The sequence below is a fragment of the Marmota monax genome, unplaced genomic scaffold, assembly GCF_021218885.2.
Source record: "Marmota monax isolate L192 unplaced genomic scaffold, Marmota_monax_Labrador192_F-V1.1 WCK01_AAM20220418_F8-fsc00113, whole genome shotgun sequence".
NCBI classification, from domain to species: Eukaryota; Metazoa; Chordata; class Mammalia; order Rodentia; family Sciuridae; genus Marmota; species Marmota monax.
The window spans coordinates 277,143-402,678 of NW_026694479.1; the positions used below are offsets into that span (position 1 = coordinate 277,143).

At 40.9% G+C, this 125,536-nt stretch overlaps 2 long non-coding RNA genes across 4 annotated transcripts; one reads left to right on the forward strand and one right to left on the reverse strand.

Annotated features, from left to right (window-relative positions):
* Positions 1 to 9,448: 9,448 nt before the first annotated feature.
* On the reverse strand, positions 9,449 to 56,892 carry LOC124075573 (uncharacterized). The gene is made up of 3 exons (XR_006846099.1): positions 56,769 to 56,892; positions 38,806 to 38,888; positions 9,449 to 10,829 (listed from the first exon to the last, which is right to left on the reverse strand). It is a non-coding gene; the product is annotated as an uncharacterized LOC124075573 (long non-coding RNA).
* A 40,860-nt stretch (positions 56,893 to 97,752) lies between these two features.
* On the forward strand, positions 97,753 to 125,268 carry LOC124075581 (uncharacterized). Of its 3 annotated transcripts, none has more exons than XR_009224405.1 (6): positions 97,753 to 98,035; positions 100,506 to 100,787; positions 121,077 to 121,270; positions 121,591 to 121,645; positions 122,080 to 122,130; positions 123,923 to 125,268. It is a non-coding gene; the product is annotated as an uncharacterized LOC124075581 (long non-coding RNA). The 3 variants fall into 3 exon arrangements; XR_006846102.2 differs by lacking the exon at positions 121,077 to 121,270 and adding an exon at positions 122,586 to 122,755; XR_006846103.2 differs by lacking the exon at positions 121,077 to 121,270.
* Positions 125,269 to 125,536: the final 268 nt, after the last annotated feature.

Here is a 125,536-nt window from a genome sequence, read left to right on the forward strand (position 1 = left end):
TAAAAGCATTACTTAAAAAAAAAACACATGGAAATGGGAAGATAATAGGATAAAAGCAATTTGGAGAAAGAATATTAGAAATTTGAAGTGAAAAACTTTGAAGACAGAAGTACAGGAAGATGAAAAAAAAGAAAAGATGTAGGAAGATAGAGAAGATGTAGGAAGACAAGAATTTTAAACCCACAAAATAGGAAACAAAAGAAAACTAGGAGAAAAAAAGCAACTAAGGGTGAATGTACAAACCTTAGGGGAAAAAAAAACTAGAAGATAGAAATAAGATAGAAAATGGTTGAAAATGTCAAGTAAAGGTATTTCAGATAAAAAATACAAAAAGCTAAGACAACTATTAGATACAGACATTCAAGATAGAAAAAAGGTACAAGAGAGAAGTTTACAGTCAAATATTGGATAAAATAGAAGAACAAGGAGATTATTAGTAATTGTTTCAAAAAGCCCACCAACTTTAATTTCTGGTGGTGCAAATATTAGAAGTCTCAGATGAAGGTGTTAAAATTTACAGACAAGAGCCAATTTAAAAAACGTTAAACTAAAAGGAAATTGGTTTAAAACCACATCAAAAAATTAAAAGGACTAAAGTTATTCTAAAAACTAAGGCAAAATGCTTTTGGAAGACTTAAATTTAAAAGTATTTTTAAATTTCCAAAGGATGCATATAGGATATTTTGGAACATCATCCCTGAAGAAAAATAAGTTAATGTTTTACTTAACAGGAATCCCACACAATCCACAGGGACAAAGCATAGTTGAAAGAGCTCATCAAATATTAAAAAGTACTTATTAAAGCAAAAAGAGGGAATTGGAAAGGGGTATATATCCCCCAAATATAAACTTAAAATAACGCTTTTTACTCTAAACTTTTTAAATTTGGATTCATCAGGGCTCAGTGCTGCGGAAAGGCATATGTGTCCAAAAAATGTACATAAGCCTAAGGTACTTTGGAAAGATATTCTAACAGGACAATGGAAAGGTCCTGACCCAGTGATTGTCTGGAGTCGGGGTTCTGTTTGTGTGTTTCCACAGGGAGAACAGCAGCCGATTTGGATTCCAGAGAGACTAACCAAAGCGATTTCTACAGACCAAAAAGAAGATGATTTGACTCAAATCCATAACAGCTGATATCCAGAGCTCCAGCTTGGCTATTCTTACATCTGCGACAGTGATTAACCAGGATGCTTTTTTCAATATCTATTTTATTATTGCATTTTCCCACATCATAAAGTTCTATTTTATTTTTTGAGCTCATACAAACCTAGGTTAATGTTTTTCTGATCAGTTTTATTTTTTGACTGTGGAGTTTTTAAACATTGCAATGGAGATTTCACCTGTGTAAAGCTACAAGGCCTTTACTATTGTCTTATGTGTTGTACGTTTGTGTGCACTCTTGTGTTTTGTGTTGTATGTCTGTGTGTGCGTATGTCCATATATTATATATGAGGAGCACTCATAAAAAAATGGATCCGAATTTTTTTTTATTCACGTGATTTTAATGGTTTAATTTAAATTAGGTAAACAGCTGTTGAGGATTGTTTTAATATGTGAACAAATAAGGAGGTTAACAGATCTGTTTGTTTACTTTCACCTTTCCTTTTCATTATATTTAATAATTCTGTTCAGGATAATGTAAATTGTTCAGAAAATTGTTTTCTTAGTACCTGTTGGAATGTTACATAATTTCTTTTTAGCATCATTGCCAAAATTCCTATCTTCATCCTAGTGCCAGTGAAGACAAAGATAAAAGCAAACTACAGCTTCTATGATAGCTATCACAGTAAACTGTATAAACTGATACATCAATGAATAATAACTCAACAAGTAATGCTCAATCAAGGAGTCGATTTACTTTGGGAGGAAATGGATATATTGATAGATTCCTCCGCTTTGAACTGCTTGCAGAACTTGCCTGGACTATGTATCACTTGTATGTATTGTGAACTATCTGTTGGTACAGCGAATTGTGGTAGTGCTGGCGTATCTTTGCTGATGGTGTCACCTGTGATACAATTTTTCCAAAGGAGCCATCAATTGGCTTGGTGTCATGGCATTTCTGTATCCTCCTCCCTTCTGCTAGTGATGGTCTAAAATTTGGGGGCCAACAGAGGTGAGGCAAAGAACCTCACCCCCACTGGTGCATAGGCCTATCCACAAGTATGGCTATATGCTGGACCGGTAGTCAGTGACAGGTATGATCCAATTGCAGTGGTACCAACCTAAGACAGGAGGCTGACACCTAGAGGTCAGCTCATCAGATGACGGGTAAGGACCATATGTTGTATTGGACAACCTAACAGGCACGGTCCCTAAGCCACATTGCTTGTTGTTTAATTAAACAGAAGTGGGGAGATGCTTAAAACCGTAGCCAAGTAGGAATGACGCATGGCATTTTGGGTTGAAAGGTGACCCTGCTCAGGGATTAGGGTGGCTCCAGGTTTAGGGCAGATCCTGTTGCCTCAGGCGCCCACTCCTTTGGAGTTCCCGTTGAGTTCTTGTGGGGTTCTGAGAGAACTGGTGTGCGGAGCCGAGTGGAGGCAGGGTATTCCCGGAAAGTGCGTGTAGAGTGTCGGTGAGAGTTCGGGGAAAAAAGAGTTGCTGTTAGAATCTACAAGGTTTTGTGGTGGCTCGGTTATTTTGTGCCCAGCCAGACTGCGGCACAGCACTACATATAAATAAATAAATAAAATAAAATAATGGTATTGTGTCCAAGTACAACTAAAAAATAAATTTAAAAAAAGGCAAAGAATTAAGTTCAAAAATCTGTCATGGGAAGAAAGAAAGTCAATATATGCCATATATCATTGTTATCATTCCCACAAGGCCTGCTCTGCTGCTTTATAATCTAATCCATAATACCTGACTATCAAATCTGAGGACCAGGTAGTTACTGCACCTGAAATTATCAAAAACATGTCTTGAGTCTGAACTTCTTTTTTTCTTTTCTATTAAAAAAAATGTTTTTTGTGGTACTGGGGGTTGAACTCAGGGCTATACCCTCAGCCCTTATTTTTGGAGTAGGGTCTCAACAGTTTGCTCAGACTGGCCTCTAACTTGTGATCCTCCTGTCTCAGCCTCCCCAGTCATGGGATTACAGGTGTGCCTGTCCATGCCTGACTAAAAGCATTTCTTATAGTTCAGGACAGCTGAAGATAGTGTCTCTGGCTTAAATGTTCTTTTGTTTGTTGAAGATAGAATATTGGATGATATTTACTTAGGATATGAGCAAAACTCTAGCTCTGCAATAACCACTGTTGTATGCTGCTGTGTTATCATGTGATTTCCCAAAGTGGGTGCTAGAGAGAAGGGCATGGCATCTGAGGCAAACATCAGGGGTTCCCCTCAGCAAGAAAAGGAACTGAGACAGACACAGGTTGAGTTGCCCAAGCACTAGGCAAGTTGCTGCTAATTACATTGTTTCAAAGTGTTCAGACCATGTGAGAGAAAGGGTACCCTTGGAAATGTCGAAATGTTTTACAAGCAAGTGTGTCCAGTTCCCAGACAGCCCCAACTCGCTGGAGTTGAATTTTATCCATTGGCTAATTGTAATGTTGTCAGAGAAAACAATCATTGAAAGCCACATGGGTGAGGTGTGGTGTCACAAATCAGTCACTGCCTGTTTCTCATAAAAGAAGCAAATTGACAACTCTTCAGAATAGGCTGATGTCCTTATCTCTGAACAGGGAACCTGCCGTGGCCCAACCCTTCCATAGGAAATGGTGCCAGAGGACAATGCTTGGAGGAGGCTCGCTGTGCTTCCTGGCTGTGTGGGGTGACCTAGCTGCACACGCACACATGGGCCTGTCACACCATCCAAAGCACTCACCTTATCAGGTTCACTCCAACTCTTTCCGAGTAAACAAGGGGGACGTGGCCAACTACATGTGTCAATTTCTATTGCTTCTGTAACAAATGAACATAAATTTAGTGACTTCAAATAGAACAAATTGATTCAAAAATCTAAAATGTATTTCATATTTCACTACGTTACATTGAAGTGTCTGCAGGTTCTTGCTGAAGGCTCCAAGGGACAATCTGTTTCTTTGTCTTTTCAGCTTCTAGCAGTCACACCCTTGACCTGTGGTCCCACCCTCTTCCTCCAAAGTACAATCCTCCAGTGTCCGCCACTGGACCTTCTCCTCCCTCCAAGGACTTTCCTTCCGGATGAACTGTGATCGGGATGAACTGTGATGATACTGGACCCAGGTGGGTCACCTCGAATAATCTTCCCATGGCAAAACCTCTGACTGCAAAATTGTTTCACCGTAAAACAATGTTCACAGGTTCAGGGGAGTTAGGCATGAAGTCTTGGGGGCCCTTATTCAACCTTCTACACGGGGCCAAGCCATGTCGCTCACCATGGAGGAAAGCTCAGTATACCATTTACTACTCTCCAGGACACAGAAGGCCAGAGGAAGGGTGCTTTGTCTGGGGCTTGCATTCAACTGCCTTGGGCTGGGAGTAGAAGTCTCCATGCTAATACTGCTCCTCCTGGGACACACACACACACACACACACACACACAGACTCACACACGTACACTCCCTTGCACACTTTCATTCTTGATCTCCAGAAAGTGCCTCATTGATTATATTTCATGCCAGTTCATTTTCACTTGATAGAGAGATTTTTCCATAGGCCTTTGTTGATTTCTGTGCTCTGTAGAAGAAACACAGCAGGATGTTGGCTCCTAGCCCTGGTTCCGCTGACTAGTTGACTGACCATGGCTTGACTTTGCAGTTCTGATGAGTGAAGGCTCCAAGGGTAATGTAGTTCTCATATGATCCAATATAAGTATATTTATCATCAGGAACTCCAATTTCAGGATCGCATATGGAAAGACAGATTTTCTTGGAGAACCAAATGTTAGGAAGTCATTGTGTCCTTCCTGTCAATAATGTGGCAGCTCCGGGAAGATGGGTTGGATATCCCTTTATCCCATTCCCGCTTTAGCCATCACGCCCTGGACTTCTCTCTAGAGAACTGTCTTCCCTAAAAATGGAACATATGGAATACTAATTGCAAGAGCTGCTCCTTGAAGAGAAAGGGTAATAAATTGGAAAAATGTTTGTGTGTGTGTGTGTGTGTGTGTGCATTCACCTGCATTCTTCTTGGAGAGCCACAGGCAGGTACTGATGATAAAAGCCCTGAAAAGTCCTGCCTAGATACAGTCGGGTGGCCCTTTAAACTAATATTTTTTTAAAACTAGTTTTAGAATCATGAATCAACCCAATGTAAAGATTTTTTAAATATACATGAGCAAACTGGGTACTCTCACCTTGGTGATCTGTCAGGAAATCATAACTCCTGCTTTATTCCCTGGAATAACTTTTAACTTTAGGAGTAACTTTTGAAACCCGTAGTTTTTGTTTGTTTGTTTTTCACCAAGTTGGCTTTGAGAATAGAAAATGCTCTGTTACTTTACCCAGCCCCCTGGAAGATTTGCTTTTTTTTTTTTTTTTTTTTTTTAGTACCCGGGGCACTTAACCACTGAACCACATTCTCAGCCCTTTTTTAAAATATTTTATGTTGAGACAGTTGCTCAGCGCCTCACTAAATTGCTGAAGCTGGTTTTGAACTTGCAATTCTCCTGCCTCAGGCTCCTGAGCTGCTGGGATTACAGGTGTGCGCCACCAGGCCTGGCATAGCTTTGTTCATCTTAATCATCAATTTTAAGGCCCCCAAACCAGAACCCATGGGCTAGCCCTAACGGTGAGATGTCCCACATTACAGAGGACTTTCACCTGCCATCTGCCTCTTACAATTTATATTAACTTCTTAAGTTTCTCTTCTGTGTCTTCTAGGAGTATAGGCCTAAGACTGGAATGAGACAGGAGGTCTTGAGAAACAGTGTTTTTTTGAGCCAGTGCCCATCTCCTCATAAGCCAGAGAAAGGGAAAGGAGCTCCCAGGCACTGAGTTCACCCCACGAGTAGAGAGAAGCCTGCGGCGCAAAGGTAAGTTAAGGAATTTATCCAAGGCCCTGTGCCTAACTCGTGGCAGAGTGAGTTCAGTCTGCCCAGAGAAGCTGCTGGAAGACATGGTACACTCAAGAAGAGAGGGCCAGGGCCAGGTGAAGAAGGGAGGCAGGTAGTGGGCTGGAGAAACTGGGGGAGGGTGTGAGGAGTCGTATCTGAGATGTCACATAAGGTAAGTTCAAGTTCCTGTTCTGTGACATTGATAGAGTCCCTTAGTTTTTCTGGATCCATAAACAGAGTAGGTTAGAGACTATCCTCTTTTATCTGTGAAGATAATCCACTTCCTCTTGAGAGGAGGGAACTTGGGCAGGTGTGGGAAGAGGTTATACTGTGAGGGCAGGAACAGAAACCAGGAAGCAAGGAAAATCTTGCATGTTCTCAAAAAACTACTATGCCTGTCACTGTCCTAGGGCCTCAAAACAACTCAAGGAACAAGAGAGAACAAAGCAATTGGCCTCCTACAGATGGGAGGAAGATAACACAGAATGTTAGGAGGTGACAGGAATGCAGAGAAAAAACAGGGCCAAGTAAACAGACCCAGAATGGGGTTGTGTCCTAGAAAGGATGGTCATGGAGGGCCACCAGGAAAGATGACATTTCAGCAGAGACTTGAAAATGATGGGCAGCAAGTCGGGTAGATTCTGGTGGTAGAGATTTCTGAGCAGAGCAGTGGCTTGGAGCAGCCTGGCCATAGGGGCCATACAGGAGGTTGATGGCCATGTTCAACATGGAGGAAAGAAGTTGGGGAGGAAGACAGTAAAATTGATAAGGCTGGTGAAGCCCTCCTTCCATTATGCAAAAACTTTGGGAGAAAAGTTCTGTAAGGTACTCATTTTTGATAAAAATATTAGAAAATTTTAAATGAAATGGTTTGTGGCTTGGTCCAAAATTCTGGATGACAGGGACCTCCATTCTTGATTACACTCTGTATCCAAGAAATAAATAGCACCCTGAGAACAAACAGTCACTCCCTCCCTGGGAACCCAGATACCAACTCTCCTGTCCTCTTAAGGGAATCTGGAGGTTAGTTGTCCATGCACACACAGAGCAGTGTTTTTTGTCATTTGTGATGTTTTTATGTTTCCTTATAGGACTTTTGTAAACATTAATGTGAAAACCAGACACTCTACCATTGGATGATGTGGGCAATAAATATGTTGAGTTTCTTGCTCATTAGAGTGACTTCTTCCAATGGATTGTTCTGACTTTCAAGGAACTAACTGTGGCTCTTGAGCCAACCACTTAAATCAATCCAAGTATTGTTTTTTTGTTCTAGAAGGTTGGAGAATGTAGATTAGATGATCTGTAAAGTCCCTTTTCCATCCGAAAAGTTTATGTTTGACCCTTTCTAACAAATAGCATTCCTTTTCCCCAGTGTGTCTCCTCTCAGAGGTCATGCCAGTGATTATCCCTCCTTTTTGCCTATGAGCAAGACATGAATAATTCATATGTGGGCTTACAAAATGGGAACAGTGTATCCTTTGGCTCAGTCTCCTATGCCCCACATGACTAGGGCTCATATATCAGAAAGATTTCCAAGGACAGATTCTGGTTCCCTTCCACCTTTGGCCCCTCTCGCTTCTACCAGCCCCTACAAAGTCTATGTAATAATCAATTGCATGATTATATATCATATATTTATGGAGTTTTTAATTCTGTAGTTTGATATCCTCATTTGACAGCTAAGTAAACTGAGGCTCAGAAAGGGCAGTGACTTTCCCAGAACCGCAGAGCATGCTCAGTGGGGCAGACAGAGATGGGTATTGGCTTTCCTGAATGCTGGCTGAGGATCTTTCTCCCACTTCTTGTTGCCTCTATTTTGCCAAATGCTAACTGTACCCTGTAAATTATGATATGACTGAAAATACTTTAGGGCGAATTTTGAAAGTAAGAACAGCTTTGTTTTGACTTTTTAATAAATGCTCCTAGACCCAGCGTAGTGGAAAAGACAACCAAAGCCAATTTCCCTTAGCCTCTTTCTGTTGTTGTTCACCACTTTCCCCACTAGGTGTCTCCTTGGTTAGCAAATCATTTCTAGAAGGCTGCTCCCGGCACCTCCTTTTTGGAGAGAAAGTGTAGGCGGAAAGAAGCAACAAGCAAGAGTGCCTCCCTTCCTGGCCAGAAGGCCCAGAGGAGGTCCGGGTGGGGCTTTCTGGAGGGGCCTCATATTCTGGCAGAACCATCCAGTTTAGCACAGAAGAAGAGTCCTCATTGAGCTGAGGGGACTGGCTGTAATTAGAATGAAGAGATTAAATCTGCAAGGAACACTGTCAAAACCCAATTTCCACCACGGGAAATGAGTGTGGCTCAGAATAGACACAGAATATGATTAAACTGCAGGATGGGCCTCTGGAGGGACGGGGAGTTGGTGCACATCCAGATGGGAGCTGTCACAGATGTACACGTAGGATAACTGCTGGGCCCCATCCGTGGAAAGAGGTCCTTTGTAGGTAATGCAGAAAAACAGGATGCTTATGTGATACTTTGGGTGAATTCCTCCCTTAACCATCCAAAGCCATTTTTTATTACTTAACGCCAAGATTCATGGGAGCCACAATCAAGGGGACCCCCACTACCAGCCCTCATAATCATCAATTAGCTGAATCCCTGGGGCCCAGATGTCTCTGTTTTGTAGGTGCTTTGGGCGTACACAATATACACTCGGCAATCAGAAGATCAAGTTTGAGATGGAAAAAGCCTCTAATTCAACCAATCACAATGCCAGGTCAGATGAAAGCAACTTCCTGAGTTCTCTTTAACTATCCAACATCCTTCCTCTGCCCACAGCCACCCCTAAAGAGTAGCAAGTTCCCCAGCACAGTCCACAGCCACCAGTGCTGGATATAAAAAGACACATTCTGGAACCATTGCTCTGGGGATGCAGTAGCTAAGAGACGGGCTTTGGATAGTGACTCAGCCTTTCTGAGGCTTGTGGGCTACAGAATCTGGTTTCCCATAAGATATGTGTGATACTACCATCTTTCTAGGGCTGTACTGAACATTCAAAGAGAATGTATGAGTGTTTGCCACAGAATCTGTCCCTTACTAAATGCTCAGTAAGTAGTATCTATTATTGAGGAGCTATTTGAGCAAGTGAAGGGGTCATTCCCTTGCACATGCTCAATGGAATTGGCCAAATTTGCCTTGATGAGAACTGATATAATTGAATCCAGTATTGAATGGAAAGCTTTTATTCTGTACTAGGTGGCATGCCCTTGGCACAGGGGCACAGGTTTTCTTTTTTCTTTTTTGGTACAAGGGATTGAACCCAAGGAAGCTTAACTATGAGCCACATCCCCAGCCATATATATATATATATATATATATATATATATATATATATATATGTGTGTGTGTGTGTGTGTGTGTGTGTGTGTGTGTATATATGTATATATATATATATATGTATATGTATATATATATATATATATATATATATATATATTTAGAGACAGGGTCTTGCTGAGTTGCTTAGGGCCTCACTAAGTTGCTGAGGCTGGCTTTGAACTCCTGTGTTAGCTTCCCAAGCTACTGGGATTACAGGTGTGTACCACTGTGCCTCACCTTGGCATGGATTTTTCTATCCTAAAGGAGCTCAGGGTCTAATGCTGGGGGGACACAAATGTGTATTTGTGCAGAAATAAAAAATCATACAAAGGCTTTAGAGGTGTGGCTGTTGGAGGAAGTTGGGGAAACTTCACAGGCAGGCCCTGACAGATGGGGGACAGGCATGCTAGGCAGAAGGAACAGTGTATACAAAGGCACAGAGTGTGAAGCCTGCACATGGCAGGGGCTGAGGGGCAGCTCCATGTGGTTGGAGAGTTGGGAGTATACAGGTGGTGGGGAAAGAGACTGCAAAGTTAGCGTGAGGTCAGTCACTGAAGGGTTTTGTTTGCCCAGCTGGACAATTTGAATTGGATCATTTGGAAACCTCTAAATTGACTGGTTTGAAGAAGGTGACCCCCAGGCAGACTGAAGGGTGGAAGAGGTGGAGACCCGAGGACAGGGAGACTGATGGGTGGATTGTTGCAGTGGGGGTGGGGGGGGTGTGAAAGCCTCCAGTAGAGAAGGTGGGGCACCTGAATGGCATTCCTGACCCAGTGTCTACAGGCTTTGGAGATCAGTTGGCTGGGGATCAAAGGGAGTGAGGAGGAGGGATGAGTCCAAGTTCTCCAACTTGGAGAGTGCCACAGGTGCTCCAAAGGGAACTTGGAGGCCCATGAGGAGAGATGTGAGCTGGAGGTACTTGTGGAAAATACAGATGGGGTGTCCAGATTGCTGTGCAAATGCAGAGGCGGTGCTCAGTCAGACTTTGAAAGAGATTTGAGAGTGACTGGAGGCTGGGAAATAGTCAAAGCTCTTGTGATGGGTTAGAGCAGTTAATTCCCTCAGGCCTTTGAAAGGCTGTGTGAGTTATTTAAAAGCTGGAGCTGCCCACCAGATCTTTACACCTCTTTGCAAGGTGCAACAGATTGCAATGAGTGTTCCTAACCATCTGCTTCCTATGGCTGGTAGAATGTCCTTTTCCTAACTTCTTCAATTTCTATTCAACTAAAATCCAGAGTTTTCAACTTTGGGAATGAAATATTGTGCATGATGTATGCTCCATCTCCATGGAACAGGGATAAATGGAAAAAAAGCGCCATCAGAGCAGAATCAGCATGGTTGTGGGCATCTTAGAAATCCTGGGGACTGTAGCTGAAGTGATGTCACTGAAGCACTGCAAGGATGCCACAAATTCTCTGAGTCACTGGAAGAAGACCAAACAGCATCCAAGGCATTTCCAGCTCGTAGTTTCCCTAACTGTGGTCCACGGCACATGAACATGATGGGTCTCCTGTAACTGGAAGATAAACTCAGTCAGAGTCGTCCATTCACTGATCAATTTTTATTACGTATTGTGTAGCTAAATTGAAGATGTTATATTTCATTGGTTTAAAAAATAAAATTTGAATATGAAACATCTTCAGATGGCAATGAGAATCATCACATTTGGCTAATAGCTTATCTTCAAAGATCTGATAGTAAGTTCTGGGCCACTGAGAGATAAGGTTTTAAAAGATGACAGACTCACAACATGCTTTTGTGATCATAATTTAGAAACCTCCTTTAATGGATCACTAGGTTGTTCAAACAACCCCTTTTTCCCTTGTTACAGAATCTCTCTCTGTGCAACATGAGAGACACAGCTGGACTCCAGTGTGATGTCCCGAGGTCAGGGACTGCATGCTGGTCAGTGGGGGAATGAATGTGTTACCCCAAATATCTTTGGGATCTACCTTCACCATGTGTCTTCTCCTGACCTTCCATGCTCCAAACGCATCCGTCAGTCACCTTTTTTGGCCACATTAGCAATGAAGTGTGTTGTCTCTAGGATTGCTGACAGTGTCTTGTCAGCTCTGCAGAATGCTCAGGTAGAGCACGTGCCTTATTCCTTTTCCTGCCCCAGTGATGCTTTGCCCATTGGAAAACTTAAATTTACTTGATGCAGAAGAATAAGAGGACTCCTGTCCAAATTCTCAGTATCAGTCACGGCAGTTGAAGATGGAAGAACTGAGCCAGAGATGCTGAGGTCCAAGGGACAGGGCAGGAGACTGAGGCTGTGTGAGAGGACAGTTCCTGTTCATACCCACCCACCCATGAGTGACCCAATATTTCTAGGGTTGTGTGTGATGCCTTGTCCTGCCCTGGCTGTGAGGTGAGGTCACCACAGTGTGACTGAAGGCTGGTCTCCCTTGAAGAAGATAAATTTTTCCAGTGTTGATATTTAGGGAAAACCCAAACCCTCTCCCAGAAAACTCAGTCCTGGAAGGTGGAACCTCAGATAGGCAGGAAGGGGAGCCTCCATCTGCCACTTTCTCATTTCTCTCTTCAGAATTCTGTGCCTCCAGTCACTGGGCAATGACCTCAGTTAAAATGAAGGCAAGCTGGGAGCATGGGGCTGATGATGAATGATGGATACCTGTTGAGCACTACCCCCGCCCACTTCATCTGCCTGTACTTCCCTTCGCTTATCCCTAGCGCTGTATAAAGGCTGGCTGCTGGGACAATTAAGAGAGGGATGTGTCTGCAGCTCTTGTCTCCCCACTCTCCACTCAGCCCTCCAACATCCCTGGTTATAGGTGGCATCTGAAATTTGGAGGACATCTCAAGGGATAGGACAGTTTTCAAAGATAAGGTTTAATTCTTCCTGCAGCCAGATGTGGCGTAATTGCATGCCTGTAATTCGAGCTACCCAGGAGGCTAAGGCAGGAGGATCTAGAGTTCAAGGCCAGTCTGGACAACTTAGTAAGACCCTGTCTCAAAATAAAGTAAAAATGGTGAAGGAGCTGGGCACAGTGGCACGCACCTATAATCTCAGATACTTGGAAGTATGAGGCATGAGGATTGCTTGAGACCACAAGTTCAAGACCAACCTGGGCAACATAATAAGATCACATCTAAAAAAAAAAAATCTCCTTATAACACTGATTGTGAACCATCCAGGCTTCCATAGAGGCAAGTTCTAGCAACAAACATGGAAGCCCAGATAGGAAGGAAGCCAGAGGTGAATACCAGGTGAGTAGAGCACAGTAGGTACTGGCATCAAACCTGCAAAAGAACCTTTCAGAATTCCAGTTCCCAGAGGATTGAAACTGGGGTACAGTCAGAGTGGGTCCTGAAGTTGGGCTGATTGCCAAGTTATTTATAGATCCTTCCATTCTTCCTGAAGTGGGAGGCCAGATTTCTTCAAAGTAATCACTAGACTTTTATTTTTGTACTGGGGATTGAACCCAAAGGTTCTTAGCTACTGAGGCACATCACCAATCCTTTTTATTTTTTATTTAGAGACAGGGTTTCACTAAGTTGCTTAGGGCCTTCTAAAGTGCTGAGGCTGGCCTTGAACTTGTGATCCTTCTGCCTCAGCCTCTCATGGTGCCTGGCTGGTAGCTACTAGTCCATGTGACTATTTAAATTTAATATTTAATGAACAAAACTTAAAGAAAAATTTAAAATTTAGTTTCTCATTTTCACCAGTCACATTTCGTACTCAACAGTTATCTGTGGCTAATGCATGAGTCACAGAAATAGAACAGTTTCTATGACTGTGAGAAGTTCACCCGGACAGTTCTGGGCAGAGCTGGGTTCTGACTTTAGGGAGAAAGCAATGGGAGTCAGTGGAACATGATGATCCCTTAGATGAGAGAGAGCAGAGGGTGATGGTCGTGGTGGGACAATTATGGTCACGGTGGGATGGTTATGGTCGTGGTGGGATGAAGAGGTAGCAACAATACTGTCCCCACCCTTACTTCTGTGTTTTACTCATCTGTGCTATCTCCCATGAGCCAGGATTCCTGAAAATCTTGTAGTCATCCCTTTTAGGTACTGTACCCCTTAAGACAGGCCTTGTAATAAAATACATGTTCAAGAGGCTGAGGTAGTAGGAATGCAAGTCAGAGAACAGATTTTGTGGCTTAGTAAGACTCTGTACTAAAATAAAAATAAGAAAGAGCTGGGGGTGTAACCCTGTGGTTGAGTGGCCCTAGGTTCAATCCCTAGTAATATGGGGGGAAAAAAGGAAAGGAAAAAGACAATAGAAATACATGTGTGTTTTAAAATGTCCATACACTTCGATCCAGTGATTCCTTTATTGCTGGAGGCTGATCTTGAACTCCTGAGTAGCAGCGACTCCAGGCATACGTCACCATGCCCAGCTGACCCAGCAGTTCTACTTCTGGAAATTGATCCAATGGCTATACTCATAGATTCTCAAAAAGAAATCTGTAAAAGGGACCCTCTGCATGCCATTGTTACTTTCTGGGGTCAGATTTCTTAGAGATAAAATTTACATACAACATGATCAATCCTTTTGAGGTATAGAACTGGGTGAGTTTTGCCAAATGTCCACCATCATGGACCGACCACCGTGATAAACAACTTTTCCATCAGTTCAGAATTTCACCTGGCCCTACTTTTGTTGTCAATCCCCTCTACCATCCTCCTGGCAACCACTGATTCACCTTCTAGACTGTCATTCATCCCTTTGATGAATGACATATGAGTGGAATTCCAGTGTGCAGGATTTTGTATCTAGCTGCTCCCATTTAGCACATGTTGGAGATGTACCCATGGGGCTGCACGTGTCTGTGGCTCACTTCTTTTTAGTGCTGAGTAGCGTTCCATTGTATGGGACATTGGGTTGTTTATCCATTTTCCCACTGATGGACATTTGGGATGTTTCTAGGGTGTAGCAATCAAAAATAAAACTGCTGTAAATGTTGACACACAGATCTTCTTTGTGGGCTGCAGAGCATTGTTTAAGGAGTAGGCTTTCAGAAATAACCTAAGTGTTTCCCATATTACTTGACTTTGCTGTCCCATATAATGGAGTGGCTAAATGTGGCCACTGAACTCATGTTTTAAAAGTTACTTATGCCATGGAAATATTTCACTCATTTAGTGTTAAAAAAAGAATGAAAAAGAAATGTGGAGCATAGAATGATGTGTTCAAGATGAACATGATCCATGATCATGTCTGACAAGTGGAGGATTTTAATTTTGTTCTTTCTTGTTCGTTTCTCAGCTGCACTCTCTTGAGTTATGAGGCAATAAGGAAGGCAGGAATCTAGTCTGCATAGGAGACTGGAATGGAGGGTCTCATGGACAAATAGACACGGAGGCCTGCTGGGAGCCATTAGCCAAGTAGGTATGACAATTTCCTTGCCAGCGTACCCCATGTTGCAGTGACATTGAATGTAGGTGACCTTGCTCAAGGACCAAGGCGGATTAGGGTGTTCCCGGTTTAAGATAATCGGGTTTAGGGCATTCCCAGTTTAGGTTCCAGGTTTAAGGTTTAAGATTATTCCTGCTGGGAATAGGGCGTATCCTGCTGCCTGAGTTCCCCTTGAGTTCTCACGGGATTCAGACAGTATTTTTTGGGAGATAGAAGCCCAGTGGAGGAATTTGGGCAGAGAACGTGGATTTGGGCAGAGAACGTGGATTTCCCCAGAAAGTGATTGTGAACAGCTGGTGTGAGTTCGGGAATAAAGAGTTGCTGTTTGAATCTACAAGCTGTGTGGTGGCTCGTGATTGTGTGCCCAGCCAGACTGCGGCATTTGTGCCCAGCCAGACTGCGGCAGAGGCCCCCTCAGAGGCCTCCACCCACCGCTCACTGCTCAGGGCTCTCTCATCCTGTCAGTCCACAAATTCCTATTGGGTGATTTCCACCTGCCAGATGCTGTCCATCTCCAGGCATATGGTCACAAATGATACAAACTTGGTCCCTTCTTTCATGAAGCCACGCATCTGATGTTGCCCAAGTCCTGTCTCTGTCTGTTTTTCTCCATCTCTCTCTCCTGCTGGTACAAATGGCTAAACTCTTTCTACTCCACTAATTCCCCTCTGTGGCTTCTGCTTCTGTGTGGGTTCTGCTACCTCCTCCTCCCTGCATGTCCTCAGGTCATTGTGTCCCCTACCCACTTAGCATTCTCAAAGGTCTCCTATTGAAGGTCCCCAAGACACAGGATCTCATTGGCTCAGTAAATCACAGAGCAGCCAGATAATGCTCCATGGGAGCCAAGCCCATGGTTTGGCTGCCATTGAGACAGGTGTCCCCCTGGTCCAGCCAGCCAACTGGGAACAGAGCCACAGGCACACAGTGTGGCAGACTGTGGGTAAGGGGGTAACTGTGAATGTGGTGGGCTTGGACCATAGCAAACTGTTCCCTGACAGTTTGTAAAATTTAGAACTAATATTCTTTATAATAGATAACTGCTACTTTTCAAATTGGAAATGGGAGAGAGTAAAATATAAGGTTTTATAAGAAAGAAATATATTTTCTAAGAAGGATATCAAACACTCTGGCATGTCCTGACTGATTATATAATCAGGGAGCAATTGATCAAGCTAACTCTCTGCCAAGGAGCCGAGGGCAAGGCTTGAAAGAGCTGAGAGTTCACTGCGGCCAATGAACTTGACCTGTGGGAAGAGAGGATTTGGAGAAAGGTATGGAACACTGGAAGCCTTGAGCAGGGTGGAGTGAGGGAGGAGGGCTTGGAACACAGGCTCACTTAGGTTCTCTCTCTCTCTCTCTTTTGCTATAAAAATATCCTGATTTCGTTTTGCCTTCTACAAATATAACACTTTAGCATTGGCATATACTGGATATTTGTAATGATTTTTAAGAAAATTATTATTTAAAAAAGTCTTTCCCGTTCTATTGAGGCATGATTGACAATTTTAAATGGCATATTTAGGATGTATAATGTGATATTTTATCATATGTTTACATTGTGAAATAATGAGCACAATCAAGCTTATTAGCGTAGCCACCACTTCACAAAGTTACCTTTATTTATTTTGGTAATGAGAACACTTCAGTGTGTGACTGCAGTTAGTAATAATGTGTTGACTATTTGAAACCTGTAGAGAGAACTGATCTCAAGAGATCCTGTGTTCTTCTTTGGCCTAGAACAACCCTGAAGGTGATTGGAACCCCAGGAAAATATGGCCACCCTGTCCCTAACAGAGGTCACGTTGACCAGATTTGCTATTTTTTTTGTTTTGTTTTGTTGTACTGGGGATTGAACACAGGGACACTCAACCACTGAGCCACATCCCCAGCCCTTTTTTATATTTTATTTAGAGACCAGGTCTCACTGAGTTCCTTAGGACCTCATTAAGTTGCTGAGGCTGGCTTTGAAGTCACGATCCTCCTGCCTTAGCCTCCCGAGTAGTTGGGATTACAGGCATGCGCCACTGTGCCCAGCTAGATTTGCTATTTTTTTTGAAAAGAATTTCTATGGTAATTTACATCTCACATATCTTCTGAACACAAAGAATCCTTCTACTTGCTAATTCCAACTATTTACCTAATTCTGTTATTTTTCTATTCTCATCACTGTCTAAACATAATTGTCCACAGTCATAACCAAAAAAATTTGTGTTTTCATTTTTTTATTTGCACATCTTTCCTATGTGTTGACATGACCCATGAATTTATTATTTAATAAATTTAATGTCTTTCAAATAAATGTAAGATAATTCCCCAAAGGTTAGGCATTGGGATTGCTTATAATTTTTTGCTATTAGAAAAAACATAACTTGGAAATCATTAACAAAATTGGGGCTGTTCCCTTTTTCAATCAGTAGTAACCACATTCTTTTAAAAACAATTTTGTTTTTTGTTTCCAATTATAAAACCAGAACATGTTTATTGTAGAAGTTTAAGAAAACATAAGCTACTTGAAGGATTTATGACCTACCTGGGGCATAGTTATAGACTCATCTTTTATTTTCCTAGGTGGTGGAGACTTAGTTTATAGCAATTGGGGTCTCTCTATTTCATTTTTGTATAATTCCAGGGGTCCAGAAGAGGGGAGTTCTTACTCCAAATGCATGATGGAGACAATGCTGAAGAGTCTAAGTGATCTGCCAGGGGCCTACTCTGTGGTCCTAACCCTCTGGCTAGCTTCGGGGGTCTTTTATTATTTTATCTTATTTTGGGGGGGTAGTGGGGATTGAACTCAGGGACACTCAACCACTGAGCCATATCCCCAGCCCTTTTTTGTATTTTATTTAGAGACAAGGTCTCACTGACTTCCTTAGTACCTCACTGTTGCTGAGGCTGGCTTTGAACTGGTGATCCTCCTGCCTCAGCCTCCCAAACTGCTGGGATTACAGGTGTGTGCCACTGCACCTGGCACCTTTTATTTTTATTTTTTATTTTTTCCCCCAACCTTCTAAACTTACCTTTCCAAAGAAGGTGCTAAGTCTGGAAGGGGAGCAGCCTGAACGCTACCTTGAGTGGGTGTCACACCCTGTAGAACTGCTGGATTAACTGCTGAGCCCACATCAACAGTCCTGACTTCTTCCCCAGTGAATTGGAACAAAACCAATTCAACTGGAATGTTCTAGGGGCACTAACACCTAAAAAGGGAGTGTTAGTAACCCCTATGTATATTTTTCCTTTTTCCGAAGGTTATGGTTTAGATAATAATGTGTCCCTCCCTCAAAAAACCCTCATAGTTTATTCAAAGCAGGAGTGTTCAGAGGTGAAGTGATTAGATTATGGGAGCTGTGACTTCATCGGTGGCTTAATCCATTTGATGAACTAATAATTTGAAAGGACCAGTGTGTACTGGGTGGTAGCTGTAGGCCATTGGACATGACTGGAGGAAGTAGGAGAGTAAGAAGGCCTTAGGGAATTATATTTTGTCCTGTGCCTCATCTCCCTTTCTCTGCTTCCTCACTGACAGGAGCTGTCCTCTGCTGTGCCCTTACACCATGGTGTTCTGCCTCATCTTGATCCCAGAGTAATGGAGTCAGCCTACCATGGACTGAGAAACTCTGAAACCATGGGCCCCAAATAAACTTTTCTTCTTCTGAGTTGTTCTTGTCAGGTATATCAGTCACAGTGAAGAAAATCTGACTAACCACCAGCCCACAATTCAGAGCTCTATACCTCGTAAAATACTAAAGCTTGCTACTTCCCAGTTCAGATAAAACCGGATAAGGGACTCAATTCTAACCCACAAAATGTTTAAGGAAATTTCCTATGCCAGATCTTTGAGGAAGGTTTCCCTTTTTTGATCAAGAGACAGAAGATAAAATCTCTTTTTTCCCCTTCCTCTCACTGCAAACATGGATATGACATCTAGAGCTACAGTAGCCATTATGTGACCATGAGGTGATAGGCATGAGTCAACAGAAAGAAATTTTCAAAAAGCCATTGAACCAGTTTAAATAACGGTCTATGAGTAATTATATTTAAGCTCCTCTAAGTTGAATTCTTTTGTTAATTGCAGCTAAACCAATTCCTAACAGATATTTTTGTTATTAAAAGCAGTATTGGAATAAACAATTTATAGGAAAATCTTTGCACACATTCTTATTTATTTTTCATAGGATAGATTCCCATAAGAAAAATTAGGGCATATTATGGGATTAGTAGCATCCCCATTAAATTTAGATGAAGTATTTCAGAATGTAACAATATTTGGAGATAAATTCTTCAAAGAGGTAGATAAGTTAAAATGAAGTCTTCAGATGGCTCAAATCTGGTATGGTTGGCATGCTTTTAAGAAGAGGAAATGTAGACAGAAATAAGTACACACAATTAGAAAAGATCATGTAAAAACATGGCAAGAAGGTGGCCATCTATAATTCAAGAAGAGAAGCCTTAGAAGAATCCAACCCAACAGATACCTTGATTTAGACTATATAGACATCTAGTCTCTATAACTGTGAAAAAAATATGTCTTTGTTATTTAAAACACCCAGTCTGCAGTTGCCCATTTTAATGCCAGCCCTTACAAACTCATGAAAGTTACCAAAAATATTTTTCCACATACAAACTAAGAATGGTCGTGTCATAAAATAGGTGGATTAAAACATTCCAATTTAATGTGTAGTAAGTGTTCAGTAAATGATGTCTTTATTGTCAGGAAGCCTGACAACAGAATTTTCTGGATCAATTATTGCCTATATTCAGCAGGGGAATTAACTAAGCCCTCACTGTTCTCAATGAGGATGACTGAGCTTAAGGTAGCTGCAATATTATTTCAGGAGAGACAATGCTATGTGTTCATCAAACCTTCTTCTTTTCTTGTGGACACAGGCTACATTTACCAGCCCCTCCCGATGGCCAGGGGTGCCATGACTAGTTCTCACCAATGGAACAGGAGCAGGAGTGAAACGTCATTTCCAGTCTCTTAGGCCATTTAGATCAGGTGTTTCTCTGCTTTCTTTCTCCCACTCACTTGATAAGAAAGAATGAACGTGCAGGTGGCAGAACCAGAGGAAGTAATGTGACCCTGAGTTACCTTTTGAAAGAATGTCATGTAAGAGAGTCACCTCACCTTCTTGGGCAGGAAAAAAAATCCTTTGTTGAATTAAGTCATTGAGATTTCAAGATTCCTCCTTAGGGCAGTTATGTCCACTGACTCTGACTAATGTAATCTAATGTTCTCCTCCATGAATGCACAGCAAGAGTAATGCCATCACTAATAACAGGGATTGAGCAGGGGAAGGTGCAAATTAATGGTGAAATTTCAACTGGTTAGCTGGAAATTGATATGGTTGGAGTCAAATGGGAAGAAGAGGCCATTCTGTTGTGTTGTTGATATTTTCATGGGTGGATTGTTTGGTTTCCTCAATCTTCTCTGGATTATGAACCTAAGGCAAGTTTATCATCACCTGCTGAAAATATACAGAAAGTGGGTTCAGAAGTCTCCTCTGTTACATTTATCCCTTCTAAGGCTTAGCTCAGAGATGTGATTATTGATGTTGGAGTCACTTATGTTTACAAAAATGTCTAGGAATACACATTCAAAAGAGCACCCATGTACTCAGTACTGAGGCAAGATGGAGGGCACAGGTGGACATTGGCATGGGGCAGGAAGGGATTGATGAACCTAGGAACTACGTCTGATATCTTTGTACCCATGACCTCCTTGGATTCTCTCTGATAACTGTAAACTTTCTGGGAAAGATGAAAACAATCCTTTGGTGATACAGTCATACAATAATAATACAATATTATTCAGTCTTCAAAAGGAAAGATACCTGACACATGCTACAACATAAGTTTTTTGTTTTTGTTTTTGTTTTTTGCACTGGGGATTGAACTCAAGGGTGTTTTGCCATTGTACTACATTCCTAGCCCTTTTTATTGTTTTGAGATGGGGTTTCACTATTTGCTAAGGGTCTTCTGTCTCCATCTCCCAAGTTGCTGGGATTACAGGCATGCACCACCATGCCAGCATGAATGAATCTGACTGACCAGTCACCAAAGAACAAATATTATAAAGTTCAACTTGTTCAAGGTTCCTAGCAGAGTCAAACTCATGAAGGCAAATGGTAAAAGGGTGGCTGCAGGAAGGGAGGCCTGGGAAGTTCATGTTTGATGAGTTCAGAGTTTCAGTCAGGCAAAATGAAAGAGTTCTGGAGCTGGATGGTGGTAATGACTGTATAACAGTGTAATGGTAGTCAATGCCACAGAACTGTACACTTAAAAATGGTTAAAATGATGAATTTTATGTTATATATCTTTTATTACATATAAAACATTTTAAAACTCCTAAATATTTGCACAGCCTTCTCATGTAAGTGATCTGGAGGGATAGAGGAACATGGCAAATGTTATCAGGATACAGAGAAATATAATAATCCTTCCCTTGAGTGGTTTGAAATCTGATTGATGCTGTCATTTAGATTTTGTATATCCCCAAAGGTCTTGTGTTTAAGGCTTGCTCCCAGCCCCCAGTACTATTAGGAAATAGTGGAAGCTTTGGACTGGGGTCTAGTGGAAGGAAGTAAGGGAATTGGGGGCATGTCCTTGAAGGATATATGGGACACTGGTGCCTTTCTTTTGCCCTCTTTGCTTTCCTGCTGCCATGAGGTAAACAGGTTGCTCCACCACCCTCTCCCCTCCATGATATTCTGCTTCTTGCAAAGGCCCATAGCAACAGAGCCAAATTTTCATGAACTGTAACATCTGAAACTATGAGCCAAAATAACCTTTTCTCTTTTTAAGTTGATTTTTTCAGGTATTTCATTATGGTAACAGAAAACTGACTAACATAGCTGGGGAGATATGAATTCAGCAACAACTGGTAAAGTGCAAATGCAAAGGAGAGAAAAAGGGAAGCAGTATAAGAACTCAGAGGAGGGAGATGTTAGGGTATCTGAGGGCTTGGATCCAGAACCATGAAAGAAGAGCTACTCCATCTGAGCCTTAATATTCTGGTGGAATCTTAAATTTGAAAAGAAGTGGGGAGTGAGGCAGAGCTCAGTGTGGTAGGGGCTGAAAGCAGAAGACTTTCTGGGGCTTGGTTGGTGAGGCCTTAGAAGATTAATCTAGTCAGAGTGCAGGGTTCCTACTGAGAGGAGAGGGAAATGGAGTTGGATGCCAGACTAATGAGTCGATGCTATAGATGGTGAAACTCATTAGAATTAATTTTTTAATTTAAATGATCATTAATTTAAGAATAGTTTTAGACTTACTAAAAAGTTGCAAAGATAGTACATAGATTTCTCATAGCCTCCTTACCCAGTTTCTTTTAATGTTAAAACCTTACATTCCTATGGGACATTTGTCATGACCAATGAGCCAGTACTGAGACACTATTATTAACTGATGTCCATAGTCATTCAGATTTCATTAGTTTCCCCCTAGTGTCCTTTTCCTCTTCTAGAACTCAATCCATATACCCACCCAAATTTGTATCCATCCAAAGTAGCAAAATAATACAGAGTTCCCATATACTATCCCCTCTCTTCCTTGATCAGGATAAATATCTCATCTTGGGTTTGATACATTTGTTACAATAAATGAGCCAATATTGATATAGTACTATCAACTAAAGTCCATGCTGTATTTAGATTTTCTTATTTCTATTCTAGGATCCCACCTTCCATTTAGTTTTTGTGTCATCTTAGGCTCCTTTTGGTATAACAGTTTTCCAAACTATCCTCAACTTTAATGACCCAGACCATATTGAGGAGCATTGCCTGGGTATTTTGGAGAATATCCCTCACTTTGGGTATGTCTAATGTTTTTATCCTGGTTAGGCTGGGGTTATGGTGTTCGGAGGAGGACCACAGAGGCAAGGAGCCCTGCTCTCTCACTGACTCAGGGAGTGTGTACTTTCAATTTGCCTTTTCCCTGTAGATGTCATCTCTGATTACCTGGTAGAGGGACTGTGTGTCAGGTTTTCCAATACAAAGTTATTTTCCCCCTGCTTCTACCCTCTACTCTTCCAGTGTGAGTTGTGAATGTGGTATTTTGGATACCCATAGTTGATATGCTTGACTTTAGGTGGGGATTGCTCAGGTATAGATGCTTCCCATGAATCACTGCATGAATTGATGACTTGTCAACTTTAAATGGGGCTGTGTCCCGATAAACCCACTGTAGGTTGAAAATATTTTTAAGTCAAATGCATTTATTCAGCAGGATGCGATGACACATGCCTGTAACCTCAGTGGCTTGGGAGGCTGAAGCAGGAGAGCCTCAGCAAAAGCAAGGCACTAAGCAACTCAGTGAGACCCTCTCTCTAAACAAAATACAAAATAGGGCTGAGGATATGGCTCAATGGTCAAGTGCCCCTAAGTTCAATCCCCAGTACCAAAAAAAAAAAGTATTTATTCTACTAACCTACTGAACACGAGAGCTTAGCAACTGTCCACTGTGGTATTGGTTATTCCCCTTGGTAGTCACATGCCTGACTGGGAATTGTGACTGACTGGGAGCTGCTGCCCTCCATCACAATAGTAGGTTGAGCCAAATACCACTAGCTTTGGAGAAAGACAAAATTCGAAGGACAGTGTCTACTGAATGTGTGCATTGCTTTTGCAAATCTGAAGTTGAAAGCCATTAAGTTGAAAGTCATTCTTAGTGGGGCACTGTGTGTATTTATTCCCCACATAGATTCCCATTTGACTGATGAGGTCACTGAGGCATAGAGAGATTACATAATTTGCTAAGGTCATGTAACCAGGACCAACCTCACATCTGAAGCCAAGGAGTGTTGCTCCAAAATCTACACTACCCCCAAATCATCCTGGTGGTGAATTTGTGCAAGGAACTCAGCACATGCTTGGGCATCTGAGGACAGATTCCCCAGTGCCACCTCTGTAGGTTCTGCTTTGGTAGGCCAGAGGCAAGGCCCTAGAGCCTGTATTTTATCAAGTTCTCAGTCTGTGTGCCACCAGATTAAAGGACAGAGAGGCTGGAGAGCCATGTGGGAAGAGCTGGTCACCATGATGAGGTCATTAGGTCATGGAGGTTGAGACTGGCCTGGAATATCAACCATAAAAAAGAGGGGGTGATGAGCAGGTTCTGCTGAGCTACATGGAGTGGGCATTGTCCTGACTGTATGTGAGAACAAGCAAGAGGCAGGTGGCACTTGGTCTTGGCAACTAAGGGGGATATCCTTATCTATGACAAAAATACCGAGTCTAAAGGGGAGAGTTGTTGGAGAAGAGATGATGAATGAAGCTTTAAATCTGATACTGAGGTAACTGTTGGGAGACTTGTGAGCCACATGGAACTCCCTAGAAGGGATCTCATAGACTTTAAAGGCACCAAAGGTGTCCCAAATATATGAATTTTCTGTGGGACCACAGCAGGATAAGGGACAGAACATTGGAAAATGCCCTATGTAGACCAAGGTGTAGGAAAGAGCAATACTGAAGGAAGCCCAGTCTCCCCCGAAACAAAAAATGAACCATCAAACTCTCCACTGTTTATGGGCAGACCCCCCATGGTTAGCGGGAGAGCATCGGACCTGGAAAGTGTTCACACAGACAAGAGGAACGCCCTCGTCCCAATCCTGTTGTTGGAATGACCCCTTGTGTCCTCAGGGGCTTGATCTCCCAACACAGGGGAGCAACACTGATAGCTAATCAGAAGGTGTCCTTGACAAGGTGCCACCATGCCATTCCTCTACCTTGGATTCTTGAAGGGGGCCTTGCAGCAGCACTTGAAGGGAAAGCCAGTGTGCCAGCCCTGAGTCACAGTCATGGGTCCTCTTCCTTGCTCTAGGGCTGATCTCCTTCAGTCCTCACCTCTGGCACCTGCTGGGGCTGAACTAGGGCCAGAACCTGTTTCTGCACCTGCTTCTTCACTGACCTGAAAAAACCTTTTCTCTTGTTCCCAGAACCTACCTGCCCGAGGGATATGGCCGTTCGTTGCTCAACGGGCTGGCGACTCCTCCAGTTGGTTCTAAAAGCAGCTAACTTGGATGGGTCCATGGCAGCCTTTGCTTTTGGCAAATTCTGTCATTAAAGAGGCAAAAGAAAAACCAACCCATACATTTATGTCCTTTTGCTGCAACCTCTTTAGGTCACTTGTAGAACTATTAAGAGTTGGACAGTCTGGTAAAGGGATTCCAGAAAAAGCTACAATAGGTTGTCAGTAGATTTCCCCTAGTATTTAGGTTTCAAACTGTTGATATCAGCAACTTTTTGTTAATGTTGTTGTCATGCTTTTTTATTATCAAATATTTCAAAAGTGTAGAAAATTATGAGTAATGTAAAGACCACCACTCTTCATAATTAGCAGCTTATTTAAATCTTCACATCTTGGTATATTTGATTCTGATGATTAAGAAGGGAAATATTCTTATATTCTGTATTTTTACATGCCCTCCCCCTTTATTATTTTTTTTTGTAGTTTTAGATGGACAGAATACCTTTATTTTTTTGTTGTTTATTTTTATATGGTGGTAAGGATCAAACCCAGTGCCTCATGCATGCTAGGCAAGCACTCTGCCACTGAGCTACAACCCCAGCCCCCTCCCCTTTATTCTCATTCAAAGCCCCATGCTGACATTCTGAATTTTGTCACATTTCTTTCCCTGGGAAAATTCACAAACTTAAAAAAACTCACTATTATTCTGTATTAATGTTCTGCCACAATTTTAGTGGACAGTAGAGCAAACTGATTCACTTTCGTGTGTGTTTAAGATCTACTCCCTTAGCAAATTTTAAGTTCAAGTTTCAGCATTACTGACAGAGAACAGATAGATATGAACCATGGGAACATGAGGTTAAGGGAATATTTCTAACCATAAACTCTGTGAGAGTATGTTCTAATTAGAAACCAGTCAGCATGGGCCAAAGTGACCCAGAGGTATCATGTACAGTGGGGACTTGAAAGTCTAATGTCATGCCGCTGCCAATCAGAAATCAAGAGGTGAACCTGGGAAGGACTTTCTGGAAATTTCCCTGGAACCTCCAATAAATCTGGAAGGCCAGAGTGGCACACTGTCCCTCTCCTTTCTGAGAGGACCCACTCTTTCCCTTGAAAGTATCCCCTTTCCCCTTTTCCTATCACTTCAGTAAACTCAGGCCTACTACTCGGAGTGGACATGTCTGAAATCTTTATGGCATGATCACCTGCTGAGAGCCGTAGCCAAGTAGGACACATGGCATTTTTGATTGAAAGGTGACCCTGCTCAGGGATTAGGGTGGCTCCAGGTTTAGGGTGGATCCTGCTGGATTAGGGTGGCTCCAGGTTTAGGGTGGATCCTACTGGGAATAGGGCGTATCCTGCTGCCTCAGGCGCCCGCTCCTTGAGTTCCTGTTGAGTTCTCGCGGAGTTCTGAGAGAATTGGTACGCAGAGCCCAGTGGAGGAAGTGTATTTTCCGAGAACGTGCGTGTAGAGTGTCGGTGAGAGTTCGGGAATAAAGAGTTGCTGTTTGAATCTACAAGGCGGTGTGGTGGCTCGGTTATTTTGTGCCCAGCCAGACTGCGGCATTTGGTGGCCCGTGCAGGGAATGTCTGAAGCTTAGAGGTAAGTGAAATTGCTCACCCCTGAGGGAAGGCGAGAGAATGGGTGACCATTTCAAAAAACAATGTGTTCTTGTTTTAATTTATTTTGTTTTTGTTTCAAGCTGCCTATCCCTAGAACTTTCTCAGGCAAACTGGGAAAAATGGTTGGCTTGAGGTTTTAAGTTTTTCGGCCCTGAGGAAGAGAAAATTGATACGATTTTTTATTCCGTTTTTGTTTCATTCAGTTTCTGTTTTGTTTTGTGTTATCTTATTGGGTTGCGTTACCTTTATAGTAGATTAGAAATTAGTAAAAAACAACCCAAAAGAGTGTTAAGTAAATTGTTAGAGGTTCAGACCATGGAGAAAGACATTTTAGATCAAGCAAAAGAGAAGGTCTCTCGAGCTAGTCAGACAGAGGAAGAAAATTTAAAGGAAAAGGGGATATTAGGAAAAAAGCTACAATAGGAGGCTGCTACTAACTCCGTTCTATCACCAGAGGGCATAATTCAACCAACAGCTCAACCTATGGAGACAGCTGAGTGGCCCTCAACCCCCGTAGTTGATAAATGGGATCCTGAGACAGGACCTCAAAGATTAGCATGCCCTGTACTTGAGCAGGCAGGAGGGCAGCGAATTCACTGTGCTTTAGATTTCAAAACAGTGAAGCAGTTAAAGGAGGCTGTAACAACCTATGGTCCCCAAGCACCCTTCACGGTAAGCATGGTCAAATCCATTACCAACTTGGACATGACGCCAGCAGATTGGGCTAGCATGTGTAAATCTGTGCTAAATGGAGAAGAATATTTGTTATGGAAGGTTGCCAATGAGGAATTTTGCACGGAGACAGCTAGGCGAAATGCAGCAGCCAGTTACCCTCAAAGAAATCTAGATATGTTGTTAGGAAAAGGACCTTATGAGGGTCAACGACAACAAATTGAATATGATCCTGCTATATATGCACAAATTGCTGCAGACACAGTTAGGGCATGGAAGACTTTACAAGGACATGGAGATTTACAAGGTCAGTTATCTAAGGTAATACAGAGAGCTAATGAACCTTACGCTGAATTTGTAGATAGGCTTATTCAAACAGCTGCCAGAATTTTTGGGGATACAGAACAAACAATGCCATTAATAAAACAACTGGCTTATGACCAAGCAAATCATTGCTGCAGAGAGGTCATTAGACCATGGAGACATGAAGATTTAAACACATATATTAAATTATGTAGAGACATTAATGAACAAGGGCAAGTCTTGGCAGCAGTACAACAGGCTTTAGATGCCAGGCCAAAAACATGCTATAATTGTGAACAAACAGGACATTTTAAAAGGAATTGCCCCATAGGAAAAGGGTTTAACAAAACTAGGTATCAAAGGAATAGAATACCGGGTATTTGCCCATGATGCCGTAGAGGGAAACATTGGGCTAATGAATGCTGTTCTCAAACCACCATAGAGGGTACTCCCTTATCAAAAAACGGACAAGGACCAGGTATTTACCCATGATATCGTGGAGAAAGGCATCAGGCTCCATTGCCAAAAAACGGACTGGGGGGCCCAATGCTCCGGGGCCCACAACCACAAATATACGGGGCAGTGGAGGAACCCAGCAACACCATCAGGGTAGTGCCCAGGACACATTGTCCATTAAATCCCTCATCAGACAAACCAGAGGGAGCGCAGGGTTGGACATCTGCGCCTCTGCCAGAGCAGTACTAACTCCAGAGATGGGAGTTCAAATCATTCCCACAGGAGTAAAAAGACTTCTTCCCCAAGGAACAGTAGGCTTATTATTGGGATGCAGTTCTTCTACACGAAAAGGACTTATGATAAGTCCTGGGGTAATTGATCCCGATTATGTAGGTGAAATAAAAATTATAGCTAGTTCTCCAAGAGGTATATCAGTAATTTCACCAGGAGATAGAATAGCACAGTTATTAATAATACCCAGCCTGCATGATAAATTTTCCAGTCATAGTGTAGAAAGAAGTTCCAGGGGATTAGGCTCCACAGATGTAGATTGGGCTATGCTGTCTTTAAATTTAGATTCTCGCCCAATGCTAAAACTAAATATTCAAGGACATGAATTTAATGGGCTACTGGACACAGGTTCTAACCTTAGCATCATATCTTGTCAAGAATGGCCAAAACATGGCCATTACAACAAGCCACTCAAACGCTTCGAGGCCTAGGAGTGGTGACTAATCCCCATAGAAGTGCAATGGTATTAGATTTGAAGGATGTGAAGGAACTATACAGCCATATGTATTGGATCATCTTCCTATAAATTTATGGGGACGAGATGTCCTAGATCAATTAGGTTTGACATTAACAAATAACATCAATCCTAACATGCCCACTACTAGGGCTAGACAAGGCTTTAGGAAAGAAAAAAGATTAAGAGAACAAGAACAAGGCATAACAGCTCCAATTCAAATAGATCAAGGAATAAATAGACATGGATTGGGTTTTCAGAAGGGGCCACTGAGACAATCAAAATTACTTGGAAATCAAAAAGACCAGTATGGGTTCCTCAGTGGCCCCTGACTAAAGAAAAGATACAAGTAGCCCATGACCTGGTCAAACAACAATTAGCAGAAGGACATATACAACCTTCCATATCTCCCCATAATACTCCCATTTTTGTCATTAAAAAGAAATCTGGTAAATGGAGATTATTGAAAGATTTAAGAGCCATTAATAATGAGATGGTTATTATGGGACCTGCTCAATCAGGGATTCCCCAATTGTCTGCTTTGCCAAAAACCTGGTATGTTTTAGCTATAGATATTAAAGATTGGTTTTTTTCAATTCCAATTCATCCCGAGAATAGTCCACGTTTTGCATTTACTATCCCTGCACTAAATCATGAAGGTCCTGATCAGAGATATGAATGGAAAGTACTCCCTCAAGGGGTGGCTAACAGTCCAACTATGTGTCAAATCTATGTTAACAAAGCAATCCAGCCACTTAGAAATCAAAACCCTGAACTACAAATATTTCACTATATGGATGATGTATTATTGGCACATAAAGATAAAAACACATTGCTAGAATGTTATGCCACACTTACAAATTTATTAAAAAATTATAATTTAGAGATAGCAATAGATAAAGTCCAATTAAATCTTCCAATTAATTATTTAGGAGTTCTATTATCCTCAACCATGGTCTGTCCACCAAATATTCAAATACGAGTAGATCAACTCAGATCACTTAACGACTTTCAAAAGTTATTGGGAGACATAAATTGGATAAGGCCTTATCTAGGCATACCAACAGGAGAGTTGGGACCTTTATTTGATATCCTAAAAGGTCCATCAGATCCAAATTCACCCTGCATGTTAACTCCTAAAGCAAGAAAGGCATTAAAAATTATTGAAACATATATGGAAAATATGCATTTGGATAGAATTGATATAAGTTTGCCTTTATTATTTATTGTACTACCAACAAAAAATATTCCTATAGGAGTATTTTGGCACGAAGGTCCATTATTGTGGTTACATTTATCTTATTCTCCTAACACTATTCTTACTAGGTATCCTGAGGCTGTAGGACAATTAATACTCAAAGGAATAAAAGCAGCGAAGGGAGTGTTTGGAATTTCTCCCAATAAAACTATTACTCCATATACTATGGATCAAATTGATGAGTTAGCTAATGAGTTAAATACTTGGGCAATAATCATGTGTAACTCTAATGTTTAATTTGATAATCACTTACCATCTAATCCTTTGTTGTCTTTTTGGTCTAAGCATCCTGTAGTTTTTCCAAAAATGACAAGAAAAACCCCTATCATGAATGCTCCAAATATATTCACTGATGGGTCAAATAATGGTACAGCAGCAGTAGTTACCCCTGATCAAACTTTTACATTTTTAGTACCCAAACAATCAGCTCAAAAGGTAGAGCTTAATGCAGTTTTACAAGCTTTTGTGATGTTTAAAGATTCTGTATTTAATTTATTTTCTGATAGTCAGTATATAGTTAATGCTATAGTATCCCTTGAAGATGCTGGTAGGATTTCCCCTTCCTCTACTTTTTTCTCCTTGTTTTCCACTATACAAAGTCTAATCTGGGACAGAAAAGATCCATTCTTTATAGGACATATCAGGGCACATACAGGATTGCCTGGAGCCCTTAGTTTGGGCAATGATTTAGCAGATAAAACTACACATGACATACATATTTTCTCTACACTAGAAGAAGCTACAAATTTTCATAAAAGGTTCCATGTCAATGCTAATACTTTACAAAAGCGTTTTAAAGTAACTAAGGAACAAGCCAGACATATAATAAAACAATGTCAAAATTGTGTGATCTTTTTACCACAAGTTAATCTTGGAGTCAATCCTAGAGGATTGATACCTAACCATATTTGGCAGATGGACTTCACACACTTGCCAGAATTTGGAAAATTAAAATATTTGCATGTTACAGTTGAGACTTCTTCCAGATTTTTGATGGGCTCCCTTCATGCAGGAGAAAAAACTAAAGATGTTATAGCTCATTGCTTACAAAATTTTGCCACTGTGGGCGTTCCAAAACAGTTAAAAACAGATAATGGTCCTGGTTATACTTCTACCTCTTTTAAACAATTTTGCTCATCATTTGGCATTATTCACATAACAGGAATTCCATACAATCCTCAGGGACAAGGCATAGTTGAAAGAGCTCATCACACTATTAAAATGTACTTATTAAAGCAAAAAGAGTGAATTGGGAAGGGGTATATATCCCCCAAAGATAAACTTAAAAAAACTCTTTTTACTCTAAACTTTTAAAATTTGGATTCATCAGGGCTCAGTGCTGCGGAAAGGCATATGTGTCCAAAAAATATACATAAGCCTAAGGTACTTTGGAAGGATATTCTAACAGGACAATGGAAAGGTCCTGACCCAGTGATTGTCTGGAGTCGGGGTTCTGTTTGTGTGTTTCCACAGGGAGAACAGCAGCCGATTTGGATTCCAGAGAGACTAACCAAAGCGATTTCTACAGACCAAAAAGAAGATGATTTGACTCAAATCCATAACAGCTGATATCCAGAGCTCCAGCTTGGCTATTCTTACATCTGCGACAGTGATTAACCAGGATGCTTTTTTCAATATCTATTTTATTATTGCCTTTTCCCACATCATAAAGTTTTATTTTATTTTTTGAGCTCATAAAGACCTAGGTTAATGTTTTTCTGATCAGTTTTATTTTTTGACTGTGGAGTTTTTAAACATTGCAATGGAGATTTCACCTGTGTAAAGCTATAAGGCCTTTACTATTGTCTTATGTGTTGTACGTTTGTGTGCATTCTTGTGTTTTGTGTTGTATGTCTGTGTGTGCGTATGTCCATATATCATATATGAGGAGCGCTCATGAAAAACTGGATCTGAATTTTTTTTTATTCACGTGATTTTAATGGTTTAATTTAAATTAGGTAAACAGCTGTTGAGGATTGTTTTAATATGTGAACAAATAAGGAGGTTAACAGATCTGTTTGTTTACTTTCACCTTTCCTTTTCATTATATTTAATAATTCTCTTCAGGATAATGTAAATTGTTCAGAAAATTGTTTTCTTAGTACCTGTTGGAATGTTACATTTTTTTTTTTTTTTTAGCATCATTGCCAAAATTCCTATCTTCATCCCAGTGCCGGTGAAGACAAAGATAAAACCAAACTACAGCTTCTTCGATAGCTATCACAGTAAACTGTATAAACTGATGCATCAATGAATAATAACTCAACAAGTAATGCTCAATCAAGGAGTTGATTTACTTTGGGAGGAAATGGACATATTGATAGATTCCTCCGCTTTGAACTGCTTACAGAACTTGCCTGGACTATATATCACTTGTATACATTGTGAACTATCTGTTGGTTCAGCGAATTGTGGTAGTGCTGGCCTATTTTTGCTGATGGTGTCACCGGTGATACAATTTTTCCAAAGGAGCCGTCAATTGGCTTGGTGTCGTGGCATTTCTGAATCCTCCTCCCTTCTGCTAGTGATGGTCTAAAATTTGGGGGCCAACAGAGGTGAGGCAAAGAACCTCACCCCCCACTGGCACCACGGCCAAATTTGGGGGCCAATAGAGGTGAGGCAAAGAACCTCACCCCCCCACTGGTGCATAGGCCTATCCACAAGTATGGCTGTATGCTGGACTGGTAGTCAGTGACGGGTATGATCCAATTGCAGTGGTACCAACCTAAGACAGGAGGCTGACGCCTAGAGATCAGCTCATCTGATGACGGGTAAGGACCATATGTTGTATTGGACAACCTAACAGGCATGGTCCCAAAGCCACATTGCTTGTTGTTTAATTAATCAGAAGCGGGGAGATGCTGAGAGCCATACCCAAGTAGGATGCATGGCATTTTTGGTTGAAAGGTGACCCTGCGACGCATGGCATTTTTGGTTGAAAGGTGACTCTGCTCAGGGATTAGGGTGGCTCCAGGTTTAGGGTGGATCCTGCTGGATTAGGGCAGCTCCAGGTTTAGGGTGGATCCTGCTGGGAATAGGGTGTATCCTGCTGCCTCATGCGCCCACTCCTTGAGTTCCCGTTGAGTTCTCACAGAGTTCTGAGAGAATTGGTAAGCAGAGCCCGGTGGAGGGAGTGTATTTTCCGAGAACATGTCGGTGAGAGTTCGGGAATAAAGAGTTGCTGTTTGAATCTACAAGGCGGTGTGGTGGCTCGGTTATTTTGTGCCCAGCCAGACTGTGGCAATCACCAAGAATTGGGGTGAAGAGGGGGTCTCTGTGGCTGCCTCATCTTTATGGCAGGACTCTGCCTTGAAACATTATTAGCATAGTCTTTGTGCTATACATTAGATCTCCAGAGTGTATTTATCTTATACCTGTGTCAACATCTTGATTTGATTTCAGTATAGACTTGAAGCCATTAGAGTCTAAGGTGTAGAGTAGCAGAAAGTTAATTCTTGAGAACAACTAATTTTTGACAAGTTGCTCTTAAATAGAACAAGTACACTGGAACTTTGTCTTCTTGCTCACTCAACAAGGAAGCATTTATTGTGTGTCTGCTGTATGCTAGACAAACAGTGGTAACAAAATTAGACCTGATCCTGGATCACCTAGTGTTTTGAATCCAGAGGGAATGATGGCAGTTATTCAAATAGTTACACACAATAAGTGTATATAATTGTATCCAGCTACAGATTGAGGTATGTTCTTCAAGTCAAAGTGACACAGTTTGATGAAACAAAGACCCTATCTCAGACTAGTGTTCAGGAAAAGTTTGATGCTCTTACACTTTGAGTGGAACTCAGATACCTGAGGAAAAAACCAAGAAACTAAACAAGAGGAGTGTGTGTGTGTGTGGGGGGGGGGCACTGGGGACTGACTCCAGGGATGCTTTGCCACTGAGCCACATACCCAGTCCTTTTTTTTTTTTTTTTTTTTTTGAGGCAGGGATTGCTAAATTGCCTAAAGTGGCTTTGAACTTGTGATCCTCTGCCTCAGCCTCCCGAGTAGCTTGAATTACAGTAGCTTGAATTACAGGCATGTGCCACCACATCTGGAAAGAGGATATATTTTTTTAATTAGCGAAGCTGTGTATTGTTAAATGTATTTTCTTTTCAAATATCAGCATAAATGAAGACTCCTGTCATTTAATCCCTGAAAGTAGCCCTGGTCTTCACACAGTGGGTGGAAACACACACTCAATGAGATTGTGAAATAATCTGAAGAAATCTAAGCACTCATTCACTTAGGACTCTTTCAGTTGAAGTCACCCCTCAACTATTACTAAAATGGAGGCATATTGAATACAGATCCTGGCTCAGAGATGGTAAATCCAGTGTGGGAAACAGAAGGAAAAGTTGGTACTACTGTGAATGCTGATCATCATCTAGGCAAAGGGCCAGAAAACTGCTGAGATATGAATTATAATCTGCTGAGGGGTTTCTAAAATAAGGTAGGTAACTAGCTCAAATAAAAAGCTAACTATTCACCAGTGTCTAAACGAAGGCATATAATTTTGCTACCAAAGTAGAGAGAAAGATAGGAATATTGACAGTAGAATGAGTGGAACATGACTTTCCTGTGTTCTTATCCGAAGACATGACCAGTATAACTCCACATCAGGTACAACCATAAGAATCGGAAGTTATACTCTATGTATATATGAAATGTCAAAATCCATTCTACTGTCATGTATAACTAAAGAGAACAAATTAAAAAAAGAGAAGAATATCAATTAAATTCAGCCAATGCTACAATAATACATTACTGTCTGTTTAGTGTTTATAATGTCCAATTACAGTCTGACTCTCAATTATTTAGGTATCTTCCAGGTACTTCTGAGTTAAATCCATAGATAAAAAGAATGTTAGAGTAACTTATGAGAACTTAAAGTTTGGTTAATCTACAGTTACCCGAGTTTTGGATTTCACAGATTGATAGAACTTTAAAAATGAATTTGGAAGACCTAACTTTTTATGTACTTGCTATGGTTTGAGTGTGCCTTCCAAAGGCTCATGTGCTGAAAACTTGGTCCCCAGCGAAGCAGGGTGGAGAGGCAGGGGGACCTTTAAGAGGTGGGGCCTAGTGGAAGGTAGTTTGGTCATTGGAGATGTCACTCTCAGAGGGACTAATGTAGTTCTCAGAGATCCCAGTTCCCATGATAGTGAGTTATTACAAGGGCAAGCCTGGCCCCTGATCCTTCTGGCTTCCTGTTTCACCATGTGACCTCTTCCATATGTGCTTCAGCCATTGTGATGCCAACCACCACAAGGCCTTCTCCAGAGGCCAAACAGATGGGGCTGTCAGATCTTGGACTTTCAGCCTCATAAACTGTGAGCTAAATACACACTCTTTACTTAATTAAGTGTCCTGCGTTTGGCTTTTTTGTGAGAGCAACTGTTTTAGTCAGCTTTTTTCACTGCTGTGACTAAAAGACCCAACCAGAACAATCAAAAAGGAAAAAAAATTATTTGAGGGCTCATAGTTTTGGAGGTCTTAGTCCATAGAAGTCTGGCTCCATTCCTCAGGGCTCAAGGTGAGGCAGAACATCAGAGAAGAGTATGGAGGGGAAAGCAGCTAACATAATGATCAGGAAGCAGAGAGAGGTCTCCACTTGATAGATACAAATGCATATCCCAAAGCCAAGCCCCAATTCCCACCTCCTCCAGCCACACTCTACCACTTTAGTTACCACTCAGTTAATCCCTATCAGGGGATTAATTCACTGATTGCATTAAGACTCTCATAACCCAATCATTTTTCCTCTCAACCTTCTTGCATAGTCTCACACATGAGCTTCTGGGGGACACCTCACATCCAAACCAGAACACCAACAAAATATGGATTTCTATATTACTAAAATAAAGAAATTGAAAACACTGATAATCCATATCTATAATTTATATCTCAAGTGAATTATAACAGAGGTTACCAGTATTTTAATAGAAATAGATCAGCTTTATCAAGAAATCACTACTCCATTTTTGTTTTATTTTATCTAGATCAACCTATGAAAAATTAAAATTCCTTCTCTGTCTAGCACCAGATGGCTTTGAGGACCACTTATTTAAATCACACTCACTGTCTCACTTCATAAGCAAGGAAATTGAGGCCCCAGTGACCACATGCATTGTCCATTATCTAGAGAAAGGCTTCTGAATCCAAGTTCAATGCACCTGCTGTCTGCCCTGTTTTCCTGGATGCCTAAAAGAGCCAGTGAGGGCCCCCAACTCTTTGCTGATATGATGGGCAGCATACTATCCTGCAAACCATAAGGGAGGGTGGATGAGCAAACAAGAGACTGTTCTCTCTGCTGCCCTCTGGGAACTGTATTCCTTATCTGGTGTGTTAGTCAGCTGTTTGTGACTGTAACCAAAATACCTGACATAACAACTTTGAGGAAGAAAGGTTTATTTTGGCTCACAGTTTCAGAAGATTCAGTCCATGATCAGCTGATTCCATTGAGGTGAGGCAAAGGTCATGGTGGAAAGGTAGGGTGGAGGAAATTTGCATAGCTCATGATAGTCAGGAAGCAGAAAGGGAAAAAGGAAGGGGCCAGGGATAAGATATAGTCCCCAGGACCTGCTTCCTCTTACCATGCCCCACATGCCTACAGTTTCCACCATCTCCCAGGAGTCCATTCAAATTATTAATTCATCAGATGAATTAATCCACTGATGAGGTTAGAGCCCTCATGATCTAGCCACTTCCCCACCTCTGGACATGCCGCCTTCAACATATGAGATTCTGGGGACACTTCATATCCAAAGCTTAACATCCGGATTGTCAGACGAACTCTCCCTCAAATCTAGCACTCCCGATTCTCAGGTACACTTTGGTTAGGCACATTGATTCTTTCAGACCATTGGAAAATACTTTGTGCAGCACTAATTCTTATAACAACCATCCTTCTGCCTCCCCTCTCCATAAGGACTGTTTCAGGACTTGTGGATTTAATTGCTTATGTTTTTAGAGAACTGAATATTATTTCAAAAGTATTTCAGGATGTTCAAAGTTTTGTTGCAAAGTCAGAGTTTAAATTAAAATAAAATAAAGATTCTCCGGTGCTGGTAGAATACCTCATTTGGGAATTTTAGTTTTAAGCTACAGAAACTGACTCTGGTTTATTTCTGTGGAAAAGAACTAAATGAAAAAGGATGTTGGGTGGTTGGCAGAATTGGAAACTTAGACTTGGAGACTGCATTGCTGAGAATAACTACCAAAATCATACCTAAAGACCTTTGGTGCCACTGGTGGTATGAGAGGCTACCAACAATGCTGGCTGACAGGTGCTTCTAGAACTTCTGCAGCTGCCGCCACCCGTCATCAAAATGGATGTTGCCCTGTTCCTCTTTCCTCAGATCAGAACCTTCTAGCTTAAAGCCTGGGCTATGATCATCTGATTAGCAGAGCCCAGACCTGAGCTGCAAGGGAGTCAGGGAAGTTGAGTCTTTAATTTTTGTCCTTTATTATACAAAGCAAGCTTTTCATCAAGAAGGTAGGGGATTCCCGAAGTGTAAAATGCTGGGCAGCCAAAAATAACAAAAGAAATGACAAGAATTTCTTTCAAATTAACACCTCAGGAAGTTGGAGAAGCAGAAAATCTCTGTAATAGCAATAAATAAAATCTATTGCCTTCTGCCCATATTTAACAATTATTCATATATTTTGTTTCTTGCTTTAGAGAATCCTATCCTAACAGATGCTCAGTACCTGTTGATGAATACCTTTGGGTACTTCACAGCAACTTGTTGGAATTCTCTTTTTCTTAGGTGAGTGTGTCGAACCCAGCGTCCTTCTGGGGCCTTCTAAGCTGTGACAGGATGGGGTGTATCTGGCATTTACAAGCTAGATAGGGATGCGCTGAGTAGGTTCTTCCAGGACAGGGCTTGTTCAGGGCTTGTAAACCACATTGGAGAATTCTCCAGGTGGAATTTCATTTCTGTCATTAAAGTCATTATTTTTCCTTTCTGTCATTTACTTTGGGTTCACTCTACCCAAAGTCCTCACAAGTGGAGAGTAGTATGAAGTCATTCAATAATGTATGTTTCTCAGATCCCTAGGTGGAGTCTCCAGGCAAGAAGAATTCAAAGTGGGCCTTTCCCAAGACACAGAATGCCCGCAAAAGCTGACACTGGATCAGGTTTCCCAAACCTTCCCACTAAAATGCTCCTGAAGGCTGACAGTGAAAGCAAATAAACCCAGGAAAGGGTGTGGATAGAAGAAAGACTAAAATCTCTTCTAACTCAAGTTTCTTCTTTCAAATCCATGGATTTTGGTAACACACCAGTATCTCTCCATGGGGAATATGCTGTGTGCAGCCTGGATTTTGGACCCTGGAGCAGGAGTACCACCATTTAAAGTTGCCAACAGTTTCTGGAGCTGAGATAGAGGCTCTAAAGGCATTGGAAGACTCCATGTATTTTGAGAGACCCAACCAGGAGGGGTGTTTGGGCAACACATGTGAGCTAGGACATGACCATCATTCTGAGGGAGATTCTGAATCCTCTGTGTGCCCTGGTTAGTACCAGAGTAACTATACCCCTGCAAAGTAAGAACTCCTATTTTGTTTTTCTCCCTGAATGTGGCTTTAGCCTTGGCAGGAAAACTTTGCTGTGCTTGGGCAATATTTGTGTGTCTTGCTTACAGGAAGTCAGCAGCCAATGCTGGACTCTTCCCAAGGACCTGGTCTCTTCCTCACCTCCCACTGCAGGGAGATGGTGACAAGAACCAGCCCAGATGTGGCATGGTGCAACCTGGACTGATTTTTTAAAAAAAAATGTGATGTAGTAAGTATAACACAAATATGATCATTTAATTCATTTGTAAATATGCAGTTCTGTGGCATTAAGTATATTTATATTAATGTGCAACCATTCACCAGGATCTATTTCTGGAATTTTTGAAAAGTCTTTCTACCTGAAATTTTCTCTGAACTCATTAAACATTACCTCCCAATCACACCTCTCACCAATCCCTGGGAACCACTATTCTACTCTGCCTCAATTAATCTTCTAGGTACTCCATATAAATGGAATCCCATAGCATTTGTTCTCTTGGACTGATTCTTTATGGCACCTGAGACTTACCAAGCTGAATCTTGTGAAATGCTTCATAATTTTCTCCAACTGGCAAGTACGTGACCAGACCCTAGGTCAGAGTGGATGTTTCCCTATGAACAAATGGATGTTTCTGTTATTAGTCATCCTAAAGAATAATTCAATCCCAGAGTAAGAGAAAAATGGGGGGACTGAAAATAGGGAACAATAACTTTTCTCTCTGGGGCTTATTTGGCCTTCATTCCAAGCTGTAGTCATATCTAGGTATTCTCATAGAGGGCAGAGAGGTTTAAGGTGGTATAGTGATACCTTGCATCCATGGAAGGAAGACTCTTGGGAGGAGTACCATGATCTCCAAGGCAGGTAAACCCTTCTAGTGCAGGTATATGTTAGCCTCTATGTTAGTCAGTTTTTCATTCATCACTGTGATCAAAATACCCGAGAAGAACAACTTAGAGGAAGAAAAGTTTATTTGGGGCTCATGGTTTCAGAGGTTTAGTTCATGATTGGCCAACTCCAGTGCTCTGGGCCTGCAATAAGGAAAAAGAGTATAGCAGAAAAAAGCTTCTTAGCTCATGGCAGCCAGGAATTAGAGAGAGGGAGAGAGGAGCCAGGGACAAGATAGAGTCTAAGGCCACACACCTAATGACCTCCTTCCTCCAGCCACATCCCACCTGCTTACAGTTACCACCCAGAACATTATTCTGTTCAAATTATTAATCCACCAAATGAATTAATCTATTCTAATAACCCAATCATTCCACCTCTGAACATTCCTGCATTGTCTGACACAAGAACTTTTAGGGAGACACCTCATGTCTGAACCATAACACTCTCTGTGTGGTTTCTCACTTATTTTCAAGTCTCAGGTATACTTTTCCTTACAGTCAAGCACACCTCTCAGTTGAGCTGTGTAGAATGAGCGAGGAATACATCTTTTTCATATGGTCGAGTATGGGAGGCATTGGGCATCATTAGCCAAAGACACTAGACTTGATGGGACAGATTTGTCATGAACTTACAGAGATCCGAAGCTTCACAATTGCAGGAACACAAAGAACAAAAACAAGGCAAGATGTCTTTGTGTGCAGTATTGTATGCAATTCTTTCAAGAATCCTTAGCAATTCCATCAGGAAGCCTGGTGTGAAGTTACGACATCATAATTTTGATCTTAGAATTATATTCTGCTTTTTGGACACAGGATTATGAGACCAGGGACACTAAATTAAACGTGTTTGACTTGATATGATGGCCATGAAAATTATTTTTCATGAACTAAAGCTGTCCCTCAAGGAGCACATGCAGTGTGTGTACCTCTACTCCTCCCCCAGCTAGGTGTGCTCTAGTTGAAAACGCAGAACTCTTGCTTAATTATGAAATGCAAATAAAACTTTATCTTGTGCTCAAAATATTAACAATTTATATTTTAAGGTACACCATGTTTTCCATTTTTTTGAAACTGAAGTCAGAACTGATATCTTGGGGACTATATCAACTTTGTGCCTCAGCTCATAGCAGGTAGGAACTAGAAAAAGGGAGAGAGGAGCTAGGGACAAAATATGGTCAAAAGCCACACTCCCAATGACCTACTTCCTCCAGCCACATCCCATACCCAGCCACAGTGCAAGCATTAAGTCAGCAGTCATTTGGAAGGAGAAACAGGGATTGCAGCAAGTAGTAAATATTAAACCATGTAGTAAAAAATAAAATTATGAAAACTGGGTTTTAGTATTTATGAAAAGTGATGGGCTGGAGGTAAAGTGCTCATAGAGAAGTCATGACTTCAGGACTTCTGGTGCAGCAATAGATTTCTAATCATGACTTGCAAAATCCTAAAGATAATAAAAATCTTCTTTCTATTGCCCTTTATTATCTCTACAGTGTTCACAACTATCATCTCCTGTCTGTCTTTACACTGACTCTGTGGGAGAGGTCTTCATAAATTATTCTCCCTCCTTTATAGGCAAAGGAATTAAAGCTTAGAGAGATTAAATAATAAGCCCAAGGCTCTAAAATTACTGTGGCCAAGGCAAGGTGAGAGCCTCTGTCCTGCTTTCCTCCAAGTTCATGCTTCTGTTGACGGCCTAGGTACCAGACTTCTCTAGGACATCTTTGCCAACCTTATAGCCATCCATGGAGTCTTTGAAGAGCCAGTTGGTCTATAAATGGGCCTGTTTGCATCTCAGATTCACTCATCTTTAGAGTGCTGTCTTTTACCACTTCAGCCCAGGCTGATCCCCACCTTCAGTAAAATTCCACCACACTTAGAATCAGCACCACACCATGGAGCACGTGATCAGACACTTTTTGGAAATATTTGCTTCTTCATATTTGCCAATTACAGGGTGAGCTTTCTGAGGAGTAGAGGTCTAGCTGCATTTCTTTATTTTTCTATGGTGTTGTCCACAGCAAGTAGGGCCAGGACAAATGGGCAAAGGAACTGAACAGGCACCTCACAGAAGAAATATGATCCGTCAACAAATATATAAAAAATGTTCAACATCTTTAGCAATTAAAGAAATGCAAGTTAAAACTACACAGAGATTTTATCTCAGTCCAGTCAGAATGGCAATTATGAAGTTTACAAGTAACAATAAGTATTAATGAGGATTTGGGAAAAGGTACACTCATACATTGCTGGTGGGATTGCAAATTGGTGCAACCACTCTGGAAAGCAGTATGGAGGTTCCTCAGAAAACTTGGAATGGGCCAGGAGCCATGGCATATGCCTGTAATCCCAGCAGCTCAGGAGGCTGAGGTAGGAGAGAGAACCATGAATTCAAATTCAGCCTCAACAACTTTGCAAGGCCCTATGCAACTCAGCAAGACTCTGCCTCTAAATCAAACATAAAAAGGGATAGGGATGTGGTTCAGTGGTTAAGCGCCCCTGGGTTCAATCCCCAGAACAGAAAAAAAAAAAAAAAAAAAAACTTGGAATGGAACCACCATTTGATATAGTTATCCCACTCCTCAGTACATACCCAAAGGATTTAAAATCAGTATACTATAGTGAAACAACCACATCAATATTTACAGCTGCTTAATACACAACAGTGAAGCTATGGAACCAAACTAGGTGCTCTTCAACAGATGAATGGATAAAGAAAATATGGAATATGTACACAATAGAATACCACACAGTCATAAAGAAGAATGAAATTATGGCATTCACCAATAAATGTACTGGAGACTATCATGATAAGTAAAATAAGCCAGTCTTCAAAAAACCAAAGGCCAAATGTTCTCTCTGATATGTGGGTGCTAACACAAATAAGGTGGTGGGTAAAGAAGGACAGAATTCATTGGATTAGACAAAGGGGAATGAAGGGGAGGGAGGGAGGATGGAAATGGGAAAGACAGTAGAGGGAATTGGAAATAAATTTCCTATGTTCATATATGAATACACAGCCAGTGTAACTCCACATCATGTTCAACCACAAGAATGGAAAGTTTTACTCCATGTATGTATAGTATGTCAAAATATACTCTACTGTCATGTATATCTAAAAAAATAAAATGACAAAAGAAATAGATTTTAATCCATGAGCCACAATATTTTATACCACTGAATTTCTATAATTTACTGAATTTTTATAATCCTAAATGAAGGAACTATATTACTTCAAGAAAGGGGTAGGTTAAGACAAGAAATAAGAACATTTTCTTATCTATATCAACAAGCCCCCATTTTTAAAATACATTTATTTTGTTTATTTGTTTTATGTGATGCTGGGGAATGAACCCAGTGCCTTGTGCATGCTAGGCAAGCACTCTACCACTGAGCCACCACTCCAGCCCCCCATTTGTTTTTAAAGCAGAAATGTGAAACTCATTTGTGCAAAGCTCAAGTTCCTAAGAGATATTCTGCAATGGAAGGAGATTAAATATTAGTTATTAAGTAGAAATTCTGGAGGGATGTTATCCTCACCCAGGGAGATCAGTTTTTTATAGTTCTCTAACATGACTTCCCTATAGAAATTCTGCTGGGCAGGTCCAGGCATTCCCACTTCTCTGGAGAGAGATCAGTGGCCAAATCACTGAATGTCGACAGTTTCATTTCCTGGTTTCTGGTGTGTCCCAGCATCCTCAGCACCAATCCCCAGCACAGTTTCCTATCAGGGTGCCCAGTCTTCTTCCCACAGATCTTTCAGTACCCGTGTGGCTAAGAAACCTGGCCTTCCCGAGAATAAGAGAAAGAGCCCAGGGATGGATCCAAAGAATCTGTCCATTTCATCTTCTACACACCAATTATCACTGCTACTGTGCTATTTAATTACTTACATGTTTATGGCGTCTCTCCTACTCAAGTGAAAACTCTGAGAGAACAAGGCCATTCTTGCGTCTTTATATCTAGAACATATAGTAGGTGTTCAATAAATATTGGCTGAATGAAGGAATGGAGATCTAACCAGGGCTCCATTTGGTTGTCTGCCCATTTGCATCAGAATCACCGAAGATGCTTGTCAAAAATGCAGGTTCTTGGTTCTCATCTTAGAGAGGAAATTTGGTTAGGCAGAGACACCAGAGACATGTATATGTGGACAAAAGACCATGTAAGGACCTAGCAAGAAGGTGACCATTTGCAAGTCAATGACAATGGTCCCAGAAGAAACCAAATCTGCTAACACTGTGATATTGGATGTCAAGTTTCCAGAAATGTGAGACCATTAATTTCTGTTGTTTCAGACTCACTATCCACCCCCACTCTCTCCTCTGGTTTGCAGTAGTTTATCATGGCAGACTTCATATGAAGATCTACCATAGAGCCCAGAGGCTGGGAAATACGTTTTACCATTTCACATATGTGGGATGTCTTAGGTCTTCATGTGGACTGAGCTGTCCTTTAGGTTATGATCTTTCCTGGGTCTTCTCTCTTGGGAGAATCCCAACTTCACTAATAAATCCCTCCATGTTGACAATGCCCAAATCCCCAGGTCTGTCTTCTCCAGGCCTGTATTTCAACTTTGTCTCCAGCTGGCTCATTGTCACCAGTGAATCCAAACAGGAATCCATTGTCTGGATTTCCAAACCCACTCCTCCTTCCTATGAGCAGCATTCTCATTCTCTCCTGCAGGCTTGAAAAGGCGGATGTCTATGAATAGTTCCTTCCTCCTCCCCTTCCCACTCCTCCTCATTTCTCACTAAACACTGGGCAGGTCCCGGCATTCCCACTTCTCTGGAGAGAGATCAATGGCAGATGTCTATGGATGGTACAGCTTCAGTTCCCCAGAAGTGATTCTTGATCTTTTAGAAGCTGAAGGAAAAGTACTCAGGTTCAGTCACGAAGCTAAAGAAGTACATGAATTATTTACCAAGTCTTTCTGCTCGGACATCTCTGGCGGAGAACAGCAAAGGCCAAAAGATCACATTCTTTGATGTCATAAATGAACCCTGCAGCATGTCTAGCAGCTACAGAGTTCTCTTTTTGCCAAGAGCTCCTGTGGCCACAGTTGCCCCAAATTTCTGGGATTTGGGATCTTGATTTAGTTCTAGAGAATCTGCAAGCTCAGGAACAACTGAGATTAGAGGTATGGTATCAGAAAGTGCCTCATAGGGCAGCTCATCATTCTTACCCAGGAGATTCGAATGTGGTTTGTCACAAAATCACCTGCCCAAGAGCCACTGCTTTTCTGGAAATTGCCGGTAATGTTGATAATATATAAATTGTGAGTTCAAGATGTTGTTTGTAGCACAGCAATTTGTATTCTAGGAGACTGACACTTGATCTCTGTTCCTAGATTAGAACAAAATATCATGATCCAGTCCTGCAAATCTCAATGGCATCATACCTCAAATCACAGTCCCTGCCCTGTTTCTGATGCCTCTCCTTCATTTTAGTCCTTCATTCCTATGTCACCAGATTATGGGAAAGCCTCCACAAAGGATGGGTGCTCCTAGGCACACCTCTGAATTCTTCACCCCTTTGCCTAAAGAATCTTCTGGATTCACTTTCAAGACTTATGTGCAGAAAATCTTGAAAGATTATATGCAGAATAAAACCAAAATTCCTTAGAAGAGCATTCCAGGCCCCCAAGTTCTGATCCTGAGGGAGGATCAGAATAAAAGGTGGTTCCTTAAAAAGCTTCCACTTTTCCTTTTCTCCCACTGTATCCTCTAGCTAACCACAGGCAGCTGGGCTTCAAGCATCAGGCTTTGCTACTTGCTTGTTCTGTGACCGTGGGAAGTTCCTTAAGCATTGGATGACAGGACCAGTAGCTAACTCTCCCAGTGCTTAGTCTGTATCAGGACCCACAAAAGAGCTTTGATGGATTATTTTACTTAATTCTCCTAACAACCCAATTCTCTAAAGATCCCCAGGTTTTACTATTTTTTCCTTTTCATGTTGGAGGACAGTGAGACAGGTAACATTTAGGTGACTGCCCCAAGGCCTTGAAGCTCAGTTTCTGTATCTGCAAAATGAAGGTAATTTTCTTTCCCTTTGGGTTGGCCAGAACTTCCTTCAGTTGCAAGTGATGGAATCCCAAAGCTAATGAGCTGAAGCTAGACAAAGGTAGTGCCCGACACAGAGCAAGGATATCCTCAGGCCTCAGGTCTCTTAGCTCTGCCTTCCTCTGCTTCTGTCTCCAGAGGACTTTGGATATTATGAGTAATACTACTATGAACGTTTGTGTATGAGCTTTTGCGTGGACATGTTTTCAGTTTTCTTAGGTGTGTACCTTGGAGTGGAGTTGCTGGGTCATAAGGTGGCTCTGTGTTTAACTTTATGAGGAACCACATTTTATATTTCCACCAACAGAGGTATGAGGGTTCCCATTTCTCCACATCCTCACCCACACTTTTTCTCCCCTGACCCCAGGGATTGAACCCAGGGGTGCTAACCACTAAGCAACATCCCCAGCCCTTTTTGCTTTTGAGACAACATTTCACTAAGTTGCTGAGGCTGGCTTTGAACTTGCAATCCTCCTGCCTTTAGCCTCCAAAATCGCTGGGATTATAGGCAGGTGCCACCACACCCACACTTATTTTTGTCCATGGTTTGCTTACAGCCATCCAGGCAGGTGTGACGGTGCTGCCTGCTCCTTCGCCTGTGTGGTGAACACATCCCTTTGCACCATTTTAGCCTTGTCTTTCTCCCATCCTTCAAGGACACCTTTACTCAGTGTTTGGAGGAGGCCTGCTCAAACAAACTTTGTCTCTTCCAGAAAGTTCTCCCTAGCCTTTACAGCCAGCCCTCTTGGATCTTCTTCTTCTTCACTGTTTCTTAAAGGATTTGAAAGGACATACCATATGCTTTTGTTAAGGCTCTGATTATATGTTGTCTGGAATTCTTGTTGTTGCTTTCGGGAAGGATCTCCCCTTCTCTCCTTGCAACCTTGACAGAGCAAATTCTGCCTCTCCTTCAAGACCCTTCTGCTATGACCCCCAGATACTTGACCTTTCACCTTCTCTCTTCTGAATGGCCACTCGGCCCCACAATGGCACTGAGCATTTCACATTGCAGTTGTCTTGTTTTCCTGTCTGTCCCCTCTCCTGGAATGTACATTCTTCAAGGGTAGGGATTATGGCTTTGTGAAGTTTGGTGCATGCCCCATGCTCAGAAACTCTGTAAGTCATGGGCCTGTGTCACCTACACCAAAGTCCTGGAGATCCCAGCAATGAGCCTCCATCTCCTGAAAAGGACCATGAGCCACTAACTTGCCCAGTACCAGAAGTGTGGGTGAACTTGGCAGTTTCCCACCTGATCTTATCTCAGGGACTCTGGAAAACATTTCTACACCAGCCTGCCAGAATGGCCACTTTGCTGTAAAATTGTTTCCTTAAATTAAGGACATAGGAGGAAGAATTTCAACACTTTGAGGTCATTTCTGTCACTTCCCTCTTGTCTAACTCTTCTTTAAGGCAGTAAATTCTCTTCATATTCTCCCCCTTCCTCAAGGATGACCTCAATCCTGGAACTTTGAATAGGGAAAATAGACAGTTTGTAGTATGATTGGATTTGGAAATCACAATTGAATCCAGAACCCCATCAAATATATAGAAATAACCTCTAATAGAAGAGATCCTTCACCTTCTATTCTAATATCATGAAAGATAAAAGGACACCCTTTTCAGTGATCTCTTCTAATTGCCAATATCCCTAGAAAGGACAATTCATCAAAATGCTAACACATGGGCTGGGGATGGAGCTTAGAGGTAGAGTGTTTGCCTACTGTGCACAAGGCCCTGGGTTTCATCCCCAGTGCTCCAAGTGATAAATAAAACAAAATACTGCCATTCAAGTTTAAGTGGGTCCTTTCTAGAAGACCCTTAGCCAAGAGCATGCGTTCAGAATGCATTACAGGGAAGAGATACTGTAGGAAAGGTAATGTTTGGGGAAAAACTAAATTCAAGTACACTATAGCATGATTTTGAATTCAATCTGAGTCTGACCTTCTGAAGACTGAGGAAATCCATAATGGAAGAACAGGACATTTGACACAGAGTAGAGGGGAGAAATCTCAAGGATAGGAATGTTGAAAGGGGAGGTGGGGGTAACTTAGTGCCATGACCAGAGCCAGGTGCCAAATGGGTCCTTCTATAGAGCTTGGTTAAAGGCCCATGGCCTCCCCTGTGTCCACCCACCTCCCATCTTCATTTCTGTGAGAGCAAGGATTGATGGGTAGGAAGAGAGGAAGGAAATAACCAAGACAGCAATATCCACAGTATCAGAAAGCTTATAAATTGCCTACAAATGGTCTGAAGAGCGTTTCCAAGCAGATTCAGAGCCATTGACAGAACACATGCAAACGCTGTCCAAATACGTGCAGGGCACATTCCTCTTATGTACACCCTGAGCGCTTCTTGGGGAAATCCTTGTGGAGCCTGAGCCTAGAGTTAAACCTTGATGCTAGAAAAGTTCTACAAAGAATTCCCATATGCTGTAGATTCACCAAAGGTTACTATTTCATCCCTGCTGGGATTAAATTGGATTGATACAAGAACTCTGCCAAATCGACCAGTGAAACAGCCTCTCTCCTTCTCTTCTTTCTCCCTTCCCACACTTCCTTTCACTTCTTCTTCCTTCCTTCCTCTCTCCTTTCTTCTTTCTCTTTTACTTTGAAGCAACTTTCAACTCTCAGAAAAGTTGTACAAAGAACTCCTATACTTTATTCACCCCTGTTTAATATTTTGTTAATTTGACTTATCCTCTTCCCTCCACATAGCTCTTTATTCCGAGATATTTAAAAGCAGTGAGCAATACATCATAACTGTCTTAGTTAGCTTTTTGCTGCTTTGACACATGATCTAACAAAAACAATTTTAGAGGAGGCTCACAGTTTCAGAGGTCTCAGTCCCTAGATAGCAGCTGCATTCCTTGGGACTTGAGCTAAGGCAGAACATCATGGCAGAAGAGTGTGGTGGAGGGAAACAGCTCCCAGGATGATCAGAAAACAACGAGAGAGACTCCACTCAACAGATACAAAATATATACCCACATCTTCCAGCCGCACCTTTCCTGCCTTCAATTACCCATAACCCCTGAAGGGGACTATTTCATTGATTGGACTAACCCAATCATTTTACCTCTGAATGTTCTTGCATTGTCTCATGCATGAGACAATGGGGGACACATCACACCCGAACCATAACAATAACCCCTTAATTCTTTTTGTATTTCTTTTTTTAAAAAGGATATGTTATTAATCATGGTGCAGTCATTACATTTGGGAAATTTAATATGGACATTGATGCAATATTTTCATTTAACCTAAAATTCATATTCTAGCTTCAATAATTTTCCCAATAGTAACCTTTATGGAAATAGGTTTTTACTCAATGGGATCCAATTCAGGATCCATATTATACTTAATTTTCCTTTTGGAGTGTCCTTTGAGATACTTCCTCCACCTTATTGTATCCTAGTAATATAAAGAATGTTCTTCAATTTAGATTTGTCTGAATTTCTCTTTGACTAAATTTAGATTTTTAAAATTGTTGGCCTTAATACTACAGAGTATCACATTTAGAAGCTCCTGATATTCATTTGTCCCTGATAGAAGTCTCCTTTTCTTTTATCCCTAATTAGTTGTCTAGAAATATAGTGTATATTTTTTTAAAAAACAGAAAGATAAAGTTTTACTCATTTTAAAAATGTAAACCTTTCCTTTTTCTAAAGAATCGTTTCTTTCCAGCTCTCTGCCTATGTGAGAATACTTGATTTTTTTATTATCTCTCAAAAACTTTGGATTATTAATGCTATAACTCATAATTATAGATGGATATTTTAATATCCTTCTTATGATAATTTATGAAACTAGTAGATAATCAGGGAAAATTCTGGCAGCTCTATAAACCAACTTAAGTGACATTTGTAGAATCAGAATTGGTTCTTCAAGATAATTAATGAAATCTATGAGTATTTAGATAACTTGTCCAGGACAAAATAAAACAAAACAAAAAAAAAAAACAAGCAACAAAAGAAACTACAAATGACCAAAAAAAGTATTGAGAGTCACCACTTCAAATTTTTCAGATATTGAAACAGTGGTTCCAACTGGGGTTGTTTCCCCTACAGGATATTTCGCATGTCTCAAAACTGGGAACCTGGAGTCATTGCTATGACATTCATATAGTGGACAGAGATCAGGGTTGTTGCTGAAAATCCTATAATGCATAGGACATGCCCCCTCAATGAAAAATCATCGAGACCCCAATGAAAAACCCTGCATTAAAAGAATAATAAGGGGGTGCTGGGGCTGTAGCTTAGTGGCAAAGCACTTGCCTAGCATTCATGAAGCACTGGGTTTGATCCGAAGCCCCACATAAAAATAAACAAATAAAATAAAGGCATTCTGTCCATCTACAACTACAAAAAAATCTTTAAAAAGAATAATAAGGGAATATCAAATAACTTGAAGCCAACAAATTAACAACTTATTCGAAAAAGACAAATTCCTTGAAAGACACAAACTGTGAAAGCTCACCACCAAATACATAGCCTGTATAACCTGATATTCATTAAGGAAATTAAACTTGTAGTTTAAAAGCTTCCCCAAAACACGACTCCAAGCCAGGTATTCTCAGCAATGAATTCTATGAAACATTTAAAGGAGAAATAATATCAATTCTACATAATCTCTTTCAGAAAGTTGAAAAGGTAGAAATACTTTCTGACTCATTCTTTTCGGTTGGCATTGCTTTGATACTAAAATCAGACAAAAACAAGAAAAAGAAAACTTCAGAATAATGAAATCTGTCTCTCTCCTCTCTCTCCCTCCCTCCCTCCCTCCCTCCCTCTCTCTCCATTCATCCTCCAAAAAAGATGAAGAATAATACATTATTATCAAGTAAAATCTTTTCCAAGAATGCAAATTTAGTTTAACATTTCAAAATTAAGAAATGTGTCAATAAACTGAAAAAGAAAATCCTTGTGATTGTCTTAACAAATATGGCAAAAGGATTTGACAAAATCGATCATCCTTTCCTGATGAAAACTCTCACAAGTCTAAAAACAGAAGGAAATGTTCTCAACTTTATAAAGGTCATCTTTTGGAAAATCTACAATTAAGCTTATATTTACCAGTAAAAAATTGAAATCTTTCTTCATAAGATCATGAACAAGTGAAGGGTATCTGTTCTCCCCATGTCTTTTCTTGATTTCACTGGAGTCTCCCAATTAGAACAATAAAAATAGAAAGAGAAATAAAAGGCATCCAGATTAGAAAGAACAGACAACATAATAATTCATGCAAAAACTCTGATGGAATCTATAAAAATACTAGAACTAATAAATATGTTTTGCAGGATATGAGATTAAAATACGAAAGTTAGTTGTATTTTTATATTGTCATAATGAATAGTTGAATGTTTAAATAAAAACACATTTGCAATAGCATAAAATGTGACATACTTAGGAATAAATCTGACAAAGGATATGAATTATTGCTGAGCAAAATTAAAGAAGAGCTAAATTAAAAAATTATATAGTATGTTTATGGATTCAGAAAATAATTTTAAGATTATTAATTCCCCATATTCATCTATATCTTTAACACAATTCTAGTAAGAAATTATAGTAGACTCTTTTGTAGAAATTAAAAAAAAAACAGGTTCTAAAAATCATAAAAATTCAAAGGGCTTAATATAGCCAGAATAGTTTTGTTAAAGAACAAAGTTGGAGGGTTAACATTCCTGATTTCAAGATGATTATAAAGTTCTGTTAATCAAGACAGTATGGAATTAGCATAAAGGTAAACAAATAGCCTTTAGGTAAACAACAAATAGGTAAACAAATGAAACAAATAGGTAAACAAATGAAGCACAATAGAGAGAACAGAAATAAACCCACACATACACGAGCAATTGATATTTTGACAAAAGCATAAAAGCAATTCAAGGAAGAGAAGATAAACTTGCCAACAAATTGTGCCAGGATAACTGGATATCAACATGCAAAGGAATGAATTTGGACCCCTGCTCAATACCATACACAAAAATTAATTCAAAGTGAATGATAACTGTAAATGTAAAATCCAAACTATAAAACTTCTAGAATAAAATATAGAATAAAACTTTTGTGACCTACAAGTAAGGTAACAGTTTCTGAGATATACCAAAGGCAAAATCCAAAATGAATAAATTGATAAATTGGACTTCATTAAAATAAAAAATTTCTGCTCTGTTAACATACTGTTAAGAGAATGAAAAGATCAACTGTCAACTGGTAGAGAATACTTGCAGGTCATTAATTGCTTTCAGAAAATATTTTTTTTTAAACTCTCCACATTGAACAATAAGGAAACAATCCATTTAAAAAGTCTGCAAAAGATCCAAGAAGACACTTAAAGAAACATGCTTGATGGCAAGCAAACACATGATTAAAAATGCTCATTATGAATAGTCATTAATAGAAATGCAAATTAAAACCAGGAGATAGCACTAGCTATCTAGTGTCTTAGAATATTTAAAATTTAAATGACTGATTATACCAGATGTTGATGAGGATATGGAGCAACTAACCTTCACACACTGCTGGTGGGACTGTATAATGTTACAATCTCTTTGGAAAATAGTTTGGCAGTTGCTTAAAAAAAAATAAAATATGCACCTACCATATGATCCAGCCATTTTGCACCGAGGTATTTACTCAAGAGAAATTAAAGCATATGTTCATATAAAACCTTCTACAGATTTGCACACTAGTGTTCATAGCAACTTTATTTGTACAAGTGAGAAACCAGAAACCTAAACATCCATCAATGAGTGAATGGAAAAACAAACTGTGATATATATATACACAGTGGAATACTTCTCAGCAATAAAAAGAAATGAACTATTGATAGTTGAACATGGGTAGATCTCAAAATAATTATGTTGAATGAAAGAAGCCAGACAATAAGTACACATGCTGTATGATTTATTTATATAAAATTCTAGGAAATGAAAACTAATATAGAGTTATAGAAAGCAGATCAGTGGCTGTCTGGAGATGGAGAAATTAGTGGGGAAATGGATCATAAAAGTGTAGAAGAAAACTTTTGGAGGTGATAGATATATTTATTATCTTGATTTTGGTGTTGGCTGTACTGGTGTGTGTGTATCTCCAAAATTTATAAATCATATACTTTAAATGTGTACAGTTTTTGATATGGCAGTTATATATCAGCATTTAAAAAATGCTTTGACATGACAATAGTATATATAATCACAATAGTATGTATATTTGTCTTATTTTGTGTTACACTGTGCTATAAAGATACAACTAAAAGGAGAAATAGGCTTGGTTACTTGATGTGTCTGTTGTTCTCTGCCTCTGTTAAAGCATCTCTCACTTCTGCTAACTCTATGTAACAAGCATCTTTTATTTTCTTCCTCTAAAGTCTTCAAAGAATATTCTCTATAGTTAATCTACTCTGATCTTTATACTAAATCAGTTTACAGATTACCAGTGAGTTTCTTCCTGTCAACCCCAAAGCCTTTCCTTCAACCCTGATGCTCCTCAGCTTTCCTGACGTACATGAAATTACTGGAGGGATCCCTGTGTTTGGGTTTTTCCTAAGCACTTGTCTTGGATCTGCATGATGCCCTCTGCCCCACACCATTCTAAGATGGGATTCTTGAGTCAGCATGCAAAAATATTAATAGATCACCCTCCTCTGTGATTGAGTCAGAAATTAATTATTATTGTAAGTACAAATGTTTATTACTGGAGACACTTCACATTTGAATGTGTAACATTTGCATAACTCACTGTTTTAGAAACAACACCAAGTTTTATGAATGTAGTAACCTAGCTGATAAGTTGAGTCGGTAGCATTGAGTCCAATATACGAGAATGAGTCAAATAACCCAATGCAAGAAGTTCCACAGCTGGTCTGCTCCTATATGGTAACAGGATTTTATGTTTCAGAGGGAAAATAGTGTTTTCAGCTTGTGGAATACTGCAAGTTCTTAGGATGCCTTTCATGAATATTTCACCATGTGTTATTCTATGGAAGTTTACCCTTTTCAATACGTATGCAATATTTCCAAGGGATGTCTTAGCTTTCTGGTGTAAAAGCTCTTTACAGCATCTGTGGTTTCTCTCCATATTGATTTGCTCTGGAGAGTGTGTTGATTCACACTCCTTTCACCTGGAAGAGCAAGCGCTCCCTGTGTTATCCCTTTGAGCATCTCCCAGACTTGATTAACCATCTGGTGACTGAAAATCCTGGCCTCACCAATTGGCCGCAGAAGGTTTTGCTAGAACCCTTAACAGCTTGGCATTTCACTGATAATGAAATGAAACAACGCATGGAAAAGGACTCTGGGCATGACAGGATGCTGTACAACAGCAAGGACTTTGTTCTTGATGCCTCCAAGCTTAGCCCCCAAAACTCGGAAAGCAGGGGTTCTCTTAAGAATTCAAAATCAAATCTTGTGACTTGCAAACGCTGCCACCTCAGCTTTGGCCAGATCTTAGTGAGAATTCCCCTCTGTATAGGCTCTGATGGCTTTTGAAAGCATAGAATGCTCTGGTCCAAAGATGGGGAACTAAAGCAGAAACTCCAACTACAGTCTACCTTCTGTCCACCAGCCACGGCTGAGGCTGGTTTCCTTCTGAATCCATGTAAGGGAAACACACTTTGCCAAAAGATGCAAGAATTTTCTTCCAAATATCAGCATTCTCATTTTAAGCAAATAATTCATATTTTTTTCTATTAATATGACTTTGACAATACTCCTTGAGAAATAAAACTCCCGGAATTATGGTGCCAAAGAAGCCCTTGTCTCCTTGGGAATAATTTCACAGCAAATGGTGACTGAATTGTTTGGAGTGCTTCTGCCTGAGCCACCCAATTTGAGCAGGTGCTGAGAGAGTTCACAGCTCACTCACACATACCTGTAAGGCTGATGTTTGGGAAATGGTTGGTTCTGGGATTCAGCAGGCACCAGAACAAAGGGACCAAGAAGGCAGCCATTAAGGGCTCTGATTTCAGTTTAAGATAAATTGTCCTTGAGCATAAGCACACTACCCAGGACAGATTACTGAGAGTAAAAGTGATTTGGAGGGAGCAGCCAATGTGTGGAGTAGAGGGATACCTTAATATGAGGAAGAATTATCAGGAAGAAACTCAACATCTGGTAACACAACAAATATGATAGGGGTAATAAACTATGAACTAAGATGCTTTATACACGTATTTTAATTCCCATCTTACATTTGCTCCTCATTTGGTTCAAGGTCGGGGACCATTTTTTTGTTGTTGTTGTTTATAGCTTTTTAGTTGTTTAATAGGATTCAGTTCACATTTTAGCATAAACATTTTTTCCTGCATTATATCTTTGTATTATTTTGTATTATGTCTGTGTTACTTCTTAAGCAACTAACATTATTCCCATGACTACAGGCAAAGCCTGGAGCCTCTCTGGATCTTGGATGTCTCATCATCTGCTCTATGGAGTCAGTGAAAGAAATCTAAACCAAAAGACCAAAGATGTGAGGTTCTTTTCTCAACTCTGCTGCTAGTTAACTGTGTGATTTGGGGGTATTCATATGTTTAAGGCAACGAAACTTGTTGTTAGGTTCTCCTTGGAAATAGAGCTCCAGCACGCCATGACCCAACTTTGGGCCTTCATTTCTCCTTTGTAATAGGAGGGGGCTGAAAAATAGAGGGTTTTAAAAGTTTCCTCAACTGTTTCATCCCCTCATTTGGGGCTTAGGCAATCGTGGCTCCCATGAACACACAACTCAGGCAAGTACCTGGGCACACATGATCATGCAAAGGAAAGCAGACAGGTCCCCAGAGGAACAGGGCCATGGCCCACAGGGTAAGCCTTCAGGCTGTACTTGGTGGCATGCTGATAGTGTTAGAGGTACATTAGAAAAGCTCCTTTAACCTACTGGCATCTTCTTCTATGAGGAACCGGGTATGGGGGTGCTTCCTATGGTTGCTAGGTCATACAGTGTCTTTGAAAGTGCCTGGTAACTCCAAACAAGGACAGATGGTTGAATTTGCCTCAAATAACCTTGAACTCTTTGTAAAACTACAGGGAAGGAGGGTTTTTTTTTTTTTTTTTTTTAATGGCATGGGGAGAATGAGGGAGGAAAACTGCAACAAACTTCTGGAATCTAGAAAGTTAGTCAATGTTAACTGATTTGCAGGTGGGAGGAAGCTGAACCATAAATCAGCAGCCAGGAGAGCTGATTTATAGCACAGATGCCCTGAACAGCTTAAACAGAACCAGTGAGTACCTCTGAAAGTACAGGCCAAGGAGGAGTCTTAACAAGAGGATTTGTTAAAAGCTTTTTTTTTTTTTCTTTCTTACAGTGCCGGGGATTGAATCCAGGGCACATGCTAGGCAAGCCCTCTACCACTGAGCCACATTCCTAGCCTTTCTGAAAGCTTTTTAGCAGCAATCTGATTACCTTGCTGAGTTTGTGTAATCAGACATCTGCTCCTCCCCTACACTTAGGGAATATTAGATGATTCTCTGCTGAGGCTAAGTGGGAGGTCTCTAGAAGGGGGCACAGTAGGCGTAGATGGAGGTGGGTGCTATAAAGTAGGAGATTAAATAAATACGTTCTCATTGCATTCTAAGAATCCCCCCAGTTGTCTCCACCTTGCTTAGTTCTCAGAACAATGGTAGCTTGGTCAGGCCATTCTCCTGTAGGTAAGAGATTGAAAAGTCCTTAAGGAATATGATCAGCCCAAGAACAAAATCTTCAAGATCTTAATTATGAATTTTCTGATCAAACACAATTCAGTCAGATCACCCTAGGGTTCAGTTCAGTGTTGACAAACCCTGGCTATATATATATATATATATATATATATATATATATATATATATATATATATATCTCCAGTTTCCATTCACCGTAATGAACAAATGAAAAAGGATTACCAGACAGGTGAGGGAAAGTTTCATGTGATGGATCTAGATTAAGAAAACACCAACACAAGAAAAAGACATGGAGAAAAACAGATTTTTTCCCCCAAAGGAAAGGAGCTCTTTAAAAACCTATCAGTAGTATCCAGAGATATAATAAAAATGATTTCAATCTTGGGACAGCAATAGATTGATAGAAACATGGAACTTTCGAAGAAAAAGAAGTTTTAAGTATTTAAAAATGTGAGAGAAAAAAATTTAAAAATTAACCAATTCTCTGGCCATGGTGATGCATGCCTGTAATCCCCACAACTAGGGAGGCTAAGGCAGGAGAGTTGTGAGTCCAAAGCCAGTCTAAGCAACTTAGGGAGGACCTAAGCAACCTAGCGAGACCCTGTCTCTAAATATAATACACAAAGGGTTGGGGATGTGGTTCAGTGGTTAAGTTCCCCTGAGTTTCATCCCTGTACCAAAAAAAAAAAAAAAAAAGACAAATTCTCTCATTATAGTTTGGATCTTAAATGCCCCCCAAAGGCCAGGTGCTAAGGTGTTTGCAGCCTGTGGTGCTACTGGGAGGAGATAGAACCTTTAGGAGGTGAAACCTAGGGGAAGGAAGTTAGGTGGTCTGGGGCATGCTTTGAAGAATGCCTTGGGACCTGGCCTCCTCTTTTCCCCCTACCTTTGCTTTCCAGATGCCTTAAGTTAAACAGACCTCCTCTGTCTCCTCGGTCTTGGGCTCTCCATCTTGATGTTCTGCCTCACTACAGGCCCAAAGGCAACAGGACCAAGTGTCCATAGACTGAAAGCTCTGAAATCTTGAGCCAAAATGAACCTTTCTACCTTTTAAATGGATTTATCTCCGGCATTGGCCACAGCAATGGAAAGCTAACATGTCTCCCAAAATGTAGAGCAAAAAAAACAAAAAACAAAAATAAGATCAAAGAGAACAAAAGTAAATAAATTAGAAGACTAGTCTAGGAGGTCCAATATCAAAAGAGATTCAAAAAGAGAGAGCAGAGGGAACAGGGAGGGAAAAAATCATTAATCAAATAACTTGAGCAATTTCCCAGATCAGAGTGGTGTAAGTTTCCAGACTGACATATAATGGATAAAAACAGATCCAAATCAAGGCATGTTATTGTGAAACCAGAACTCAGGGATAAAGAAAGGATCTCAAAAGATTAAAGGATACAAAGGATCGAATGAAAATGTCAGGAGGCTTCTCAATGGGAATACCAGAGACTAGAAGACAAAAAAAGCAATGCAATGCCTTTAAAACTTTGCAGAAAAATAACTCCTGTATTAGAATTCTATACATATTCAAAATAGCAAGGAAGAACAACAATTGAATAAAGACATTTTTTTAGAAAGGCAAAATCTCAAAAATTATGTTTCCCATATACCTCATCAGGATGCTATGAAAGGATATGCTTTACAATATGAGGAAATAAACCAAAAAGACATGAGATACAGGAAGCAGGAGATCCAACATAAGAAGAAGTGAAGGATAAGTCCAGGAAGGCAGAGAAGAGAAACCCTGGGATGTCAGTTCTGCCCCAATTGTTGAGAACAAACTGTCCACACTGAAGCATGTTAGAGAATCTGGGAAAGATGTTTTCAAAAGGATCAAATTGATAAAAATACGTGACACTGTGAATAGTTTAAGAAGATGTTTTTATAATAAAATGAGGTATGATCATGTCAAAATGAATTCAACTAACATGTATAACTAAATGCACTAATAAAAGCATTTTAAAATTACTTGTTAAGTACCCACCACTACAAGTATAGTTCTGTGTGTGCTGTGTGATCCAAATACTTCATAATGGGGATTTTTAGTTTGCAGTGCATGACACTGTCACTTGATACAAGAATCTCATGGTACAAAGCTAAACATTTATTTACTCTACAACACATAATAAAAATAACTCACGACTATAATAAAATGAGTTTGTGTTTGAATTAGTGATGAGCACCAATAATAATAACAAAATTATTATTCAGGGAAACAAAAAAATATTCAGGATAGGCAAAATCTCTATAGTTTACTACATGGCTTAGCTCAGAGTTGCACTTACATGGTTCGAATAATGTAAATGTCAAAGATTTAACAAAAATTATGACACAATCATATTAGAAAGATCCTCTGGGAAGTGTGTATCCCGTGAGTGTATCCTTCACTTACAAAGTGGCACATCAATTGATTATGCCTAAAGATGAAAAATTAAGGACTACAATGCAAATATTTTATCTAGAGATTAGAAATCAGTAATAAAAACATCAGCTCAGAGTCTTTAGAGCAGTTCTTTTGGAGAAGAGGTAGTGGGGGAACTACTCTTAACAGCATTGGAGAACTCTGACTACTTTAAATTCTTGCTTGCTTCCTTTAATAAAAGTTCAAGGAAAAAAACATTTAAAAATTATAAAAATCCAACCGAAACTGGGTGCAGTGGCATACACTTGTAATCCCAGCGACTCAGGAGACTGAAGCTGGATCTTGAGTCCAAAGCCAGCCTCAGGAACTTAGAGAGGCCCTAAGCAACTCAGCAAGACCCAACCTCTAATAATATATAAAAAAATGTTGAGGATGTGGCTCAGTGGTTAAGTGCCCATGGGTTAAATCCCTGGAGAAAAAAAAAAACTCAAAACACAACAACAACAAAAAAAGAGAACATGCCTCTCTGAATTGTATACCAAGGACATGCTTCACAATATGAGGAAGTAAACCAGAAACAAAGACATGAGATAAAGGAAGCAGGAGATCCAACACCAGAAGAAGTAAAGGGAAAACCCAGGAAGGCAGTAAAGAAAAATCCTGGGATGTCAAAAACACCTCAGCAATAAATATTTTATAACATGTGATTCTGGTCAGTATCATTTGAGTGCTTTGAGCTCAGAGTTGGAAAGTTTGGAGGAAGTGGAAACTGGCCCATTTCTGAGATGGGAGAAGCTACAAGCCACATTTGAGATTCTGTCTTCATTCATAATAAAACAAACAAACAAAAAAAAAACAACAAGGATGTAACCTGGAATTTTGCTTTTAAATGTTTCCATGTAATGATGCTGAGTAAAAAGTTTCACCTTCTAAAATTTCTTATTTTGGATACAAAAGGTGCCTCGAAAAGATGATTAAACCATTAAATGGATGTCCAATCATGAGCTGATTTCTTTAAAAACATATTTACGACTTCAGAGTTTAAACTTTCTAATATGGAAACAAGCCAAAAAGAACATAAAGAAAATGCTTGTAATTCCAGCAACTGGGGAGGCTGAGACAGGAGGATTGTGAGTTCAAAGCCAGCCTCAGCAAAAGCAAGGCACTAAGCAACTCAGTGAGACCCTATCTCTAAATAAAATACAAAATAGGGCTGGGGGGGAAAAAAAAAGAAAATGTCATTCATGAGAATAGTGACTTGGCAAATTCCAAGTTCATCACCTGTCCCCACTGGCTTCAGCTTCTGATTGCGTAGATTCCGGTCTTGGTGTGCTCAGGTGAGAAAGCATTCGAGAGAAGTAAAGGAGTGAATGTATAAGCCTGCCAGAGAGACTGTGAGGAATGGGGTAGGGAAAAGAATAAACATTACATTTCAAAACTCCACTTGAGTTTCAAGAATAACCTACTAAATAAGGCATGTCCACCTGAGTTACTGTGAAAGCTACCGAAAGCATTCCCATGGAAACCACACAGAATGAATACAAGTAATACAACTAATCCCTAAGCCTCTTTTCTTCTTCCTTAAATAACTTCATTTACATTTCAAGCCAACTTCCCCATACTCTTCGGACTTTAATTCCACAGCATAAACACTCCAGCATTGGTAACCACCCAACTGTAATCTGAGCTGGTTGGTCAATAAACCTAAAACTGTCATAGCTTTTCATTTGCATTGCTGAAATCGATTCATGAGAAGATGCCAATGTAAAGATCATCATTCTTGATCACACAATCTTGGTGTCCTTATAGGCATTAAAATTGTGAAAACTAAATGTATAACTTATGCAAAAGTAATTACAATAAAGTTTCTTACAATGAAAGTGAGACATTCTGTGTATTACAAACACTCTACCTTTTGAAGTTTATTTTAAAATTTATGTTGAGTAAGATTTGCTCTTCTTGGTATACAATTCCATTAGTTTGAATGCATGCTTAGATTCATGTAATCCCTACTACAATTAGGATACAGAAGAGTTTCATCACCCCAATCCCCCCAGCCCACGCTGTGCTACTTGTAATCCCTAAATACGACCAATCTGTCCCCAGCCCCATAATTTTGCCTTTTCCAGAATGTCATATAAATGAAACCATTCAGGGTGTAGGCTTTTGTGCCTAACTTCTTTAACTTCACATAATATTTGAGACTCATCCATGTAATTTTGTGTATCATGAGTGCATGTGGGTATTTGCATGCATGTATGTGTGTAATATATATTACATGGGAATGTAATATATATTACATGGGATATTATGTATCATATATATAAACTTTTAATTTTGATGTAATTTAGAGTCATAGTAAGTTGCAAAGATATTACCAAATGGTCTCTTGTATCCATCAGCCAGCGTTCAATGGTTACATCTTACATAATGATAATATGATATCAGAAGCAAGAAATTGACATTTATATCATATTTATCATTTACCACATATAGCCATCGCCTAAATGGTTTAGAATAGGACCATTCCATCACCGTAAGGATCTACCTAGTGCAACCCCCTTATCATTGCCCCTACTCTTCCTTCCTATCTTTCCTAACTCTTGGTTACCACTAACGTGTTATCCATCTCTATGCTCTTGTCACTTCAAGATTGATATATAAATGGAATCGTAGAGTTATGTGACCTTTGAGATTAGTTTTTTTTTCACTTAGTATAATGCCCTTGAGAAGCTTTTAGGTGTATCCATAGCTCATTCCCCTTTATTACAGAGGTGTTTCCATTGCATTGCAGTTTATTTATTCATTAACATGTGGCTGACCATTTGGAGTATTTCTAATGTTTGGCTATTATGAACAAAGCTTCCATAACACTTACACACAGGTGTTGATGTGAACACAGCTCTCATTTCTTTTGAGTAATACCTAGGAGAGGAATGGCTGAGTCACATGATAAGTGAATGTTTATCCTTAAAAGAAATGGCTGGACTGTCTTCCAAAGTGGCTGCACCACTTGTATCCCCATCAGCAATGCATGAGGGTTTGAACCAGCACTTGGTAATACCAGGGATTTTGTTTTTGTTGTTGCTGTTGTTGTTTAGCCATTATTAGAATGTGTGTGAAGTGGCATCTCACCGTTTTGATGTGCATTTGTTGGGATAGATTTGAAAAAAACAAAACAAGAAAACTCAGTTTGAAGGAATATTACTTTGGTTTTCCTGCTTCATATTTGTATTATCACTTACTGAGGAATCTAAGAAAGATCACAAAGAGTTACCAGGTCCAAGGAAAATGGAAAACTTCAACTTCAAAGACTGATATCACTGTTGCCAATAGTCACCAGGTTAAGTGAAGGAAAGGTAATCTAGTTTTTAATAATTACTTTAAGTAAGAAAGGAAGTTTTCTCATACAAAATGTACATTCTGGAAGCATTATGTGAATACAATTTTTATTCCTTGAGTTTAAGTTCAAGAGCACCAGGAATGCTTAATGTTCTAAAGAATCCATTTGTTGAAAAGAATCAATGGAATTTGAGTGGAAAGAGTGTTGGGATGGAAATTCAGAATGCTGTTCTGGACACAATGCCATCTGGTACTAGCTGGGTAACCTTGAACAAGCCTCTTAAACCTCATTAAACCAGTGTCTCCCACTCTGCAAAATTACAGGTTTGGATTTTCTTCAGCTACCTTTCCTGCAGTGCATTCACAAAACTCTAGATCTATAGGATTCATGCATATTGAGGAAATATTTTAAATATTTAGCTTGGTAAATGTTGAGTCAAAGCTCAAGAAGTTTTTTGAGAGTCAACTTTCCAGAAACTATATTATGAGAAACATATAATGCTAGTCCCTAAGACAGGCCTGGCATATGCACTGTTTTCCAACTTTATCTGGCCACAGAACTCTTTTTTATTAAATAATGCATGGAACTTGTGTTCCCCTCTTGTTTTCCTTAGAACTCACTTTGGGAGATGCTAGATTAAAGGAATTTAATGTGCCTTCCAAATCTAACTTTTTAATGCATCCAGGCTTTCTTGTTAAAAACAAAACAAAACAAACAAACGACATTAAAAAAAAATACCAGGAACATTTCCTAGTGCATTTATTTGGAAAATTTGCATTTCACATGTCAAAAGTAGTGTGCAATCTGGCTCCATGGGATGAAAAGGTCATGCCCATAGACAAAATAACAAGCTTGTTTCTTAGGCCTATGTTATTTGAGGTCAGGCTGGTTTAAACCTATTTAGGGATTAATTAACCAGGTCTTGGGAACTTGGCAGGACAGGAAGAGCTGTGATGGATGGAGATACAGAGGACGAATAGACCTGGGGAAGAACCTAGAAGCATATTGAGGCAATAAGAGCATGAGTTAGTTTAGTGTGAAGGCAGAGACACACGGAGGGTCACAGGGGTCCAGAGGATCAAAGGCATCATTCTATTGTGCAATCAGGATACCAGAAAATACATAACCAGATTAACACAGGGTCATGGACCACACGAAGGTCATTCCCCAGGAAACAGACATGAGACACCACTAAAAAGAAGCCCTTAATACTGAAGTACCTCCACTTCCTTCTGGGACAGCAGCCAATGTGTGGGTGAGGCTTGTAGGCCAGCAGGTTGAGGCCTATTGGTGTGAGGGGCTGTGGAAACTGCCAAGGTCAGAGATGATTACAGAAGAGCCATTCATGGGTCAGCAGCAGGTGGGAAGTTCTCCTCCTCCACCTCTTCCCTACTCTCTGCCTTTCCAGGGCACCAGTTGGAAGGGTTTTCTCCATCCTATAGTTTTGGGGTACTCTTTAAGCATAAACTATTTAAATGAAGAAATTAGTTGATTAGAAAGGAAAAGCTTAAGGTAGCTTGATGTATGAAAGTGGGTGGGGGCCTTAAGTCAAGTTCAGCTTATCTTTTGCCCTCAGTTGTAGGCTTGGTTTCTTCATTCTTTTTTATTTTGCTTTCAATTTTTCATTTATTTTTTAAAACATTTTTTACAATTTTTAAATGACATGCAATAACTGTGCATATTCACGGAGGTACAGTGATATTTCGACACACAGGTATACAATGTGCATGATCAAATCAGGGCAATTAGCATATCAGTGTCTTCATTCTTAAATAACAGGTTTCTTCCAACTCAAAGACACTGAGATTCTAGTCACTTCTCTTGAATCTGGGGTAGGACAGCCACATTCCATCTTAGATGAGGAAATAAGAAGAGGCCTCACATTCCCCTGGTTCAAGGTGGCTGCTGGCCCTCTCCAGCCCTCACCCATATCTGGGAACTGTACCCACATTGCCCTGTATGCATGAGGAGACCCCAGAGCTGGCAACTTCATCTGGGAGAGACCTTCCTGTGGTATAGCTGAGTAGCTAAAACTGCAAGAGCCACTGAAGTCATGCAGCTCCAAGCCCTGTAGGCAGGACAAACCTGGGCACCATAAGGAACCAGGACCAGGTAAGACTCTGGACACAAATAGAAAGCTCTGTGTGGTGGGAAAAACACAATTTTCCTTCACCCTGCTAAATGAAAAATGACCCACAAATTAAATTTACTAAAGTTTCTTTGAGAAAGAACAATTTGTGAATCACAAGGCACTCAGAACTAGAGGAGGTGCAGAGAGTTCTGCTAAGCATTCATGGGCCGACAGCATTTATGGACAGAAGAGAGAAGTCAGTGCAGAAAGAGCTTGACTGTGATAAAAAGTTGGGTGTTTCCCTTATCACAACATGGTCTGTGTGATCGACCAAGGCTGCACTAGTTATTACAAAATACACTCCTGAATTCAGTCTTCAGTGTGTTTAGGTACTGCTGCAGTTCCTAAGGAGAGATTTGACATAAGTTGGCATAGTCAGGCAAAATTTGGTTAATTGAGCACCCTTGCATCCTTATCAGGGAACAAATGATTAGAGGAGGAAGCCAGAGGCTCAGATAGAGGCAGTCTCCAATAATTGGGAGCAGGGGAGGGCATTTTGCAATTAAAATGTTCAGCCTTGGTACAAGTCATAAGGAATGCACATTCTTCAGGACAGCCTAAATGGTACCAGTTTTCAGAAGGTAATACTTAGGGTAATGAGGTGAATTTATATCTGGGTAAATTTCAGAGGCAGCCAGCAGTGCTGGTTAAGGTAGGGAGACTGGTTTGAGAGAAGCACTCCCTAGACCTCACCCTCTCCCTCCCTCTCACATATCTGAGCTATTCCCAGCTCCTTCAAAGACATCAGAAGCCAGACAGAAGCACACTGATCAGTGGCCAAAGCCTCAAGCTACAGTCTACCAGACTCAGAAGGCACCTGAGACAGAGACTGACTTGGCTTCTAGGAAGGGGCTGGATTTCCCCAAGAAGGTCCTGCCAGCTGGGTTGGGTGACGAGTACGTGTGGGGACCCAGAGCAGAGTGATACTTCAGGAAAAGATTTCTTTAGGAGATGCCAGAGTTGCTTTACAATGTTGGTATTGGACACTCTGGTGGCTCTAGTGCATTATCATTTGAGGAGAAGGACCCTAGTTTTCCTGCCCCAATTTTTTTTATTTCATGCATCAGTATTTTGCCTGAGGTCAAAATCAAATAGGACTTCAACACTTTAAACAGTTATCTGTGTATCCCTGAGTGTTCCCTTGGGTATCTCTTCTATCTTGCTTCAAAAGTTTGATGTCTTAATTTGCAAAGTTTAACTATCATTTAACAACTTACAACTACGTTTGCAGAAAAATACACACAGAGAATTGTGAATTCTTGCTTCCTCAACAGAAGAATCTGAAAATGGGCTAGATTAGAGCCTGCAGGGTTGTTTTCTTCTTGACCTTCAAATTATTCTTCAAGGAAACAGTTATTCTCTTGTCACCAGAGAAGATCCAAGGAGTTGTGGCATGGAGGGGGCGGGCAGATTTGAACTCAGGATGAGTGGAGTTCTTGACAAATGTCAAAGAAAAAAATATAAGAATCTGTCAGTTAGATGTGCAGAGATTTATTTAGGAAAGCAAGGGATATGCATTCAAGGGAGAATGCAGACCATCTTGAGAGTAAGGAATGCATTGGGGGTCCTCAGGTCACCAAGGGAACTTGGTGAGAGGTGGGCACGGGAAGGCACATGGGGATGACATCAATCTGGTGAGCATAAGATGGTTTGTGGTGGTCTGGTTATTCTCTTTAGGTCGACATCTTCATCATTTTCTGATCAATAGATAATGTTGGGGAAGCACCCAGTATTATAGGTTTCTGGAAATGTACCATAAATTATAGATTTTGTATCTTTCTTTGCTCCATCTATTCTAAAAATATGTGGAGGGGCCATCCCTGAGCTATTTGAATAGCCTCCACTCGGCCTTGGAGCCAAGGAGATTTTGGTCTGGCATTGCAGGTCATTTTGTGTCTTCTCCCACTTAATGGATTATGCAAAGCATGTGGTGACCTCAGTCTTCGCTCTGGACTTGGGTATTACCCATGGGGCTTGGACAACCCCCCTCCTACCTTATTTGGTAAAAGAACATTCCACTGGAATCCTTTGAAGCCCCTTTGAATAAATAAAGCAAATGTGGGCTCTTTTCTCTCCTTCCAGTGTGGAAGCAGAACCCCTAAGGTTGTAGAGCCATCCTGCTCCCAGCTTTTTGAAAATTACTTTCTGTGTCATGTGATTTTTTTTCACCATATTTTCCAGCCAGCACTCTTCACACAAGGCAAGCCCAAAATTCATAGCCTGCATGGGATGTGGGTGAGATTAGTAGACAAATTAACAGTGCACAGGGCAATTTTTTTCTGTGGGTAAATTTTCAGTAACTTTAAGATCGTGAGTGAAAATCCGTATATTTCTCAAAATTTTGGGAGTGACATCCTGGGAGAGAGAAGGTATGAGGAACTTTAGCATAAATCTTCAAATTATAGTTTCCTTGTTCTTCCTTTTGTGTTCTTTTCAACTTATATTTTATATCTCTTCTATCTTACTTCACTCTGAGTTGTTCTTCTGCTCATCTTCCGTCATTTAAGGTTAGAAAAATACTCTTCCCAGAGAAGGCCTAGTCCAGGGCACCTTGGGAATGATCTGCTGCAGCTTCCTTGGTTTCCCAGCTTTCCTTAGAAGATAAGCAGTCTTGTAGTTAGCACTGCTATTCATAACAATGACAATATGCACACTGAGAAGCCCTTGGTTTCAATAATACCCTTAGCAAACCTAAGCTCCAGGGCAGCATGCTGGGTAGCTAGTGATCAGAGGTCCCAAGCCAACCCTTGCTGCTTTTGCTCTTTGAACTTCCTTTACAGTTATCCATCGTCTCTCAGCATCTATGAGATATTGGTTGCAGGACCCCTTGTGTACTTGTCTCTTAGGCGAAGAGATATTGTATTTGCATATAACCTACTATACATTCTCCTGTATATGTCAGATCGTCTCTAGATTACTTATACTATTTAATACAATGGAAATACTAAGCAAATAGATGCTACACTTTATTGATGAGGAAATAATAACAAGAAAAAGTGTCTATACATGTTCAGTATAGATGCAATTTTTATTTTCAAATATTTTGCATCCATGGTTGGTGGAATCCACGGGTACAGAATGCACAGAATCAACTGTACTTTCATTAATCATACAAAGATGGATTCAGAGAGACATTTAGAGGTATGTCCCATCCAGCTGTCTGAATTTGAGTAAAGTCCAAAGTCCAAAGACTAAGAATTCCATATCCATCCAGAGGTATCAGCTACACTCAAGATCAGGCATTTATTACTGTGGTTGAGCCTGTACGCAAGGATTTCCTTTCTTCTCTCATCTGCAAACACTTTCCAATGTTCCTCAATGTTTTTAATCTGGCATATTTGGTGATAAACTACCTTTGCAATCAAGCAAAATTTACATCTTGAAAGGAAAGTGACCACAACACTCAGGAGCAACCAAGAGATATTTATTGCAGCAGTGCAAAAGAGGAGAAAAAGAGAGAGAAAGAAAGAGCGGGGAAAGAGAGAAGAAAGGGGGGGGGGAGAGCAGAGAGAGAGAGAAGAGGAGAGGAGAGAGGGAGAGAGAGAGCGAAAGCAAGAGAAGGAGACAGAGAACAAGAGCAAGAGAGAGAGACAGAGAGAGCAAGAGTAAGAGAGAGAGAGACAGAGAGAGCAGGAGAAAGAGAGAGAGAGAGAGCAAGAGAGAGAGACAGAGAGAGCAAGAGTAAGAGAGAGAGAGACAGAGAGAGCAGGAGAAAGAGAGAGAGAGAGCAAGAGCAAGAGAGAGGGGCCTGGCAGGAGGGAGTTTTTATAGCCCAAATTTAATGGTGTCTCTGGGTCTGCAAGCTGCCTTGTTGGCATGCAGTGGGTAAGGTTGAGGCCTAACGGCATTCTCAAGGATCATCTCACTAAACTTGCTATTGAACTCAGGCTGTCCTGGCCCAATCATACAGTAGTGTCATCTTCTGCCTTCAGGCAGATGGGACAGGGGTCAGATGTGGTTTTCTGTTGCACCAGATGGGTAGGGGTTGAGTGTTCAGACTTGATGCAAACAGGTGATAAAGGACCAGAAAGAGGGGGGTTTGAGTGCGTGGGTTATCCTGCAGCTAACGTTTGTTCAGCCTGCTCTGCAGACAACTTAATTCAGCCTGCCCTGCACCTAACATTCCTCTCTTTTTGTTTTTCTAAGTGACATGGGGGCAGCATCCAGTGAGGTTCCAAAAATTTAGGATGCAGTTCCTGAAGTAAGACTCAGTCACCCAGTTGAAGAGGGTCCAATTTGGTTTGTGGTTGTGCTGGGATTGAGGCAATGAATGGCGCAGGAAGGCACTGGTCTGCGTGTTCCCTTAGGAGTTTGCGTAGAAGTGTGAGATAGGGCAGGTAGGACACAAGGGGAGGAGGAATGATTGGAAAGCTTTGGGTGTTAAGAAAGGGCACCCATAGAGTTGCTCAAAGGGGCTAAGGCCTGAGGGAGCTCTAGGGGCTGCCTGAATTCAGGTGAGGGCCAACGGCAGGAGATTGGGCCAGGACAGCCTGAGTTCAATAGCAAGTTTAGTGAGATGATCCTTGAGAATACCATTAGGCCTCTCAACCTTACCCAAGGGTTGGGGTCGGTAGGGGATGTGAAGCCTCCAAGTGATGTTGAGGCCTTTGGAGACTAGTTGAACAACCTGAGAAGTGAAGACTGAACCGTTGTCTGACTGGATGGTGGCGGGAAGTCCAAACCTGGAAATGATCTCCCCAATGAGGATGGAGGTGATGGTGTCAGCAACTTCCCTGGATGTAGAGAAAACTTCTATCCAACCTGAAAAAGTATCAACCAAAGTAAGTAGGTAGCGAAGCTTTTTGTGCCTAGGCATGTGAGTGAAGTTGATCTACCAGTCTTCGCCTGGCTGGTGGCTCCTCATTTGAGGTGTGGGGAGTTTAAGTTTGATGCTTCCTTGTGGTGATGCTGTAGAGCAGACAGAACAAACAGAGTGGAGAGTAGTTCTCATTCCTAGGAAGTGAAAGAGGGGTTGTAAAATCTGGAAAAGGGGTTAGGGAGGGTTTTAGGTGGGGGCAGAGTCTCTGGAGCTAGAGGAGTTGGTCATGAGTCGTAGGTCTCTGTCTTGGGCATCAGGGGCTAGTAGTCTTAAAGAAGTAGTTGATTGACTGACTGGTTGGTGAATTTGTGTATCTGATCTTGCAGGAACTTCTGTAGGCCATTTAATAGATATGACCCTATTAGGAGAAACATAAAGAGGACTAATAGGGGCTCTGCTAGGGGGAGGAGCCAAGGCCATACTTGACTGAACATTCCCCATGGAGCCTGTTGCCTAGTTGCTATTTCCTCTTTTCTAGCTGTTCTTGTCCTTCATTACTCCCAGGAATGACTGTGTTTTGTTTTAACTGTTTTTGTTAGGTGTTTAACATCAAGCTGGTCAAAATTGACTTTGTCTCTATCTATTGCTAAGAGTCAGCCGAGTTCCCAGAGGTGTCACTCGTGGGGGAACTTGAGAGCAGTTTCTTAGTTCTGCTAGTGCCATTTGCACTAGGATGGGTCCGGGTCTTTCTTGACCATGTGGCTTCCCTTGGAAGCATCAGGGATGTCTCCTTTCTCCAATGACCCTCTTATTCACAGCAAGTGCACTGATTGACTTTTCATTCTCCGTGGTCTCAATAATCTCCCTGATTGGGAGGTTATGTGGCCTAGAGTTGCAAAGCTCTTTAGAGAAGTTCCCTGTTCCCTAGATTCAGACAGGCTCAGAGGGTAAGAGCCAAATATTGGTTTTCTTGGCCATTTTAATTTAAATTTAATCCAGCAAAGTCATTCTCAACAGTCTTAAATTAAGAGTACTGTGCTTTAGCTGCAGTCTAGCCTACTTTGGAGTCATTCGGACATGTAGTAAGATGAGCCTTATCTCAGGTAAGGCAGGGCTGTCTATAAATCTTAGGTAAAGTGTTCTAGTATTGAAGCTGATCTTTGTTTTTAAATATCATTTTATAAAGTTTATATATCGTTGTTTGAGGCCACATTAATACTAGCTAACACAGTATGATATCACCTTTAAATTGTACCCACAATGTTAGGTGCAGGACAGGCTGAACTAAATTGTCTGCAGGTCAGGCTGAATCAATGTTAGCTGCAGGATAACCCATGCACTCAAACCACCCTCTGCTGGTCCTTTAACACCTGTTTGCATCAAGTCTGAACACTTAATGCCACTCAAGGCTGAGCACTCAACCCCCACCTGTCTGGTACAACAGAAATCCACATCTAGCCCCTGCTCCGTCTGCCTGAAGGCAGAAGATGACACTACTGTATGATCCAATCACTCTAGGCCAACAAGGCAGCTTGCAGACCCAGAGACCCCATTAGATTTGGGCTATAAAAAACTCCCTCCTACTGGGCCCCTCTCTCTTGCTCTTGCTGTTGCTCTTGTTCTCTCTGTCTCCCTCTCTTGCTTTCACACTCCCTCTCACTCTCTCCTCTCCTCTTTTCTCTCTCTCTCTCTTTGCTCTCCGCACCCCCATCTTCTCTCTTTCCCCACTCTTTCTTTCTCTCTCTTTTTCTCCTCTTTTGCACTGCTGCAATAAAGATCTCTTGGTTGCTCCAAGTGTTGTGGTCACTTTCCTTTCACATCTAAGTTAAGATCCTTGCCTTGCACTTAAGTCTACTCAGTTTTGCTCTTGTTTATAAAGTCATAGTTGGGGTCATCTTTGGGGGACCACTTGATTGATCCTCCTCAGCCTTCTCCTCTCATTACAAAATTTTATTTCTTTCTCATTAAGGGAAGATCTCAAGTCCATAGAGACAAAACCCAAGGCAAAGTTTTGCCTAAGAAGTGGAGAAGGAAGACTATTTTCCCCCAGTGGCTAAAGTAAAGTTGGCAAAACATATTTCATGGTTCTAGAGTTACCAGGAGCTCACAAGGTTAGACTAATTCTAGCCATCATCAAGAGTATAAGTCTGGACTATGTGTGGCTCATAAGTGACACCTTTATACAGTCTTTCAGGTCCAAAGAGCTCTGAGGGAGGCTGGTATAAACGTGTCCACTCCTTTGAGAGCTGTCCTTTGATCTCCCCACCCTTTGCCTGGCATTCTGAGTCCTAAAGAAAAGCCTCCACCCAAATGATGAAGATGTTCACTGCTAAGTAATCTTTTTTGATCTACAAAATCTTGCCCATCTGGTAACCCTCAGATAGCATCAGAATGTATAATGTTCCCCTTAATCTAGTCCTGTGCATCAAATAACACAAAGGTTAATTGCTATGAGGCTTAACTTTCAGAAAAGTAATATTTTGTCTAAAGAATTACAGGAAACTAGCCCCAGGAGGTCAAGGTTGATTGTGATTTTTCAACCAGAAAAGTAGAAATAAATAAATAAAAGGATACATACACCTCGGATGACAAACACCCTGCTCAGCACAGTCTTCCTGCCCATTGTCCCCTGAACCTCTTTTCCTCCCTATAACAGCCCTAAGATCGTATTTTTGTTTTTTGTTGTAGTGTAGATTGAACCCAGAGTCTTGCGCAGTTGGGGCAAGTGCTCCTTCATTCAGTTACATCTTTGGCCCTTTTTATTTTTTTGTTTTGAGAGAGGGTCTGACTGCATTATGCACATTGGTCTTGAGCTTGCCATCCTCCTGCCTCAGCCTTCTGAATAGCTGGGATAATGGGTATTAACTACTACACTTGGTCCCAAGATGGTCATTTTTTTGGGGGGTGGGGGGTGGAAATGATAACTTCTCTCCATCTTCTTAGAGTACCAGCCCTCAAATGAGCCTTCTTTCCTTCCCACTAACTCTTAGTCCTCAATTATTGGCTTTTGAGTGTTGAGTAGATAGATTGGGGTTCAATAACATTGGAATAGGACAAGAACAGCCCCCACCTCGGAGTCATTTAGACAGCCACATCAATTTCCTAGGGAAATCCTGTAGACAGGGCCTGCTTAACCACCATGGGTTGATTCAAGAAGAGGCTCTCCAGCCAACTATATGCCCCTTTCAATCGCAGGTTCTAGAATCCTGGAAAAGTGGCTTCTGTCCCCCAGTTCACTCTTGCAAGTCAGAGTTCTGAAAAGCCATGTCTTTAAGATGAATGAGAGCAAGCTCTATTTTGAGGCACTGAAATGTGTCATTTGGTCAAAGAATATGATATAAGTAGCCCTTCTTTGACAGCATGATTAAGAATAAGCAATTAGGTTGGTGAAATTGCAAATTAGTACAACCGCTATGGAAATCAGTATGAAGGTTCCTCAAAAGAATGGGAATAGAACCACCATATGACCCAGCTATACCCCTCCTTGGTATTTATCCTAAAGAGTTAAAGACAGCCACTATAGTGATACACACATAGCCATACATACAGCAGCACAACTCACAATAGGCCAACAATGGAATCAGCTTAGATTGTCCATTAATGGATAAATGGATGAAGAAAATGTAATATGTATACACGATGGGGTTTTAGTCAACCACAAAAAAAGAATAAAATCATTTCATTTATAGAGAAAAAAATGAATGTAAATTAAGCACATTAATTTAAGCAAAATAAGCCAACTTTGGAAAGTCAAGGTTCATTTGTTTTCTCTCATATAGAAGGTAAAGGAAAAAATGGGAATGGCAGGAGTCTCATAAAAATAGGGGAGAAACCAGTCGAGTAGAAGAAAGGGACCAGGAGAGAAAGGAGGGAAGGGAAAGGGGAGATGCTGGGGAATGATATTGACCAAATTATATTGTTATATTGTGTCCATATATGAGTGATAACAATGAATCCTACTATTATGTATTATTATAATGCACCAATAAAAATGGGAAAAATAATAAGCAGTTAGTAAGAAATGTTTTGTCTTGAAAGATTAATGAATGCAGAAGTAAAATGATAGTCCCACCTTCTCCCCATTGGTGACTAACGTGGGCAGACATGGCTACTTATTGTCATCTCCAGAGTGGAGCCCCATCTGTGCATGAATGAGAGCATTTGTAGATTCATGCTTCCCCCAGAGTGAGGTTATTGCACCTGTGGAAATTAAGCATTTCTGAAGAAACTCTATTATAGTAGAACTCTTAAGCAAGTACCTGGATGTGGACAATCTCTTCCTATAAGGAGATGAAACACAGGCCTGCCTGCCTGAATAACAAGGCACTGGGATACCTGAGATGAAAGGCCACTCCTGGACCTTTAGAAAACAAGCCAGAATTTGTTCTTTTGTGTCTGACAAATATTCTCCACAATTAGGCAAAAGGACAGACCCCTGCATTAACCCCTCTTCTGGATAACAATGTAGTAAGATACCATCTCAATCCAAGGTCAGATTTTCTCCACTTTTCCTTAAACTGCCTACACAAAGCCCCCACCAATGTATAAAAAAAGGACTTTCTTTGTTCTGTGGTTATAAAAGTTCATGTAATCCTTTCTGTGATGGAACATGCCATTCAGGGTAACTTGAACTTATATTCCTAGTCATGGTTATTCATGTTTGCTTCAGAAGAAACTATTCTCTTATTTTTCTTTAAAGCAGAGTCCAGAGTCGTGTTGTTGTATTGACACACCTTTGTCTATGGTACAGAGTGACTGGCTCATCTACCCAGATCTGGATGGTTTCAATTTTTTTGCTGGTGGCTGGACTTTTGTGAATATCAAAGAGTAGCTGATTTCTCCCTCCTCATCATTCCCCTTGAGATCAGGAGTCAGCATCCTTTTCTGCAGAGAACAAAACATGCTCTCTATAGTCACCACTCAACTTTGCTGTCATTGTGCACATGAAAGCAGCCATACACCATATGCAAACAAAAAGACTGGCTGTGGTTACAGTAAAACTTTATTTACAAAAAGGGGTAGCAGTTCAGATTTTGGTTTGCAGGTTATAAGTTGCCCACCTCTGCTCTGGAGTCAAAGAGATGACAATGTTTACACTTTTTCACTATTTGGGTGATGTCTGCTAACTGTGTGTTCATTTGTCCACGTATTCATTAATAAATGCTTATTGATAATTCTACCATCCTGCCAGGCCCTCTTTGGTTTGCAAGAGAGAGCAAAATACACAAAGATTCTTCATGGAACTTACATCATAGCAAAGAAGGACATGTTCCAAGAATAGCAAAGAGATCTGCATAATTGGAATGAAGGGCAAGAGGAGGAACAGGCAACCATTACCAAAAGATGTTCTTTAGACGCAAAAAAAACCTAACACCATAATAATAATAATAATAATAATAACCTAATCAATAAATGGGCAAAGGAACTGAAAAGACACTTCACAGAAGAAGAAATATGATCTGTCAACAAGTATATGAAAAAAATGTTCAACATCTCTAGCAGTTAGAGAAATGCAAATGAAAACTACACTGAGAGTCCATCTCACTCCGGTCAGAATGGCAATTATCAAGAATACAAGTAACAATAAGTGTTGGTGAGGATGTGGGGAATAAGGTACACTCATACATTGCTGGTGGGACTGCAGATCTGTGCAACCACTCTGGAAAGCAGTATGGAGTTTCTTCAAAAAACTTGGAATGGAACCACCATTTGACCCAGCTATCCCACTCCTCAGTGTATACACAAAGGACTTAAAATCAGAATATTGCAGTTACCAAATACCTAGGTTTAATTAGAAATTAGTAATTAAAAGATATATGGAAAATTTCTAAATAATTAGAAATCAAAAAATTCGTTCCTAAAGGGCCAAAGGAGAAATCACAAGAAAATTTTAAAATACTCTGAGCTTAATAAAATAAAATCATTATATATTAAAATTTGTGAGATGCAAATAATATAGTACACAGAAGGAAATTTATAACATTGAAAATTATAATGGAGAAGAAGAAAAGTCTAAAAATTATTTAAGTTTCTATTTTAAGAAGCTAGACAGAGCCAAGAATAGTGGTATATGCCTGTCATCCCAGCAACCCAGGAGGCTGAGGCAGGAGGATCACAAGTTTAAGGCCAATGTGGGCAATTTAGTGTGACACTGCCTCAAAATAAAAAAGAAAAGAAAAGCTAGACAAAGAAGAATAAATAAACCCAAATTATAAATTAAAGCAGAAACAAAATTATACAAGATAAATCAATGAAACAAGAAACTGGTTCTTCATAAGAGCATCCACAGTAGCAGAATCTGTGGATTGATGTGAGAGGTGGGAGGTGGTAGTGGTGTGACTGTGAAAGTTCTTTATTGATGAACTCAGTATTCTGAGTGAGATAGGGAACAAGGTAAGCAGCTCAAAGTGAGGAGAGGAGAGGAGGCGTTGGGGGTTTGAGAGGAAAGAGCAAGTTGTGAAATCGGCCTTGGGATTGTGGAAGAGACAATGACTCCTGTTCTGTGATAATCCAATGGCATTAAGGCTCCCTGGATACCTAGAGCTCCTACTATTTAATTATATTTAATAACCTTGTAAAATATGGGTAGAGTAGTTGTTATGATCCCATTTTACAGATTAAGAAAGGCTAAGTGGCTGGCCTAAAGTCATGAAATTTGTTAGCTTTAATTAAGGTCTAGAATTTGGGTTCAGACCAGGTGAGTTCCTTTTCATTTGCAGGATGCAAAGTCAGAGGATTGAGGAAAATCATCACTTGCAATTAGGCAGTTGGCAACTCCTCCCACATTCATAATTACTTTTAAATAGATGTTTAGAGTAAGATTCCAATCCCGACCTCACATTTTTCAGACTCCCTGCTGGAGTAAATGTTGTTGGTTCTATTGATTTGAAACAGTGAGGTCTGTTGACTAGACACTTCATTTGCAGCAACAGGTAATTTTTGGCTGTATTATTGTGTAACTCACCCTGTGATTTTGATAACCTGTGGATAAATTTCAAGAATCACACCTTATCTGTCTCTTGGGGAATCCTTTTTTTTTTTTTTTTAACTTGAGGTCGTTGAATAAAGAGGCTATTAAAACACCATCTCTAATAATTTCTGGATTACCTTGAGACATAATTACTTTCAGCAGTTTTAGTAAGAGGTTTCATATTTCATTTTCTTTCCTTACAGTTTAATTAGTAGAAAAGGCAGAGAAGAACCTTGGATTTGGTGTTAAAGATTTGGGGTTTTCTGATGTCAGACTTTTCCATTGCTGACTGCAGGACCTTGATAAGGCTCCTATCACCTGTGTTTGGATTTCTTGTCTAAGGAAATTTTTTTAAAAAGGGGGGTGGGGAGAAAAGGCTGGATTCCGTGAGCTCTGAGGCCTCTCACCTCCTCACATCCCATCACACCTAATAGCAGCCAAAGCTACAAAACAAAAATTACTCCCATGTTACTTTTAGAAGCAATATTTTTTCATTTGCTGAAATCTAACTCATCCTTCTTAAGGATGGAAAGAATGTCAAAAAGAAAGAAAAGGAAATGATTTACAAATACGACAAAGTAGGAAATGAATGTTACTATTGAATAATTTAGCAAATATTGATCGAGAGCCTCCTAAGTGCTAGGTACTCTTCTGGGCACCGAAGATACATTAACAGACAAGACAAAATTCCTGTCCATGCAGGCGTTTCAGTGGGAATAGGTAGATGAACAAGTAAAACACAGCAATAAGTGCCCAAAAGAAAAATAAAATGCAGAAAAAAGATGGAAAATGATTTTGGTATAAGACCTAATATGAAGGCCCAACATTATGGGGATGCTTGGAGATCTGGTGAAATAGGGGGACCTTGAATGACCTAACTTGAAGATGCCCTCCCAACCTTGTTCCCATGGATAAGGTTTCCTTGCTGAACACCCTCCTTATCCAAGGGCTGAGACTTGAGCACAGATATGTCAGCATCACACTCAAGCGTCAAAGCCTCACTTGCAATGCTGGGTTGGGTACAGACTGTGGGGAGCAAGGGAGACCAATTCAATGGCTTTGTAAAATCCAAGCGAGAATGGACGCTGGCTGGGATCAGGGTGGGAGCACAGCTGGCGGTGACAAATGGTTCTGGATACACTTGAAGGTGAAATTGACAAGATTTTCTGACAGATTGGGTATCTGGCATGAGAAACAGAGGAAAGGGTGAGTTGCCATTAATAGAAACAGGAACAGCAATTAGTAGAGGGGGGCATCAAGGACCTCGGCTGCACTCTGATTGTTAGAACTGAGTCTATAAGTGCAGCCTGCCCTCCAGGAGAGGGGAGTATCTCTACCTCTTAAAAGAGAAGTCATCAAAAAAGTCACTGAGGGGCTGAGGTTGTGGCTCAGCAGTAGAGCATTTGCCCAGCACGTTCAAGGCCCTGAGTTCAATCCTTAGCACCACATAAATAAATAAATAAATGTATTTTTAAAATGTGAATTAAAAAAAAAGTCATTGACATAGCTTTATAAAACTATTATACCAAAGGAGATAACACAAAACACATCAGCATTATTCATAATAAACTTGAAGAGGGATATCTAGAACTAATTTGCTGAGACTACCCAACTGACCACAGGTATAGCGGACCATGGTCTGCACAAGGCAAGTCTGGGCTCATGGCGGGTGCACTCTTGTTTCTCTAACAGGGATGTGGAAAGACATGCCTGCAGGGAAAGCTCCAAAAATGAGCTGAAAATCCATCTGAGTTCCTGTAGAAAACACTGTGGTGAGACCATTATAAAATCATAGCTGTCTAGAGCTATCCAGAACATCTTGTGGCTGTGCAAGAGAGAAAATGATGTACCATGAGAGGAAGCCTCCTAATTGTCTACCAAGTTCAACAGAGATTGAAAGTTGGATTTCAAGTTCTTTTTTTAAAAAAATCTCCATTATTATTTCTGTTTAGCTTCTGATTGATGTCCTCAGGTAGATATTTCTCAGGATGAAAATAATAATAATAATAATAATTGTATCTGAAATCCTAGTAACTCAGAAGGCTAAGGGAGGAGGATCACAAGTTTGAGGCCAGCCTCAGCAATTCAGTGAGGCCTTAAGCAACTTAGGGAGGTTTTGTCTCAAAATAATAAAATAAAAAAGGGCTGGGGATATGGGTCAGTTGTTAAACACCCCTGGTACCAAAAATAAAGCAAAGCAAAACCAAAACCAAAACCAACCAAACAAACAAAAAACACATATATGGTTGTGCTATGGTTTGGATCTAAAATGTTCCCCCCAAACTCACGTGTTCAAAGTTTGATTCCCAAGGCAGCAGTCTTCAGAGGTGGACTCTTTGGAAAGTGATGGATCATGGGGGCTCTAACCTCTTCATTGGATTAGTCCATTGATAGATTCCTAGTGTAAAGGATCTGGGGGAAGAGCCTGGTTACAAAAGTTAGCCCTCTCTGCTTCCTGGCCACCAAGAGGTAGACAACCTCCTCTGACACATACTTCCACTACCATGATGTTCTGCCTCATTATAGGCCCATAAGCAACTGGGCCAACCATGAACTGAAGCTTCTAACACTATGAGCCAAAATAAACCTTTCCTCCCTATAAGTTATTTATCTCAAGTATCTTGTTACAATAATGAAGAACTGACAATCACTATTTGAAATTTAAAGAAACATAAAGAGAAAAAAAATCACCATTTTTTTAACTCAAGTAGGATGGGACCAGAATTGTACCTATCTCCATGGCTACAAAGTGAGATAATATCTCTAATCATAATATATTTACCACAAACATTTATTGAATGATTACCCATGTTTCAGACAATACTGTGTAACGTGACTCAGTCTGTTTGGGCTCCTATAACATAACAGCATAAACTAAGTGTCTTATAAACTACAGATTTTTTTTTAATAGTTCTGGAGGCTGGGAAGTTCAAGATCAAGAAGCCAGCAAACTCAGTATCTGGCAAGAGTCTCCTTCCTGGTTCATTGGTGGTGTCTAGTTGAGTTCTCACCTGGTAGAAGGGGCAAGGGTTTCTCTAGGGCTTCTTTCATCGGGGCACTTGTCTCCTCAGGACTCTGCCCCTGTGTCCTAATCACCTCCTGAAGGCCCCACTCCCATAGGCCATTGCATGGGGTATTAAGATTTTAACATATGAATTTTGGAGGTACACAAACATTCATACTGTCACCGTATTCTATTCCTCCATTCTGTTTGTTCTTTCCTGTTTTAGTCTGTATTTTACATACAAAACTCTTGTTCTTCAACACAATACTGCAGGGTGGATAATTATACCCATTTTACAGATGGAGAATCTGAAACTTAGAGAAACAAACTGACTTACCCAAGGTCAGCCAATAGTCTCATGATATTTTGAGTAAAGGGTGGGACAGGAATCCAGCAATGCTGATTCACGGCTGGCTTTTCTAATAATGAGCAGTGTCATTTGAGTTAATTTAATCACACTGTAAGATCCATTCCAGCTCTAAAATTCAAAGCATTTTGCTGTTCATTTGCTCTGGTACCAACCATCAGTCAGGGATAAACAAAGACATGTGGCTGCCCGAGGCAGACTGATAATCTGATATCCCTTCAAATTCATGCTAAGTCCTTGCTCCACTGCCAGTGAACCCTGGACCAGGGTGAAGGAAGGCTGATGTCCACGTGCAGTTTGGGCTTTCTCTCCTCACTCTGAGCAGCTCCACCCTCATCCAGACTTTCATAACAGAAACCTTAACTCCCGAGCCCACCCTTACTCACTTAGGCATCTCTTTTCCACCCAAGCAAATCGTCAAAGAAATCGAGACAATCACAGACTGTCTGAGGAGTTTGAGAAATACACATTTCCCCTTGTTACATTTCTTCTGTGTATTCGTGCTCATTATGATTTAGAAAAAAAAAACTTCATAAATTGGTTTCCCTTCATATAATTCTGCCATCACGTTTTAGGGAGACTCCACACACGACTTCACCATTGTAGCTGGTGTTCTCTATCCACTTACAGATTCATTCAGCAAACGTGTGTGGCCTCAGTGTCCTCAGTTCTGTGGCTGACCTTAAGGCCACTAGAGTGTGGGTGGTGCATGAGTGTAGTACCGGAGCCACCTGGGGTTTGTGACAAATTTGAATTCCCTGGCCTCATCCTCAGATCTGTTGGACCAGTGGCTCTAAGAAGTGAGACCCAGCAGTGTGCATTTTGCCAACATTCCTGGGCTCTATTTGACTTTCTGATTGGCAGACCCCCTAACGCAGCAGAGTGAGCATGACCAAGACACAAGATCTTTGTCCCTGAGGAGCTTCAATCACATCCTTCCTGCAGCTCGGTGATGAAAAGCCAAGTCCTAAACTAAGCAATGCTGCTGATGACATGGCTTGTTTTGTTTTTCAAATTTATTTATTAATTGACCTTTAAAAATCAATGTATTTATCATGTACAATGTACAGTTTAGTAGTGTATATAGAAGCATGATTTTGGGAAGTTCTTTTTTTTAATGCCTTTATTTTATTTATTTATTTTCATGTGGCGCTAGGGATCGAACCCAGTGCCTCATGCATGCTAGACAAGTGCTCTACCACTGAGCCACAACCCTGGCCCTATTGGGAAGTTCTTGGAAGGGGACAGTCGATTACTGAGCTACACCTCCAGCTCCTTTTATATATATTTTTATTTCTATTTTTAATTATTTATTTATTTATTTATTTTTTAGTCATACATGACAGTAGAATGAATTTTGATATATAATACATACATGGAATGTACATACATCAATCATATTGTCTATTCTGTTCTACTGCCCTTCCTATCCTTCCTACTCCTCCCCTCCTCGCCCATCCTTTCTCTCTATCCAATCTAATGTGACACACTTTTGTTTTCTTTTTCTCATTACAACATCATATATGTATTCTGTATAACAATGAGGTTCTCCTCCTATCTTCTGTGCAACTCGCTTTCTCCCTCTTTTTCCCTCCCACCTCTCTTCCCTATTTAGTGGTAGTCTTCTTCTCATGCTCTTCCTCCCTATCCCATTTTGAGTCACCCCCCTTATATCAGAGAAGACATTCGGCATTTGTTTTTTAGGGATTGGCTAACTTCACTTAGCATAATCTGCTCTAATGCCATCCATTTGCCTGCAAATGCCATGATTTTATTATTTTTAGTGCTGAGTAATACTCCATTGTGTATAAATGCCACATTTTTTAATCCATTCATCTATTGAAGGGCATCTAGGTTGGTTCCACATTCTAGCTATTGTGAATTGTCCTGCTATAAACATTGGTGTGGCTGTGTCCCTGTAGTATGCTCTTCTTAGGTCTTTTGGGTATAGTCCAAGAAGGGGAATAGCTGGGTCAAATGGTGGTTCCATTCCCAGCTTTTCTTTTTTTTTTGTATTTCATTGTCATGTCTCAAAGTTTTCTTAAATCTTTTTTTTTTAATTTTTTATTGTTGGCTGTTCAAAACATTACATAGTTCTTGATATATCATATTTCACACTTTGATTCAAGTGGGTTATGAGCTCCCATTTTTACCCCATATACAGATTGCAGAATCACATCAGTTACACATCCACTGATTTACATATTGCCATACTAGTGTCTGTTGTGTTCTGTTGCCTTTCCTATCCTCTACTATCCCCCCTCCCCTCCCCTCCCCTCCCCTCTTCTCTCTCTGCCCCCTCTACTGACATTCATTTGTCCCCCTTGTATTATTTTTCCCTTTCCCCTCACTTCCTCTTGTATGTACTTTTGTATAACCCGGAGGGTCTCCTTCCATTTCCATGCAATTTCCCTTCTCTCTCCCTTTCCCTCCCACCTCTCATCCCTGTTTAATGTTAATCTTCTTCTCATGCTCTTCGACCCTACTCTGTTCTTAGTTACTCTCCTTATATCAAAGAAGACATTTGGCATTTGTTTTTTAGGGATTGGCTAGCTTCAATTAGCATAATCTGCTCTAATGCCATCCATTTCCCTGTAAATTCTATGATTTTGTCATTTTTTAATGCAGAGTAATACTCCATTGTGTATAAATGCCACATTTTTTTTATCCACTCATCTATTGAAGGGCATCTAGGTTGGTTCCACAGTCTTGCTATTGTGAATTGTGCTGCTATGAACATCGATGTAGCAGTGTCCCTGTAGCATGCTCTTTTTAGGTCTTTAGGGAATAGACCGAGAAGGGGAATAGCTGGGTCAAATGGTGGCTCCATTCCCAGCTTTCCAAGAAATCTCCATACTGCTTTCCAAATTGGCTGCACCAATTTGCAGTCCCACCAGCAATGTACAAGTGTACCCTTTTCCCCACATCCTCGCCAGCACTTGTTGTTGTTTGACTTCATAATGGCTGCCAGTCTAACTGGAGTGAGATGGTATCTTAGGGTGGTTTTGATTTGCATTTCTCTGACTCCTAGAGATGGTGAGCATTTTTTCATGTACTTGTTGATTGATTGTATGTCCTCCTCTGAGAAATGTCTGTTCAGGTCCTTGGCCCATTTGTTGATTGGGTTGTTTGTTCTCTTATTGTCTAATTTTTTGAGTTCTTTGTATACTCTGGATATTAGGGCTCTATCTGAAGTGTGAGGAGTAAAGATTTGTTCCCAGGATGTAGGCTCTCTATTTATCTCTCTTATTGTTTCTTTTGCTGAGAAAAAACTTTTTAGTTTGAGTAAGTCCCATTTGTTGATTCTAGTTATTAACTTTTGTGCTATGGGTGTCCTATTGAGGAATTTGGAGCCCGACCCCACCGTATGTAGATCGTAGCCAACATTTTCTTCTATCAGATGGCATGTCTCTGATTTGATATCAAGCTCCTTGATCCATTTTGAATTCACTTTTGTGCATGGCGAGAGAAAGGGATTCAGTTTCATTTTGTTGCATATGGATTTCCAGTTTTCCCAGCACCATTTGTTGAAGATGCTATCCTTCCTCCATTGCATGCTTTTAGCCCCTTTATCAAATATAAGATAGTTGTAGTTTTGTGGATTGGTTTCTGTGTCCTCTATTCTGTACCATTGGTCCACCCGCCTGTTTTGGTACCAGTACCATGCTGTTTTTGTTACTATTGCTCTGTAGTATAGTTTGAAGTCTGGTATCGCTATACCGCCGGATTCACACTTCCTGCATAGCATTGTTTTTGCTATTCTGGGTCGTTTATTTTTCCATATGAATTTCATGATTGCTTTCTCTATTTCTACAAGAAATGCCGTTGGGATTTTGATTGGCATTGCAATAAACCTATAGAGAACTTTTGGTAATATCGCCATTTTGATGATGTTAGTTCTGCCTATCCATGAACAGGGTATATTTTTCCATCTTCTAAGATCTTCTTCTATTTCTCTCTTTAGGGTTCTGTAGTTTTCATTGTATAAGTCTTTCACCTCTTTTGCTAGGTTGATTCCCAAGTATTTTATTTTTTTTTTGAAGATATTGTGAATGGAGTGGTTGTCCTCATTTCCATTTCAGAGGATTTGTCGCTGATATACAGGAATGTCTTTGATTTATGCGTGTTGATTTTATATCCTGCCACTTTGCTGAATTCATTTATTAGCTCTAATAGTTTCTTTGTAGACCCTTTTGGGTCTGCTAGGTATAGAATCATGTCATCTGCAAATAGTGATAAGTTAAGTTCTTCTTTTCCTATTTTGATGCCTTTAATTTCTTTCGTCTGTCTAATTGCTCTGGCCAGTGTTTCGAGAACTATGTTGAACAGAAGTGGTGAGAGAGGGCATCCCTGTCTTGTTCCAGATTTTAGAGGGAATGCCTTCAATTTTTCTCCATTCAGAATGATGCTAGCCTGAGGCTTAGCATAGATTGCTTTTACAATATTGAGGTATGTTCCTGTTATCCCTAGTTTTTCTAGAGTTTTGAACATAAAGGGATGCTGTACTTTGTCAAATGCTTTTTCCGCATCTATCGAGATGATCATATGGTTCTTATTTTTAAGTCTATTGATGTGGTGAATAACATTTATTGATTTCCGTATATTGAACCAGCCTTGCATCCCAGGGATGAATCCTACTTGATCATGGTGCACAATTTTTTTGATATGTTTTTGTATGCGATTCGCCAGAATTTTATTGAGGATTTTTGCATCTAGGTTCATTAGAGATATTGGTCTGAAATTTTCTTTCTTTGAAGTGTCTTTGTCTGGTTTAGGTATCAGGGTGATGTTGGCCTCGTAGAATGAATTTGGAAGTTCTCCCTCTTTTTCTATTTCCTGAAGTAGCTTGAAAAGTATTGGTATTAGTTCCTCTTTAAAGGTTTTGTAAAACTCTGCTGTATACCCATCCGGTCCTGGGCTTTTCTTAGTTGGTAGTCTTTTGATGGTTTCTTCTATTTCCTCAATTGATATTGGTCTGTTTAGGTTGTCTATATCCTCCTGACTCAATCTGGGCAGATCATATGACTTAAGAAATTTATTGATGACTTCACTATCTTCTAATTTATTGGAGTATAAGGATTCAAAATAATTTTTGATTATCTTCTGTATATCTGAAGTGTCTGTTGTGATATTGCCTTTTTCATCCCATATGCTAGTAATTTGAGTTCTCTCTCTTCTTCTCTTCGCTAGCATGGCTAAGGGTCTGTCGATTTTGTTTATTTTTTCAAAGAACCAACTTTTAGTTTTGTCAATTTTTTCAATTGTTTCTTTTGTTTCGATTTCATTAATTTCAGCTCTGATTTTCATTATTTCTTGCCTTCTACTTCTTTTGCTGTTGTTTTGCTCTTCTTTTTCTAGGATTTTGAGATGAAGTATGAGATCATTTATTTGTTGGTTTTTTCTTTTTTTAAGGAATGAACTCCACGCAATGAATTTTCCTCTTAGAACTGCTTTCAATGTGTCCCATAGATTCCGATATGTTGTGTCTGTGTTTTCATTAATCTCTAAGAATTTTTTAATTTCCTCCTTGATGTCTTCTATAACCCATTGATCATTCAGTAACCTATTGTTCATTCTCCAAGTGATGTATGCTTTTTCCTTCCTTCTTTTATCGTTGATTTTCAGTTTCATTCCATTATGATCAGATAAGATGCATGGTATTATCTCTACTCCTTTATAGTGTCTAAGAGTTGCCCTGTGACATAATATATGATCTATTTTTGAGAAGGATCCATGTGCTGCTGAGAAAAAAGTGTAACTGCTTGATGTTGGGAAGTATATTCTATATATGTCAATTAAGTCTAGGTTATTAATTGTGTTATTGAGTTCTATAGTTTCCTTATTCAACTTTTGTTTGGAAGATCTGTCCATTGGTGAGAGAGGTGTGTTGAAGTCTCCCATGATTATTGTATGGTGGTCTATTAGACTCTTGAACTTGAGAAGAGTTTGTTTGATGAACATAGCTGCACCATTGTTTGGGGCATATATATTTATGATTGTTATGTCTTGTTGGTGTATGGTTCCCTTAAGCAGTATGTAGTGTCCTTCTTTATCCCTTTTGATTAACTTTGGCTTGAAATCTATTTTATTTGATATGAGTATGGACACTCCTGCTCGTTTCTGAAGTCCATATGAGTGATATGATTTTTCCCAACCTTTCACCTTCAGCCTATGTATGTCTTTTCCTATCAAATGCATCTCCTGTAGGCAGCATATTGTTGGGTCTGGTTTTGTGATCCATTCTACTAGCCTGTGTCTCTTGATTGGTGAGTTTAAGCCATTAACATTTAGGGTTATTATTGAGATATGGGTTGTTCTTCCAGCCATATTTGTTTATTTATGTTACTAAACATGGTTTGTTTTCCTCTTTGATTATTTTTCCCCCCTTTACTGTCCTACCTCCCACTGTTGGATTTCATTGTTATTTTCCATTTCCTCTTCCTGTAATGTTTTGCCAAGGATGTTTTGAAGAGATGGTTTTCTAGCTGCAAATTCTTTTAACTTTTGTTTATCGTGGAAGGTTTTAATTTCATCTTCCATCCTGAAGCTTAATTTCGCTGGAAACACAATTCTTGGTTGGAACCCATTTTCTTTCAGTGTTTGAAATATGTTATTCCAGGATCTTCTAGCTTTCAGAGTCTGTGTTGAAAGATCAGCTGTTATCCTGATTGGCTTACCCCTAAATGTGATCTGCTTCCTTTCTCTTGTAGCTTTTAAAATTTTCTCCTTATTCTGTATGTTGGGCATCTTCATTATAATGTGTCTAGGTGTGGGTCTCTTATGATTTTGCACATTCGGCGTCCTGTAGGCTTCTAGGATTTGGGGTTCTGTCTCATTCTTCAAGTCTGGGAAGTTTTCTCGTATTATTTCATTGAATAGATTGCTCATTCCTTTGGTTTGAAACTCTGTCCCTTCCTGTATCCCAATGACTCTTAAGTTTGGTCTCTTAATGTTATCCCATATTTCTTGGATGTTCTGCTCATGGTTTCTTAACAGTCTTGCTGAGCTGTCTATGTTCTTTTCAAGTTGAAATACTTTATCTTCATTGTCTGATGTTCTATCTTCTAAGTGTTCTACTCTGCTGGTAGTATTCTCAATTGAGTTTTTAAGTTGGTTTATTGCTTCCTGCATTTCTAGGATTTCTGTTTGTTTGTTTTTTATAACCTCTATCTCCCTGTATAGTTGATCTTTTGCTTCTTGGATTTGTTTATGTAATTCATTGTTGAAGTGATCTTTCATTGTCTGATTTTGCTGTCTGATGTCTTCCTTGAGACTCCAGATCATCATAAGCATGTATATCCTGAATTCTTTATCTGACATTCCATCTGCTGCAGCTATTACCTCTTCTAACGTTGAGTTGACCTGCATTGCTTGTGGTCCTTTCTTTCCTTGTCTCTTCATACTGTTTGCATTCCTTTCTACTTGGTGAAACTGTTGTGCTATTGAATTTTCCTCCTATATATTTATATTGGTCTTGTATAGTTGCAAAGTCTCCCTCGCATGCGCGGGCGGCAGCTCTGCCCCTCCTCCAATTGGGGCAATGTGCCTACCACGCCGGCAGGCCGCTGGGCCTGCTCTGCCGGTTGGTAGCAGGTCCGCCTACCTTGCAGGCGCGGGCGGCGGCTCTGTCCCTCTGCGGGCCGCTAGGCTTGTTCTGTCGGTGGTCGCAGTTCTGCCTACTTTGCAGGCGCAGGCAGCGGCACTGCCCCTCTGCAGGCCTCTGGGGCTGTTCTGCCAGTGGGTCACAGGTCTGCCTACCTTGCAGGCGCGGGGGGGGCGGCTCTACCCTTCCTCAGGCCACTGGGCCTGTTCTGTCTGTCGGTTGCAGGTCTGGCCTGTTCTGTTGGTGGTCACAGTTCCGTCTACCTTTCAGGCACGGGGGGAGGGGGCAGCTCTGCCTCTCAGCAGGCCGCTGCTCCTCTTCTGCCGGTGGGTCGCAGGCCCGCCTACCTTGCAGGAGTGATTGGAAGCTCTGCCCCTCCGCGGGCCACTGGGCCTTTTCTGTTGGTGGTCACAGTTCCGCCTACCTGGCAGGCGCGGGGGGTGGGGGGCGGCTCTGCCCCTCAGCAGGCCGCTGGGCCTGCTCTGTGGGTGGTCACAGTTCTGTCTACCTTGCCGGCGCAGGGGGAGGGGGCGGCTCTGCCTCTCAGCAGGCCGTTGCTCCTCTTCTGCCCTATATATATTTTTAAAGACAGGATCTCATGAAGTTGCCTCAGACTTGCGATCCTCCTGCCTTAGCCTCCCAAGTCGCTGGCATGACTCACATGTGTGTGCCACTACAAACAATTTATTTTTATTTATTTATTTATTTATTTTTAGTCATTGTAGACATTTATTTTATTTATTTATTTTTATGTGGTGCTGAGGATTGAACCCAGTGCCTCACACATGCTAGGCAAGTGTTCTACCGCTGAACCACTACCCCAGCCCTACAAGTACTTTTTGATGCTTTCCCTTCTTGAACTGATGTCTTGTCTTTGAAATTGTTTTTAACTTTAGGAAAAATACACACATATACCAAAATCCTTACTGGTGATAAGATACCGACAATAAGATCACTGATAATAAATTAAAAGAACAGATACCTTATCAGTGCTGTGTAATGAATTGAGGATCCTCATTTGCTTCATTGAGAGACAAGAGGGTGAAGAGGAAAGATACAAATTAATGTTTCTCACTCTAAACCACGGAGGGCTTCATAATAATAAATATCTGGAAAATAAAAACACAGCTTTCTCTTACTGCCAATTTTCTCAGGTGCTTCCTTGCTATGCAGAAAAAGACATGCTGTTCATCTCAGGCAAATTGGCGGGAGGTGGGGGTTAATGGTTCATGTTGTTGAGTACTTCGCAATTGGCCAAGAACACTTCATGCATGATTATTTCCTATCATCTTCACAGAGTCCTTTGATGATGGAAGAGACTGAATTAACATTTATCGAGTTTGGCCTGCTTGTTAAGAGTCCTATTACAAGACCGTTGCTCAGGACTGGCTTCGTGGGCACTGGACCAGAGGCTGGCACTGGGGAGGGAGCCTGGAACCAGTTTCCCTCCTTGAGGTATGGCTTCCTGCCTGCCCATCCCACCCCTGGGTTTGGTCCTGGGCTGCCTCCTTCCTTAGTGCCCTGGTGGACCTGGGTACCCTCCTGGGCCTGGACACATGCCTAGTAGCCGTTAAAGAGCATTAACGAGCAAACAAAAACATCTAGGCAGGTTTGGAACATCCACCCCCAGAGAAGAAAACTTTTTTCCTGCTTTTTAAATAAGAGGTCTGAATTTTTATATTGCATCGGACCTGGCAAAGTTTAGAGTAAGCTCTGAAAAGTCAAGTAATTTGCCACACACATGTAAGTCATGCCGGCGACATGGGAGGCTGAGGCAAGAGGATCACAAGTCTGAGGCCAGCCTTGGCAACTTCATGAGATCCTGTTTTAAAAATATGTATACAAAAAAAATATATAAAACAACCGATCACTGTTGGAGCTAAATCTTGAACTCAAGTCTCGTAAATTCCAGTGATCTTTCACTTTACCTCTCTGCCAACAAAAAGAGATTTGAGAACACTGCATAAATAACTGAATTTAATTTAAAATTTTTTTTAATTTAATTTTTTATCTTATATTCAAAGGACAGAGAGATGATTCTTTTGACTGAAGGAGGGTTTTATATTTTTAATGGATTCAAAGAGGCTGGTTTTTGTCAGATTATTATGCAGTTCTTTGAAAATAGTTTCCCTGAGATCTCCCAGACCATATCAAAGATTCGAAGAATCAGGATAAACTGACAGATTAGATTGCATGAGCCTATGTTTGGCATGGTTGGCTGGCTTCTGTGCTTGGTGTCAGTGTCAAAAAGTATATGCAACCTGGTCTGTTTTGTTTTTGTTTTTGTTTTGCAGGATGAAGTAAGAGCCTCTTGCTGGTTTGCCACACATAAGTAAAGCTCAAATACTGTTACTTCTTATGATCTGTCTCTGAACTTAGGTTTTTTTTTTTAAAGATAAACATAATAATTCTGATATTCAGAGGTTGGTAGGTTGTTGAAGACTTATGAAAATCACAACCCTATTATTCTTTTGAGGGCTGAAGTTTCAGAAACAACAATGCCAAGAAAGGTATCAGTGCTGAGATAGTTACATGATATTCCAATGGGACCACTTGGAAGGGTTCCAAGTGGTCCCATTGGAATATGGAAATATTTAATTGGATATTGTTTTATTTTTACTTAGAAGATTTGATCAATGCTTTCCTTGAAGCATACTATCTTAGTCCATTCTTGTTGCTATAACAAAATACCTGACACTGAAATAATTTACAAGAAAATAAATTTATTTGGGCTCATGGTTCTGGAGGCTGAGAAGTCCAAGAACATGGGCCCAGTGTCTACTTAGCATCTGGGGAGGGCTTTGTGTTGCTACAACTCATAGTAGCAAGCAGCCACATGGAAAAGAGACAAACATACAGGACAGAATCACATTATAAAGACACAGTCTTGAGGAAAGTAATCCAGTAACAAACACGAAAAGCATTAATCCCTTCCTGGGGGCAATTTTCCCGTGACCCAAACACCTCTTAGGATCCCACCACCTTTGCACACTATAGTATTGGGGACAAAGTCTCAAACATGATTTTTGTTAGAGAAAAACCATATCTGGCCAAAATGGAGCACTCAAAACAATTTTAAGGTACCTATAGAATGAGTCAAAGATTTACAAAGAAAATTAAAAGCAATCTTGCGATATTAGTGTTATGATTTCTATTTTATTGATATGTCCAAGGCTCAGAGGAGAATGTTGTGCCGTGAGGGAAGACTGGGACTCTAATCCTCTCATCACAATGATGCAAGAGCCCAGGCGTACCTGCTGGCTGTATTGCACACCCGGATGCTTCCAGTTTTTTGTTTTCTCCGACCTATTTCATTTAATATTAGTTGGGTCAGTCTATGAGCTTAAGACAGGAAAAGAGATAAAGAGGCTACCAGGTATATTAAAGAGATAACTCTTTTCACAGCAAGGGCAAGTTGCATACTAGGTGTGATAATTTGGGCTCTCTTGAAGATCACAGGATAGCAAGCACTTTTAGGGTGGGCGGGTTCTGCCCACTGGCCTCTGGGGTACCCCTCAAGCCAAGAGGTGAAAATTAACCTCTTCAACCTGAGTGCTGCTAAAATGCTGGTGTGGATTATGTAACAAGTCATATCTCATAGCACATGCACACGCTGTATTCTTGGGAAAGGCCAGCAACATTTCACAGAAGACAGCTGGTTGCCTTGGTAACCTGACAGCCCTCTAGGACAAGGCTCCAAATAGATGAGAGGCGAGGACCCGAGGGCCAAGGGCCGTGGAGGCACTGCTTTCTGCCCCGAGCCTTCTCTCACAGCATCTCAATCTAAAACACACACCCTGAGGCCTTGTGCAGGAAGCCTAGATGACCCTTAGCACAAGGCCACAGCATGAATTGGAAGTCATTTGTCTGCATGGAAGAACACATAGTCCTGTTTCTCATTACACAGCTCTGCCGTTTGGATGAGTGCGGAAGAAACCTTGTGGAATCACATCGTTCCTGCACAGTTAATTTGCTGCACCCCTAAAAAAGTCTGATTTTTTTTTAAATCATGGGAAACAATATTTTAAACAAACACACCAAAATTCACCTATCCGCATGATGGCTGTCCTTTCCAGAGGGGGTGGGGGTGGCATGAAGGCATTGCCATTGATCAGAATGTAAATGGTACCCGAAGGGGCTTCTATTTGAAAAGTCCACTGTTTGATCACTGATCATACAAGACAATCAATCTGGTTTAGTTGTTTCTTTTTAAAAATTTCTTTTTGGGTCACTATTCAGGTTTGTTTGTTAATTTTTGACTAAAAAATTGATCTCCGTCTCCATGAATCTTTCCCTAGTGGCCAGCACAGCCTAGTAGTCCACCAAGTGTGTAGTGAATGCCCAGAGATCCATCCGTCCTCACCACAGGTGAAGACTCATCACCACCAGCAAGTCAAAAAGATATTTAGCAGAGTCTGGATGGATTTCCTAGAAGGCATCCTAGAAAGCACCAAGAAGGATGACAGCATTGAGATAGTCACAAGATATTCCAATGGGACCACTTGGAAGGGTCCCCGAGCGGTCCCATTGGAATATTTAATTGGAAATATTCAATTTTCTCTGAATCAGCATTTTAAATTAGAGCTATAGGTTTTTAAATTCTTTTCTCACGAGAAGGGGGTTTTATGTCCCTTCTCCTTGAAAGTGGGCAGGCTTGTGTCTCTTTGACTCAGAGCATAGCCATAGTGATATCATGGGCCTACCAAGGCTGGGTCATAAAACATCATGCCGTTTCTTGCACGATGACTAGAAGACTCATTTTTAGAATGTTAGCTGCCCTGTAAAAAAAAAAAAAATACAACTACCCTGATTCCACTGTGCTGTGAGGAAAACCAGGACCCACATACAGGTCAGGCGTAGAGACACCATTCAACAGTCCAAAGTGGGCCAGTGTGTCATTTCCCTCTGTCCATCATTATTTCTTTGGCTTCTCTGGCAGGAGTTGATCCTGAGAGAAACTGTCACAGTGGTCCACTTTATGCTTTGAATATAACCCTTGCTGCTCTGCCACTGCAACTTATTTTTAAAATGAACCTGTTTTTTTTTCTCTTCTTCTCTTCCTACTCCTCCCTAATCTCTCCCCCTCCCTAATCTCGGGGGAAACAGGATTACCTTTCTTCACTATTTTAGGTAGATTTATCTGTTCTTGAGTACACACTTACCATAGGAATAAAGTAATCCAGGCTTTGGAGATGGTACCAGAAGATCTCCGAAATGACTATCTCCCAAATTAATAAGTGAGCGACAACTCCAACAGAGAACACGTGGAATGAAGCCTTGGAATCACCTCTTTAAAAGCCCCCTGTTCCTGTGATGGGCAGAATCACAGCCTCTGGGACAGGAATCCCTTGGGTTTCTCCTTTACTAGCAAAGCAATAACGCTTTTTTCTTTTTCTCAAAACCATGTTGTCATTATTGGATTGGTATCCAGGACAAAAAACAAGCTTTTGGCCACAAAAACTCCAAGAAAAATTCTTCTCCATTTTGTTTGTATTCCCAGGTCGCCCAACTTTCTTCACTCATCTGACCGTCCTCATGACATTGCAAGGTAGGCAGACATATTAAAAATTTGTAGGAGGAAAGTATTCATGGTCAACCAACAGAAGACAATAGAGACAGGATTTAAATCCAGAAATCCTGGCTCTGCTTTCCCTAACCCAAATGACTTCAATATTCTGCCTCCTTGATTTTTCATTCATTCTCAGACTCTATATGAGCTTACTCAAATGTCCACTTAAGAAGCATTGCTGAAGTGTATGCATATTTTTCCAAACACTATATATGTCTTCATGTTAGTCTGTAAAGGTGGATACAAGCATTGGGAATAGACTCAATAAAATGACTTTCAAAATAAGTCACTGTTATGGTTTAGATATTAGGTATCTCTCAAAATCTTATCTGTGAGACGAATTTTAGATGAGAAATGATTAGATTATGAAAGCCTTAACCCAATCAGTGAATCAATCCTCTGATGGGATTAACAGGGGTGGCTGAAGGCAGGAAGGGTTTGGCTAGAGGAGGTGGCTCCCAGGGGGCATGGTTTCTGGGTAAATTTTGTATCTGGGGAGTGGATTCTCTGATTCCTGATCATCATGTGAACTGCTTCCCTCTGCCACACTTTCTGTCATGATGCCAGCCTCACCTCAAGCCCCAAGGAATGGAACTGGCTGTCTTTGAACTGAGACCTCTGAAACCATGCGCCCCCAAATAAATTTTTTTCTTCCCTAAAATTGTTTTTGTCAGGCCTTTTATTCACAGGAGCAAAAGAGATAACACAGTCATTTATAGGCAGGAACTTAAAAAAAACAATTTAGCAGTCCAATATCCAGCCTCTTCCAAATGCATATGAAAACAGTGAATTACGACAAAACAGGAATGATATTTAGCATCCCTCAGGGGGAAAGAACAGACAGCAAAACCCCCTTATGATTATGCAGACAAAGGGGACTGTTCTTCACACACCTACATTATTCTTTGTAGTTCCTTCCTCAGTTGGGGCATTGCTAAGTGTGGAACCATAAGCATCTCCAGGAGTGCCCCTGGGGATCCCCATACTCCCTTTTCCCACCATGCCCACTGTACCAACCCAGTTTCAGAGACTACCAGCTTCAGAGAGAAATCTCCTGTCCTAAGGAGGTGTACACCTGGTTCCAGGAGAGCCTATCAGAGGTGGCTGTGTAGGTTGATACCTTGTGCTGTGACAGTAGACAAGGTCCTAGACTCAGCTCCGCTTCTACCACTTAGAAACTTTAGGGAAGCTACAGACCTCACCCTGCCTCAGTTTGCTCATCAGCCAAACAAGGGATAGCATTTGTGATTTATTCTTCCTTCATTAAAAAAAAAAAGCGTTGAGGAAAACAAGGTACTAATAGTGGCACTGCTTGGAGGTTACAAATATATTTACTATGATACATTACTGCATCTTCTGTAAACAGAAGTAGAGAATCAGGGTTGTCAATTTGGTAATTTGGAATTAAATATTTCATGCTTGCAAAAAATAAAACCCTGATTTCAACTCACATGGTGTTATTGTTGTATTTTAAACTTGAGTTAGCTGACAGTAACAATTCAGATTTCCAGGTTTGTTCAAAATTTCCAAAGCCCTAACCTCAACACATTGCAACAGTTGGATGGTGCAAGATAGCAGTTTCCCCCTTAGATAGGGCATGTAAACCCTATAGTCTCCACTGTTCCCTATAGGTGCCCTCCATGAGGCCAAGTGTCATTTGAGGTTTATCATCTCCACTTGCAAATCCCTTCTGCACCCTTAAGTTGCCTGATACCCTCATATTCTTTTGATGGTAAATTTCTTTACCATCTCTCATTTTTTAAAGTACCACATGAATGTCCTATCCAATGGATCCAAACACATGTTATTAGGTGGCATGGACATGTGGTCACACCAGTCCCACACTATTAATTATTCAAATGGGTTCAGGAGCTAGGATTTGTAGACCTAAAGGACTAGTAGGGTATTTGAAGTCTTTGCAGAAAACTTAGATTGGAACCATCATTTGACCCAGTTATCCCAGTCCTCAGTATATAGCCAGAGGACTTAAAATCAACATAGTACAGTGATGCAGCCACATCAGTGTTTATAGCAGCTTAATTCACAATAGCTAAGCTATGGAACCAACCTAGGTGCCCTTCAATAGATGAATGGATAAAGAAACTGTGGTATATATACACAATGGAGTATTACTCAGCCATAAAGAAGAATGAGATATGGCATTTGTCAGTAAATGGATGGAACTAGAGATTATCAGGCTAAGTGAAATAAGACAATCCCTCAAACCAAAGGCTGAATGTTCTCTCTGACATGCAGATGCTAACACAATAAGCTAGGGGGTGGGGATAGAGAAGAATAGAAGTTCATTAGGTTAGACAAAGGGGAATGAATGAAGGGAAGGGTAGAGGGGATGGGAACAGGAAAGACTGTAGAATGAATTGGACATCCTTTCCTATGTTCATATATGAATGCACCACCAGTGAAACTCCACATCATGCACAACCACAAGAATGGGATTCTAATTAGAATAAGTTATACTCCATGAATGTATAACATGTCAAAATGCACTCTACTGTCATTTATATGGAAAAAGAACAAATTTTAAAAAAAGTTTTTAAAAAGACTGGCTTCGAGGCACCCGCAGGCACACATGGTAATGCTGCTTGTGACTGGTAGCGAATGCTATGCTGAAGGCCAGTGCTGCCTGGGACAGCCTGTGGTTCTGTTTCCTCATTCCTGTTGCCACTGTCTTGATCCCGTCCTCTTATCGCTGGAGTATTGCACCACTGGTGTTCCTTCCTGTTTTATCTACGTCCCCTCTAGTCCACTGGCTTTTCTGGGACACAAGTTAATCTTCCAACAAAATAAATAGAATCTGCTCTGTCCTCTACTTTATAGATCCCTAATAGCTCCTGTTTCCTAAAGGATGAAGTCTGAGCTGCTTATGAAAGACCTTCATCCATGTAACCCTAAATCACTGTGCTGTCCCACGTCCCACCACATCCTGGATTCCTCCCAGTTCTCCCTGCACGGTGGCCTGTCCCAGCAGAATTGACCAAGCATCTTTTTTGGGCACAGAATGCATTACCCATGGCTCTAGATCTTTAGATGCCAAAGACCAACAAAACAGCTTTCTCCTCTATTTAGAGAGCCCTGCTTCCTCAAGGATGAAGACCTTCCCATGTTTTTTTAAAATGTAGAAAATGAAAAATAAAAGGGAAACTTGAGTTAGCTGACAAAAAAAATTCAGATTTCCAGGTTGGTTTAAAATTTCCAAAGCCCTAATCTCACTCCCACAATGCAAAATTTGGATGGTGCAGAATAGCAGCTGCCCCCTTAGATAGGGCATGTGAGCTTGAGTTTGCCATACTCTCCACTGTCTCCTGCAAGCTATATCCATTGAAGGGCACCGAGATTGGTTCCATAGCTTAGCTGTTGTGAATTGAGCTTATAAACATTGAATATGGAAAATGTGTATTTTTATTAGGCCAAGTAAGAGAAATACAAATTATAATATGGCCATGTATTTCCATGTTTATTTCATGAGAGAAAGAAAAACAGCAACACTCCAAAAGTAGATGGTACATCACCCCAAACCAAAGTTCCTTTAAATTGGATAAATTAAGCTTTTGAATAACTTACTGCCTTGCCCTTATTTTTTATTTTTTTAATTTCCTTTCAGACCAATGAAAGCTTAAATCACCAGTATCTGTTCTGGGCTTGCCTTTGATACCTACTAACGTATCCATCTTTTTTCTTTCTAGAAAATTCCCACTTGTCCTTTGAGACCAAGTTTGAATGCTGCTGCTAGAGTGGAGTCTTTCCAAAGTCCCCAGGGCAGAGATATTTCCTATCTCCTTGTACATCCTTGTTACAGTATAATATGTAGTTTCTTGGGCATACGGAAGAGGGAGTTACACCACAAATTATTATAGCCCCTTAAAAATTCTCTCTCACACACCCTCTTCTTCCAAATTTCTATTCCCTGTGATAGCTGATGTCTTCCCCAGTCTCTCTCTAGAAACCTTCTTTAGCTTTTGGGGCATACTCCAACATCCCCCTTACCTAAAAACATGCTGGAAGACAGTTTAAGCAAAACCTGTCTGTCAGATCCAACAACAAACCTCCATACCTCAAGGATGCTCCAAATCCAGCATGACATTTATCTGCCTACTTACAGTCTTGGGCCCCAAGTAAACTATGAGGTATTTAGGGTGGGAATACCTAAGGTCATGACCATGCACACACTCACTCACCCACTCGCTCACACATTGTTACATTTTAATGAAATAATGAATGAATAAATAGGAGTTCCACAGCCAGAGTGACACAACCCATGCGATGCTAATGTTCAGTTATTGGGGACGTTCCTGGTACCTTGACCTGTTGGCTATTTTCCTATTGCTGTCACCATAGTCATCACCTTTTCTAGAATAAGGAATAAAACCATTTTAAGACGGCTGGGCAACTTCTTGGTGACTTCAGCACCTGGCACCCCAACCATTATGGGAATCACAATGTTGACACATGAACAATGATGCCCTCTCCCAAACCCAAAGAGAAGGCAGGAGTCTTGGCTGATGGGACACGATGGCCCTGATGTGCTCACCAGATAGGCTAGATACAGAGAGACTTTTGTCTGCTGCATTCATGGCTTCTCTCTGTGACCTCTTTGGCCTCCTTCCCTGGCAGTGACAAGTCCAGTTTGATAGTCAGGAGAGGTATGGACAGGTGGTTGCAGGTCCCATCTTGGCACTGGCCTAGGGATCTGCAAAACCAGCACAATAAGCATACTCTGTGGTTCCTTGAAACTGCCGGTGGCTTGTGGACCGAGTCTCTGGCCAGCTACACGCACCGAGGAAGCTCCAGCTCCACCAGTGAGCAATGCAATTCTTTTTTTTTTTTTTAAGATACCTAAGTTTAGAGAGAGAGAGAGAGAATTTTAATTTTTTTTTTTTTTAGTTTTCGGCGGACACAACATCTTTGTTTGTATGTGGTGCTGAGGATCGAACCTGGGCCTCACTCATGCCAGGCGAGCGCGCTACCGCTTGAGCCACATCCCCAGCCCGAGCAATGCAATTCTGAGAAAAAAATAAAACAACAAGCCCTCTATGTTCTCTCCTCTCTTAAATCATGGGCTCTCTTGAGCACCTTGGGGCGTCTGTTGTATCTGTTGGGGAGAGGACTGCCCAAGCTATGCCTGGGTCATCTAAAAGGGAGGAAGATACATAGCATGTTTTCAGGCTTTTGACTCCTGGACTCTTCCTTGGGTGTCTCACAACTTACTGGGAACTTTATAGGATGTCCCAAGAAACCAGTCTATCCTTTAGGTGCTTAAAATGAGAGCCAGATTTTTTTCCTCTTTACCCCCTGGGCTAAATAAATACCACAGAGGAGGAACTTTTCTTCACAAGCAAAGCAATGACGTGATAAGCTGAAGAGTGGCCTCGGGAGCTGGCAATGGTGGCATTCAGGCAACAGTGATCTGGGGTGACAGAAATGGTTGGGAGAGATGGAGGTCTTCCTTCTGGGAGGACAGGGTTAGAGCTTTCCCGTGCCTTAATGCTGTTATTGTTTTGTTTTGTTTCTGTTTGTTTGGATGTGTGAAGGGGCAGGTGGGCTCGCCTTGTTTTTGCTGAGGCTGGCTTTGAACCCACTATCTGTCCGGTTTTTAGCCCCCCCCTTCCCTCCTGATAAGTGGAAGAGATTGGGGGAGCATGCCTGACCAGGACAGGCCAAGAAAGGTAAAGGTTGACTGGCCGCCCACGCCCACGCCCAGCCCTCCCTCCCCGGAGGACAATCAGATGTGCCAGGGAGACCAGTCAAAGCAGGATCTCCTTTATTGAGAAAACGCACACAGCTAATATAATGTACAGGAGCCAATCAGGATAAAGGTCAGCAGGGTGGGGAGAATTTACATCTACACCCATCCTAGTGGCAGTAACGGGAGACAGGAGCTGTCTGTGAAGGCAGAAGGGTTCTGAGCCTATCCTAGAGGTGGTCCAATTCTTCATCACAACCCACGGCAATGCCTTCTGGCTAACTGCTAGGTACTCTCTTAGCCACAGGTGGCCCCAGGACTGGGAAGCGGGTGCAGCCAGCAAGGTAAGTTTCCTCTTTTCTGATGCAACATGCTCCACAGTTACATTATGCCCTACAATGATCCTCCTGAACATCACCAGAGGGATGTTCAATTTCTCTGTGTCACCACTGGGCTCGAAATGTAGGTACTGAAAGAAGCCACCTCCTTGGCTGGCTTCTCTGAGGACATGGTGTGGTGGGGCGGGGTGATGGGAGCAGCCCAGCTGCTCCAGGGGGCTTCTCTGCTGTTCTACATCCCTCAACCATCAGCTGCCCACCCCCCTGAGGCCATCTGTCCCACAGCCCATGTGATGCAGCCACTCACAGCCTCCAAGGGCCTTTCAGTGTCTGTCCCACCCTTTCCAATTCCATCACTACTGGCTTCCAGATATCTGCAGTTTCTGTAGAAACTCTTCACTACTCTGAACCAGCTAGTTATCAGGTTCATATTTTGGTGCCTTAAACTCCAGGGAAATCATCCTTATTTAATTATTCACAAGTATTTTCCTTCCAGAAGTGCTAGACACCACCATGGCGGGGGCAGGGGAGGCACGACTCAGCCTCCACAGGGTCAGTGCCCAGGGCCCAATCCACTCTAAGTGTGACTCATTCCTTCTTCCTCACCTATGGTCCTTTAGGGGACCTGGTGCTCAATCCCTGCATCTGGCAGGGCCCTCTAAACCCCTAAGACACATCTGCACATGTCAGAATTCAAGGTGTGGACAGGATTCACGTTCCTCCCATGGGGCTATTGGCACAACCCAGACAGGGTTGTGGCTAAAGAGCTGCCCAAGTGTCCCTTAACCTCCCACACACTGGGACTCTCTACATCTCCACATTTCATCATATCTGAGTCTTCACTTTGATCCAGTCAAAACTCTTTTTTGAAAGCTTCTATGGTTATGTGACAGAAAAAGAAAGAAAAACCTTCACTCTTTCCCTTCTTTTTATAAGAAGAAAGCAGAGCTGGTAGTGTACCTCAGTACTGGAGCATGCGTGAGGCCCTGGGTTCAGTCCCCAGACCCAGAAACAAACAAACTATTGTCTCCAGGAGAAATAATCAACATTTGTGTTTTGGAGATATTTTTGTTCTAATAAGTGTACTAATCCAAAAATCCTCCCGGTGGAAGGGAAACCTCCATTGGATCATGCATCCAATCTGGCTCCCAGGATGGGTTTTCCTTCCCCAGCACTGGGCACCTGGAGGAAGCCTGTTGGGAAAACATAACGGCAGCCGCACCCCAGAGAAAAAACCCCAGCATGGCATCTAACGACCCTCCTTCTCTTCTTTGTTTCTTTCATTGGCGCGAAACGTTCCCGCCAGTGCCAATGTTCAAATTGTGCTGATGGGAAGCCTTAGCCCCAATTAGAATTAACTTCTTGGGCTCCGGAACTGACATATGGAAGAGCTTGCCAATAAACGGGCGACCTGTTATCTACCTCAGCCCCTGCTACCTCTCTTAGACCTATGTAAACACACAGCCTTTTGTAATAAAGCGGAAACCTCTTTGGTAATCTGTGTCGTGTGATGCGGCGTCTTCCCATCTTACAAAGCCAGGAACTTTAGAACAGGAATTGGGGTCCTGTCAGGGAGGGAGGAAGCCAGGAGCGAGAGCACATCCTCTGGGATGGGTTGGGGATAGAAATGAACTTATGAACTGTCACTAGAACAAGTAGAGACTGTGCTGGCATGGCAGGAGCATGGAGTCAAATAGAGGACGATAACTAGAGTGGAGTGGAGGGACATCTGTCTGAGCATCCTCATAAGGAGGGTGAAGACAGGTGAGCCATGAGGAGGTAACCATGGTGGGACCCACCTGTAATCTCAGTGGCTCCAGAGGCTGAGACAGGAGGATCATGAGTTCAAAGCCAGCCTCAGCAACTTAGAGAGGGCCTTAGCAACTTTGACAGACCCTGTCTCAATAGAAAAAATGAAAAAGGCTGGGGATGTGGCTCAGGGGTTAAGCGCCCTGGATTAAATTCCCGGTACCAAAAGGAAATTTGCCATCTTAATCATTTTAAGTGTACAATTCAGTGGCAGTAATCACATCCACTGTGTTGTGCAACCATCATCACTATCCACTTCCAGAACTTTTTCATCATCCCAAACTGAAACTCTATCCCATTAAGCAAGAACTACCCATTCCCTTCTCCCTCAAGCCCCAGTAAATTCTGCCCTACTTTCTGTCTCTATTAATTTGACTCCTCTAGATATTTCATATAAATGGGGTCATACAATATTTGCTTTTTTGTGCTTGGCTTATTTCACTGAGCATGTTTTGGAAGTTCATCCATGTTGTAGGCATGTACCATAATTCCATTCCTTTTAAAGACTGGATAGTATTCCATTGCCTGAAGATGCCACATTTAGTTTCTTCATTCATCTGTTGAGAGACATTGGGTTGTTTCCACCTTTTGGTTGCTGTGAACAACACTGATGTGGGCACTGATGGACAAGTCCTTGTCTTTTTTTTTTTTTTTTTTTTTTTTACAGTTTCCTTCAGTTTGCAGTCTGGTGTGCTGCTCTTGTCGATATTGAAAGATTCAAGTCTTAAAGGGGAAAGGAGACCTACCTCAGCCCTCTTTCCCCACCCAACACTCTCCCAGGCTCCAGATGGAGGAAACTTCACCTCAGAATGCCACAGAGCAACACGCACAAAGTTGGAAACCACAATCAGAGGAACATCCAAGGAGGACATGCAAGAGGAAAGGTGTGGCCAACCCAATCTTCCATTTCTCTCTCTGAAAGAGATGCTCCATCAGCAGAGGAGATGGGGTGAGCCAGCTCTATATCTATTTGAGGATTGCATTTATAATACTTAAAAATAAGTCTGGGAAGATAGGGAAGAATATGTTTACAGTGCTCATTTTGGAGGATGGAATCATTGGTGCTATTCCTTTCATATTAAATAAAAAAATAGAACTGTTTCTACTAATGAATGCTAGATTGATTACTCAGATAAAAAATATAACAAAATATTCATTTCAGTGCTTGCATTCAAAATACAACCATCCAACTGTCCCTTCTTTTAAGCAGGAAGTTTTATGCATTAGAATTGTCACAGATTTTATTAAGATTTTTGACATGTCTTCAAGACAGTGAGCCTGTGTCATTAACTGAATTATCCATTGTGTGGCTAATGCTATTAGGAAACTACAAATAAAACAGACATATAATTATACTCAAATTACTGAAATAAAAAATACAGACCAGATCTGTGCCATGCACATAATATAAAACAAATTTCCACCAATCTCAGTAAGAATGATGCTGTCACATGTATGTATTTGGAAAGTAGGAGGCCTTACACACTCTATGTGCTTAGTGTCCTGGGAGTGCAGCTTTAAGGAGATCTAAGAGCTCAGCTGTTCTTCCTAATGTCTTCAGCTCTGTAGCTCATTGCCCTGCAGTGGGCAGGAGTAGGCCTTGTCACCTTGAATACCTCCTTGGCAAGTAACCCACAGGAACAAAGCAGGCAGGGTATCCGATGGTGACTGTGTCATTTATCTTCCAAGTGCAAACACTTTTAAGACTGAAAACGGGAGTGACTTCATTCATTTTCTCATGCTATAAAATAATATCTGAGACTGAATGATTTATAAAGGAAGGAGACTTATGTGGTTCCTGGTTCTGGCAACTGGGAAATCCAAGAGCACCCACTGGCATCTGCTAGGCTTCTGGTGAGAACCTCATGCAGCTTCAAATCCTGATGGACAGTGGAAGGGCAAACAGATGATTGTGAAAGAGGCAAGACAACAACCCATTGTCTCATAGTAATTAAACCAGTGCCTCAAGAGCAGGGACTCCTTCACACAGAGGCACTAGTCCATTCTTGAGGGCTCTGCTTCCCAGACCTGAGCACTTCTTGCTAACCCCCACTTCCCAACACTGCTACAATGAGAAACTAATGTTTCAACACATAAATTATTTTTCAGGGGCACACTAGAACCCTAGCATGGAGCTATTGCTAATTGCATGGAGAAAATTAGTATAAACTGGGACCAGGAAGGTAAATCAGGAAGTGATGTATGTTTCCTTTAAAATAAAGCATATAGAATGAGGGGGCTTCTGGCTACAACTAGAGAGTACACCCCCTTCCAGCCACTGACAGACAATATTTGAAAGCAAATCTAATCTCGGCAGTTTCCCCAAGGGAATCATTGCAGGCATCCAGGACAAGCTTCACAAGCTGTGGAACTGACAGGACTCCCCCCTGTTACACTACGTTTTAGTCAGCTGTTTTGCCACTGTGACAAAATGACTCAACCAGAACAACTGCAGAGAAGGAAAAGTTTATTTGAAGGCTCACGGTTCAGCGGTCTTAATCCATAGAAGGCCAGCTCCATTCCTCAGGGCTCGAGGTGAGGCTGAACATCATGGTGAGAGGGTGTGGCAGAGGGAAGCAGCTCACATGATGATCAGAAAGCAGAGACTCCACTCACCAGCTACAAATATATACCCCAAAGCCAAGCCCCAGTTCCCACCTCCTCCAGCCACACCCCACCACTTCAGTTACCACTCAGTTAATCCCCATCAGGGGGTTAATTCACTGACTGGGTTAAGACTCTCACAACCCAATCCTTCTCCTCTGAGCCTTTTTGCATTGTCTCACACATGAACTTTTGGGGGACACCTCATATGCAACCATAACACACTTCAAACTGGAAACAACTAAGATGGTCTGTAGGGCATGATGTAACATGTGGGGCATGTTGCATCAGAAAAGAGGAAACCTAACTTGCTGGCTGCTACCCGCTTCCCAGTCCTGGGGCCACATGTGGCTAAGAGAACACCTGGCGATTAGCCAGAAAGCATTGCCGTGGGTTGTGATGAAGAATCGGACCACCTCTAGGGTAGGCTCAGAACCCTTCTGCCCTCACGGACAGCTCCTGTCTCCCATTATGGGTATACAGGTGAACTCTCCCCACCCTGCTCACCTTTATCCTGATTGGCTCCTGTATATTATATTAGCTGTGTGTGTTTTCTCATTAAACGAGATCCTGCTTTGACTGGTCTCCCTGGCACATCTGATTGTCCTCTGGCGAGGGAGGGCTGGGTGTGGGTGGCCAGTCAGCCTTTTCCCTTTCTTGGCTCATCCTGGTCAGGGCGTGTTTTACCCATCTCTCTCGCAGGTCAGGAGGGAACGGAGGCTAAAACCCCCGACAGTGGTTGATAACATGAGATGGTTGGGGAAATGGTGGTGTGTTCATATTGGCTTTTGCTAGTCATGTCCTTAAAGAATTTTCAGTGAAATGGGCAAAAATCTCATGACACAGTGTTGACTTAAAAAAGCAGATGACAGTCAGGCACCATGTCACATGCCTGTAATCCCAGCTGTTTGGAATGCTGAGACAGGAAGATTAGCAACTCAGCAAGGCCCAAAACATCTTAGTGAGACCCTGTCTCAAAATAAAAAATTAAAAAGACTGGGTATGTGGCTCAGTGGGAAACCAGCATTCAATCTCTGGTGGAAGGAAGGAAGGAAGGAAGGAAGGAGACTACAAAGTAACCCACCACTCTGTAGCAAACATCTATATCATCCCTCTCTGACTCTCTCTCTATATATAGAGAGAGACATATATATGTATATACATGAAGAATGTACAATATGTATATGAAGAATATATAAAGAATGATTTTTGTCCTTAGTGTTTCCTCAAGGTTTTTCTTTATAGTAAGCATCATTATTTGCAGAATCAGAAAAATGCATTATATATGTATATGAACGTCGAATGTAAATATATAAATCCAGCTTTCACACACACGTTGTATGTAAGTGCTTGTGTGTAAATGTACATATATTATGTTTTCTCATGTGGTACCTCCAGTACTACTCCATCTGGCCAGAGAATCCCTTGTCATCTTCTACACCTTGGCCTTGGGTAGAAGCCCATGTCAGGATCATGACAGGTAGAGTCAAAAAAAGAATTCTCAGAAAATGTCTGCATCCTAAATTTTCTGGACAATATAGTAATGCCAGGAAGGGGAGGCAACAGAATTTTGTTACCATATTAGAGGTTGTGGGTGTGCACAAACTTTTAGTAAAAAAAAAAAAAACTCTTATTGTTACACTCTTTTACAAAAATGGGCTTTCCGGTGCTTAATCTATTTTCTAAATGATCCTTTCTAGGCCACCTGCATCCTGCACACGCATCCACAAAAGGTTTTGTTGTGTTTGTGTTAATGTCAAGTCTGTCAATAAAGCTGAATCTCATTGCCTGGCTGCAAAGGGGAAGCCTGTCTCCTGTGATTCCACTGGAGACATGCACAGGAGGGTAGTCACCACACAGTCCAGGGAGATTTTTCTTTCCCCTGGATTTTGGGAAGAGAACCTAACAGTGTCTATGTAGCCACTGGTTCACTTGGATTAATAAATATCACAGGAGACTGGGGATGTGGCTCAGTGATAGAGCGCTTGCCTAGCATGGATGAAGCCCTGGGGTTCAATCCCTACCGAAAAAAAAAATCACAGAGCAAACAGACTGGTAAAGTTGCTGTGTTCTCTTTGGATCAAATGACATTTTTATGTATTTACTTGTACATATTGCATTTCATTAGAAAAGGCTTTGACATGGTATAATGGCTTATTTATTCTTTATTTGCTTTCATTTGTTGAATTTATGTATTGATTTTCCAAAACATGATAAGATTTAAAAAAATAAAAAAGAAAAGTAGAAGAGGAGGCAAGGGGAGTATTAGTGCACAGAATGCCTGTGAGTTACAAAGATAGCCCTTGGGGACTTCCTGGAGGTAGAGTCACCTTATGACTGAGTCAGTGGGAGAGGCTCATGAAGCAAGCTGCTTTTATTTGGGGGTCTAAACATTTTAAAACACTATAAATAGTTCATTGAAAGTTCATCCAGAGTCCAAAAATTGTTAGATGCAATCATAAACTCCTGTGATGACCACAGAAGACAGAAATACCTTAGTGCTGTAATTTATTGCTATCTTCTAGGAAAGCTTGGAGTGACTACTAGGTACAGAACAATGCCCAGTGAATAAATTAGGGCTTGGCAGTATGAAGATTCCTCAGAAAACTTGGAATGGAACTACCATTTGACCCAGTTATCCCACTCCTCAGCATATACCCAAAGGACTTCAAATCAACCTACTATAGTGAAACAGCCATATCAACATGTATGGCAGCTCAATTCACAATAGCTAAGCTATGGATCCAACCTAGGTGCCCTTCAACAGATGAATGAATGGATAAAGAAAATGCGATATATATACACGTGGGTTATTACTCAGCCATAAAGAAGAATGAAATTATGGCATTTGCTGGTAAATGTATGGAAATGGAGAATATCATGCTAAGCGAAATAAGCCAATCCCCCGAAACCAAAGGTCAAATGTGCTCTCTGATATGTGGATGCTGACACACAATCAAGGGAGTGGGAGGGAAGAATAGAAATTCGTTGGAGTAGACAGAGGGGAATGAAGGGAAGGAAGGGAGGATGGGTTAGGAAAGATGGTAGAACGGATCAGACATAACTTTCCTACATTCATACATGAATACAAGACCAGTGTAACCTCACATTATGTACAACCTCAAGAATGGGAAGTTATACTCCATGTTTGTATGACATGTCAAAATACACTCTACTGTCATGTATATCTAAAAAGAACAAATTTTTTAAAATTTAGGACTTGGTCTTAAGAAGTCTTTATCCATCTTTAAATCTAGATAAAGAGTCTTTGGTCTTGACCTAACATGTTGCTAAGATTCCTTAGCCTGCCATTCAAGGCCACCACAAGCCACAGTGGACAAATATAAGCCTTAGCCCCACTTCTTCTCTACATGACCCTCTCATTCCAATGGAAACAGAGTATTCAGGTTCCCCATGCATGCTGGTGACTAAAGGACCCGACCAGCACAATTGTAGAGGAGGAAATGTTTACTTGAGGGCTCATGGTTTCAGAGGTCTTAGTCCTTAGAAGGTGGGATCCATTTCTCAGGGCTCAAGGTGAGGTAGAACATCATGGTGGAAAAATGTGGCAAAGGGAAGAAGTTCACATGGTGATCAGCAAATGGAGAAAGAGACTCCACTCTCCAGATACCAGTATATACCCCAAAGCCATGCCCTCAATACCCCACCTCTTTTAGCCACACCCCACCTGCCTTCAGTGATTAATTCACCTGCCATCAGGTGATTAATTCACTGATTGGGTTAAGGCTCTCATAACCCGAACATTTTTTTCTCTGAACTTTCTTGCATTGTCTCACACATGAGTTTTGAGGGACACCTCACATCCAAATCATAACAATTTGCAATGCTTTTTTTTTTTTTAACCCAGGGGTGCTTAACCACTGAGCCATAGCCTCAGCTCTTTTGTTTAGAAACAAAGTCTTGCTGTCTTACTTAAGGCCTCACAAAGTTGCTGAGGCTGGCTTTGAACCTTTGATCCTCCTGCCTCAGCCTCCCAAGCCACTGGGATTACAAGCATGTGCCACTGCCCTGGCCACAATGCTCTTTTTTACTGATAAGAAAACCCAAATCCTTTGTGAGGCATCTGATCACTTTCTTTTCTATCTACTGCCTCTTGCAGCCTGGAGTATCCCTATCTCCTGTGAAGTTAAGTGAGACATGAGACTGAATTCTAGCCAATGGAAAGTGAAATGAAACAAAAATGACTCAAGTACCCTGCTAGTAGTTTAATGGGGTGGTTGCAGGGGTGAGGGGTGGGTGGAGGGGTCAAATGGCCTCGGAAACTGCAAGATGAAAATGGAAGAGCTAAAGGATGGAAAGAGACTAAGACCCGGAATTGCTACCTGGAGAACTACCCACCCATCAGGAATTTATTACACATCCAGAAGTCTGTGTTATAGCAGCTAACCTATTTTGACTAATATACCCCAGTGGAGAGGTTCATATTGCACAAATGTATTATGTTCTTATATGTTGGGGTCCTCTCTCTTCAATTAGACTGTAAATTCCTTTGCAACGCTTCCATTTAAAAGTCTTATATTCATAGAAAGCCTATCACAGAGGTTCATACAAAATGAGCCTTCAGGAAATACCAAGTGATTTAACAGGCTTCAAATGGGATGCAACTAGGTCTTTGTGGTTTGTGTGTGAGTACCTCCCTGGGTAGTCACAAAGGACTGGACTCCCAGGGATCCAAAATCCAAGGTTGCTCAAGTCCCTTATATAAAATGATGAAGTATTTGCAGATAACCAATGCACATCCTCCCACATATCTTAAATACTCTCTAGATTACAATACTACCTAATACAATTTAAATGTTATGTCAATATTTACAGAATATTAATAATATATTCTATTATTTAGAGAATGACTAGAAAAAAAAAGTTCAGTATAGATGAACCCCCCTCCAATCTCTGATTGGTTGAATCAGAGGATGTGGAACCCCCATGATATAGAGAGGTGAGTGTGTATGGTCGTGTGCTACTGCTCACTGTTAATAAAAGTTCTTGCTGCTAAGGAATTTGAGAACCAATGTGTGCTTAAAGTTGAGATCTAGTGGGAAAAAAAATGAGTATGTCCAAAAATCTATTTAGAACTTCATTCAGAGATATTTAGCCCTTTGAACCTAGAGACTATTGAAGTTAATGCAAGGTTCAGTCAAGATAAAACAGGACAGTGAATTGGGAGGAGGTTTGGGGTCTCTTGTCCCAATTGTTGCATACATTGTGTGACTTTCAATTTCCTTGACTATAAAATGAATTTGGTAGTTCCCCAGTGAAATTCTGTGGACTAATGATAAATTAACTGGCATTCAATTTTACACACACACACACACACACACACACACACACATTCCATGTGCTTCTGATGTACAAACAAGATTTGGGGAATGGTGGGCTGGGTAATTTTATCCTCTGAATCTATGCTGTTTAACTTGGAAACACAAATTTATTTTGCTGATCTTAGAACATAGGATTGAATAAACCATCCCTATGGGAGAAAAAAAGTGAAACACCTTTATCTAGTTCAAATAAAAAGGAGAAATATATGTGCTTTAACATGATTTGGTAGAGGAAATGTTTTCTTTGACAGGATATTAGAGAATCTGTCATGAGTTATTAAATAGGGAAGTCAAAGTTCCCATTGCAGGAACTTAATAAATATTTGTTGATTAACTGGTTGATGTGCTAATTGAAGCAGAGAAGGAATTTTGTCTCTGTTTTGAAGTCCAGATTTCTAATTGCTCATTCAGGATAAAAATGTGCTTTGTGTTCAGCTAAGCAACCTAAACTGTCTATTCCATTATTCAAACACACACCAAAAAGGACTTAATGTAGCCTTTGGCAACTGAAGATATAACTGCTGCATCAGACTTCTTTGGGTCAAATAGTACTGGTTACTTTTAGTTATTGAAAAATATTACATAATGTATGTGCTGAACTTGACATAGGTTTAAATCATAGCACCTCAGGAATTTCAGACAAAAATCCTCACACTTTGAGGGTGGCCTTGTTCCCCTTCTGTGGATGTTTATTTTTGACTTAGAGTGAAAACCAAAGGGTGACTATGGCAGAACTTTCTACAATGGAAAGGATCCAAGGTCCTTTAAAAGTGCATCAATCAGAGCTATTGATTCGAAAAGTAAGCGATTTCCAGTGGTACCAAAGAATTGTCCTAGTATAATAATTAGAATGTGTCTTCTATTCAACACATTCCAAATTACTTTCTATTCAAACATTTCCAAAAATGTGTTTTTATTCAACATGTTCAAAATGTCCATCTTTCAAAATATATTCCTCGATAAGCCAGTCCCATCCCAAATCAGTGGTTCCCACCTTTATTCCGCAGACTTGGAGGTCATTTGAAGAATACATTCAATTTTCATGTAAATTTGAATTGTGCACATTTTAAATAGTATCACTGAATGGGCAACATATGAAGTAGTGGAAATTCCTCCAAATGTATTTGATTTGTCCAGAGTGATATAACAAAGCCAGAGCACTGATCTGGTGACACTTATATCACACTTATATCTTTGTCTGCTGGTAGCCCATACTATGGTAATAAATTCCTGTAAGCTTTGGGTGAATGGCGGTAAACCATGGCATGAATGAGGACTGAAGGCTATCATAAGTCATCTTGGTGACAGTGGATATTTGAAACATTCATTGTTTTAATAACTTAACATCTTTTCTATCCTATGCTGATATCATTACCTGTTAGTACCTGTACGTGACATGAGATTATGTGAGATATGATAGAGAAGGACTGGCCTGGCCTTATCCACAGTGCAATTAATTTAGGAGAAGACTCTGCAAAATTAAAGGAATAATGCCAGTACATTTTTAAAGCATCATTAAAACAAAAATATGCTACAGCGAGTATAGAATTACATACTCTGAGAATCTATCTCCTCTTTATTTTGTGAGTGTGTCTACAGAAAAATTAGACTTGAATTAGGTGAATTCTGAGTGATGTAGTTCTTTAAGAATGCAATCACCTTCAAAACATTTCCATGTGTATATCCCTCCTAGATTATAATCTCTTCTAAGAGGAAGCAGAAACCATCTGTTATTTTTATATTCCACACTCTAATGACCTAAAAACAATCATGGTGGCATTGTGCTAGAAGTTTACTATTTACAAAGTGCTTTTGTCTCAATTCACCCTTGTGATGACCTTGTGTATGAGTTTCTTGTTTCCCCATTTGACAGATGAGGACCCAGAGGTGTAGAGAGATTTGTTGACTTGCTCATGTCACTCAACCATGAGTGATGGGTAAGAAAACCAGTTTTCTGGAATGGGAACCTGCAGGCATCAAGATGGACTTCTAACATGTACCTTTTTGAAGGACTATCTGATTCCTTCCTCTGCATGTAGACATGTTTTGGCAACACGGAAGATAAAAACCTCCCTCTTTCCATCTTTTCTGCATAATCTATGATTGTGGTCCTCTATGCATTTCCCTGGGGAATCATGTAGCTGAGGCAACACTTGGTTTGGGGCTGTCTGGTGATCAAGAAAGGTCCCTGGTGGACACCAATATTCAATGCGTGGAAATGTATCCCCTAGGGTTGGAGAGAAGAGGAAGGCACAAGTCTTATCAGAGCTATGGGTCCTCATGAGAGTAGCAGAGGACATTGGGGACCAGATTCTGTTTCTGTCATAACAAATCATGAAATCTTAGACAAGCCCTTCAATCTTTTCAGGCCTTAATTTCCTCCTTTGATAAATAGGACCAATTCTAGCTCAAACTATTTAGCAAGACTGTTGTGAATGATGGGAATGTGTTCTTTCTAATGCATGCCACATTAGTGCAGGACACCCCCAGGACCTATAGTGAGCCAGTGGGATGACCATCCAGCACCCCATTTCCTGGTGGGCATATGAAGGCTTTGTAGTTGTTGATTTTTAAAAATAAACTCAGTTTTCCAGATTTGGAAAACAAATAGCAAATACATTATGTTGCTGGTCAAAGAAATGGAAATATGTATTTATAAGCAAATCTATTTTGCTAGTTTTTACAGATAGAAAATTATGTCCCCTATTGGCCTATCAGCAAAAATCTATAAAATTATCCAGATATAAGGAGTGAAATAAGTAGTAAGAATTTATTTTCAAAATGTCCAGAATAGAAAATTGAGATGTTCCATAAAGAATCTCCTCTCCTTGTCCCAAAATGTGCTTAGGGTACAGCTTTGCCAAACCAAAGCAGATTTGGCAGGGAACTTGTCCTTGTCATCCAGAACACAGGGCGTGTACGTGCAAGTAACAGGGAGAAGGAAGCACTGGTACATGCATACCACCCTGGGGACAAAGGCAGACCCCCAGCAAGAAGCATGTTGTCCTTGGTGCCAGCCCTGTTCCTCCCTGCTGCCACCGGTGGGCATCTGATTTCTCCTGAGTTCGTATATTTGTGGGAAGTGATTACACTCAGGGGGGAAGAATAGCAGTGTTATCTTGTGATCTTTTGATTCTGGCTGCCTGGAATGCATGTTTGAATATGAATCTCTGAGGAGACCTGGCTCAGGAGCCAAAAGTAGTTGAGTACTCATTCCACATTCCCTTCTCTTGAACTTAAAGTTCCCTGGGATGGTCTTGGCTGGCAGCCTATGGCCACTGAATTCTTTGTTTTGTTTTAAATATGCTGAATTGTGCATAAGTCAAGGGTGTATGCATTTGAACACTGAAAAAAAAAAGTCTTCCATCTTATTCATGAAAATTTGTGAAAATGTGGCACTAGCAGAATTCTCAAATTGCAGACGATATAGAATAATTTCTAAACCATATACCCACCTCCCATTTAGCACCTTTAGAATAAGAAATGTCCCTTTCTGAGGTTGAGGAGGGAGAAGAGACTCAAGAAGATCATGTGATTTGTGTGAGGCCACTCAGTCAATTGACAGAAGAGCCAGGATGAGAAAGAACAATTTCTCTGCATCCTCCTGTCTTGGAACATCGCTAGCATGATCTGGATTTCTGTCAGATGGGTCATACCACAGGATCAGTACCCGGAACTGGGAGAACCACCTTGAATGGAATAGGCACACTAAAAGTCTTTGCAGAGAGCAGGTAGAGTCTAAGAAACAGAGTCAAGTCTTTGAAAGCTGTGGCTACAGAAAGAGGGGGTATTCTCAAAGCTGTTGGAACTTTAGAGAAGAAACTGGGAGCAGGTGAGGTTGAGAGATTATTCTTGCAGATAGTCTGTTTGTATCAGACCCCCAACCACTGAGCCCCATTTTAAGGACAGTATTCCTGTCCCTGGGAGAATGTCTGATCTTAGAAAGTCAGAAACTCAATGCCACAGGGACTAAAGTGGTTATCAAAAGACAAAAGTGCACATTCGAGTTTTAAGAAATAAGACTGGAACCCAATGATCTGGCCAAAGATGGGGTTCATTTTCAGGTGTAAAATAACAAATCAGGAGCCAGAAGACAGTGTCAGAGAATTGGAATAAATCTGCTAACGCTCTAGGTAGTTTTGATCCCAGAGGCCAGACTGGGGTTGAGTCTGCAGATTTGAGATGTTTAAGGGGTGTGGAATAGGACAAAGGTGAAGGCTGCTGACCAGGCAGAACTTGGCCTAGACTTTTAACCCAGTGCTCTTTCCTATTAAATATTTATCTGTTAGCTTCTGCAAATCTGGAGACTTTTGACCTCTGTGCCTTATATGAAAGGGAGAGTAAAGGGATATGAGGTTCTGATTTGCTCTTGCTACTTTGACGAGAACAAGCCTGTATATGCCAAATTTGACAATCGCATATCAGATGATTCAAGTCCAGGGAAGTCATAGCCTTCAGATAGACTCTTCCATGGCAGAGCTTAAAGTTCTTCATAAGTACTCAGAAAATGGACATTTAAAAAGTATAGCATTAAATGGGCATTTTTAAAAATATATTGCATTTAAGAGGTGTGGTCTAGTGGGAGGTCTTAAGGTCACTGGAAGAATGCCCTTGAAGGAGATAGTGGGATCCGGCCCTTTCCTGTCTTTGGCTTTCTGGCAATGAGGGTGAGTGATTTTGCTCCACCATTTGCTCCTAGCTTGATAAATGGTGTCTCAACACAGCCCCCAAAGTAATGGGGCCAACCAATCATGGACTTGAACCTGAACTTTTAAAACTATGAACCAAAATAAACATTTTCTCTTTATAAGTTAATTAGCTCACGTATTTTGTTATAGTGATAGAAAGTGGACTAACACACTCACCTTTTGTCTAAGCCCACCTTCACTGTCATAGAGCAGAAGAAACTATTCTTCTCACTATATTGTCACATAAAATTATTCGGATCATGTCATATCGAGTTAACTCCTTTTCTTCATAGAAAATAATACATTATAGAGTTTCCCATGATCTTCTTGTAGAAGAAAGAATAATAATATTGTTGAGCTGATTTATAACTAGCTGAATGATCAGTTCTTTGGACTTGAAAGTCATTGTGTTAGCTTGAGGGAGATTATTAGATCTTTGCTCTTGGCCGTGGACAAAGTGACAATTGTATGAATAACATGGATGAAGTTGAGAAAGCATGCATATCAGATTGAAAGCATACTTATCAGATCCATAAGTGTAGGTAGGTTAATTAAAACCAAATAATAAATGCCAAGTAAATAATGGATACACAAAATCCAATAAATGTCCCTAAGTTTGCATTAATGATTTTACCTGTGTTTTAAGTTCAACAGGGAAACATTTAAAAAAATAATCATGGCTACAAATTGTTTTAGTTTCCCTGGGAACACAAAAGAAGAAGAAAGAGAAGGAGAGAAATGATAAGAAAAGAAAAAGGAAGAAGAGAGACATTGTCACATGGCTTAGATCCTTCCATGGATGTTTTGATTTAGCATGTGGTTGATTTATGTGAAAATTAGTAAGGACACATACCAAACTATTAGCTATAATTAATTCAGAATCAGGGGACAGACTTTTAAAAATTTGCCTTTATTTTTACTATATTTTTTGCTTATGTTTTCCATAATCATATGTATTGCTTTTTTTGCAGGGGGGTAGGTAACTGGGGGTTGAATTCAGGGGCACTCGACCACTAAGCCACATCCCCAGCCCTATTTTGTATTTTATTTAGAGACAGGATCTCACTGAGTTTCTTAGCACCTCGCCGTTGCAGAGGCTGGCTTTGAACTCGCAATCCTCCTGCCTCAGCCTCCCGAGCTGCTGGGGTTACAAGTGTGCGCTACTGTGCCCAACATATATTGCTTTTTTAATCAAGGAGGAAAAGTTGATTTTTTTTTATTAAAGGGATTAGAATTGACTGACTACTTTACCTGAGCTAAGTGTATAATGTTGTTACTAAAACAGCACTTGGAATCACAGGCTACCTTTACGTGAGCATGGTAGCCACATAAGGTCAGTAATGGCACCACTGTGCCTGCACAGAGCTCATCACCATGTTTTATTCTGTGGTCCATGTATTGACAGAAACATCATTCATCAGTAAATGAAGAATCTGCAATCTTGTCCTGTGAGCTAAGGACAAGAACCTGGTTTGGAAAAGAAGACTCATGACAAGTATCTCTTTATATGTGAAGTTCTATAAGGTACAAGAGGAGGCATCCTCAGAAGTCAGACAATCACAAGAAGAATCTATTCTCAACATAAGAAAGAACCTGAAAAAGTAAAGTGGGCTAGAAATGGGGTAGTGTTTATGCACAATTGTGGACCCTTGTGAATTTTGTAGGAAAGACTTCTGTGTCCTCTGGCTAATTTATAAATTCATGGAGACACTCATTTTTTTTTCAGCCAATATTTATTGAGAAGATCTGGTAGTCCAAGAAAGCTGGATTGAGTGACTTTTGGAGAGTTCTTTTCAATCAAATTATGCTTCTTCTCAGTTCTGGGTCTCTTATACTATGACTTCATTCAAAATGATTTTGATTGTGTGCTAACTATTCAAGGGATATTTTTTCAGAATCTACCATGAACAAGTACAAACTTAAAAGATTAAGTCTAAGATGCGTGAATTCCAAACCTGCAAAGTTAAGGCCCTTGGTAGCAGTCACAGGAAATCCTGAGCAATCCTGAGAATCCAGGTCCAATTCCAGACAAAGGCATTTTGCTTGACTAATCAGGTCAGGGAGCAAGAGGAACCCAAACAAGGGGTCAGCAACCTTGAGAGAATATGAAAAGGAGTTAACCATCAAGGCATCAAAAAAAAAAAAAAAAAAAGGAAAATTAAGAAGGCCTAATAAGCACAAATGGAAACAGAAATGATGAGAAGATCTGCCATAGAACATCTTTCCACCTCTCTACTTTTCTGTCCTCCTGATATCTGGACTATTCTGCAACAGTACTACCTCCGTTTGGCTCTAAAGTCGATTTAGTCTTGAATTCTGATCCAATACATAAGAAGTGATGCCATGTTTGGCATGTCTTGCATTGTTAGAGGGTCCCTATTAAAAAAGCTTCTTTCTCTTTTTTTACTAGCATTTTTTCAAACTCTCTATCTCTCTATCTCCTTGATTGCAACACACACATGCAGGAATACACACGTACACACATACGGTTTCTTTGAAGCACAGGAACATACTCTACTTCAGGCAAGAGGAGTGCAGGTCAAGAGCCAAGAGAGCTTCTCACGGGTAATCAGTCCACTGGTAATCATCCAAGAGCCTTGAAGGAGGTTCACATGGAATCCCCATAGCTCCTTTGCAACTCTCTCATATGAATTCTCATCCCTAGTTGTCCCTGGGAAATATCAGTCCTCCACCTCTCTGGGGCACATCTCTGAAGCTAGACTCACTTAGAGTCCTCAGGACACTGGCTTCTGGAATTGACCAAGGCCAGTAAGCAAGGAACTGATCATACTAAAATTAGTATAGCCCAAACCCCAGCACAGGAATCTCAGAATGTCCTAGGGAATAGGATATTTATTCCTTGGGCCAGTTTTCTGTATCTGGCGCTGTGTAATTTGATATATGAATATTTTGCAAAATCCTGAGTATATCATTCTAGAGTTGTATAAAATGAGAATGATTGGATTTAAGTGACTTATTGAATGTTGTCAAGCAGAGGTAGTGATGTCAAAATTCAAGCCTCAATCAACTTAAGACCAGAATTCATACTGTTGTTGAACTGAAATGAATTGATCTAAACCGGCCTCCATACTTCAACAATGAATCAACCCAAAAGGGATTTTTGTAAGTACAAACTTACAACCTAGCTTGTGGTGCAAGCACATTGTAACCTAACCAGAGTACACTGTTGTAGCTAAGCAACTGAGTCTCAGCCAATCACAGCAGCAGACCCCTCAGTCAATTTCCAGCTAAAGATTGCCTGTTATGGTTTAGCTGTGGTGTCCCCCAAAAGCTCATGTGTGAGTCACTGCAAGAAGGTTCAGAGGAGAAATGATTGGATTGTGAGAGTCTTGACCCAATTAGTAATTTAATCCCTAGTAGGGGTTACTGAGTGGTAACTGAAGTGGTACAGTGTGGCTGGAAGAAGTAGGAATTGGGGTGTGGGTTTGGGTATATATTTGTGTCTGGGAGTGGAGTCTGTCTCTCTCTGCTTTTTGATCACAGTGATGTGAGCTGCTTCCCTCTGCCACTCTCTCCCGCCGTGATATTCAGCCTCACCTCTAGTCCTGAGGAATGAAGCAGGCCTTCTATGGACTAAGCTCTCTGAAACCATGAGCCCTCAAATAAACTCTTCTTTCTCTATAATTGTGCTTGTCAGGTCCTTTAGTCACAGCAGTGAAAAAGCTGAACTAAAACACTGCCCAATTATATCAAATAAGGGGGCTGGGAACACTGCACCAATCAGACAATCCCTGTACACCTTTTCCTGTTTTCCTGGTTATAAAAGTACTTCATCACATTGTAAGTGTTGGGGGACATTCTGAACCATCTTCTGACTAGAATGCTGCCTGACTCTAGAATAGTTTTTCTTGCTCAAGTAAACTTTGTTAAATTGAATTGGTCTCCATTTTCATTTTTAATACTGTTTATTGACACCATGCAACCTTTCTGAGAAATGCTAATAATTAACTGGGTGTGGGAGGGTAGGGCTGTGAGCCAGAAAAGAATCAAAGGCTAATAGTCCACTAATAGTCCAAAGTCAAGAATCCAATATTGACAAGATAGATCCTCCCTTCCCCCTTTTTTTTTTCTCTTGTCCCTCTGTTCCCAGCATGGGAGAGGCAGGGCCCATAGAGGTGGGGGAAGTTAGGGGATGGGCCTGGAGGTGCCCCAGAGAACAAGGCTCTGTAGATAAAGTAAATGAACCAGAGTTGTGAATTCAACCCCACCTAAAGTCATTGAAACATGTACCGGGTGCTCCGTGCAGATAGCTCTCATCTTTATCAGAGAACATGATATTCAGATTGTTAAATGACAGCAAGACTATATGCCACAGATGGTTCCAGGCAGCCAGCGCTTGATCAGGAGTTGCAATCAGAGGACAGCCTTGTGGATGAAGGGAGCCGAGAAAAGTTGCTGAGAAGCTCACAGATTCCCACCAAAACTAAGCCACTCAGAGTTTGTGGAATGAAAAAGTGAACACAAAGGGCGGAGTGAATTTAGAAAGGAAGAAAGGAATTGAGATGACATTCCAAGAAATGAGAAAAATGCCAGAGAAGCCTTAGGGGCAGGAATAAGTGGAAGGGGAGGGAAACACCATGGTTCATATCCAGGAGGAGTGGGGGCTGGCATTGTGTAGTCGCGAGGTCTGTTTTGTCCTAAAGCAACACACTACTTAGAAGCACTTTGGCAATTCCACTGGGTGTCTCACAAGCCAATCAAACTTAACTGGTTCCAAACTGAGTTTGAAATCCTGGGTTTTCATGTCTTAATGGATAGCAAATCTCTCCTTCCACTTGCTCAGGGCAAACATCTGGAAGTTAGTCTTGACCCTTCCCTTTCTCTCACAGATTGTAGCCACTCCGTTGGGAAAGATTAGCTGCACCTTCCTGATATGCCCAGATTCTACAATGAAACTTCTTCCACCCCTTCCTCTAATCTCCCTAGTCCAGGTCCTTATTGCCTCCTTTCTCAGTTACCATGGTGGCCCCTTGTTTGACCTCCCTGCTTCCACTCTGTGCCCTGGAGTCGGTTCTCAGTGAGGTGGCCAGAGGCATTGTTTTAAAATGCATATCAGATTATGTCAAGTCCTACTCAAAACCACTGGAGCCATCTCTCTCTGAGTGGAAGACAAAGTCCTTACACTGTCCCACAAAATCAGTGGTCTTGAGTACCTCTTCCACCTTCCAACCCTCCCCAGTTTCACCTTCTGATTCTCCCCTACCTACTCCCTCTGCTCAGGCCCTGTGTGCCTCCTTGCAGGACCTCAGCTGCTCCAGGCATGCTCTAAGTTGGGGACCTTTGTACTTGCTCTTCCCCTTCCTGGAGTATCCTTCCTCTAGATATTGAACTGGCTTCCTCACACCTTTTGTATATATTTGCTCTAATATATCACCTCTGCACTCAGCTCTTCCCTCATCACCTAACCTAAAATGATAGTCTTTTCCTTGGCACTCTTACCCTTCCTTGCTTTATTTTTCTTCATAGTATTCATTATAATCTGGCATAACTGTGTAATTACTTTATGTCTCTCTCTGCAACTAGAATATAAGCTGTATGAGGGTGTGGGTCCATTTTCTGTAACTGTAACAAAGTACGTGAGGCTGAGAACTTTTTAAAGATAAACTTATTTAGCTCAGAGTTCTGGAGGTTTAAAGGCATTATGCTGGCATCAGCATATCTCTGGGGTAGGCTTCATGGTCGTTGGCATCACAGTGTGTGTGAGAGGAAGAGATCACATGGTGAGACAAAGAGCCGAGAGATGGGGGCCCCATAAAAACTGTATGAAACCCTTCTGAGGGTATGTCCCAGTGACCTGATGACTTCCCACTGGTAATATTTATTTGTTTATTATTTTTTTAAATTTTGATATAGGGTCTCACTAAGTTGCTCAGGGCCTCACTACGTTACTGAGGCTGGCTTTGAACTTGCAATCATCGTAGGCCTCATTTTTACGGGATCCCACCACCTCTTAACATTGCCACACTGGGGACCATGCTTCCAAAGCACAAAACTTTAAGAGGCACTTGAACCACACCCAAACCATAGCTGTGATGATTGGAATTTCTTTTGTTTTATTGACTGTTGTATATTTAGCCCCTGGAACAGTGCCTGGCCCATATTCAATGAATGAATGAGTGACAGAAAACTTGGTCAGAGAGAATGTTGAAACTAGATAACAAGAGAAACAACATCAATAATAACACTTTCAAATTTAAGCTATTCTCTGTTCAATTGTTAGAACTCCACCTCAGTTTGGAAAGATTCCTCTTAACCCTTTGTCTTCTCTGTGTTCACCACTGTCAGATGGTAGTTGTGGAGGTCAGTTAACAGAGAAGGGGCTTTAGATGGTGTTACAGGTTGTTTTTTTCAGCTTTGCACCACTGTGACCAAAATAACTGCCAGAACAACTTTGAGGAAGTGAAGTTTGGTGGTCACAGGTTCAGAGGTCTCAGTCCATAGATGGCTGACTCCATCGCTCTGGACCCAAGGTGAGGCAGAACATCATGGAGGACGGGTCCAGCTTAGGAAAGTTGCTCAGCTCATAGTTGGGTCAGGAAGTAGAGGGTGGGGGGAAGGGGGCACAGGCAAAATGAACCCTTTCAGGGCACACCCCCGTGACCCACCTCTTCCAGCCATGCCCCACCTGCCTACAGTCAGTCCATTCAGATTAGGATTGATTAGGGTCCACTCTCATAATCCAATCACTTCACCTCTGAACATTCCTGCCTTAACACAGGAGCTTTTGGGGAACATAGATTCAAACCATAACATAGATTAAATTTTGTATCTCCCGAAATTACATGAAGTCCTAATCTTCAGTTCCTTGTTCAGAAATAGGCCCTTTACAGAGTAATCAAGTTAGGTCCTTAGATAGGCCCTATACTCCAGTGTGACTGATATCCTTATACAAAGGGGGAATTTGGACACACACGGAGGGAGAGAAGGCAAAGCCACACACAGGGAGACATGATGGGCATGTGAAGATAGTGGCAGAGACTGGAGTAATGCCACCACAGCCAAAGAATTCCTGGAGCTACTAGAAGCTGGAAGAAGCAAGGAACAGATTCTCCCTTGTAGTTCTCAGAAGGAACCAACCAGGCGGACACCTGATCTGTCCTGAACATCTCACCCCCAGGACAGTGAGACAAAAAAAAAAAAATTCGGTGGTTAAACACCCAGTTCATGGTTCCTTGTTACAATAATCCTAGGAAATTAGTAAAGATGGGACGCTTCCTTTTTACCAGACGGGCAGCTTGATTTGAGTAGAAAATAGGAAACCCAGACCTCATCTTGCCCTGGTGCTTGCAGGTGGGATGGGGAAGTGAAGGGGGTCAGTGAGCCTGTCAGTAGGGGCAGAAGAGCAATTGAGGACAGAGTGGGCAGAGCACCCCCATCTTGGCCATGGTCATGCCCTGTGCTGTAAAGCAAATCACCCCATCTTTTAGGCCTTCACACTGTCACTGGCCAAATGAATTTCTGGAGTGGATCTTGCCCACTAGCACCCCCATGTTCCTTGATTCTGTGAGCTCCTTGGAGGTCTGAGCCTCTGCAGAAGGCAAGGGAAGAAAACATTTAATAAAATGGTGACCAGAAAAACATTTTCAAAAACTATTAATATGCAGAGCTTAGATGAACAATTTTAAAACTTTGTATGAGGTTCTCCTTAGCTGGCTTTTCATCAGCACTTATTTCTAGCTCAGACGATGCCATTGATAAAATGAATGGAGAGGCGAGTCCGTGCTTGAGTAGGTGATGGTCCCAAAGTGGTAACTACTAAATTAAGCCAGCGGAGGCTGCCCAAGTTCAATTCAAAAGTGGAAGCGGAAAAAATATCACGAAAAGGAAGAAGACTAAACGAAGATAATTTTTAGTCTGTCAGAGAAAAAAGTTATGCAGAAGGGCCCAAAATAATACATAATTGGCAAGCTTATTGTCAACTCTGCCACTTTAGTCCCAGTGGAATTATATGTCAGTTGTATAAATTGCTATAAATAATTATCAGTTTTGTAAAAATTATATGCAGACAGAGAAGCTGGTGTCCCTATGGGAGCTAGATCTGTGAAACATTCAGACTTGGAAACAATTAACACTCTCCAAAATCAACCCCATAGTCTGTATCATTAAGGTATTTTCTTGAATAGTTTATCTGTCCTTAACAGGAATTTTGCTGTTGGATTAATTCTTTTCCCCCTGCCTTATAAACTGTAAAGACTTTTTCAAAAGATATAAACTAATTTTTTTTCCATCAGGTACCTTCATTATCTCTCCATTATCCCATATACATCACAAATTTTCTCAAAGAAAATGCCCTATATATTCAAAATAAACCAAACCCTCTCTTTAACCAAGCAAAGTTATTTGCATTTGATCCATTCCCATTCTTCCAAAATATTAGAAGCAAGTGTGTCATATAACAAGTGAATTGCAGATTTGGAAGGTATGTAAGAGGTTACTTTATCTTATTTCATTCATTCATTCATTCACTCACTTCCTCAACTGGCCAGCGATCTCCTTGAGGAAACCCATGTGCCTGCTACCAGTTTTCTGGCAAATGCCACTTGGCCCCACCACTGTTCTTATATTCTGTGTGCTCATTTGTAGCTTCCAGTAGACCAAGAGCTCCTCAGGAGGATGTAGATCTGCTCCCAGCACCAGAGTTCTCAGTGCTTCCATAGTTGCTCAGCTCATAAAAAGTCAATTCATATTTGCTGAAAGCTGAATGAGTGGCTGACTAGAAGGATACACAAATGAAGGTTCAAATCCTAAGCTGTTCTGGAAAACTCACCTAAGAGAAGGTAGTTCTGCACTCATTCATGTTCTTCTCTTGCCTTTAATCACTTACACCAAGGAGTTCAGAAACCATTAAATGTTCACCCATCAATGCAGACTGTTAAAATCCAGCAACATGACTGTATGACCAATGTGATTCTGCAACCTGTACACTCAGAAAAATGAGAAATTATATCCCATCTGATTCAAATGTATGATATGTCAAGATCATTGTACTGTCATGTGTAACTAATTAGAACAAATTTTAAAAAAAGAAAAAACAATCCAGCAACAAATCTTAAAATGACCAAAGCACTCATGAATTTTTTTTTCTCATTTTCAACAGGTAATACATGTACATTATTCCAGAGTGGAGAAATCTCATTCCCACATGTCTCCAGGTACTCCGTTCCCCCAAGACCCTCATCCCAACCTCTCTAGGTAGGAACCATAGGAACTAGTTTCTCTGGAACAGTCCCAACCTGTGCTTGTCTTGGTATAATTATTAAAAGTGATCTTTTCACTCTCAAAAATATTCCACTTAGGCAAAAACTACTGTGATTATTTTGTGTATAATTAACTGTTTTACTATTTCCTTCCAGCTTTTTATTTATTTATTTTTATGGGGCTGAAAATTGAACCCAGTGCCTACTGTATGTTGAGCTCAGTGAGCCCTACTGCTGAGCTACACCCCTAGTACCAAGCTTTTCTTTATGTAAAATCAAACAAGTAAGAATTTATATTCACTTCCCTAGCCCCTACTTTTTTTCTTTTTCTTTTTCTTTTCTTTCTTTTTTTTTTTTTTTTAAATACTGTGTCTTGCTGAATTGCCTAGGCTGGTCCCAAACTCCTGAGCTCAAGTGATCCTCCCACCTCAGCATTACAAGTAAGTAGCTGGGACTCAGGCATGCACCCCCATTCCGGGCTGTTCCTCTCTTTTAGTGCTTTTTCTTATATATTCTTTTCAGTGCCTTTTCTTCTTGACAGCATGGATCCCTTTCTGTAGAAATGCTCCTCAATTTTCCTCCCTCTGTCCCTCCCTCCTCTCCTTCCTTCCTTTCTTTTTTCTTTTTGCAGCTACATGGCCCACTGTGGGGATGACGACGGCTTATTACCCAGTTTGTTATTGATGGGCCAAGCAACTGGGCTCTTTCCAATTATCTGTCATGACAGTCACTGTAGCAGTGTTATCTCACTTGGTGTTGGGTCTGTAGGAAAATACTCAGAAGTGGGATTGCTGGGTCAAATGGCAGATGCATCTGTAATGTAGATAGGTATTGCCAAATTTCCCTCCGTTAAGGAAAATTCCATAAACTTAAAAGAGATTGTGTTTTCCTATAGCCTTGCTCTGAAATGTCTCACAGACTACATGACTTGATCCAAAATTAGAAACCACGACCCAGCAGAGAACATTCTTGGCATATCCCTTTCCCAGAATCAGACCTGGCTCCCTAGACCTGCCAGAGAAAGGCTAGCACATTAATAACTTGCTCCAGTTGTGATATAATCAGGTAATTTCTGCAAACATTCTTTATATAAATGCTTTTATCGATGCAAAGAGCTTGCAGTATTTTCCTGTCCTTTTATTTTTGTCAATTATTTCCAGTTTTTGCATTAAGTCTCTGAACAATCTGGTGCTTCTTTAGCCTGATGTATACAGAGAATTATTATGAATTATAGAAAATTGCAGTGTTGATAGTTATGTTGGGACAGCAGGAATTAGGTATGTTAGCATTTGGGAATTACCTAACCTATCATCATGCTTTTCAAACCCTTTGGGCTAATGAAGGAAGGCTGGTTAATTACTCATGCCTGCAGTTAAAGTGGCCTTGCTAGAATAAAGAAAACGAATCTAATGGGAAGCTAAAAATGAGGCTATTATTTAACCAATTAAGATTTTCTCAAATTATGGTCCTTGGCCACCTACATCTGAATCACGGGAAGTACTTGTTGATTGAATAGATTCCTAGAACACTTTCTATCTACTCACTTTTTCAGTTTCTCCTGCCAGTTTCTCTTCACATGCCATTGTTCTGGTCAATGTCACTGTTATCCATAATTGTTGATCAGAAACCATGTATGGAACACCAGCCCAATGCTCTGTAGGATGCTTCTAGCTTCTCTCACCTTGATTTTTAGAAAGGATGTTTGCCTGCTTGCCTTTGTTTCCTTTTCTTCTTTCCTCCCTCCCTTCTTCCCTCCCTCCCTCCTTCCCTCCCTCCCTCCCTCCCTCCCTTCCTCTCATAAAATGTAAAAAAAAAAAATTACTGTAAAAATTTTCAAATACAAACAAAACTAGAAAGAATAGTATAATCACCTTTATGTATCCATCACCAATTTTAGTAATTATCTCACAACCAATCTTGTTTCATCTAGAAACCTACCAATATGATTTCCCCCTTGGAAATCACAGACATTTCATTTGTATTTTCTGTCTGCAATTTTTTGTTTGCTTTTTTTGTTTGTTTGTTTACATGGTACTAGGGATTGAACTCAAGGTTATTTACCCCTGAACTACATCCCCAGTCCTTTTTATTTTTTATTTTGAGTCAGTGACTTGCTAACTTACCCAGACTAGCCTTGAATTTGTGATCCTCCTACCTCAGCTGCCAGAGTAGCTAGGATTATAGGTGTGCACCACCATGCCTGAATGTAAATATATTTTCATATGCATCTAGATTCCCTCCTGCTCCCAAAGAGAAACAGCTGATGGAAGAGGAGGCATGAGAGCATCTTGGAGGAAGAACAGCCCAACTGGCTGCCTGGAGCATCACCTCTGGGCTGTCATCCCTCGCTAAGGGGTTGTACCAGCCACATACCAAGGGCATTCACTGAGGCCATGTGCTGGGCCAGGAGGAGAAGATATCTGATGTGGACTCTTCAAAAGATATTATGGCTTGAATAGTTTTGTTAGCTATCTTCCCACTCTTTAACAGGGTTGCCTTCTGAACTTCACCAGCATTTGCCCTCATTCCTCTGCCCTATATTGCATTTAAATCCCAAAGCATCACTTCTCTACAATCCTCAATATCCTCCTTAAATTGGAAGTAAATCTCTCTCTCTCTCTCTTTCTCTCTCTCTCTCTCTCTCTCCTGTAAAGTGAACTCAGGGGTGCTTAACCACTGAGTAACATCCCCAGGCATTTTTATACTTTATTTAGAGACAGGGTCTCACTGAGTTACTTAGAGCCTCTCTAAGTTGCTGAGGCTAAATTTGCTAAGTCACTGAACTTGAGATCCTCCTGCCTCAGCCTCCCAAGCCACAGGGATTATAAGCATGCACCCCCATGCTCAGCTCTTTTTTTTTTCTCTTTTTAAAATAGTAAATGGTTACCTGCAATATAAAGTCCATTTTTTAAAGATAGAACTGAAGCACTTTATTAACAGTGTTGTGAAATACCATGTTATGATTTAAAGCCAGACAAGCCATTATTTGTAATCCTCTAACACATTGTAAGCTTTCAACCCAATTGTGGGATTAGCCTAGCCAAACTTTGGGGCAGAATAGACAATAGTGATACCAAAGTACTTTGAGTAGATGCTCAAGTCGATTTGCATCAGTCCTAGAGACAGCCATGGGGGAGGAAGAAAGAACTGCCAACAAAAATTCAGGCACTACAAAAGAAACCTCATAATTTCCTACTTAATTGTTACACAGGATGTTTAAGCTCTTGGGTGATCTTTGGCCCAGATATCCAAGGCATTTTGCTGTCAGGGTTGCTTTTCATGAAACTGGCAATTTTACATTCTGATTTCTACAGATCTTCACTTCAGTGAGTTCCCTTGAGCCAAGATCTTTCATCATCAGGTGGCCTCTGCCTAAAGGAGATATAATTTTTCCAGTCTTGAGACAGACGGTCTTTTGAAAGACCATAGTCTCAGCACAAAAAGCAAAGAATGGGGACACAAAGCTCACATTTTTCAGCTTAGCCAGCACCTTGCTGTGTGTCTGCCCCTGTGCTTGGCTTCAAGACCCAGGGGGAAGCCTGTGGAGCAAAACCAGCTACTGAATGAGGTGCCCTGGGGCGGGGGGGGGGGGGGGACAGTTCTTTTTTTGTGTGTTTTTTGTTTTTTGCCTCTTTAGCAGCTTTATAATTGGGATCTGAATTTAAAAATGTGAACAATACAAGTAAAGAAATATAAACTACAGCAAGTTACTTTTCTACTCATATATTTGACTAATGATGATACTGTAGATTAACACTGGTGTAGGAAAATGGGTCACTGATAATGGGAATACAAGTTGGCACAGCGATTCTGGACAGCAGTTTGGCAGTACCTGTCAAAACACCT